Source organism: Mastigoproctus giganteus, chromosome 5 (genome assembly GCF_048544385.1).
Source record: "Mastigoproctus giganteus isolate SK-2022 chromosome 5, ASM4854438v1, whole genome shotgun sequence".
Taxonomy (NCBI): Eukaryota; Metazoa; Arthropoda; class Arachnida; order Uropygi; family Thelyphonidae; genus Mastigoproctus; species Mastigoproctus giganteus.
The window spans coordinates 86440443-86553722 of NC_143579.1; the positions used below are offsets into that span (position 1 = coordinate 86440443).

The 113280-nt window shown below is 36.6% G+C and overlaps 1 protein-coding gene across 2 annotated transcripts; it reads right to left on the bottom strand.

Annotated features, from left to right (window-relative positions):
* Positions 1-5254: 5254 nt before the first annotated feature.
* Positions 5255-105715, bottom strand: LOC150085541 (protein FAM8A1). Of its 2 annotated transcripts, XR_016546929.1 has the most exons (6): positions 105218-105715; positions 61457-61577; positions 31866-31992; positions 20508-20659; positions 9115-9197; positions 5420-5510 (listed from the first exon to the last, which is right to left on the bottom strand). XR_016546929.1 is itself a non-coding variant. In XM_090373331.1 (5 exons), exons 1-5 carry the CDS (start codon positions 105639-105641, stop codon positions 5357-5359), a joined length of 978 nt encoding a protein of 325 aa, XP_090229457.1. In that variant the 5' UTR covers positions 105642-105715; the 3' UTR covers positions 5255-5356. The 2 variants fall into 2 exon arrangements, 1 of the variants encoding a protein (XP_090229457.1); XM_090373331.1 differs by lacking the exon at positions 9115-9197 and having other exon boundaries at positions 5255-5510.
* Positions 105716-113280: the final 7565 nt, after the last annotated feature.

A 113280-nucleotide genomic window follows, 5' to 3' on the forward strand; every position in this document is an offset into this window, starting at 1 on the left:
TTACATTATGTCGCTAACAAGAAACTGACTTCAAAGACAGTTTTTATTAATACTGATCAAAACAACCCTTTAAAGATGGGGGTTGATCAGTTTTATTTTTCTGGAATTGTTTCAAAAAGTGATCTGGTGCTATCAAATGGTTTTGCTAACTATGTAAAAGAAATTTTATGCTAAACACATGTAATAAAAAAAAATATTTAAAAAGCTTTATGTTCATAAAATAAATTTAACATAGGTTAACAAATGAATGTAATGAGATGCTCACTAACCTCCTTCTTCCCGACTTACCTGATAAATAAACACTAAAAGGCAGTAAATACGAACTATAGTTCCTATGTTGAAATGACATAACCTCTTACAATTAAAGCAGAATTTAAACTGTATGTATTTAGCTTCATCCTAATTTCTCAAACAGATGAAAAATTATTTTTATTTTATTTATTTATTTATTATTTTTTTAAATATCAGGAGATATTCCACAGGTTGGCCATCAAAGTTGTGGATGCAGAATATATATGTACTAGAGCCATTGAGTTAATGGATAAACTTAAGTTTATCCATTAACTCTATAGAAGTTTTTTTTTTTTTTTAAATGAGTGGAGGCTTAACTATTTGGCAAAGACTTGCCTCATATTAACAATGGAAAGAAATTTGTATGCCTTGATAATCAAGAGTATATATAGCACCTCTGAATCATTGGGATTTAAATTTATCATACACTAGAGCGTCGATAATCTGAACTAATTGGGACCGGGGTAGGTTGGACTTCAATTTGTTCGGATTTTCAAACTCATCAAAAATATTGTTCTGGAGACTAAGAAAAAGGTTTAGTAGGTTTAGAAATAAAAACACTAAGTTGTACTGACTTATTTTTATTCATAGGTAACAAAACAAATGGAACTTTCAGCCACAATAACACATATTTATAGGCCTTTAACGAAAATAATTACTTATTTTTTGCTGAACCATTTTCGAACTTCGCTTCTTTGCTGCCAGATGTCTCACTCTTTTCAGCAAGAGTAGTTGAGTTAAACAGCATTCAGTTTGTTGCTCGTACCAAACCATTGCAGTCTCTAGAGTGGCGAATGCCTTAGCATGCATAGGCCCAGTGTTGATGTCATTTTCTTTGTTGTCTTCGTCCATATCATTTTCAGGAGCTCCAGTTTCTTTTACATTCACAATTTTGTTTTCATTTAAAACAGGAAGCCCTATAGCATCAATATCATTTTCCAGCCATGCCCTTGCATCATTACAATCTTCAAACCCAGGAATCGACTGAAGCAAGTTGATCATCATATTTGTCCCTCATCTCCTTCAGTTCAATTCTGCTCATCTCCTATGGTTTCTTCTGCAATAGGTCACATTTTTTTCCAAGCAGTGAGTGATTCCCATGTGTCAGCTAACGTGTAGCAGCTGTCCTTGAGACTGAGCTTTTTTGAAAGAGCTACAATGCTGTCTTTGTTGCTTTCTGCTAAAAGTAAGCAATGCAAGACTTGTTTTTTGTATATTCTCTTCAACTTTTCAATGACTCCCTGGTCCATCGGTTGAAGGAGTGAAATAACATTTGGTGAAAGAAACATGAATGTTTCTTCCATTTTTTGTCTATTGTTTAATGTTTCCACTGAAGGATGTGATGGCATGTTGTCTAGGATAAGCAAGACGTTGCCAATTTTGCCTACTCGTTCACGATGCTTTTTGATATTCGGAATAAAATCATTGGTAAACCAATCAGTAAACACTTCCAAGTTCATCCATGCATTTCTTTGAGCTTTATAACTCAAAGACGACACTGTGTAGGATAAGCAAGACCTTGCTCATTTTGCCTTCTTGATACTTGAAATAAAATCGTTTCAATATATAACTCAGAGGGAGGCAGGAAACATTTTTAAAACAATGGGGTTCCTTTGATTTTCCCATCAATATCAAAGCATGAATCACATTGGCATTAGCGCAAACCATAGCTGTGACTTGCTCTTTACTCACTTTAAACCTGGGGGCATCTGTTTCACACAGTGATGCAAGAGATTTTCGAATCAGTGACTTCTAGTTTCGTCAGCGTTGTATACGTCATCTTTGGAATATCCTTCACTTTCCATAAGATTGATAAACTTTTTTTAAATGATTCCACTGCAACAAAATCACAAGATAAAATTTCCCCTTCAATATGAACTTCTCTAATGCTATGCTGTGATTTAAAGTTCTTTAGCTAACCTATACTGGCTTTGAAATCAGAGGGATCGCCTAATTTTTTGTTAAAATCCAGTGCCTCTTCACACAACAAAGATCCAAATATGGATTCTCCTAAACTTCGCCCCTGTTTGCGAACCACAAATAAATGGTATCTTCGAGGGATGGATCATTAGCTGCTCTCAGTTTTTTCTTTCTTTTTTCTTTGTCTTTTTTTTTTTTTTGCACCATTCTCTGAATCATGTTTCGATGAAAACTTTAATTTTTTCCTTGTTGTTTTTAACGCCTGTTATGGTTGACTTTCCAACCTCGTAAAATTTTGCCAACAAAGACCCAGTTTCTCCCTTTGAAAGTCTGTTTTAAATCTCAATCTTCAATTCAATTGTTAAAAATTTCTACTTTCTTTTAAAAGACGAGGAAGAAGACGCAATAACTATGGTGCAGTAAAATAAAACTCTGTAAATAAACGTTCAGGATCTTCTCTTCATTCTTATATCTAAACTCAGTAAACTTTTTACTCCGTATCTCACTCACATATTGTGTTAGTTGCAATTTCTGCAAGCCGTGTTTCTTTGTTACTGATTGATGCTCGTCATTTTTTTTACTATTTTAGATTTTGCAATAGAAAAAAATGTCAGTGAACAGAAATATCAATTACAAAGTGTGTTAAATAACAGATTACAAAGTGTTATATTTAGTTAGTAATGGATGTATATTAATTAAGCTATGTACGCAAGCATAAATTTATTTTTATTTTGCTAACCTGTGGATAATATTCTTACAATTTTCATGTATCATTTAATTTTGTTAATTGGCAAGGTATTAAAAGTGTAAATTTGTGCTTTATATCTTCATTTTTATTGCCTGTGGATAATATTCCTCCGATTTTTTCTTATTAGAATTGCTATTTAATAAAATAAAAATTCAGTTCTCAAACGTGATCACAATAACGGGCACTTACTGTAATTTTATAGCAACGGCATAAAAAAAATAAATGCTGGCTTGTTTGGATTATTCACGTTTGGATTTTCGACGCTCTACTGTATAATATATTCTCTTCTCTTAAGTGTCATTTTAGAATTTTTTTTAAGTTGGGCATATTTCTCATCATTTATTAAGAATATAGCTATTTTCCTGTTGCAGATATCTTTACCGAGAACAAGTTTAATGTGGTTAACAGTATCCAACTGCTATTCTAATTTTAATATTGAAAAATTAAAAGGCAGAAATTCTTAATGATAAGCATACATATATTCAAAACGAGGAGACACTATAGCTCTATCATAATTCCCTCTGCACCCAAGTTATTATGAGATATGAAAGTGTGCATTAACATAGACAACAATTAGAAGCCAAAGCATATATTACAACTCACAATTCCCACCCCACTCCCTCTTTTTACACTACAGATGCAGTCTACAAACTCAAAGGCAACCATGAGAAAGATGTCTGACAAATTTTCATAGCCATGCTAACTGCTCAACATTCTTGGCATACTTGCCCTAGCCTCTGCCAACAGAGTGAAGTAATCTATCTCACAATCAAGCTAAATCCTCAATGTAGAACACCATCATACAAGAAGAGACTTTGTCAAGGCCTTTTGAATAGAGAAAGATCCATCCAAGGCAGTTAACAGGAACAGGGGTAGGATGCTCATCCATATGTCTGGCTGATTCTATTCTGCAGAATAAGAAATCAGAGGCATCGCATTACAGCCACCAATACTAGCTAACTATACACAATACACCAACTCTGAGAATTTGAATCCAATGGTAGTTACCACTTTATCATACACCAGCCAATTTTATCTATTTACATGTAGGGGGTTTCAAATAAACCAGCAAGACAGAACCTATCACCATTTCAGAATCACTAATTCCTGATTTTGTTGAATTTATGATTATTGGAAGGGGGGGGGGGGTGCAGCAAAAGCAATCCAAAGTTTTTCACATAAAATGCATATTTTAGATTATTTTATAATTAAAAAATTTATTTGTTATAAATAACTTTTGTGAAATCTATTTACTTGCAAAAATTACCAATTCACAGTCCACATAAATGAAAACAATTTTCTGGAGAATACCAATCACAGAAATCTCATTAATTAGCTTTCTCATTTAGCTTTTAAGTATAGCCGAAATTTAATATTGAAACTTTAAAACGCATTAGGTGAATAGATACATTAAAATTTTAAATTTTAATCATAAAAATGTACCTATTAAAATTTATACATGATGCAAGTATTAAATAGTGAGTTGTACACATTCTAAAAAAGCATATAATAAGATACAATAATATCACATTCACTTCAAAATGAATGGAAATTGTTATTTTTTTCTCTATCATAGAGAAATATAACAAAACCCAGACCCCCCCCCCCCTCCCCAACACAGTATGCTTAAATCTTGAGAGGTGGAAAGGAAACACCTGGAATGTGTAGGAAACACCTGCACCACACACAACCAATCAGAAGTAATACCAGGATTTCACTCTTTTTCAAGTAAAATTTAAGGATTTCCCAAGTAATTTTTTATTTATTTGTTTCTGTGCCTATGCAGGCCCAACATAAGTTGTTAGTTTTAAATTCTTGTATCTACACAACCACAGAGCTCTGAAATATTCAGTGATATAATCTGTAAGCATCAGTTATTAAACATTCTAAATTAATATGAAATCATACAGTGCAGTATCAATTTCTGATATCCTTCAGAAATTTCATTAATAGTATTTTGAAATCTAAATGGAAATACTGATGTTCATTATTTCTGTGGGCAATCAAAACTTATTAATGCAGGAAGTATTAACAAGATTTTTTTTAAAGAATGTCATCTCTCCCTTATCTAATCATAAATCAACACATTAAATACACTGTTAATCTGACAGCATTCATTTACATAATTTTCCCGTTTTTTTCGTTACAGTTAAAAATTGTAAATTTTTAATTGTGATGATACCACTGAAAGTATGCAAAAATATGGCATATAATAATTGTAAAATAATGCTCTCTTGATATAAATAATTTACAATATGCATATATTTATTCTCTACAAAATGGTGAAAGGGTCACTGTATTGTTCATGAGTTCTTTCAATTTTGAGATGTTCTTAAAGTTGCAAGAAAATGAATATTGGAAAAATATATTACACAGAAGAAGCAAAACATAAAGTCTTCAATGTCGCCTTGCTGGTGGAAGATCTTCTACAACAATACTGCTACAAATTATGTCATAAGCTGTGCGATTATGTTGGAAAAAAAACATAGTGAAAAACATTGGAAAAATAAAAGCAAGAGAAAAATTCTTGATAAAGGCACGAAGCAAGGCCCTGAAATAAAAAAATATATATATATTACATCACACTGTAAAGCATATGTAATTTGCAGTTACATATCTTAATAAAGGGTGGGAAAAAAAAGTCAACTACTAACAAATTATAAAATACAGTGAGATTCAATAGACATGATAACTCAAAGTTGGAGACAAAAAACAACCTGAGTTATTGAAAAGTTTTCTTATCAAATTTTACTGCTTTTAATTTAAGTTACCTGTATAAACTAAACTTCAAAAATGAGTAGGCCTTATTGATGCATTGTTTTACCACTGAAATTTTAACTAAATTTAAGGAAATAAGGTAGGAAAAGCCAACACAAGAATCATGGCAAACTGTGGTGAATTTACCAGACAAACTAGTTTGCTGCTACTGCAGTTTCTCCTCATATTCTCAGAAACAGACAGTGCATGTTATCAGTAGCTGCAGTAGAAGTCGAGAACAATATACTGATCAATATGTTGGCGAGACAGGCAAGGTACTGATTGGTGACTGGTGTGTGAACACAACAGAAGATAACACCATAGCGTTAAGTGATTCATTGACATTATGACACACACACACACACACACACACACACACACACACACACACACACACACACACACACACACACACACACACATTGAACTTTATATATAAAGACTTTATATATATATATAAAGAACCTTTCTTTCTTTTCCTATTATTTCCTAACCTAGCATTTAAGGCCAGGTTAGGAAATAGAACAAAAAATAAAGAAAAACAAGGTCTGCACTCTAGCATAACTGGCTTGTTTCTAATTCTTCAGTTTCATTTTCTGCCCACACCAAAGCTCACAACAATTGTAAAGCAGTTATTAATCAGTCCAAACTAGATTTTGAACAGGCTAAGAGTAGAAAACTTGCTTCTTGCCCTAATGGTAGGAAAGCATTATGGTCTCTTGCCAAAGCTATTGGCCGCAACTTTTGCCCATCTCTGCTCCCACCTCTGTCCAAACCAGATTGTTCTGTTGTCACTTCGGCCAAGGATAAAGCTGACCTACCAGCATCCCATTTTTCTTTCAATTCATGTATTAATGATCTTGGTAAAACACCTCCCACCATTGCCAACACGCTCCATTCAATGCCTCCTGTGGTCTTCTGTCAAAAGGATGTCAGAAGGATTTTGACGAATCTTGATGCTAGGAAAGCTCCAGGTCCTGATGATATTTCTCCAATTATTCTGTTTTCTTCTGTTTTCGGGCTTCTAGATTCCATTCAGAAGAGGGTAGTTAGGTTAATTAGTGACTCATCCCTAACAGAGTCTATCCATTCTCTGTCATATAGACTTACTGTTTCTGCTGCATGCCTTTTCTACCGATACTTCCATGAGCGCTGCTCTTCCGAATTTGCTTCTATAATTCCCGCTCTCTCTCTTTCAAAACAGTCCGAACATGTGCTGCCACCAGCCAACATCCATTTACTGTCCATCTTCAAACTCACAGAACCAACTTTTCATCTTCCTCGTTTGTTCACTCAACTGCCGTTTTCTGGAATAACCTTCCTTCGTGCGTATTTCCTGAAAATTATAGTCTACAGAAGTTCAAGTCTAGTGTCAACAAATATCTTCTTTCATCTTTTTAACCTCCAATCCAAGCATGGTACTAAGTACTATAGGTTCCAATACCTCTTGTGTTCGGGGTTTACATAAAAAAAAAAAAAAAAAAACTAACCTTTTTTCACTAGCCAAAATGAAAGTTTATTAAAAAAAAACCCACACTTCTTTTGCCGTTTTAAGATTTCATCAATTACGTACATCATTAATTGCTCGAATCTGCCCTGAATTAGTGGTGTAACTAACCTAACCTTTTTTTTGCTAGCTATAAATGAAAGTCTATTTAAAAAAAATCCCACACTAAAAACAACCTACACAATTAAAAAACGTCGATAGTCTGGAGTGAGCACCCTGGTCTGAATTTAGTCAAAACTGATAAACCTTTTTTCCTAAACTAACCATAAAAACATACAAAGAAATCGATAATATGGTTGTTTTAATAGCAAAAACACTCAAACTCAAATAATCTGCTTTTACTAATGAGAAAAACCAATCATTACATCGTGTGTCAGGCCTATGTTTCAATCACTGTATGTTTCTCGACTTCTACTGCCTCTACCGATAACATTCGGTCTGTTTACTGAGAATGCAGGGAGAAACTGCATTAGCGGCAAACCAGTTTGTCCAGTAAGTATCCCAGAGTTTGCCTTGGTTCTTGTGTTGGCTTTCTTTATCTTAGCCAATTAAAAATGTTTTATAACTAAAGGAATTATTAAAATTAATAATTAAATTTTATTTCTTAAAATTAAAAAATATATATATGTCAATAAGGTATCAATAATGCTACACTATAAAAATAAGTGTCCCTGTATTTTTTAAATATTCAGTAAAAACAATTTTATGTTGATGAATTGATAGACACTACACTATTATATCATGTGATAAATTATGTAATTTATTATTGAAATGATGCAATTTTGAAGGAATTGAACCACCATTCAATGCCGAACACCTAACCAATGCATGGCTGTGTTTTACCAAATCAAGAGAGTCAACTTCTGGATCACAACAGGACTGAAGATGGGAAACAGCGAGTTGCCAAAACATAGCTATACATTGTTTAAGTGTTTGGCATTGAGGTGGCTCAATTCCTTTAAAAATCATTTTGATGATAAATTACTCAACCTACCACATGATATAATGAAGTAGTGTCTATCAATTCATTAAATAATATGAACAGTCACGTAGCCCCCCCCCCCCACTTCCATGTAAGGATTTTCTTCAGTGACTCCTATTCCATGATGTCCTCAATATGATTCAGTGCAGACAGATTATTTTCTATTGTAGCTAGGAAATCTATGCAGTTTGTCTACTGCTCAGCAAATGTCTTGGCTGGTACAATCATTAATTCCTTCTAATTCATCATAATTCTCTACTTCACCCTCTTGTTGTGTCTGTTTTACAAGAAACAATCTCTGCACCAGCTAAACACAATTCATAAATTTCAATATCCCTCAACATTAACAAATTTTTCAAATGAAACTGCTTTAGTTAGGCCCAAAAAGCTAAAAACAATATAACCTTTCTGGAAATTTCCTAGCCATCTACTACTTAAAATCGTTGAGATTAAGATCTTTAGCAAACTTTCAGTCATTTCAAAAATAAGTGTTTCATTTAAAGAAATGCTCTTTTCTTGGTACTGAACAAAACACTTTAATATACTGATCTAGATATGGATAACCTGCATTTCTTGTTTATTTCTTACTGCTAAGGGATTGAGTATGTTCTACCTGCTTAAAAATTGCATCCTTATTTGCTTAAGGTTGAGAGCATTACTATTACGAGGAATCCCAAATTCAGCAGAGGTACTATTTTCTTCTTGCCACCCTTTTCTATGGCTTGAATGAGTTCAACTGTATCTCCAAGTAACAGTCTTTAGCTTTCTCTCTGGTACTATCCTGCACAATGCTAAATCTACCACTGAAGCATACATACATCTATCCCCAAAATGGAATGAAAACACACTAAACAGAAAACATGCCAACAGCACTCATTTCAGAAATTTACATAATCAAAAATCACATACATATTTTTTCCTGGTAACTATGCACAGTACTGTTCTTGTAACTTGGATCTTTACATAACACTTCACTCTAAACAGAATTCATTCTAAATAAACAGAATTAATACAGCTATAAGTATACATTTTGTCACACTTATTCACAAAAGATCATATAACTTTGTCAAAGTGATTCAGTTAGAGAATGCGTACGTATTTCTCAAGATTGATATAACGAACCAATGACATGCTTCCTGCTAAGCCCACACAGAAAATTTTGGGTTAACCTAGGGTTACAAGACTGAATCACAAAAATTTTGAATTACTAAGAATGGCATCAAATGCAAAACTTTTAAAGTGTTTAAAATTGTTAAAACCTTTAACAATTTTTAAAGTGTTTAAGTGTTAAAACTTAAAATTTTGACAGGAAATTGTTGGAGTTCCAGATATCAAAGAATTTGACAGTGAATATACATTATCCTTCAAAGAATAACACAAACCATCAGAGTGTTGGTTTTACACCGATGTCAATGCCATTTGAACATTCAAATGAAATGGTTATTTCAACATTCACATCTACAAATCATTCTCGAAGAGCACTAGTGGTATGGCATGGGGCATTATCCTATTGAAATAAACATGGGTCCATACTAATGAAATGTCATATTATAGGGAGCATGGAATTGTCCAAAATATTAAGTTAGGTATCAGTGTTTATGGTTCCCCACCATAACTCAGCCAAACTTCACTGTTCACACAATGCACTCCAGCAGCAAGAGTTCTCCAGGCATTCCCAAACTCACCAATCTGACTGGAATAGGTGCAACAAGATTTCTCACTCCACATACCCAATCCACTTCTCTATGGAACAATTTCATTTGTTTCGCCATGCAATGTGAGCTGATTGTTGTTGTTGGTGAGGTTTGGCTTATGTGGTGCTTTCCCATGAAAACTGAGGCTGTGGAGCTCTGTACGTAGTGTTTGTTGACATCTCCTGGTTGGTGTTCCGAAAGGATGTCTGAGAAGCTTGTCATAATACCCTTCTGAGTACCCTCTAGCTGTGTGGAGTGAGCTTCCAGTCTTCCAATGTGTTGATGAACAGCAGCAGCAGTACCATCTCCCATTTCATGATAACATCACCAAAGATCTACTCTGGATGGTGTAGGCTGTCAGCAATTGCATGAGTCAACAAATCAGCAATGTGACATCCAAGAATAACACTCCCTCACCCTCAAAATCAGGCAACTTGGCTCTATATGCCTTGACAAAAATGACAAACTTGTGTGGCTCATGCATTTCTCTTATATACCAATCTGAGTCACTTATTTATCCAAGAAGGTCCAATGAAATCTCGTAGAGTGCAATAAATATAAAGTTAAATATAAAAAGGCATTCATGGGCTTCATGAGAGTGCAAAACAACTGTGTTTTTTTTTTTTTTATGAAAAACCCCAAACACAAAAGGTATCAAAACCTATTGTACTTAGTGCAATGCATGGATTGAAGGAGAAGTATTGGCAGGTGGGGGGGGGGGTGCAAACTTTGCTCTAGAGACTAAACATGGGTTTCACCACTTCAAGCCTCCAATAAGCAAAGTGGTGGTACTGCACCGATTGATGAGAGTCATCTATCACCCAGTGTACATATTAATATTATATTATAGTATTATTAGTGCTATTCCACATGTAGCAAGCAGAAAAAAGAAAAGAAAACAAAACAAATTGCCAGATGATTTAATGTTAGAATGCTTATTTAATACATGATTGTATATAAGATATGGGCCATGTTCATTTAAAATGACTGTAAAAATGGGCTTGAGTCAATAAAATACTAAAAAAGTCATTAATATTACTGGGTCTTATGTCTTCTTATTAGAAATTAAAGAAAGAATGTAAATTAATTTTATAAATAAAACTTTTATACAATATATAAAAATTGTTTCTTTTTAAATTGTGTAAACATTTGGAACACAGGTTGGCTGTAATAAACAGACAAAAATCTATAAGTTTAAGCTCAAATTCAGTGAAAATAAGATTTTTCCAATGATGGAACTTTAAATTAATAATAAAATAAGACCGGATAAAATTTATTTAAAAATAAAATACACTGACTGCAAAGTTAAAAGCAATAAAATAATAAAATGATAGATAAAATTAAGGTATATGAGAATAATATATGTGCAATTAAAAAGCAATAAAAATGATAAAATAAACAATAATGGCAGAAAGTCAATGCTGTTCATGATAATATTACCATTCATGATTCAATGCTTATTGGAGAAAATTTTTCCAATAAACAATTGAGACAATCAATTTTCTAAAAGCTTCATATCTATTACAGAAACTTACATGCCATACATATTTATCAGCCCTCAAAACTAGGTTTCAGTCAACATAACCAAAAATAAATCAACAATAAAGGTACCGACATACAGAATTCAATGAGGGAAGTAAGAACATGCTATTAACAAGCATTTTTAAGTTGTAAATGACAAGAAGGGAGAGAAGAATTGTCAGACTATAATAAATATGGCTGCTAAGTTCATAGTAACCAATACCACCTGGCTGGTGGTTTAATTGGCTTATGCTAGCCTGATTGCTTAAAGGTTTACTTACAAATTTTTCTATTCCTCTTGCCAGAAATTCCATTTAATAATAGTGGCATACAAAAAAAAAAAAAAAAAAAAAAAAACTCCTATTTATTGAAAATCAATTAACTTGGACAATTTGGCGATACTGATTCCAAAAGTATTGGCTGTGCTTCATCACATTGCTTTTTTTCATACATTTAATAGCAAGTAAAGAATCCTCATGAGAAGGATGGTTCACACAAAGGAATTAGACAATATTCCACATAGCTATCAGCATGTGACAGTGCAGACATACAGTAAGTCAGAGCACATAATAATATACTTCAAGCATTTATTTAGTGGCCTGACACATTAACTTCACTTCTTTAATACTTTTCTGCTAGGAGCAGATAAATCCTTCTAAATAGTAACTGTAGTCAGCGACCATTATCTCATTCCATCTACCATGGTAGCATCCTTCTATGTTCTTGATGTTTTACTGAAATCTTTTACACAGCTATTCACTAAACATGTCAAGATTCTCCAAAAGGCAGTCATGTAGCAAATGAAGCTTCAAACTCATATTGTAAAAGGTTGTATCCATATTTAGCATGTTGTCGACAACCTACCTGTGTTCCTCTACCTTAGATTGCTGGAAACTAAGATTCTGCCTGAAAAACAATAGGTGAAGTGTGTAAGGTGCCTAGCCTACAGACACTGCAATTTGCAGAACCTATGCCTTTCTTGGTAAGAGGACCCCTTCGTCCTCTCACCAATCTTGTAGCCCTTCTCTGTACTTGTTCAAGCAACTCTACATCCTTCCTAAAATGATGCCTCCAGACCAGTACATAGTACTCAAGGCATGGCCTGACCACTGCTTTATAGAAAGGGATAATACAGTATCTCCTTTTCCCTACTAGCAAAATTCCTGTATATCACTGACAAAACCCCATGATCAGTAGTGCTCAGAAAACTTCATATCCAACTGCACTATTACTACCAGGTATTTTTCATTTTCTACCACCCTAAGGGTAGTACCACACAATCCATAAGTTTCTCTGGGGTTACTGCTACCCATATGCAGTATTTTGCATTTGTCAATGTTAAACTTCAGTTGTACTTCTCAGCCCATCTGTCCAACTTTTCTAGATCCTGTTCCAGTAGCACACTGTCATTTACAGCCCTGCCAACCTTAGTATCATCTGCAAACTTGGATATTAAGCCTGGTATTTCTCCATCAATATCATTGATAAATATACAAAACAACAGTAGGCCCAACACCGAACCCTGGGGGACTCCACTAATAACATTAGTCCACGAAGAGCAGAATCCACTGATTACCACTATCTGTCTTCTCCCACTGAACCAAACCTTTTATCCATTGTAGCAACTTGCCCTTAATACCATACTGCTCCAATTTTTACAGTAGTCTTCCATGTGCAACAGTATCAAAAGCTTTCCTGAAATCCAAGTATATGATATCAAAATTATTTTTTGAATCCAGTTCCTTTGAAATCACATCGTAGTAGCCAATCAAATTTGTCAGACAAGACTTCCCCTTAACAAACCCATGCTGTGTCTGAATTATTACTGCAATCTTGTTTGTTGTTTGTTATTAGCAACTAAGGCCATATTGCTCAGGGGATATGCGGTGGTCATTCCCTGACCTTTCCGCATCTTCCGTATTTGGTGGTGATGGGCTCGAGCCCCGGTCTAATCAAGAAGCGTGTGCTACGCACTACTGCTCCTTCCCACCTGGCTAGGGAGACGCCTTCTGCAGTCTTGTCTAGATCAGCAGTTTCCAACCGGTGGATTGCACTAAAAATTCTGTAATAGCACCTACTTAGATTTACATAGGTATATTATTGTAAACTACAAAATATAACTAATAATAAACAATAAAGTAAAATAAAATTAAATAAAAAGTAAAGAATTGCCAAAGAAAGATACCACCACCGTCTGGGTGGTGGTATCTGCCGGTTTTGAAGCTTGTTGGCTTTCTCATCGGTGGGTGAACAGGTACCCTGTTTTTGTTGCAATAGTGACAACCCCGTTATGAAGTATAACTCCACAACATGAGAGATGCTTGATGGTATGCATGGTTTAATTTAAAACTATTTCTTGACTAAATGTCTAAGAGTATGAAAAAGGTTGTTTATGCATGGGTAATGCGAGATAAAATCACACGATGCATGCATAAACAACCTTTTTTAAATAAATGTTTTCCATACTAATTTTTTTTTCATTCTCAAGGATCATTATTATGTATAGGTACTTTTTTTTAGAACCTATAGTACTTAGTATGTTGCATATTCTGAAAAGAAGAAAGAAGATACTTGTTGACATTACACTTGAACCTCTGTAGATTGTAATTTTCAGGAAATACGTATGAAGGAAGGTTGTTCCAGAAAACAGAAGTTGAATGAATAAATGAGAAAGAAGAAAAGTTGGTTCTGTGGGTTTGAACTTGTACAGTAAAAGGACGTTGACTGGTTGCAGCACGTGGTTGGACTGTGAGAGAGGGGGGGGGGGGGGGAGAGAGAGAGAGAGAGAGAGAGAGAGAGAGAGAGAGAGAGAGAGAGAGAGAGAGAGAGAGAGAGAGAAGCCAATTCAGAAGAACAGTGTCCCCTCAAGTATCTATAGAAAAGGCATGCAACAGAATGTCTATGAGACAGAGAGTGAAGAGACTCTGTTAGAGACATTAATTAATCTAACAGCCCTCATTTGAATGGAATCTAGAAGCCTGAGAGAAGTTTTGGGGGCACTGTCCCAGATGTGTGAACAATGTTCCATGGTAGGCCGGATTTGAGATTTCTAGAGTCAACAACTGTTTGGAAGAAAAGTAACGCCAAGAGTGAAAGTGAAAACACAGTTGTTAAGATGCAGAGGAAGCTGTATTTGAAATGTTCTTTATGCCGAGAGAGATTAGAAGTCAGGGTAATCCCCAAGATCTTGCGACGAAATCGGAGCATCATTGGAGATAAGCATAGGAACAGAAGAATCCTTTTTGCGAGATATAAGACAGGACTCAGTTTTGGAAGGACTGAAATTAAGTTTTCATTGCCCCACTGGAGATCAGCATTTAAGGATTTGACAGTGGATACTTGAGAAGTTGAAGCTGTTTGAGCTGGGCAAGGTTTCTCACACTGGAGAAACCTTGCTATCATCAGCAAAACTACGGATAGGATTTCTGGTCAATGGAAAAAGGTCATTAATATACTAGAGGAAAATACTGGGAGAAAGAACTGAACCTTGAGGAACACCTGCATTAGTGGAGAAGTTAGAAGGCAGAGCGCCATCTACCATCACCCACAGTGAGCAGTCAGAGAGAAAACTGGATACCCAATTACAAAGAACAGCTGGCAAACCACTGGACGGAAGCTTATTTAGAAGACCTTTATACCAAACACAACTGAAAGTCTTTGAAATTTCAAGAGCAATGGCTTCAGTTTCATCAAACTTTTCCATTGAATTTGTCCATAGATGGGTAAAATAAGCCAGAATATCACCAGTGGATCGACGCTGATGGAATCCATACTGGCGACTGTTGATCAGACGGAAGGTTTCTAGGTAGTTTAAGAGTTGGCGGTTAATTGATTTCTCCATCACTTTAGAAAGAGTAGAAGTAATTGCAATGGACAATAATTGGATGGGAGGGATTTGTCATCCTTTTTAGGAACTAGCTGGATTTCAGCAAATTTCCAAGCAGAAGGAAAAACACCTTTGGAATAAGAAAGTGAAAAAAAGGTGGCAAAAAACAGGAGTAAGTTCAGGAGAGCAGATTTGGAGAACAAGTGTAGAAATACCATCAGGCCCTGGAGCTTTTTTAGAATCGAGATTCGTCAAAATTCTTCTGACATCCTTTTTACAGAAGACCACAGGAGGCATTGAATGGAGCGTGTTGGGAATGGTGGGAGGTGTTTTACCAAGATCATTAATACATGAGTTGGAAGAAAATTAGGATGCTAGCAGGTCAACTTTATCTTTGGCTGATGTGGCAACAGAACCATCTGTTTTTGACAAAGGTGGGAACAGAGATGGGCAAAAATTGCAGCCAATAGTTTTGGCAAGAGACCAGAATGCTTGGCTGCCACTGGACAAGAAGCAAGATTTCTACTCTTAGCCCATTTGAAATCTAGTTTGGGTAGATTAATAACTGCTTTACAAAGTATAAGACTTAATAATAATTTTTATCATTATGCAATGTCACTTATAAAACGTAGACATTACACTTGAATATTTTATTAAAAAAATTCAGTAAAAAAAACAAAAAAACCATACAATTTCAAAGAATATAGGCTTAGTTACTTGCATTAAAAATATTGTGTTGAAAGGGGTGTTCACAAGTCAAAAAATGTTGGGAACTGCTGGTCTAGATGATCCTGCAATACTTCTTTAACCAGTGACTCCATTATTTTACCCAGAACAGAAGCTAAACTAACAGATTTGTAATTACTCGTGTCACCCTTTGATCCCCTTTGTGAATGGGGGATATATAATTGCACATCTCTAGTCAATGGGGACTTCCCCTGAGTCCAAGGATGCTCTCATGATTATGGCCAAGGGTTTGCTTACTTTCTTTTCTGTCTCCTTTAATATAACTGGAGAGATCCCATCCACTCCAGTTCCCTGTCTTATGTTTAACTTCAACAATTTCTCCTCCACTCTGCTCTCAGTTATTACAAAATCATTAACTCCCTGTTAGAGTTTAATATGCTTCTATCCTCCACTTCCCTACAGAATTCCTCATGTGTGAATGTAGATGCAAAATACTCATTCAGTTTGTCAACTATATGAGTAAGGTCATCAACAGTCGAACCATTGATATCAAATGGACCAATCTGATTCATCCCCCATCCTTCTAGAAGGAGATGAATCACAGTATCCCCAGGTAACACTTACCTGGGTATACTGTGTCTAAGTATGGAGACCTTCCCTAAAATGGACAATGAGCAACTTGAAAGGATGCAAAGGCAGGTAAACTGCATGATGAGATCTGCAAACAGGCAATCATATGAGGAAAGACTTCAATTATGTGGGCTACAGAACTTGGCAACTAGGCACCTTAGAAGCACCTGGATGAGGTCTATAAGCTCCGAGAGGGGATAGTAAAATGAATGCAAAATTTTCACCATTATGAAGGATTCCAGAACAAGGGACCATAAATTCAAATTATGGGGGAAGAGATTTAGACTGATATGAAATGAGTTTAATTTTAGCCAGTGAGCAGCAAGCTGATAATCACTAGAACAAGTTTCCTCCACAAGCAGCTGAAGCTGGTAGTTTGAAGAAATTCAAAAGTTAACTGAATAGTTATCTATATAAGGAGGGAGGCATGTATTTAGTCTATTTTCTTTTCTACTTTTTATACATCATCTTTTATTTTATTTTACACCTTCCTTTATATTATTGTTGATTTTTATTTTATGTATATTTCTTTTTTTTTCTCTTTTTTTTTTTTTTTTGCCGGTGCAGTCTGTAACATCTTTGCATTATATGGCTAATACTAATGATATAACCCTTATGTCTTTCTCATCCTGAACACATCTCCTAAGACAAGTTTATAAAACACCAGATTTCATTCTTAAAAATGTTTTATATTCTGAGAGTGTGTGCATTCTATAAACTGTCATTTCTTTTCTAAGTTTATCATCTTCCATAGTCTCTAATAATTGTAATACATACACATGACAATGTTGCCTTACATTTCTCAGCAGTTAATGAAATTAACTACAATATTTTGTTTTAATTCAATTCTATAATTCAAATAACACAATGCAGTTCTTGATGCTCTTTAAAATGATTTATATAAATGAACTATTATTAAAAGTTTGGCTCTGAATATGATTTGTAATATTTCAGTTGAACTCAAAACTTTATGGTATGATATTGATGAAGAAGTTGTGATGAACTCATAATGAATGCAAAAAGATATTTGCTTGATATTTGGATGGATTAAAATGTATACATAAAAATAATTTGCAGGATGACATCAAAAGGCTTGAGCTTATGTTCCAGTAAGGAACTACTTCATTATGCATGAGCTGATACAAAATTATAATAAATCAAACTGAAAAGCATTGCTATGACAGCTCTTTGAGAGCCAACTGCCTCCTCATTATGTCTGTCACCATCACTAGTGGGAACACAACAATACAAGAGAGCACGGCAAAATTATAAAAGAGAGAAGCATTTAATACCTAATTAATAATTTACTGGATGTTTATCCAAATGTGTCTGTCACTTCAAGAACTGTCTGAAATGTGTCTGTTACAATAGCTTAAAGAATAAAAGTCAGGCATGAGTTAAGAATAACTAACAGGCCAGGCTTGTTGCTAATCTCTAAAGATTATTAATAATTTTGTTATAATAAAGTAATATTTCACATTGACAAAATGTAGGAAGTTAATTTTAATGTTGTTTATTTTTGAGTAAAAACAATTAAGGCTATGAACCATCGATGTACTGTGTCTGTAAAATTTGTTATTCTCTGGTCTGTCTGCCTATATTACTGGATGAAAAAGCTAAGTTTTTTTGGGAGGAATGTAAAAAGCACAAAAATTCCTTCCATCTTGATGCCATTCAAACCAAAAAATTTTTTGCAGTGTGGAAGGACAGCAATAATAACCACTGTGATACCCACGAGTGCAATTTCAATGTAAAGTAAGTGTCGTTCCTATGCAGGTTTAACATATATACACTGAGTTGTAAGTTTATTATGTACATTGATCTTTCTAACCTCAATAAGGTGCTGAAAAATTCCAAACTTGTTCACATCCTGCAATTAACTCACACTGGATGCCATCTGATCCCTACCACCAATAGCTTGTTCCACATCATCCTGCATATACTCTGTCAAATGTTCTCTAAGTCTGCTCTGAATGTTCACAGATTAAAAGGACCAGGTCATCTAAGTAGGCAGTGGCCTCTATGTCCTGGAAGGATCTATTTGGTTACTCATTAAAGGATGACAATCCACACAGTGGAGCCTAGCATTGAACCCTGCAGGCAGCCTTTTGTGAATTGGCAAGATACTTGCTGGAATCTACTACAAATGTAAACATTCCTCTAAGAAAGTGATTTGGAAGACACTATAAAGATTTTGGGAGCAGTCTGCCACTCTAGTGTTTAATAACACTCTACCACCACAGTACATCAAAGGTGCCTTTGAAGTTGACAGAGATGGCTAGTATGCAACTGTGGTCTGATGTACAAAAGTTAAGTTTAAAGAGAAATTTTTCTCTACCTGAGCTGGGTTTAAAGTCATATTGTTCAGAGGAATTGAGATCACAGTTGTTGATAAATCTTCCTTGGAGCCAGCATTCAAATATCTTTCCTAAAATATGCACAGTAAAAGGAGCCTGGGACATTAGTCAGTTTCTATGAACTTTTTACGAAGTGAGAATAATCCAATCTTCCATACAGTTGGAGTAGGGCTTCCCACCTGCAAGCCTAAAATTTGTGCAACCTGTTTCAAGGAGGTCAATACCTAAGCTCTTCCCATTTTCAGGCTTTTTTTAAAGCAAGATCAAGCTTTTCTAAAGTTAATGGTGGTTCTGTGCTGTCGCTACAGCATGTAGATATGTAGCATGCTCTTCTTGCAGAATTTGTATTCACTGCACCAGGTGACCTTTCCTACTCCTGAAATATCCTGTATTGGTACTATATTCCCACTGTATCCACAACTGCTAGTTTTCAGTTAAGTGGAACTAGATGAAGTCATCTGCTACTATATCCCATCCATGACAGGATACAGCAGTATGACCCACAAGAGGGCATTCACATTTTTAACCTTTTACATATAGTACTTAGAACTCTTAAGTGCTGTCAGAAAATAATTAATGTGTTTTACTTAATTTTTGTTTCTTAATTTCTTTCTCAGGTTCTGTGTTAAGTTTTATTTTAACAGATTTGAATCACTGGCTATGAAGGATACAGTGAAGCATGCCATGTTTGAGGATAAAGACGGCCCAATGGCTGGTAAGGTTCAAGTGGAGGCCATTTGTCAATCTGACAGAGGGGAAACAGAACTTGCAGTTCTATTTTCTATTACTGGCTAAAAGAAAAAAAAGTTTTGTGCTTCTAGATAATGGAGCAGTGTTTATAAAGATATAGAAGGCTAATGACTGGTAAAATTTATGCACCATTTGTTGCTGGCTCAAAGAAAAAGAAGTTTTGCGTTTCCAGATATTGAACTATTTACCAGCTGATTGAAAAAATGATCTTTCAAATGAAGATAAAATTGACCACATCTTATCATAACATTTCAAGTGTATAGGGGTTACTTGATGTCAGTTTCCCTGTAGTCATCCTTCAAACTACCAGATTTTGAGCCTTCAGTTTTATCTTTAAAACTTTCTAAATCTTTTTTTTTTTTTTTGTGTAAGTTTGATTTTTAGAGGTTGTGAATGATATGAATTTCATATTATGTGTAGGGTGTGGAAAAAAAATTTAAAAAGTTGGGAAGACTTGCACTATAATCTCCATCTGAGACAAACTCACTCAGCAAAGCAAAACATTAAAAACCTTGGAAAGAATCCTCCCATCACTAAATTTATACATGGACCTTTCCACTCCTCAGTAATAACTACACACAAGACTGTGTGTGTGTGTGTGTGTGTGTGTGTGTGTGTGTGTGTGTGTGTGTGTGTGTGTGTGTGTGTGTGTGTGTGTGTGTGTGTGTGTGTGTGTGTGTGTGTGTGTTTTGGGGGGGGGGTTTATACATAACCCGGTATTTGTGCTGAGAAAATACTTGTCCAACTTAAGCTTTCTGTTCATTAAAAGCTAAACATTTCCAAGGTCTTTAGATCCCACTGTAAAATTGATGTCTTAATAAAATTTAATCAACATACCACCCAATTCCTATATCGCCTGCTGGATATACTCTTACTCGAGTTGCATCTAATGGTACCACAGTGTGACATGAAACCACCCTAAGCTTCAGAATACTTTTTCCTGGAGTAGAACCTCCTGGTCCCTGTGTCCCTCGATGGATACACAATGCCTGTAGAATATTTAGCACTGTATATAACAAACAAAGCCTGAAACTAATAGTAAATAACATGCACCAAAATAAATTAAAAGTTACAAAAAAAAAAAAAAAAAAAAATTTGTTTACATTTCCTTTATAGTTTATTATCAAATGCATTACTTAATAAAGATAATAATGGAAAATTTTCTGCATCTATATACAAGTTTACCTATATATGACTGTTGATTAGTTCAGTGCAGGAGTTCTTAACCTAGGACATAAGCCAAAAATGGGGTCCCATGCCATTTAGGGTGGGCTGCCATGATCTTCAGTAAATTGAAATTTCTCCCAAAATAAGGGAGAAGTGTACTAATTTCACAGTACCAATTTAAATTACTTTCTCAGTTGAATGAATAACAGGCTACAAGTTTCACTTTGGGAGAATATCCAAGTTTTCTATTACCAACTAATAAACTAATTATTAATCATAGTTTAAAATTATCACATAGCTGCCAACTTGTAATTTTCAAAAAGCCAGAGACCAGGCATTTATAAGAAAGAGAGGAAAACAGCAGGCAGGGCAAAAACAGGTGAAAAACAAGGTTTTTTTTTAAAGTCCACACAGCATTATAAATTACATTTCACTGGCAAAATATACACACTTTATATTAAAATACAGCCATGGGATTGTTTAACAGTATAGCACACTTTTAAGCATTCACTTACCTAAGATTTTTCAGTCTGTGTATTTATTTGAATATTCTACTAGACATCAAGTGACTTTGATTGCAAAAAAGATATTATTGCAGACCATACCCTCATCAGAAATGCTGAATCAAAATCTGTATAGACTTTGGCTGTTAGCAGCATTTCTAAAGCTTTGCCAGAAAGAGAACGTCTGATCTCAGTTTTTGTTTTTCTAATTTGGCTGAATATTTTCTTACCCTTAGCACTGCCATGAGGAACTGTTAAAATGTCAAGCATAACTTGCAATTCGTTATATTTCAAAATTCCATGCACACTTGTCAGTTCCCCAACCAAGGATCACTGTACATCAATTATTTCTTCTTTCATAATAGTGTCTGGTAAGTTCTCACACTGAAACTTACAACTGATACTGCAAAACATGTATTGCTGCATCTTTTTCTTTTATCTTTAATGACACCAAGAGTAGTAGAAACTTGTGAACCATGTAGTTGCAAAACTGCAAATTACTTCCTCACTGAGCAAAAGAACAGAATCTTCTCCTCTTGTTTTAGACTCCACAATTTGAAGTAGAAATGCATATGACTAAGTCAGGCTCATTTTTCTAGTTTAGTTTGCTATGGCAATCAATTTCTAAAATGGAAGTGGTAGATTTGAAAACTGTTAATAGAACAAATTTTCACATAATATTCCTCAACATAACTAGGAGTAATAACCTCAGCACACAGATGTGAGGTAAAATGCATGGAAGAGCTATGTTCAGATTTTCCAAAGCCTTGACATAACATTTAAAAGAAACAAAGCAAACTGTTTTATCAAGGCCAGAAGAGAGAGAAACATGAACAGTCTTTCTGCACGAAGGTTGGCAGGATTGTTAATGACACTAATGACAGTACACTGCTGCAACAGGATCTAGAAAAGTTGAGCAGATGGGCTGAGAGGTGGCAAATGAAGTTGACAAATGTAAAGTGCTGCATATGGGAAGCAGTAATCCCAGAGTAACATATCAACTCTGTGGTACCACAATGACAGTGGTAGAGAATGAAAAGGACCTGAGGGTAATTGTGCAGGCAAATATGAAGTTTTCTGAGCAGTGCAGACAGTCTGCAAGAGTAGCTCATGGTGTCTTGTCAATGATATACAGGAATTTTTCTAGAGGGATAAGGAGGTGATTATCCCCTTGTATAAGGCAATGGTCAGGCCACACCTTGAGTACTGTACACAGGTCTGGGGCCTCATTTTAAGAAGGATGTAGAGCTGTTGGAATGAGTACAGAGAAGGGCAACAAGATCAGTGAATGGAACAAAGGGTTGCTCTTACGAAGAAAGGCTTAAGTTTTGCAAATCACAGTGTCTGGAGACTAGGCACCTGCGAGGTGATCTGGATTGAGGTGTATAAAGCCATGAATGGTTTGAGCATGCTCAATGCTGATGGGATTCTTCCTCTTGCTCAGAATAATCACCTGAGAGGGCATAAATTCAAATTGAGGAAAGATGGTTGTAGGATAGATGTGCAGAAGTTTGCCTTTAGCCAGCAGGTGGTTGATTGCTGGAACAAACTTCCATCTGTCATAAAAGTTGATAGCTTAAACAGATTCAAGGCAGAACTTGACAAACATTTGGAGCGAGGGGATGGGTGAAATAAGGGTGTTTTTTTTTTTTTTTTTTTTGGCTGATGCTATATAAGCTTGCTTTCTTGCATCAAGTGCCCATGCTAATACTAATCAATATCAGGATTTCACTGGGAAAGAATCCCAATGATGTTAGAATTACACTCTAACATTATTCTTTTCGACTGTATCAGGGTAGCCACCCTTTGCAACAGTAACAGTTTGATAATTCATAATATCACGAACCTCTACAATAAGCTTCTGGAAAACAAAAGTCCTCCAGCCTACCTTTATTACCATTTCAATAAAGCACTTCATATCATCAAACATAAAAAGATGTTTAACCACCTAACTGATATACATAATATTATAGCTAGCTGATATCCTACTGCTTACAGGCTTTTACATATTATACAGATAGTACCTACAGCCATGGGCGTCCGCAGAGTGGGGACAAACAGGGCACTTGCCCCTTCCTGGAATCGAGTAAAAAATTCCACAAATTATAATCGTAAAAGTGATTGAGATATGTAACCTTACACTCTCGACCACGGAACGCTTTGTCTGCCTTAAAATTTTATTCCGGTTTGGCCGGTTTCGGCCCTCAGCGGGGTAACCATAGAACACATGTTTCATCTATTGCAGCAATAAAACACGTGTTCCTGTTTTTGGTTCATCGACTGATATTCCCCAAACTTTACCAGAAGTTTTGGAATATTGCGAATATTTCCCTTCTATTAATTTGGCAATAACTATTGGTATGACATTAACTGTCATAGCGACCTGTACCATTGAAAGAAGTTTCAGCACCTTGGGCAGTGTTAAAACATGGTTAAGGTGTCCACTGTCTCAGAAACTCGCTCATCAGGTTTATGTATGATTAGTGTGCACAGGAAGAAACTAGAAGAGGAAGCGGTAAAGAAGAAATTTATTGAAAATGTCATCAATAGGTTTGCAAGCGATAGACTGAGAATTCAATTCTTATACGATACGTGATTGTTGAAATTATTATTATTATCTATCTAACTATCTATATTAATCCTTGTTTCCTTTATATTTTAAATTTATATACATTATTTATTTGTTTTTGTATTGATGCAATCTGTATTCTATAATCTAATTGTATAATTAAGTAATTAAATAAAAATTTATTAATGTAATTATTTGTCTCCAAGATTTGCCCCTGGAAAATTTTCTGTGGACGCCCATGCCTACAGCCTCTTTGGCATCTTTCAGTCTAGAAAACATGTACCCACCAATTGGATAACAAAGAAGTATTGGATTTATATTTACTTTTTATTTTTATTTAATTTTATTCTTTATTTTTTTAAAACATAACTGACTTAAACAAATGAAGTATACTCCGAGAACTATGTTCAGGATCCTACTACAGGAATGGCAAATTCAATCCTGCACTGCCCGAGCCCACCTAATTTTCCATCTTCCGATCTCTTTTCACTGTCCTACTACCCTACATTTTTATTTCTTGTGAGCTTCTTTTACCGAATGGAATATCCAGATGCTATTTTTCTACTATACATATTTTTCTCGCCTTACACAAAGTTTAGCGACTATTTACTTGCTACTTTATAAGCTTTTCATTTTCTCTTCTATCCTGGGATGTACCACTTCATTTGTTTAATGCCAATCACCCACTATACTCTCTTAATTTAAATTTTGTCCAACTTACGGGCTCCTTTTTCCAACACTTGGGGTCGCTGCAACATACCATAAATACATTAAACAGACTAGCAGTAATTCTTTTGGCCTCTTACTGCCGGAGTGCATAGTGTCTCTCCCCACAGTCAGTATACTGACATGACTCCTGTTTTGGTATTCCAGTAAGTTATTTTATTTTCTTTTTTTATCTTTTCTCCTTTTATGTCTCAGTTCTCCACCTCTGTTGGGTCAGCTATTATACATTAGCATTACCACAACTTTTTGATCTTACATTTGTCCGTGATTAATTCAAAATTCAAGATGCTTCACCGCTTCAACCACATGCTACGTATGTTTCATGTCGGAAACAGAGGTCTTATTTCTTGCTGTCTTTCCTGTGGTATTGGCAGCTGATTCTTGAAGAAGACATTGAAATCATGGGATCTACAGCATCAAGTACTCCAGCATCAAATAAAATAAAAATAAAATTTTTATTTTATTATTTTTTACTTTTCAGGTACCTTCTAGTTTTACCATAGTTTCAATTTCCGGTTTTGTTGGCCTGTTCCCTTCCTCTCCATCACTATTCATTAGTGTCATTGGGTTCTTCTTGCAATATCCCTGGTCCATAAACCTTATGACTTATTTCTACTGGGCTTATTGTAAATTTCTTATAACGTACGTATATATAAGGATCGTGATAACATTCAGGCCACAGAAGAAATCACAAAGGTCCACAAGTTGCCTTTGTCCACTCTATAGGGTGTAACATCGGACATCTTCTGAATAACCTGAAAATATTTGAGATTCCCTTAATGGTACTGCTATGGTGGTCTAAAAAGTGTATTGGCAAGGGTATTAAATGAGAATATTGAGTACCTGGTTTTTATAAACTGTTTTTGCCATTTGATTAATTTGTGTGCTGAAAAGGGGGACTACATGCCTTCCTGTGAAAAGTGGATGAATATTTAAAGGTCATTTAAATTTTAAATGCTCAGGGTCATATTTAAATAAAATTTGAATTTATAAATACAAAATTCATAAATAAAACTTTGACTCAACATTTATAAAGAGAGCGAAATATTAGCATCTGCTGTGAAGCAATTATAATTAATTTATAGTGTCTAACAGATAATCCAAATAAATTCACAGACAGAAAAATCCAAGGTGCACTAATGGTTAAAAGCAGACTGTAATGATAAACAATCCTCTGGCTGTATCTTAATGTGAAATGCATATTACTTAAATTTAATTTCAGTCCAAAAGTTAGCATTTAAAAGAATCGTCTACATTTTTTTCTGATAATGGCTCTCCTGTTTTTTCTTATAAAAATTATGAAAATTGCTGATTCACAAAAGTTAAAGATTGATAGCAATGAATCCCAAGGCTATGCTGAAGGATTACAAAAATTAGCACTAATGCATTAACATCACTTTCAAACAAGGCTTAATTTTTAAAGCATTTGTGACATCAGAAATTTATAAAATATTTCTAAGAACAAACAGTGTGTTGCAAATAGCTTACATGTTCATGAGTGGTGACTTACAAACACATACACATACAGGAAGCAAGTTTTCTACTCTTAGGCTGTTCAAAATCCAGTTTGAATTGATTAATAATTGTTTTCCAACTGTTCTGTTTAGCAAGGTGTTTAGCATAGACAGAAAAAGAAGCTGACGGTTGGGATCTTAGCCAGTGTTTACACTGTCTTAACCTTAGCATATTTATTGGAAAAACCAAGATTTAGATAAAGGACGAAAATTTTAGTGTAAAATAAGGAATTTCATCTTACACTGACACAATTTGAGCAAACAATGATTAGAATATTTAAAAGAGTTACCCAACAGAATTCACACAGGTGATACATTTTGCATTCCTGTATTGGCAAATGACTTGAGGCTGAGAGAGAGAGAGAGAGAGAGAGAGAGAGAGAGAGATCAAGTGATGATGTGAGACATTTAGAAGATAACTAATAATGTTAACTGTACTTTGAAAGGTGAAGAAAAGATCAAGAGTTTTGGGTGTGTGGGTAGGATTATCTGATATTCTGGAGATTGGTGAACAAATTGTGTAAGTAATTAGTAATTACAAAAGCCTCGACAACCTGACAGCTAGCTAAAAAAATCAAAGCCAGTTGGAGCTTTGCTCATTAAAGTCGCAATTTGCAATTTAGGTTTGGGGTAACTATTGAAACAAACTTATGTGCAAAATGAACTAATCTTTCCTAAGAAAACTTCCCAACTCATTTCATGAATACATGCTGTTTTGTTTCAAATCTCAATATCCATTTTAACATACAATGGTGAAAGAATTGGTTGTCTCACCTCATTTTTTCCATTATTCCTCCAATTTTCGTAATGCTTTATCTTTTAAAATATTTTATAGTATGTATTTTCTAATTGATTACTAAGATATTTATAAAACATTTGAACATATTCTAGATTTAATGTTTATTTCTATTTTACTTGAAAAATAAGCAATGGAGTGAAAAACTGTTTTCCATAGCTCTATAAAAGTGATTTGTAGGCTACAAAAATAAATTGTTCAACCAAAAAGTCATGGCCCCCTCCCTCCAGTTGCAGGAAACTGTGTGGTTACAAAATGTTCAATTGGCAGCTCCACTGGAAAAGACAATTTCCAGTTTGTGTTCTGAGGTACATAGAGAACCACTAATATTAATTGTGTATTTTAAAGGGTTTTTGGTGAAGAGAAGATCATTAGTGTTGAGTATGTTGTTAGGGTTATCTGTATTCTTGTAGATAAATGTACAAGTACTGTAAGGTGTTTAATAATCACAAGTACCTTAGCATCTCTACCAGCTGTGTTCATCCAACTAGAAATCTGAAATCAACTGGGTTGTAATCATTAAAATCACCAAGGGAAATTATATAATTTTTAAGAAAGTCAAGTTTCAAAGAAAGGAATTCAAAAAAATCTCAGAGTGATTTGTTAAGATTGCAGATTAGGAAGTTTCTAACAAGGAATATCAGAATGGGCATAGGTCCAAAGTATACCACCTTTAAAGGGAAAGGAATCATACAGTTAATAATGAGGGAAACTGAGTTGAGTGGTGGTGGTGGTGGTTGAGGCAACTGATAATTGAGATTCTGTTCAGAGAAAGTAAGTTGGGCTTCATCCATGTCATTGATATTGGTACTGGGTACTGTACAAGGGGTTATCAAAAAAAGTTCTGAGAACAGGATATATAAAATTTATTTATAAATTATAGAATAGGTTATTTTGATAGCTTAACGTCTTAAAAAATTAAATTAAAAAATAGTATGTCAGTGTCTTAAGCATTTCTAAAATTTTATTTTTTCTGTTGATAAGCAGAAGAAGAATGAATATCCAGCAAGTCAAGCATAATTCAGTAATAAAATTTTTGACCCAAGAGAACAGAAATATTAAAGAAATCTGTGAAAGAATGACTTGAGTGTTTGGGGAAGTGTTACCCTGTTATGGTACTATTGCAAGATAGCTGACAGAGTTCAAAAGAGGACAGAAGTCAGTTGAGGATTTTTGGTCAGTCATCTGAAAAATTTATTAATATAAATTATATAAATTATTTTAATAACAATACATGGGCATTTGAGAATGTCCATAAGGGAAAGAGTCCCTATGTAGGTGTGCCTGCAGTGGTGCTCTATCCCACACTAGCCAGGGCTGCAAAGCCATGGTGGCCAGTGTCAGCATCCCACACCACACTGGCTAAATAGCCATAAATAGTCTTAATTAGCTATTTTATCTTTAAAATGAACTGCATTTTTTTTATTCAAACTGGTCAATAGGTCTACAAATGTTGGTGAAAAAGCTGCTAGTTAGGACTAAATTTGCAAGTGCCCTCAATTTCGCTCAGGTACAATAGGAGAAAGTACATGTTGAGAGCCTTGTCAATCAATTTAAACCAGGAGAGAATGTGCAAGGCTCATGGGGTAGAATTTTTCTGTGTGGTCTGTGCTTGTTAATAGGAGAGTGTTTTTACAGGGATGAGGTACATTTAAATAGAAGGGGTGCAAGAATGCAGCTGATGCTACTGAGGCAGTGATAGATGGGTCGGAAAGATGCTAGCACGAGGGGGGGATACACAGACTAATAGAGATTAACTAGAGCCACCAGCAGAGGTGAAAGCGATTCTTGCACCGCCTCTCCTGGAATATGCAGTAGCCTGGACTGGGTTGTCACAGAACAAGTAAATACATTAATTGCATTAGGGTAACTAAGACTAAGAACAGGTGCATATGTACTTGCATGTACACTAATCCTAGGAGCAGTGAAAATAAATTTGATGAATCTGAAGTACAGATTAAGTAAGCAAAGGCAGACACTGAAGGGATACCGGACATGGTATCACTCATACATAAGTGATGCTGTATTTGAATACAGGAAGTACAATGTATACAGGAAGGGCAGACACGACAGGAGGGGGGGGGGAGTGACAGAAGTTATGCTCTTAGTTCAGAAGTATAAAATCTAACACAGTGCATTAGGTCAACGTGGGTGGTCAGTGCAATGTTGAGTCAGTTTGGTGTGACATAAGCACAGATAAAAAGGAAAAATGAGAATAGGAGTGTGCCACAGGAGTGTTAAATTGACTGTGATGAGTATACCTTAAAACTATGCAAAGAAATTAGAGAGTGGGACAGTAAATAACAACGTCCTATAATGTGGGATTATAACTTTCCAGATGTTGACTGGAATTTGTGGATTGGTCAAACACACACACACACTAGCAAGACTTTTGTGGATTTACTGGATCCATTAAGAATCTGCAGGTAAAGACCCACAGGGTGACAGTGACCACAGTGTACTGATGCAGAATTTACTTAAAGACAACTACTGTCAAGGGTAAAGGGAAATGTTTTTGCTTTCGTAAGGGTGACTACAGTGGTCTCAGACTGTCTTTAAATTCTATGAAATGGAACTGACTGATGATGTTACCAACAGTAAATTCTAAATGGGAAGCATTCAGGGAAATAATCATTGAAGCTACTAACTTTTCATACCAACTAAGAAATACTGTTCAGGCTTAGACCTAAATTGATGTCAGATGAACTGATAAGATTAGTGGCAGATTAGAAAAATGCGTAGGATGCATATAAATTATTAGGTGGTACAGAGGCCTATAATAAACATTAACTAGTCTGTAATCAAGTCACAAAAAGAGGCTAGGCTAGACTATCTAAGACAGATTACAAGGTCACTAGTAAAGAATGTGAAAACAGCAGCAAAGACTTCAATGCTTCAATTAATAGGAGAAGGAAGGGATTAAATAACATTGGTTAAATAAGAGGGGTCAATAACATTGATGACCCTGCTCAAGTTGCTGACAAACTGAACAGGTATTTCATATCTACATTCACAGATGAGGAATTCTTTGGGGGGGGGGGAGAAATACCAGTTTATCAAACGCTAGCAGGGAACTAAGTGATTTTGTGATAATTGAAATGAAAGTGGAAGAGAAATTGCTGAAATTAAACATACAAAAGGGTACCGCAGTCATGGCATGGATTTGTTAAGGGAACAGCCTTGTCTGACCAATTTGATTTGATATTATGATGCAGTAACAAAGGAACTGGATGTGAAAAATAGATTTGATATCATATACTTGAATTTCAGGAAGGCTACTTACATACAAGACTGCTGTAAAAACTGGTGCAATGTGGCATTAAGGACAATTTACTTCTGTGGATAAAGGAATGGCTGAGTGGGAGAAGAAAGAGTGGTATCAATGAGCACTGCTCTTTGTGCACTAATGTTATAATGGAGTTATCCAGGGTTCAGTTCTGGGTCCATTATTGTTTTAAATATATATTAATAGTTTTAATTATAACTCATTCACAATATGATATAGATTAAAACAATGTCAATTTAACTACTTTGGTAGATGGCTACAAATAAAACTGATGCATTTGCACTAACCTATATGTTAGCATATTTATTAATAATGATGAAGGCATATCAGGCTAAATGTCTAAGTTTGCAGATGATACAAAGGTATAAGGTATGATGAGACATCCAGACCTGTACTGCATACAAGTCTGGATACGTCATTTTAGGAAGGATTTAGGGCTGCTGGAATGGGTACAGAGAAGGGCAATGAGACTGGTGAGGGGAACAAAGGTGTACTCTTTCCAAGAAAAATTAAGTTCTGGAAATTGCAGCATCTGGAGATTGGCATCTATAGGGTGATCTGATTGAAGTGTTGAAGGGCTTGCATAGCTTCAGAAAACTCACTGCTGACGGGTTTCTTCCTCTTGCTAAGACTATGCACACGAGAGAATATAAATTCAAATTGAGGCAGGATGGTTGATTGTTGGAACAAACTTCCATCTGCAGTTGTGTAAGTGGTTAGTTTGAATTTACTCAAGTAAGAACTACACAAATTCTTGGAGAGAATAAACAGGTGAGGGTTTGTTTTTTTTACGATGCTCTATAAGCTTGCTTTCTTGCATCATTTGCAACTACTAATGCTAACACTAAAATATATATATTTAAATTGTACATAATTACTCAGAATTTTACATAATTCTGAGCCACTCCATATAAAAATTATTAAAAAAACTGGCCACTTTTCAGGTTTTATATAATGATCACTGAATGACAGTAACTGTAACTTCATTTTGAGTAAACAATGAGGGATATTGTAGAGTGTGACTTTAACTAGACCATACAATTATATCTTAGCATGAATTTGACTGGGTTCTCCTAGGAAGCAAGAAATGTATACAGTGGTCTCTCTCTCTCTCTCATGACTGTGATTTAATTTCATATTAATATTTATGTTCAGCAGATAACACCTAGACTGGAAGAAAGTTTTTGACCTCTGCTTTAAGCTAAATAAAAACAAAATAATTTGCTGTTTTAAAGCAGCCAATATATTACTGTCCTATAGGACAATGAACCAGCCCTTCTAACAGGATAGGTGTCACACAAGTGTCTTAACCATTATGCCCATCTGCATGATAGTTAAGGCACTAAGACTAAAAAAAAAAAAACTAGCAGCTGTTTTAAAGCCACCAACTGTAAATAAATATCTTTTACTAAGTAGAATGGGGAATGAAACAGTGACAAATTAGAGAAATGATAAATTTATTATCCCAGTGTCGTTTTGATGTACACAATTTTGCTGAAAGTATTTGTTATAAAGTATTAAATAAAGCTTATCACAGAGCTAATAAGCAAAACAATTTATATTTTATATTTTCATTGTATGCATTCTTTTCAATGGCATTATGATGTAATAGAATAAATTAAAATCATACTTGCCTCAAAAATACAGACGACAAAGCGATGAATTATTTCCAATGTTACAATCTCTGAAGTCACTTCCATAGCCATCCTATAGTCCATCTTATCATCTCTCAGAAGGTCAAGATCATATTTATCTAAATTACTAATGCCAAGGAAAACAAAGGGAGAGAAAAATTATATAAAACATATAAATGATATTAAATAATTGGTATGTGTTATATATAGATGTAATATTATTACAGTAATATAAGTACTGTTTATGAATTTTTATAAACATTGCATCAACTTTTCCCTTCTTATCTCATGACAATCCACTTTAATGTATTAGAAAGTACAAAAAATAAAACTACAAATTAAGTAATTGCACATGGCTATGATACAGTTCCAAGCATTTAAGCAAAGTCAATACTGAATATTTCTGGCAATTTGTTTTCAGTAGTCAAAACAGCACTTGCAAGCAGCCCACAAAATCTGCAGTTTCTCTACAGGAAGAATTTTGAGTTCCTGGGAACAATATGTTTTTTGGAAAATTTTTCTGTCTTTTTGACTTAATTAACATATTAAATTTGTCTTCAATAAATAGTTCAAATAGTCTTAGTCACATTCGTTAGCTTATTTTTAAATTTACCTAGAGATTTTGTAAGTTAAATCTTAATACACGTAGAACCTCTGTATCAGTGATTTTCTGTGAATATAACTTGTAACTTGTATTGTAGCATGTCATAGTGGAATTCTAGTGTTTAATTGTAGTAAACAGGTATCTCGATAGTTTGAATCACGTAAGTTGACATTAGTTAGATAATTTTGTTATCTCTTACAAACGAAATAGATAATATAATTATCTATTTCTATTATACAACTATGCTATACCATTATGTTTACTAAGTAACGGTACAGCATAACACAAATAACACAAACCTGATATGCTAGTACAGTATGTGATATTGCTGCATAACTGGTGAATTAGAGTAATACTTTGCATTTAAATATATTAGTTAAGTGTAGTAATCTCAGTTTTAAAGAATTTAAATGGAAATCATGTCCCAGAATAGAGCAGCAAATACAGGCTCAAAGCAGCAGGCGTGTTGTAGCTCAGGGTAAAACTGAAGGGGACAATTTTCCTACAAATAGAAATGTACTGTTTGTGCAATTTTTCCAGACTATTGTGAAAGCGAACGTGATATAGCCAGGTTGTGTGTTTGTGCGTGTGCTGCAGAGAGTGTGAAGAAATGGTATCAACTCAGAATTGTGATGGGCCTTTATGAGAACTTGATGGACCCCCTATTTTTGAGGGCATCCACCCTACTCTTCAAGCTCTCATCTACTTATATCTCACCTACTGTTCGAGCTTGAAGAGTAGGGTGGATGCCCTCAAAGGTATTAAATAGGGGGCCCATCAAGCTCTCAGTTGCTTGACTCAAGGCCAGAGCTCACACTTGAGCATCAGGCGTTATTGTGTTATTTGGTTTTTAGGAGCATTAGCAACTAAGGCCATATTGCTCCGGGATATGCGGTGGTCATTCCCTGACCTTTCCGCAAACTCCGTATTTGATGGTGACGGGCTCGAACCCCGGTCTAATCAAGAAACGGGTGCTACGCACTGCTGCTTCTTCCCACCTGGCTACGGAGGCGCAAGCATCAGGCAACACAACTGCAATCCCCAGGGCAGAATGCTCTGAACCCACAGGAACTAGCTATCATTGATGACTATTATCAGGGAAACAGAAAATATATTGTGCAAAAAAAAAATAATAAGTGGAATAGAATTAGGGTATGCCTGCAAGGGGGCAAAAGTTGAAGCCACTGTAGAGCAGATATCATCTTTTAAATTCATGAAAGGTGATATTGTTGTACATATTGGTGGTATTATTTAACAACTGACTTATTTAACAAGTAAAATGTTGAGGAAAAGTCACAAGTTAGGGATGAATTTGAAAGTATATGCAATTCTACTCAGGTACAATAGGAGGTGGTATATGATGAGAGCCTTTTTGATCAATTGGGCTCCGGAGAGAGATTGTGCAAGGCTCGTGGCAGTAAAATTTTTCTCAACATGGGCAGTGCTTATTATCAGAAGAAACTACTTCTAGAGGGTATGGGATACAATTAAATAGAATGTAGTAGTAGTAGTAATGCAGGCATGTGATGCAAGAAAGCAAGCACTTACGACCTTATGTAGCATCAGACTGAAAAAAAAAACAGAAAAAAAAAACACAATTTCACACATCCATTCCCTCTAAAAGTTTGTCCAGTTTCTTCTTGAATTTATTTAAGCTTTCAATGTCTGAAACAGATGGAAGTTTGTTCCAGCAATTAACCACCCACTGGTTAAAGGCAAATTTCCACACATCTAGTCTACAACTGCCTTTCTCAATTTATTCCCCTCCCCCTCAGGTTCATAAATTGAGCAAGTGAAAGAATCCCATCAGAATTGAGCATGCTCAACCCATTCAAGGCCTTATACATCTTAATCAGATCACCTCGCAGGTGCCTAGTCTCCGGGCGCTGCAATTTACAGAACTTAAGCCTTTCTTGGTAAGAGGACTCCTTCATTCCCCTGACCAGTCTTGTTGCCCTTCTCTGTAGATGCTCAAAAAAATCTACATCTTTCCTAAAATGAGGCCTCCAGACCTGTATACAGTACTCAAGGCATGGCCTGACCATTGCCTTAATAAAGGGATAATCAACTCCTTTTCCCTACTAGCAAAATTCCTGTATATCACAGACATTATCCCATGACCTGCTCTGGCAGCTCATCTGCACTGCTCAGAAAACTTCATATCAGGCTGCATAATTACTCCCAGATCTTTTTCATTTTCTACCACCCTAAGTGTACTACCACACAGTTGGTACGTTTCTCTGAGGTTACTTCTACCCATATGGTATTTGCATTTGTCAATGTTAAATTTCAGTTGCCACTTTTCATCCCATCTGCCCAAATTTTCTAGATCCTGTTGCAGTAGCACATTGCCATTACTGTCATTAATAACCTTGCCAACCTTTGTATCATCTGAAAACTTCGACATTAAGTCTGACATACCTTCATCAATATCATTGATAAACATACAAAGCAACAGTGGGCCCAACACCGAACCCTGGGGGGACTCCACTAATAACATTAGTTCAAGAAGAGCAGCTTCCATGATTACCACTCTCTGTCTTCTCTCACTCAACCACCTTTTTATCCGTTGTAGAAACTTACCCTTAATACCATAATGCTCCAATTTGTACAGTAGTCTTCCATGCGCAACAGTGTCAAAAGCTTTCCTGAAATTCATGTATATGATATCAAAATTATTTCTTGCATCCAGTTCCTTTGTAACCACATCATAGTATCCAATCAAATTTGTCACACAAGACTTTCCTTAATAAACCCATGCTGTGTCTGAATTATTACTGCAGTCTTGTCTACATGATCCTGCAATGCTTCTTTAACCAGTGACTCCATTATTTTCCCCGGAATAGATGTTAAACTAACTAGTCTGTAATTACTCATGTCACTCTAAGACCCCCCTTTGTCAACTGGGGATACATTTGTACATCTTCAGTCTGTGAGGGCTTTCCCTGAGTCCAAGGATGGGCTCAGGGAAAGTTTTTCAGACTCTTATAATTATGGTTAAGTGTTTGTTTACTTCCTCTGCCACCTCTTTTAATATAACTGGATAGATCCCATCTGCCCCAGGTGTCTTTCTTATGTTTAACTCCAAAAATTACTCCTCCATTTTGCTCTCAGTTATTACAAAATCATTAAGCACCTTGTTATAGTCTGAAAAACTTCTAGCAATTTCCTCCCTTAATAACTCCTCATGTTTGAATGTAGATGCAAAATAGTCATTCAGATTATCAGCTATCTGAGCAGGATCATCAACAGTCGAACCATCGATAAAGTGGACCAATCTGATTCATCCCATTCCTTCTAGAGTTTATATAAATAAAGAAGTCCTTGTGTTTTTCTTATCATCCTTTGCCAAAGATTTCTTGTAATCTGCCTTTGCTTGCTAACCTCCTTTGTGACGTGGTTACAGACTAGCTTATATCTGCCATAGGCTTCTGTATCACCTGATAATTTATATACATCCCATGCATTTTTCTTCTCTGACACGAGTCTCATTAGTTCATCTGACATTCATTTAGGCCTAAACCTTGAAAAATATTTCCTTAATCGGTATGAAAAGCCTAGTAGCTTCAGGATTAGTTCTGTGAAACCTTCCCATTTAGAATCTGCTGTTGGTGACATCAGTTGGTCCCACTGTACAGAATTAATAACTGTCTGAGACCACTGTAGTCACCTTTATGGAAACAAAAACCCTTCCCTTTACTCCTAATGGTAATTATATCTTTAAGTAAATCCCACATCAGTACACTGTGATCACTGCCACCTTGTGGTTCCTTAATCTGCAAATTCTTTATACACGGTTAATCACTGCTGATAACCAGATCAAGAGTATTACCCTCTCTGGTTGCCTCTCGAACATGCTGCTACAGGCCGGCCGGGCTAGCCAGGTGGGTAAAGTGCCTGCCTAGCAACCCAAAGGTCGCAGGTTTGAATTCCGCCTCGGGTTTGGATCAAAGTACTGCAAAAACCTTGGGAGGTGCATTATGGCCACAGAAGCCGATGCACCAACAACTACCAAAAAAAATAAATAAATACTGCTACAGAAAACAATCATCCAATAAAACCACAAAAGTCTTGTCAACGTGCAAGTGACCAACCCACAAGTTCCAGTCAATATCTGGGAAGTTAAAATCCCCCATTATAACACAATCTGATTTACTGGCCCATTCTATTTCTCTGTACAACTGTTCATTGTAGTCATTAGACCTATACCGCACTCCTACTCTCATTTTTGCTTACCCAGTGCTTATGTCACACCAAACAAACTCAAACTTGCACTGTCCATCTATGTAACTGGATGCTCTTCCTTAGATTTTATGTTTTTCTTAATTTACAGCATAACCACTCCTCCCTTCATACATCGTCTATCCTTTCTGTTTCACATTGTACTTCCCAAATTCCAATTCTGCACTGCTTATATCTGTGTTACACCATGTCTCAGATATCCCAACAATATCTGCCTTTGATGTCTTGACCAGCACTTCAAATTCATCAAATTTATATACTATACTTCTAGCATTGGTGTATATGCAAGTAAACATGCACCTATTGTTATTTTAGTTACCTTAACACAGTCCATGTATTTATTTGTTTCATAATGACTCCCACTAGTCCCTAAAACCCCAGCACCCCGCACTCCAGGCCAGTGCTTATTCTAATAGAAGCAGTGCAAGAATCACTTTCACCTTTGCCTGCGGCTACCATTAACCTTTTAATCTGTGAATATTTTCCGACCCACCTAACGCTGCCTCTATAGCACATGCAACACTCTTGCACCCCTTCTATTTAAGTGTATCCCATCCCTGTAGAAGCAGTCTCTCCTGTTAACAAACAGGAATGGGTGCAAGAATATTTCTTATGCCATCAAGTCAGCGTAAGGTGGGTCAGAAAACTGGTAGCTTGGGACAATATCTGCAGGCAAAGGTGAAAGTGATTCTTGCACTGTTTCAATTGGGAAGTGCAGCAGCAGCGTGAAAGCAAGGTGGGGTGGGATTTCAAAGCCTGCTGTGAGTCATCGTGGAACAGGTAAATACACGGGCTGTGTTGGAGTAACTAATAGTAAGAACAGCCGCATGTGTACTGCATGTAAACCAATGCTGGGAGCATAGTAAATAAATTTGATGAATTTGAAGTGCTGATCAAGTCGTTGAATGAAGACATTGTGGGGATATCAGAGATGTGGTGTCACTCACATAGAAAGGATGCAAAATTTTAATATGGGGATTACAGGATATACATAAAGGTCACAGTGTATAGTGTATCATCAGGGGTGGCGGATTAAGGATGAAAGAGTCCCCCTCGCCATATTTAAATTTCAGGCCCCATAATATCTATTACATGCTCCATATCTCCTATATTTTGCAACCTTTAATAAATAGTACAGGGATTACCTTGGTCTCTTTATATGACAGCTTCTTTTCCAACTCTCCTAGTCCATCATGGAAAATAATTAAAATACAAAGATGAAATTGATAAAATTCATCTTAATGTGTTCCATACCAACAGTATGACAGCGATTTAATAACCTGGAATCATTGTTGAGACCCCAACACGACTCCAAAAATATCAACTGCAACACAACTATCAGCATAGGAAAACATTATGTTAAAATTACAAACAGACTAAAAAAGTAATATAAAATACGTGAAGATGGATTTATTCCTCAAGTTAGACAAATACTTATCAATGTCTCATGTTCACCGGATGGAATGAAACTAAAAAATGTGCCAATGCAAATGTATTTAAAAGGAAATTTAGTTTTCATCACGCATGCATTTATAGGACCAATCATCTGATATCAAAATGTTAATTGAGTTTCTACAGAGTTTCATTTCACGAGTTTTGGCAATAAGCAACTTACTATAATTATGCTGGATATTAATTATTTTAGCTTCATTAAAGAGGAAAGAATGTTCCTCATTCACAGCATGAAATGCCAACTCTGAAGCGCTCGCCGCGCATATATATATATTTATATAATATAACATAAAAAAAAATATATATATATATATATATTTATATATATACATACAGGTAGTTCTCGACTTTACAAGTTTATTCGTTCCTATGCGCTCATAAAGTGAAAACTCGTAAAGTGGGAATTTATTTCCCATAGACATAATGTTAAAAATAGGGGTTTCATTATCAACAATGAAATTAGTTAACTAATTAGTTTATGTTTACACAATGAGTGATTTATCCAAAGAAATGAAAACGTCACCTGTAAAATCAAGCAAATTATAATAAAAGAGAAATTATTTATGACTTACAAATGTTAAAGAATGTTTATTCTTCTTCATCATCATCATCAACTAAATGCACACTCGTTGATCACTCATTATTGACACAGCACTCGTTGGTTTGTTGCACAAGGAGTCGTCTTCTTCAGAAATGCTCCAAGAGGCATTTATTTCCAAGATAATCTTCTCTTTTCTTTATAAATTTCAATGGCATGCATAAGCATTTTTTAACGGAACGCACAAATTGCAACTAACATGATTTGCGCAGAGTAACAAGTTTATGAAGCTTAAAAAAAAAAAAAAAAAAAAGGAATGAAGAGAAGATTCTGAAAATTTATATTTTTTATACGATTGAAGATTTCAGTAAAGGGCAAACACCATAATATTCACCATAATAACATAAAAACCCACACAATTCCAGCTATCGGTATTTTCACAAATGCAATAACATAAGAGTTTACTACCCGTTTATAATTGCTTGCAGTAACAGAAAAGCCCATAAACCGGAAAGTGCAAATTGTTTTTATTGTTTTATGGTCGTGACTTCCAGAAATGTGCTTTAGAAAAATATCACAAAGCTGTTCAAAATTGGTTCAATTGGTTCTTATAACATATGATAACGATGAAAGTATAGTGCGCTTAATGATTTGAATTGGTAATTAATAAAATTTACATATAAAAACGACCTTTTAGAGAGTTATATAGCGAAAATTTGAACTTCCACGGTCATGGAATGAATTACCAAAAAACAAATGTGTTATCGGGTTCACATTACAATATTTTCGCGATACGACAGTAACGTACGGTTACCGTTGTATCGTATAGCTACGCGCGTGGTTTGAAATGCGATATTTATGAATGTTTAACATTCATTTTTTGCAATTAATGTTCATATTTTCGATTTTGTTGATACTTAAAAAAAAGAAAAAGAAAGAAAAAAAAAAAACTCGTAAAGCAAGAACTGCCTGTGTGTGTGTGTGTGTGTATATATATATATATATATATATATGTATGGAGATACTAGAATGCCAATGCGTAAAATTAAAGATGTTGAAGGCTTCCTGTTTATTGTATATGTTGACTGTGGTCTGAGGGTTATTAGGATCTATATCTAAATCAAGATAGTTGGCTGCAAGGTTGTTATTATTATTGATTGGTGAGTTTTTCAGGATATATATCGGCATGATCTTGTAGGAAGTTGTGGCAATTTGCTACAAACAAATTGTCTGTGTACCTAAACAAAATTAAAAAACTAAATGAATAATAAAAAATATATATACATATATACGTACATACATTATATATATATATATACATATATACGTACATACATCACACACACACACACACACACACACACACACACACACACACACACACACACACACACACACACACACACACACACACACACACACACACACACACACAAGTGGAGAGCATAAAGATAGGTAGATAGTACCAAAGTGCTAATGTAACTGAAATTATAACTACAGAAAACAAATAATAGAAAGATGATAATAATAGGTAATTAGAAGTACTTAATGCTGTGTGTGTCCTATGATTTCAGCACCTTCTTCTGGGATCAGCCGCCGAAATCAAAGGAAAGAACAGCAAGAAGTACGGCCTCTGTTTCTGACATGAAATATACGCAGTACATGGTACACATGGAAATTCAGTATTGAAGCTAAGGGTTAAAATTTAAATTTAAGTCATGGTTTACGTATATTTCATGGCTGACCCGACAGAGGCAGAATGCAAAGATTAAGAAGTAGGATAACTTACTGAGGCCAAGTAGGTATATGATCGTAGAGAAGGGTCTGTAATGCAGAGGATGGTAATAAAAGTATAACATAAATCCGTTCTGAAATATTTATGGTATAAGATAGCAACCCCGTGTGTAAGAAATTAGAAATTTAAGGAAAAAATCAAAATTAAAATAAAGTAAAGTAAAATTAAATTACGCTGGCTACCCCATGTGTCAGTTAGAAACTAAGTAAGATTAAATTAAATTACGAATATATATAATAGGGGTGGGTATTAAACACGTGAAGTAATGCATCCCAGGATTGAAAGGAGTAAAAAGCTTGCAAAGTAGCATTAAATAGTCGCTAAACTTTGTTTAGGTGAGAAGTGTTTACAGCAGAAAAGGAGCATCTCGAATATTGCGTTCGATAAACTAATGGCTCACAAGAAATAAAAATATACAGAAAGGTAGGAAAGCATAAAGAATACGGAAGAAGACACAAATAGATCTTGCTCGGGCAGTTCAGGGTTGCTATTGATATTCCTATAGTAGGAGCCTAAACATAGTTCTGTGAGCATACTTCAATATTTAAGCCAGTTGTGCAATATATAAAGTAATAAAAAGATAAAAAATTTTTTAAAAAAAATGAATAATAAATATGAAATAAAAATATACTCCATGGTTAGCCAATTGGTGAGTACAAGTTTTCTACGTTTGTAAGGCACCAAAGAGACTAGGAGTATAGACTATACATTATATACAAGCCTAGCAGTTATAGAATATCAATTGGCCATGATATTATTGATATATCAATGGTGTCGTTAATCAACTTTTTATATTCAATAATAAGGAATGCTTTTTTGATATGGTAATACAGGTAAGCTGTAGGAAACTGGTTGTACTGAAGCTTACTGTAGAGGTTTCTGATATTGTGATTTTTTTCTATTGCATATAGTGGCTAATCTGATACACTGAGGCAGAATGATATTAGCACGTATGTTTTTGGAGATATTAGAATGCCAATGTGTGAAATTAAAGACATTGAAGTTGAAAGCTTCCTGTTTATTGTATATGTTGACTGTGGTCTGAGGGTTATTAAGATCTATATCTAAATCAAGGTAGTTGGCTGCAAGGTTATTATTATTAGATTTTTCTAAAGTGAGTTCTTCAGGATATATAGTGGCATGATCTTGTAGGAAGTTGGGGCAATTTGCTACAAATAAATCATCTATGTACCTAAACAAGCAGATTTCCGGAGACAATGAGGTTCATACCAGTACAGGTATAGATTTGTAATGATGCAACTACCCATAGGGGTACTATGGTTTGTTGGTAAACTGTTTTACCATTAAAAATGTAATTATTAGCAATGCACAAATTCATTAAGTTGTTCCAAAACGTTGGTTTACAGTCTATTATATGCTTGTATTTATTACACAGATTATTTAGGACAAGCTTCAGATTAGCTTGATTAATGCTGGTGAATAGGCTACGCAAATCAAAGGTTTGTATATGGAATGTATTGCTATTATGCAAGGCTTTTAAAATGTTGTCACCAACAATTTTAAAATAAATTTTAAAACTGTTGGTGACAATTTTTCAAAGCTTTTAAAATCAACAATTTTAAAATAAATTGTTGGTGATAATCCTGACAGCAGGATTATCATCAACAATATCCCCATTCAGTAACTGTTCCAAAGTCTTGCCAGGTTTGTATGCATAGCTGCACTTTCATGAAGTAATAAATCTGAAGCCTATTGGGTTCTTATGGAACTTAGGTATGAAACATATGTATGGAAAATTGTAATTATTAATGTTGAATTTTAATTTTTTGTTGATAGCTATTAACTTTTTCTTATGATAGTGTCATTATTGGTCACAGGCTTGTATGTTTCATGAAAATTGAGTTCAGCATTTAGTCTTTGAAAGCAAAAAGCTTTACATATGAAAGCATAGTTGCAGGCAGCTTTGTCTACAGGGGTGATGATAAACTGGTCATGTAAATTGTTTTTTTAAGTATGGAGATATTGCAGTTGATAGTGGCAGGTGGAGATCCGTGTGATTTTAAGGCTCTTTAATTATTTATCAGTTCTGATGACACAGTATTTACCCACATGCAGAAATATTCGATAGGTGTGTTGTATTTATAAGCTAGCATGAAGCAGAGTTGAGGAGGTCATGATACAACTGCTTTTTGAATGTGGTTAGGCTGGATTTTGTATACAACCTGAATTTCTAACCATATAAAAGAATCTTTCTCAGATCCTGGTAAGGTATTATCTCCAGGTTACCAGTTATTATATGCCCATGGTGGGGATTAACACAAGGCTGTAATTCAGCCTTGTGGCAAATGCATGTGTTGGTGTCTGGTTCTTCTATATCCATATTGGTAGCAAGGGATTTGTAATTACAGGCCAGAAGGCCAAAGAGTTTAGTATATCTGTATCTGGCTTTGATTTTTATATTTTGGCAGTTGGCTGGATTTCAGTTACATTAGCACTTTGACACAATCTACCTATCTTTATACTCTCCACTTATGTATCCATTATGGTCGTTAGGTTCTTTCTGCTTAAATTTAGCAGGCAGTTTCCCTGGTCGATAAACCATCAATTAATTAATTAATAATATTTTATACTTATAAAAAATTATATACATACATATACAGGAAACCCTTGATTAATGCGGTTTTGAACAATGCGGTTTTAATTAGTGCGAAAAATTTTTTTGATACTATCCCCTTAATATATATGCATTATCAAATTTGATTAGTGCGCTGTTTTTTTCTTGCAGTGCTTGGCAATTCACAACGGCGCCTGAAGCGGGAAATATGTGACACGCATTCACCAGGGTCTTCCAACTTAAATGCATGGGAATCGACTCCGAAACGCTCGACAGCAGCACCCCATACCACTCTGAAATTGAAATTTGCTCCAGTAACTCATATTCTTGTATAATTTTAACACCAACGCAGATATTACATCATCATGCTAAATGTACAATTAATGTAGTTTAAGTAGTACATGATGTATGTTTGATTCTGTATTATTTTCGCTCTGATTTTTCACAATTTGTTCAATTTTAATGATTCCTGTATATAGCGTTTAACAAGGATCTGGCACTAATTTCATCTTGTATGAAAGCTGTGTGAAAGTGCTCTGTAAAGTTCTGACTAGTCGCTGGGCAGTTCCTCAGCAATCCTCGACGAGTGTAGAAGTGCGGCAGGCTTATCGCTCATGCTACCAAAACAAATTTTTTTTTTAATTACCTTTCATAGCTATGGACAGGAAAAAGGGTAATAAACGAAAATTCATCACTTTGGATACTAAACTTGACAGCATTAAGAGATTTGATAATGGCGAAAGCAAAGCAAACATAGGTAGGGCACTAGGCTTTGGTGAGTCAACCATACGTGCCGTTTTGAACAAAGCAGGTGAGTATGGGGGAAAAGGCAAAATGGCATCTGCATCTTTAAGTATGCAATGCACTAGGAATAGAAGTCCATTAATGATTGAAATGAAAGATTTGTTTTTTATTTGGTTAGAAGATTGTAATCAGAAACCCATTCCTATTGATGGAAATAACATCAAGATTAAAGCTTTGAGCCTTTTTTCTTCATTAAAAGTAAACAAATATCAAGGGGATACTTCAACATTCTCAGTTAGTAAAGGCTGGCTAGAAAATTTCAAAGCTCGATCTGGCATAAAAAACATTAAATTAACAGGTGAAGCAGCCAGTGCCAATAAAGATGCAGCAGCCAAATATCCCATTGAACTGAAGAAAATAATTGAAGAAAATGGGTATGATTATCGTCAGATTTTCAATGTCGATGAAACTGGCCTTTTATGGAAAAAAATGCCAAAGAGAACATTTTTGGCAAGCAAAGAAGCAACCGCACCAGGTCATAAAGCATCCAAAGATAGATTAACACTTCTACTTGGAGGTAACGCTGAAGGAGATTGCAAATTGAAATCGATGCTAATTTATCGTAGAATGAACCCAACAGCGTTAAAAGGCTGTAACAAGCAATCCCTTCCAGTAATTTGGAAATCAAATAAAAGGGCTTGGGTGACAAAGCAGTTGTTTGAAGAATGGTTCACTATGCATTTTTGTCCTGCGGTCGAAAAATAGTGCAAGGCAAATAATTTAGATTTCAAAGTTCTTTTAATTTTAGATAATGCCCTTGGGCATCCTACCTCACTCACTGATTTAAATAACAATGTGAAGGTTATATTTCTACCACCAAACATGACTTCTTTACTCCAGCCAATGGACCAAGGAGTTATTTCTACATTCAAAGCATATTATTTGAGACGAACCTTTGCTCAGGCAATTCAAGCTACAACTGGAGAAATGACGAACAGCTGCATGAGAACAGTCTGGCAGAATCTTTTGCCTGAATGCGCAAATGATTTTTGCAGTTTCATTAATCCTGTCAACAAAGTTATTGATGAAATTACTACAACTGGAAAAGACCTCGGCTTTGAGGAACTAGATTCAGAAAACGTTAGAGAATTATTGGAATCGCATTCAAAAGACTTAAGTAACGACGATCTTCTTGAAATTGAGCATCAACATGCATACAAGGAAGAAGACGAAAACGAAGCAGAAGAAAAGCAATTTGCTCCCAAAGAAATTTCATTCAAAAAACTTGAATTATTTAATACACTTGAAAAAGCAAAAGAACTCATACTAGAGATTGATCCAGATGCAGAGAGAAGCATGAACGTTCGTCGAGGGCTAGATAAGCAAATTGATTGTTATTGCAAAATCATGGAGGAAAGGAAGAAAGCTACCACTGTTCAATCGAAGTTCGATAAGTTTTTTTTGCAAAAAATTAAATTTAAATCATACTATCTTTTTTTAAATTTATTGCTTAATAATTTAAGAACTATGCAGTGCATTATAGGTACGTATTGAGTAAGAAAAAATATGTTTTTACAATTTTATAATTTTCAAGGATTCATTATAATGATTCCCATTGTTTCTTAAGTTTGATTAGTGCGGTTTTAATATGTGCAGTATATTTCAAGGATTTATTACCGCACTAATCAAGGGTTTCCTGTATATAAATACAGGAAACCCTTGATTAGTGCGATGAGGGCATAGTGACCAGGCTTTGAGGTTTTTTTTTTTTAGAATGCCTCCTCCATTTTTTTTCTTTAATTTCAAATTTTTGGTTTGGGGGGGGGATATGCCCCGTCTGCCCACCCCTGAATAGGCCTCTGTATATATATTTACCCACACACACACACACACATAACACACAAATATAAATACTACAAGGTTTTTATATTTATATTGTAAATAATAATTCCTTGATAAAAATGTAGACTAAGAGGTCAAAAATGCTTTATGTTCTTGACTTGAAAAATAAAGTAATAATAAAAATAATTTTAATAAAAACTTTTAATTTATTTAATGTACAATAAAAAAGGTATAAATTTAGGCACAGTAGGTATGAAAAAAAAGGCAGAATGAAAAGGTATAAAAAGGAATAACATTTAAACACTTAACAAGTTAAGTAAAGCTCTTACATTACATGTTTTCTTGGTTTACTAGCAAATTCTTCAATTAATTCATGGAAATCTAAAGAATTCAAAAATTCATTTTCTATACTTAATTACTGAGTCACGTTTCTGTCATAACACTTCTCAAAGTATTTTTAATCAATTTTAATTTGGAAAAAGGTCTTTCTCCACTGGCATTTGAAATCATTAAGCAAAGGTATATGCAAAATGTAATTTCAATATTTGGAAAAACTTGAACTAAGTTGTTTTCTCTTTTATATAATAATAAAGTTAACATAAATTACATAACATTTGAAATGTGCTCTTTTTGTAACTCTATTTCTAAATTGTTTTATTTAAATGGTAGTCTTTGCTTTCAAACAATTTTTTTCCCCTCTTTTTAATTCTTCTTTATAAAATGAAGTCAAATATTTGGAATATTTAATAATATCATGTTCATCTAAGTTCCTTAGATTTTCAAAAAATCCAAATCATTGATAGATGTTGTCATATGCATTTGAACAATAATTTAAATTTGTAATTAAAGAATCAATAATAGGAAGAAAAGTTTCTATTTTAAACTTTTCGCTTCCTTGCAGTATTATGCCTGGTGTTTTACTTTTTTCATAGGAGTACAGAAGATCATTACGTTTTTTAACATGTAGTAGTGGCATGTGATGCAAGAAAGCAAGTGTATGAGCTTATGCATCATCAGCCAAAAAAAAAAAAAAAAAAAAATCACACCATTCCCTCCAAATGCCTGTCCAGTTCCTCCTTAAATTTATTCAACCTATCAACTTCCACGACAGATGGAAGTTTGTTTCAGCAATTAACCACCCGCTGGCTAAAGGCAAATTTTCACGCATCTATTCTACATCTGTCCTTTCTTAATTTGAATTTATGCCCCCTTAGGTTCGTAATCTGAACAAGTGGAAGGATCCCATCAGAATTCAGGGTGCTCAACCCATTCAAGGCCTTATATACCTCAATCAGATCACCGCGCAGGTGCCTAGTCCCCAGCCACTGGAGTTTCTTAAGTTTGATTTGCAGAACTTAGAACTCTTTTCGTAAGAGGATCCCTTCATTCCCCTCACCAATCTTGTTGCCCTTCTCTGTACACGCTCAAGTAAATCTACATCCTTCCTAAAATGAGGCCTCTAGATCTGTACGCAGTACTCAAGGCGTGGCCTGACCATTGCCTTATACAGAGGGACAATCACCTCCTTTTCCCTGCTTATCAGAATGTTTATCAGAATCATTATAATTGCTATTTGAAGAAAGTAATTTGGCTTGTTCATAGTATTCAAATTTCTCTTTTTTCTTCTATAAATGACACTAAAGATCTTAATAGTTTAAAGGCCAATGGTAAATTTGTTTTTTTCTGCAAAATTTTATTTGTTTTATTCACCACAAGTAAAGTATCATTCCAAAATACATCTAGAAATGATGTTTCAAGCTTTTCGATGCTTTTAATCAATGAAATAGCTTGCATTTTTGTGTCTGTCGATTCATCATCTTTAGAAATAAATGTTTCAAGTGCTTCTTTTATAAATGAATACCCTTCAGTTAATGCAACAACAGGATCAGTTCAAGCTGACCAGCATGTATCAGATAATTTTTTTTTCAACCTTTCATTTAACATTTGAATTGAACAATGAAATTAAAATATTCCATCTATGGGTTGATGAGGTAAAATTAAATAAACAAATTTTGTACAAAACTGAAAAAAATGCTTCACTTCCATAGCACATTCTGCTGCATTAACTCCAATTAAATTTAACGAATGTGATATAAAAGCAATAAAAACTACTAGAGGATTTATGTCTCGAATTCTAGCTCGAAGTCTATTATATTTTCCAGCCATATTAGCTACATTATCATAAGATTGACCCTGGCAGTTTGATGATAGGATATCATGCTGATTTAAAAATTTTGTTACTTCATCATATAAAGCTTCAGCACCATGACAATAAATGGGAATAAATTTTAGAAATCATTCAACAGATGAGCCATTTTTGACATGGCTAATTATAAATGCAAGTTGATCTAAGTAACTTATATCTGGTGTTGAATCAACCAAAATGGAATAATATCTAGCTTGTTTAATTTCTTTTGCAATTTGTGAGAAAACCTTTTTCCCCATCATTTCTACAATTTCTTCACAAATTATTGATGATAAGTAGGATACATTTCCTCTACCTTTATTTCCAAATGAAACCAAATGTTCTTTTATGAATGGATCGAATTCACTTAACTTCTAAAATTCCTAGTCAAACGAGCATAACACGTGTTTACACCACACGAATTTGATCATGCTTTTAGTTTGTTTGTTTGGATTTTTTTGGCGCATTAGCAGCTAAGGCTATAATGCGCCAAGACTATTTGATCATGCACGATCTATAAATAGGGAAATGATGTCGTATATAACATGACCGAATTTGCTTATGCACGATTCACCTTTGTGTTTACAAGAAATTGCAGTCTAACTCAAGAATCACCCCAAACGTACGCAACACAACAGCAATGAAGAGAAGATTCCAAAAATTTCTGTTTTCATGAGTGAAAATTTCAGTGAAGGGGAAACACATTTCATCACAATAAAGCAAAAACTCACAGAAATCCAGCTATCAGTAATATCACAAATGCAATTAGATCGAGTTTACTACCTGTTGATAACAGATTCCATTAGCAGGAATGTCCAATAAACTGGAGAGTGCAAATTATTTTTATTGTTTTATAGTAGGGACCTCCAGAAATGTGCTTTAGTAATATGTAAGCTAGTGTGAATAGATAAATGTGTTTCTGCCTTTACAGCATTGTATATTCTTTGTTAGATGATGGAAAAAACTTGTTTTTAGAGTGTTTTATTCATCCATACATTGATATATATTTCTCTGTCATTGTCAATAATACTAAAAACTATTATTATTATTATTATAAATTTTTATCACTACTTTAGAAAATATTTACACTGAAAATGAGGTCCCCAGCCACAGCCAGTATGACCGTAGCATTAATGCAGTCCTGTGCATCATGTCAAGTGCACTGTGGGTTCCCACCAACTGCCCCCTTAGGTTTGTAGGCAGCTAGGGACAGCTCGTGGGGGTTTTGTCATTGATATACAGGAATTTTTCCATTAGTGACAAGGAGGTGATTATTCTATTTTATGAGGTAATGGTTAGGGGGAATCTTGAGTAGTGCACACAGGTCTAAAAGCATCATTTTAAGAAAAATCTCTTGGAAAGAGTGCAGAGAAGAATTGAGTAAACTAAATCCCAATGGCATCCTTACTGCTTGTAAGAAGTAGTAAGGATGCCATCTGTTCCGGAGAAAATAATAGAGTCATTGGTTAAAGATGCATTGCAGGATCATCTAGACAAGACTGCAGTAAAAATTCAGACACAGCATTGGTTTGTTAAGGGAAAGTCTTGTCTGACAAATTTGACTGGATAGTAGCACATGCTCTTTGAGTAGACCGAGGTTCAAACCCCTGACGTCTGAATATGGTCGATCTGCCAACCCACACTGGACCAGCGTGGCAGATTATGGTCCATTTCCCTCAGCATGAATTGTTGAGGAGGCTTCCATCCTGCAGTGGGTTGATAATGGCTGCACTTTACTTTTTTTACTATGATGTGGTAACAAAGCAACTGGATGCAAAAAATAATTTTGATATCATATTCAGTCAGTCCTCGTATAACACGTGTTTACACTACACAAATTCGATCATACATGATTTATAAATAGGGGAACGATATCATATATAACACAAACTGATTTCGCTTATGCACGATTTGCCTTTGCCTTTACAAGAAATGGCAGTCGAACGTGGAATCGCCCCAACTGAACGCAACACAATAGGAATGAAGAGAAGATTCTGAAAATGTATTTTATGTTTTTTATATCAGTAAAGGGGACACATATTTCACCATAATAACGTAAAAACCCACACAATTCAGCTATTGGTATTATTGCAAATGCAATTAGATAGAGTTTACTACCAGATTCCACTAGCAGAAACGAACTGGAAATTGTTTTTGTTGTTTTATGGTAGTAACATAACCCAGAAATGTGCTTTAGTAAAATGTGAGCTAGTGAGGTGTTAACAGTGTGTCTCTGCCTTTACGGTGTTTTTAATCAGTTGCTACATGCGTGCAGCTTTGTTTATGTGTATCAAGTATCAAGCGTGCCTCCTCATTTTGTAATTGTGCTTTATTCCCTAAAAATGAGTAAAATACTTAAAAGGTGTGAAAAGGAAGCGTTGTGGTGAAGACACCACAGATTCAGAGAGAAAAATAAAAGCAATATCGATAAACAGAGGCGGACTGGGTCAAAAATTCTTACCCAGGAAAATTTGTAGTGGCCTCACACTAGCGTTTATAGCCAAAATCACACCGGCCTCAGGCCCACTGGGGTTTCCTCGGTAAAGCTTATGGCCAGTCCACCTCTGTCGATAGAGAAAAAATATGAAATTGTGAAAAAACTTTGAGCGAAATGAAAGACCATGTGATATTGCATGTGCTACAGGCCTAAATGGAGGCAATGCCAAGAATTACAAAGAATGCAGAGAAAATAAAAACAACTTTCATTGCAGAAACAACTCAAAGTGTAATTAATTAAAATCCATTAGATCAAGACAAAAAAAAATTGGAAAAGATAGAACGACTGTCATCTGTTTGGATAGAAAATCAAACAAAAAACAAGTTTGCTTACGATAGAAGCAAAAGCATTATTTTATTACGTAGTAGTCATAATTAAATATGTAAGTATTTTATTACGATTATAATGTTTTGGTTACAAATGTGTGTTTAAATCTTGGGTAGTCAGCACCTAACCCTATTTTTCCCATAGAGCCTGTTGTTTAAATCGCACGAAGGTTTTTAGGAACACAACTATCGTGCTATACGAGGACTGACTGTACTTGGATTTCAGGAAAGCTTTTCACACTGTTGGGCATGGGAGACTACTCTACAAATTGGAGCATGTTTATAAGTAGCTTTATAGTTCTAGTTATGCTCGTTACTTTTATTTTTAATTTAGGTAGAGTTTTTGTAGGTTACTACTTAATATACGTAAAACCGTTTCGTTCGAATCTTGCAGCCATTGTTTTCGTATAGAGTGAGTGGTAGAGAATTCAAATTTTTAATTGTGATAAATAGGTAGCTCTAACGTAAAACTAGATAGCATATGTATCACTGAATTTAGGAATCTATTAGATAGTGCAATATTGATAATTAATTAATTAAATTTATTAATCTTATTAATTTTCATTGTAAATTTCGATATCATGCCCCACACTAGAGCAGCAAGGCAACAGTCACAAAGTAGCAGGAGTGCTGTGACTTGGGGGAGAACTGAGGGGGCGATTCTCCAATGCATCACAGTCTAAAAAAATGTGCAACTTGTGAAATGTTTGCAGCACTCTGAAACAGGACATGATCTAGCCAAGGAGGATGGCTTGTGTGTGTGTGCTAGGTGCAAAGAGTGTCAAGAAATTAGGTGCCAAATCAATGTTCTGATGGGTGCTTACGAGAGTTTGAGGAATCAGGTAGATGCCCTTGAAGGTATTAAAATGGGAGACACATCAAGCTCTCAGCTGCCCATTGCCCATCTCAACACCAGATCTACTCTTGTGCATCAGGAAACATAGCGGTAATCTCCAGGGCAAAATGCACTGGTCCCACAGGAGTTAGTTATTGTTGGTGATGCTATTGTCAGGGAGATGGGTAATATATTGTGTAAAAAGGGTAGGTGGAACAGGACCAGGGGTATGCCTGCCAGAGACAAAAGTTGATGATGTTGTAGAGCAGATGCCTCCTGTGGTCTTCCGTCAAAAGGATATCAAAAGGATTTTGATGAATCTTGATGCTAAGAAAGCTCCAGGTCCTGATGGTATTTCTCCACTTGTTCTCAAAACCTGTGCTCCTGAACTTTCTCCTATTCTTTGCTGCCTTTTTTCACTTTCTTATTCCAAAGGTACTTTTCCTTCTGCTTGGAAATTTGCTCATATCCAGCCAGTTCCTAAAAAGGGTGACAAATCCCTCCCATACAATTATCGTCCCGTTGCAATTACTTCTACTCTTTCTAAAGTAATGGAGAAATCAATTAACTGCCAACTCTTAAACTACCTAGAAAACTTCCGTCTGATCAACGATCGCCAGTATGGATTCCGTTAGTGTCAATCCACTGGTGATATTCTGGCATACGCTACCCATTTAATGGACTAATTCGATTGAAAGGTTCGATGAAACACAAGTAGTTGCTCTTGACATCTCAAAGGCTTTTGATCGTGTTTGGCATAAAGGTCTTCTAAACAAGCTTCCATCTTATGGTTTGCCAACTGTTTTTAGTAATTGGTTATCCAGTTTTCTCTCTGAGCCTCACTGAGGGTGATGGTACATGGCTCTCTGTCTTCTAACTTCTCCACTAATGCCGGTGTCCCCCAAGGCTCAGTTCTTTTCCCCACTCTTTTCCCTCTTGTATATTAATGACCTTCTTCCATTGACTGGAAATCCTATCCATAGTTTTGCCAATGATAGCACATTGCACTGCACTTTCCATTTTGAGAAACATTGTCCTTCTCAATCAGTTTCAACTTTTGGAAAATCTGCTACCAATTCCTTAAATGACGATCTTCAGGTAATTCTCCAGTGGGGCAAAAACAACTTAGTTGATTTCAACCCTTCTAAAACTCAGTCTTGTCTTATATCTTGCAAAAAGGATTCTTCTGCTCCTATGCTTATCTTTAGTGACACTCCGATTTCTAAGCAAAATGATATATCTCTTTTGGGGATTACCCTGACTTGTAATCTCTCTTGGCCCAAGCACATTACAAATATTGCTTCCTCTGCATCTAAAAAACTTCGTTTTCTCTTTCGCTCTCAGCGTTACTTTTCTTCCAAACAGCGGCTCACTCTGTATAAATCGCAAATCTGCCCTACCATGGAATATTGTTCCCACATCTGGGGTGGTGCCCCCAAAACCTCTCTCAGGCTTCTTGATTCCATTCAGAAGAGGACAGTTAGGTTAATTAATGATTTATCTGTAACAAAGTCTCTCCACTAGCTTTCTCATAGACGTACTGTTTCTGCTGCATGCCTCTTCTACAGATAGTTCCATGGGCACTGTTCTTCTGAATTGGCTTCTATAATTCCCGCTCTCTCTTTCAAAATAGTCCGAACACGTGCCGCCACCAGCCAACATCCATTCACTGACCAACTTCAAACTCATAGAACCAACTTTTCATCTTCCTCATTTATTCATTCAAATGCCGTTTTCTGGAACAACCTTCCTTCATACGTATTTCCTGAAAATTACAATCTGCAGAAGTTCAAGTCCAATGTCAACAAATATCTTCTTTCGTCTTCTCAACCTCCAACCCAAGCACAGTACTAAGTATTATAGGTTCTAATACCTCTCGTGTTTGGGGTTCACATAAAAAAAAAAAAAAAAAAGATGTCATCTTTTAAGGGCACAAAGGGTGATATTGTTGTTCACGTTGGCACTAAGGACATTAAGAGAAGGAGATCTCAGATTTATTTAAGAAATACAGGTCAGTGCTGAAAAAGTCGTGAGTTACGGTTAAATTTGAAAGTGTCTGCAATTCTGCCAAGACAGAATAGGAGGGAGTATATAATGAGAGCCTTGTTAATCAATTCAGCCCTGAAGGGATTTGGCAAGGGGTCTCAAGGGGTAGAATTTTTCTCAGCATGGTCTGTGCTTGTTAACAGGAGGAACTGCTTCTACAGGGATGGGATACACTTAAATAGGGGTGCAAGAGTGTTTACTGATGCTATCGAGGTAGCATTAGGTTCGTCAGAAAACTGCTAACTTGGGGGGGGGGCTTAAAATTAGCCGCAGGCAGGGGCAAAAGTGATTCTTGCACTGCTTCTATTAGAATGAGCACGACTTGGATATTTATCAATGATATTAATGAAGGTATATCAGGCTTAATGTCGAAGTTTGCAGCTGATACAAAGGTTGGCAGGGTTGTTAATGACAGTAATGGCAGTGTACTACTGCAACAGGATCTAGAAAACTTGGGCAGATGAGATGAGAAGTGGCAACTGAAGTTTTAACATTGACAAATGCAAAGTACTGCATATGGATAGAAGTAACCTCAGAGAAATGTACCAACTGTGTAATACTACACTTAGGGTAGTGGAAAATGAAAAACACCTGGGAGTAATTGTGCAGTCAGATATGAACTTTTCTGAGCAATGCAGACAGGCTGCCAGTGCAGGTCATGGGGTTTTATCAATGATATACAGGAATTTTGCTAGTAAGGAAAAGGGGGTATTATCCCTTTGTATAAGGCAGTGTTCAAGCCATGCCTTGAGTACTATGTACAGGTCTGGAAGCCTCATTTTTTAAAAGGATGTAGAGTTGCTTGAACGAGTACAGAGAAGGGCAACAAGACTGGTGAGGGGCCAAAGGGGGTCCTCTTACCAAGAAGGGCATAAGTTCTGCAAATTGCAGAATTGCAGGCTCAATCTGATGGGATTCTTTCTCTTGCTCAGATTATGAACCTGAGGGGACATAAATTCAAATTGAGGAAAGACAGTTGTAGAATAGATGTGCGGAAAATTGCCTTTAGCCAGTGGGTAGTTGATTGCTGGAACAAACTTCCGTCTGTCATTGTGAAAGTTGATAGCTGAAATAAATTCAAGGAGGAACTGGACAAACTTTTAGACGGAAAGGATGTGTGAATTTTTTTTTTTTTTGGCTGATGCTACATAAGCTCATATGCTTGCTTTCTTGCATCATATGCCTCCATTATTATAATTACTACTACTATATATATATATATGGGGCATGAACTTAAACTGAAAAAGAATGACTGCAGGATAGATATGCAAAAATTTGCTTTAACCAGAGAGTAACTGATACCACCTGCAGCTGCAGAAGTAGGTAGTTGGAATACATTTAAGGAAATATTAGCCAAATTATTAAAAGGGCGGGATACGTGAGTTGGTGTGTGTGCATGTTTTTTTTTTTTTTTTATATGGGTCTGTATAAGCTTGCTTCTTTGAATAATTTCCTATTCCTAACACTAAATTCTTAAAAGCTGGACTATATGTACTGAGAATGCAAGTTATAAACTGGGCAGCCACACCAAAAATTTTAAACATTTGGCAAGACTAAAATTACCACACTTGAAAATTACTCTAATTCTTTGATTTGTAAAGATTCAAATGATACAAATATAATAGTATGAAAGGGATAATGAAAAAAGTAAGATTCCATGTAAATTAACTTACAGACACAGATATACGTCAATACATACAGAACATCAGCATCATAGTGTTTTCCAACATAATTCATTACCACAGTTTGGTTACCTACTCATGTGTGAACACATGCCTATTGCAAATTTTCTCAGACAGAGATGCATCAAAACCATACCACTAGAACACTGATCCATTCCTAAAACTGTAATCCTACATTGTGTAATCTTGCTCCATTATTATAAAGAAAGATCACACACTAACGCAGGCTAGTTTCTTTCAACAAACAGAATACTTCAATGTAATACAGCATGAAAAAGGTAGAGCAGTCTTTGGAAAGCAAAAATTGGATGACACTGCAGAATTTGTTCACATTTTCATCATTGCTACTACACTGAGTGGACAGAAATCATGGGATACCTAGTAACTGGTAGGCCCATCTTTCGCCTGGATAAGGGCAGTCATACGTCAAGGCATTGAGTCCAATAGTTCACAAAAACATTCCACAGGTATTTCCATCCGTGCTTGCTGCAACGCTGTCCATAATTCCATCGCATTCCTGGGTGGAGGATCCAAAGATCGAAAGGACCTTTCCACGGCATCCCAAAGATGCTCCACAGGGTTCGTGTCCAGCAAATTGGAAGGCCATTCACCATGGAACAAGTAAATACCTGGGCTGCGTAACAGTAAGAATAAGTGCATGTATACTTGCATGTACACTAATGCTAAGAGTATAATAAGTAAATTTGATGAATTTGAAGTGCTGATCAAGACATCAAAGGCAGATATTGTTGGAATATCAGAGACATGGTGTCACACAGATATAAGCAGTGCAGAATAGAATTTGGGGAGTACAATGTGTACAGAAAGGACAGACAGGGTAGGTAGGAAGGGAGGAGGAGTTATAACATATAACATCTAAGGAAGTGCAACTAGTTGACACGGGTGGACGGTGCAATGTTGAGTCTGTTTGTTATGATATAAACATTGACAAAGGGAAAATGGGAGTAGGAGTATGTTATAGGCCTAATGACTCTGATGAGTATAATGAGCAATTGTGCAGAGAAATAGAATGGGTTAGTAAATCAGAATGTGTTGTAATGGGGGGTTTTAATTTTACAGATATTGACTAGAACTTGTGGATTGGTCACTCGCACGCTAGCAAGACTTTTGTGGATTAATAGGAAGATTGTTTTCTACATCAACATGTTCGAGGGACAACCAGAGGGGGGTAAATACCCTTGATCTGATTATCAGCAGTGATTATTCATGCATTAAGAATATGCAGATAAAGGAACCATTAGATAACAGTGATCAGAGTGTACTGATGTGGGATTTACTGAAAGATGTAACTACCATCAAGGGTAAAGGGAAGGGTTTCAGTTTTCGTAAAGGTGACTACAGTGGTTTTAGACAGTTCTTAAATTCTATACAGTGGAATCAACGGATGATATTACCAACTGTGAATACTGAAGCATTCAGGGACTTAATCTTGGAGGTTATTAGGCTTTTCATACCAACTAAGGAATACTGTTCAAGGTTCAGGCCTAAATGGATGTCAGATGAATTAATGAGGCTCATGGCAGAGAAAAAAAATGCAGGATGCCTATAAATTATCAGGTGACATAGAAGCCTATGACAGATATAAGCTAGTCTGTAACCAAGTCACAAAGGAGGTCAGGCAGGCAAAGACAGATTACGAGAAATCTTTGGCAAAGGACACAAAGAAAAACAGCAAAAAGTTCTTTACTTATGTAAACTCTAGAAGGAAGGGGATGAATCAGATTGGTCCACAACATAGATGGTTCGACTATTGATGATCCTGCTCAAGTAGCTGATAAACTGAATGAGTATTTTGCATTGATATTCACACATGAGGAGTTATTCAAAGAGGGGAAAGCAAGAAGTTTATCAAACTACCTAGGAGCTAAGTGATTTTGTAATAACTGAGAAAAAAATGGAGGAGAAATTGTTGAAGTTAAACATAAAAAAGACACCTGGGGCAGATGGAATTTATCCAGTTATAATGAAAGCGGCAGCAAGGGAAGTAAGAAAACCCTTAGCCAAATATTATGAGAGCATTCTTAGAGTTAGGGAAGGTCCCTACGGACTGAAGATGTGCAAATGTATCCCCAATTCCAAAGAGGGTTCAAAGGGTGACATAAATAATTCTAGACCTTTTAGTTTAACTTCTGTTCCGGGAAAAATAACTGAGTCACTGGTTAAAGAAGTGATGTAGGATCACCTAGACAGACACAGTAATAGCTCAGACACAGCATGGGTTTGTTAAGGGGAAGTCTTGTCTGACCAATTTGATTGGATACTACGATGTGGTCACAAAGGAACTGGATGACAAAAATAATTTGGATTTCAGGAAAGCTTTTGATACCGTTGCACATGGAAGACTGCTGTACAAATTGGAGAGGTAGGGCATTAGGGGCAAGTAAATGCAATGGATAAAGGGATAGTTGAATGGCAGAAGGCAGAGAGTGGTAATAAATGGACACTGCTCTACATGGACTAATGTTATTAGCGGAGTCCCTCAGGGTTCAGTGCTTGGCCCATTGTTGTTTTGTGTATTTATCAATGATATTGATGATGGTATATCAGGCTTAATGTCCAAGTTTGCAGATGATACAAAGGTTGGCAGAGTTGTTAATCACAGTAAAGACAGTATACTAGAAATCTTGCCTATAAATCAGTGTCACCAAAGATAAACATAGGAGCTGAAGAATCCTTTTTGAGAGATATAAGGCAGGACTGAGTTTTAGAAGGATTGAAATCGACTAAGTTGTTTTTGCCCCACTGGAGCATTACCTGGAGATTGGCATTTAAGCAATTGGCAGCAGATATTCGAGAAGTTGATTGAGCAGGGAAAGGTTCCTCAAACTGGAAAGTGGACTGCAATGTGCAATCATGGGCAAAACTATGGATAGGATTTCCGGTCAATGGAAGGTCATTAATATACAAGAGGAAAAGAGTGGGGAAAAGAACTGAACCTTGGGGAACAGCCGCATTAGTAGAGAGGTTAGATGACAGAAAGCCATCTACCATCACTCTCAGTGAGCAGTCAGAGAGAAAACTGGATAACAAATTACAAAAAACAGTTGGCAAACCATAATATGGAAGCTTGTTTAGAAGACTTTTATGCCAAAGGCGATCGAAAGCCTTTGAGATGTCAACCGCAACTGCTTATGTTTCACCGAACTTTTCCATTGAGTTTGTCCATAAATGGGTAACATAAGCCAGAATATCACCAGTGAATTGACACTGACAGAACCCATACTGGTGATCGTTGATCAGATGGAAAGTTTCTAGGTAGTTTAAGCATTGGTGGTTAACTAATTTCGGCATTACTTTAGAGAGAGTAGAATTAATTGCAATGGGATGATAATTGGATGGGAGGGCTTTGTCACCCTTTTTAGGAACTGGCTGGATATGAGAAAATTTCCAAGTAGAAGGAAAAACACCTTTGAAATAAGAAAATAAAAAACAACAGGCAGCAAAGAACAGGAGTAAGTTCAGAAGCACAGGTTTTAAGAAGAAGTAGAGAAATGCCGTCAGGACCTGGAGCTTTGTGAGCATCAAGATTTGTCAAACTCCTTCTAAGGTCCTTTTGACAGAACACCACACGAGACATTGAATGGAGCATGTTAGGAATGTTGGAAGATGTTTTACCAAGATCATTAATACAGGAGTTGGAAGAAAAATGGGATGCTAGCAGGTCAACTTTATCCTTAGTTGAAGTGACAATAAAACCATCTGGTTTTGACAGAGGTGGGAGCAGAGATGGGCAAAAGTTGCAGCCAATAGCTTTGGAAAGAGAACAGAATGCTCAGCTACCATTAGGGCAAGAAGCAAGTTTTCTACTCTTAACCTGTTCAAAATCTAGTTTGGACTGATTAATAACTGTTTTACAATTGTTTTCAGCCTTGGTGTAGGCAGAAAATGACACTGAAGAATTGGAAACAATTCAATTACGATATGCAACTTTCTTCTCTTGAACAGGCCTAGCACTTTTATTGGAAAACCAAGGTTTAGGTAAAGGACAAGGTTTTAATGTGGGGTGTGGAATAAAGGATTCCATTCCTACAAGAATAATTTCACTAACATGATCTGAGCAAAAGTAATCCGACCAAGAAAAAGAAGTAAAGAAATCTTGCAGGTCATCCCATTTTGCATTCTTGTAATGCTAAACACGAGGTTAGGAATAGCCATGAGATAAAGGCTCCATTGGAGAAGAGACAATCACCAGGTTGTGATCTGAGGTGCCTAAAGGACCACTCACTTCGACCATGTACTTAGAAGGGTTGTTTGGGAAAAAAAGATCAAACGTGTTGGCTGTATAGCGAGGATTGTCCAGTATTCTGGTAGGTAAATGAACAATCTGTTCAATGTCATTAGTAATTGCAAAAGCCTCAGCATCTCGACCAGCTGGGTCGGTGTGACTATAAAATGGAAGCCAGCTGGAGTTGTGAACATTAAAATCACCAAGGAAAATTACTTTACCATTAGGAAAGTTGGACTGGAAAAAGTCAAGTTGCAAAGAGAGGAAGTCAAAGAGCTCCAAGTGATTAATGGAATTGGGAGAACAGTAGAGACAACAGTAAAAAGATTTTAAGCCAGAGAAGGTCGAAAAGAGGAGATTAAAAATTACCAAGTCTCTGACAGGGAATATTGGAACAGACCTATGCACAAGTAGAGACGAAAGGAATCATACACCGAATAATTTGGGCAATTGAGATGAGCAATGTGTGAATCAACTGATAACTGAGATTCTGTCAGAAAAAGTACATGGGGTTTGGCAGAATTCAAGTGGAAATGGACATTTTTTAGATTAGAACTGAGACGATGTATATTTGTGAAATGGACTAGGAAGTGTTTGGGAGGTTTAGATTTTTTTTGCAGATAAGCTAACTCTATTAGTTTGACAATTCATGGTGTAAGACATCAGTCATACTGCATGATGAAAGAGATGGGGAAGGGCTGACCGGAACTTAATAAGAAAAGTCGAGAGACATGCTGTATGAAGTAATGAAATTTTGGATATGTCGTACACATGGTAAGAACATACTCAGATCCTTGACATAACGTGGCCTCGACAATGCCCCCCGCATACATACTACTTGGACTCCCTCCAGTCTTTATCTGGCAGAATAGAGGTAGCAAGATTATACACTAGCTGATCCAGAAGCCTCCTAGAGAGTTACCAATAGGTGTACTAACTAGCAGCCGGCCTGTGAACACCATTTTAGAGCTGTACCCTCAAAATGTAAGGAAGGTTGGATCTTGCCATGATGTTCATCATGACTTCAAGAGACATCAGTCACACTGCATGATGGGAAAGGGTTGACCGGAACTTAGCTCTGGAGACTAAACATGGGTTCCACCACTTCAAGCCTCCAATAAGCAAAGTGGTGGTACTGCACCAGTTGATGAGAGTCAACTACCACCTAGTATTGCCTAGTAACACAGAGGGGCAGCATTCCTCCATGTGCTGTGGGCGCCACACCTCAACCCCTGCTTATGTTGGTTCACACCTGGGTGGTCACCCACAGTGTGCTTGCACATGGGTGTTATACGCAGAATTACGAGTTGCACCAGTCGCCCTTCTGTTGCCACATGCCATCAGGGAAAGCCTCTGCTCACCTCAAGCATCGATGAGCCATGGTCATCTAACACCTCGCCAGCAGTTCGTGGGTTCCTCCTCCTCAGACCACTTTCCCACCAGCAGTGCCATTTCGTATATGCTCTGACCCAGTTGTCTGGCCATTACAATATGGCCTTTGTCAAACTTGCTTAAGTCTGCTGCCTTTCCCATCTGAAGAACAAGAGTAACACTGATTAACGGAGCTCACTATCAGGTGTTTTTTATACCATGATCTGACCTGTGCCGTAGTTCACTTGCAGTTGCTTCGATTTGCATAACAACTCGCTTGTCATAATGTTTTGACTCATCGGTGTATATCGTAAAAATAAAGTATCAGAGATTCCTATATTCAGAATTATATTATATACAGAACACTGGAGACAATGCCCAAACATTATGTATCCCCTTGAATAATTTAAAAAGTTAAAAATAACAGTTTCCTGTTGAAATTTCAATGTAGATATATCAGCCTTTATATAATTCAGTAATATCTTGCAGTCAAGACAATTCCACTTCTCTTGGTCCATATTGTATTAAAATGTTTATGCCAAAATTATATAATTAAAAGAAAATTTTTTTTGGAAATACTGATATTTCAACATAAGAAGAAAATAACTTACATTAATTCAAAAAAGTCAACTGCAATGTAGGTAACTATTAATTTAAGTATCAACAAAATGAAGAAGTCTATTGTTTCAGCAGCAAATCTTTTCCATAAAGGAGGTATTAAAAACTCTTTACCTAAAATAAAAAGAAAAAGAATGAGATAAGAATTTTCATATACATTACACATTGACACACAATATGGATATAATAAGACCAGATTTACTAGAGCCTCTATAAGTTTCTTCAGGTATTAATGGGCCCTTGATTCACAATAATTTGATTTAAAAATACAAACTTATTTCAAAACCAAACTGCCGCCTATATTATTACTTACACATGATGTTGGTACAGTTCTGCATGTTATAATTATGAGAGAATCCTTGGATTGAGGGGAGGTCACTGTGGACTGGAGAAGTGCAAATATATCCCCAATTCATAAAGAGAGATCAAAAGGTGATATGAGTAATTACAGAATTGTTAGCTTAACGTCTGTTCCAGGGAAAATAATGGACTCACTGGTTAAACAAGTAATACAGGACTATGTGGACAGGCATGCAATTATACTGCAATCACAGCAAGGATTTTTCGAGGAGAAGATTTGTCTAACCAATCTGTACTGGATGCAAAAAATAAATCTAACATATACTTGGATTTCAGGAAGGCATTTGATACTGTTGAATGTGTGAAATAATCACACATTCTCTGCCAGATCATTTCCCAATCAATCAGATGAAAGTGATGATAAACATTCTTCTGTCTACGAATATATACTGTTCAAGAATATAATAAGAACCCCTTACTCTGCTGCCCATTCTCACAATAAACAACAAAATTTTGTGAAATCAGCTGCAGAGGTGCAAATACTTTCAGAAAACAATAAATTTTCCAGCTGTATCTCGTGTAATTAATTTTTTTGAGGAGAAATTTCATATTTTCATAAGGTACCTTCAAAAGAACAGCATGTCCATTGGTTATAGAGGGATAGGTATTTCTATCCCTCTATAACCAATTTTTTTCTATTATACAGCAGCACGGCCTTTAAACTATGTTTTGACGAGTACGTGACCAAGAGCATACATTAAGCCTTCAGTATCATTGCATAAAGTGGGAGCTCCTGTCATAAAACCATATTAAATGTCAAAAACCATGTTAAATCCTTTGGCAGATATGATATCCATATGTGGTTATATGTTACGCAAGAAAGTTACATCTGTCATCTGGAACCCAGGAGTTTAGCTCGACTAATAGAAAGATTTATCTCATATCAGATCATTAAGTTCACACTTGAGTAATAAAATGAGGATGACTTACTAGGGTTGGTATATATTCTTTGTTTTTGTCAGACACTTCCATTTTTTCTTCTACACAGATGACACATCTAAAGTCCAGGTTTGTGGAGGCTTAAGGAATTGTCATGTAATCAGAATGAGTTCTGGCTGCACTGTAGAAGGTACATTGGAGTACTGAATCTTTTATACTTTTAGATGAAAAGCCAACGGGCTTGGTAAAACCATATCACTAGCACTGCAAATGGCATATATTTAATATTTTGCATTCAGCCATCCTTAAAGTATCACTGCACAATGTGCACAATAGATGTGGGCCCTGAAGTTTATCTTGATCTATTTTTGCATCCAAAATACGAATCATAAGCATTTTCTTATCATAGAAAGAATTGTTCTTTTGTGCTGTTCAATTACATATACACCACAAATATGACAGAAACTGCTGGATTTGTTAACATAATTAAAATGGCACTTCTGTTTTCACACAAATATTTCATTTACACATGATGAATTATAGTAATCCACCCCATACACACACAACTGCAGGTTACAAATAACCAGTTTTATATCTGAAGACCAAAATTTTACAATATTTGCAATTTTTTTTTTTTTCATCCACATAAGTTCTGAGAATTAAGTAAAAAAAAAAAAAAAAAAGTTCTGTTTATACCCTAGCACAGCCACTTGGTCAGAGGAGTTTGTGTACAGTGACATGAATATTATTGTATTCATGTCGTTGTACTTAAGAGCCACACAAGCTTGACCACATAATAATTAGTGTGTTCATTTCCATATTAAGAAATTAATCTTATGATCATTTTTAAGTTGTGATGAAAAATTAAGTATAATGTGTTTTTTTTTTTTCATACATTTTATTCACATATTTATTGCTCTTCATGGGACCTGAGTCTTACCAACCACAGTTTGCCAAATCATACTTTTCAGAAACACATCTGTCATGATTGCCAAGAGATTAATGTATAAAGACACACAAAAAACTGACTTCAAGTTGTATATTAAATACAAATCATTAATTTTATAAGTATAATTTAATGTAGTATTGTGCCACTTCACAGCTTAATGCTATTTATATTTTAATGTAATTCAACTGATCAGAATTACTTGTGGTGGTGTTGTGACATCTTAATAAACACACAATAATGATTTAAAGCCAACAAGTGCTGCCACCTTCAGGAAAATGAAATTTTTAATACAATTATAATTTACTTCCTACTACTAACTACTACAAGTACAAACTACTACAAGTACAGCTTTTAATAAAAAATAATGAAATACTTTGCATGCCACTTATTGTGATTATGGGTAATGTTATCATTCACACAATGCTATCACTTTTACAAAGCCCCGACCAGACATATATGAATACATAGAAAAAATGAAGTTTATTGTAATCAGCACTTCATTTTTATGTTATCACTTTTTTGCCTATTATGGTTTAGGCCAGTGGTTTTCAACCATTTTTTAATAACGGCACCCCTACTCAATGTACAGTATATAATTTTATTCTTTATATAGAAGTACTAAGTAAACGTCAATTATAGATCACCACAAAATTAAAAAGATACTGTACACCATTTTATAATGAAATAAACATATAAATTAAAAAATAATAAGCTTAAGTAACTTAAACCCAAATTAGGTGGCACCCCAGTTGAAAACCACTGGTTTAGGCAGATGCAGTGGAAGTAACACCCAAATTTTTCTTGATCTCCAACATGTTGTGTGTCCAGTTAGTGATGCTGCTATCTTACACTTCATACAGTTGACAGTGTCATTAATCTGTGAAAGAAAGTACTGCATCTTTACTCCTACCAATCTGGTTGTTTTATAGTAATGCATTAACTCTTTTCTAATTCTTGATTTTAATAACTTCATTTGTTTTTAATGGTTTATATGATTTCCAGAAATACTGAATTTCATTTTTTACTGATGGCATTCTCAAAAAGACAGTGGAGAGTGAAATTAGAGTTTTCATATTGCGCAATTTTAATGTTTTCTTTCTGTTCTCTCCACATTCTTTTAAAAAAAAAAAAAAAAAAAATTGTGATGTCATCCATGCTTCAGCTGGTAGGTTTTTTTGCCTCTCAGAAGATGTGTGAATGCTTATTCACAATTATGAAAAGCACTTTTTTTTTTTGTGCCTGTCAAATTATAAAATAAGAAGTACAGTCACTCTGGATTTTTTTTTTTTTTTTTTTTTTTAGCTGGCTAATGTTCATTTTTGAATAATATATGCTCAGGCATTTGTTCTAAAATAAACACTTGCATCTGAATGGAAGATACAGTCAGGGCTTCTTCCAATATTTTTCCACCCATTTTTCTGCTGAACCTGTGTCAGAGTCTGAGTTTTCTCTGTGAATTTTTTTGTACACAGTGTTGTCTCTCCTTCCACCTGCATAACCAGCCATCTGTATGCTTAAATTCCCTCTCATTCAGTCTTTCTCATAAGTTAATTTGAAAATTCCTTCATCTTTTCACATAGGATATTTCTAATGATAGAAATATCCTATTAACCTTGCATTTAGGAGCTATCTCAAAAGCACATCTTCCATAAGTTCACTCTTTCCACATCTTTTTTTTCCAGTCCAGATTTTTGTTTTTCATGCAATTCATGCAATTTTCTGTTCTCTAAAAGTTTATAAAAAACATGCCACAAAACACTGAGTTTTAATGCAGCTGCTTTCTGACTACAATTAAGGCATCAAAAGCATTCAGAATTGCCTTCTTTTCACTCAAACTTAAATCTTTGCATTTCTATTTAAAAATAAAATACGGCAATACCTTGCTTAGCAGCAAAAAACAGCATGGGTTTCATTAAACACGGTTTTCAATTAAGTTTAAGTCAAAAATTTACTGTACATTAAAACTCATTCAATAGCCTAGGTATGCATACACATATGCTGCGTTTTCATAGACTAGGTACATGTACATACAGGGTGTCTCAAAAATATTGGTACAAACGTTTAGGAGAGGTAGGTAACATCTCAAGGAATGTGAATCGCATAGGAACCCATAACCGGAAACGTCACCGTAAGTCGGTACATGGTGCTATTCATCAGTTCCCGAGAGGGAAAATTTCTAGTTTTCTCATTCAAGCAGTAGCCACCGCACAAAGAGCATGCATCGATATACGAACTATGAGCTGGAAGACATGCACCTAGTGTATGGATTAGCAGAGGGCCCACACGGTGTGCGCCCCCATGCAGCACAACATCGCTTCGCAATAAATGTGTGGGCAGGTATGGTCGGTGACTGCTTAGTTGGCCCATACCTGTTACCATCCCACATGAACTAAGCTAAATATCGGATCTTTCTTGAACAAGTTCTACCAGGGTTACTTGACGATGTTCCAGCAAATGTGAGACGCAACATTTGGTTTCAACATTACAGGGCGCCTGCCCATTATGGAAGGTGTGTTCGTGACCATTTGAACAGGCGTTTTGGGTGTCAATGGATTGGCTGTGGTGGATGCATTTCCTGGCCCCCACGCTCACCTGATTTATCTTGATTTCTTTCTGTGGGGGGCCCTCAAATCTATCGTGTATGAATCGCCTGTGGAGACGGAAATGGATCTCGTGGTGAGACTTGTCTGTGCTGCTGCTACTGTCAAAGGAACTCCAGGTGTGTTTGACCGTGTCCGCCAATCCATGCGTCTCATGGTGGAACCTTCGGGCATCTCTTGTAACATCATGAAATGCATCCATCTCATACTCCATTGTTAATATTATGTCAAATAAATGTTTGCCACTAATTACTGTCTTGTGTCATTTCTGCTTCTTGTGCCTCTGCTACTACTTTCCCATGACATTTCCGGTTATGGGTTACTATGCAATTCACATTCCTTTAGATGTTACCTATCTCCCCTAAACGTTTGTACCAATATTTTTGAGACACCCTGTATATGCTGCTTTGTCGTAGCCTAGTTATGCATACATATATGCTGCGGTGCCAACTCTATTGTCTCACATACACATGTGCCAATAGTAACGTGCAACAGGGTTCAGTATTCTTAATTCCATCCTGGTGAGTTAACGTGATAGCTTTTCAAACTTTTCATTTCACAATTTATTTTTTTACTCCTTTAAATATGATTTCAAATATATTTGCATCTTGGCTAGAAATCGGTGCCAACAACATGTGTTCTGTTTGGCAACATGTTTTGTCCCATTTGGCAAATGATTTCACTGGTTCTGAATCCCAAATTCAGACAATTACCGAAGACATTGTGAAGATTGGAAAAGACTTGGAATTCAAAACTTTGGACACTGCCAATGTATGTGACTGCACTGACTCACATGCAAATGACTTAGATGATGCAAACCGCATATGATGAAAAGGAAAACAATTCTGAAGTGGATAACACTGACGTGGCACCAAAAAATTTAACAGAAGAATTGGATAAATTTTTTTGGGGGGTTGACATGGCCTGCGAGGCGATTATGAATGGAGATCTGGATGTTGAACACAGCATTAGGAAATGGCAATTTTACAAGATGGGATTCAATGCTACAAAGAATTGTACTCCAAGAAAATGAAGAGACGACTTCATGAAATACCAATAAATAAACAATAAAACTGTTTTCTCATCTCTCATGATGTTACCTTTTCATTAATAAAATTTTCGCAATATTTTTTATTTCAAATCCTTTTAATTGGGTATAAAGCGCACATTGTTTATAGATTTATTATGATTTGTTTATAGACTGTTTCCCTGGTATGCATTCAGTTAAAACCCATTATAATCATACCTCAATCAGCACAGTTTCATATAACACGGAAGAGTTTCGGTACCAATTATCAGTACTATGAGGCTATTGCCATACTGTAAATCATCACATAATAACAGGTTCAATTCTCAATGGACATTAATTGCACACTAAATGCTAATCTATTCACAGAAAACAGACAATGGACAGATAAACAATGCACAAGGCATATCACATAATCACTTGCAGGAGAATATTAGGTGTTTGGAGAGCATAATTTAACACCAATAAGCATGTAACTTGTTAGGGAGTAAAGCTTTACAACAGCAGAGGAAAAAATTACAATTATGATGTACTGAATAGATTGCTTCTCCCTTCCAACCACACAGCCCAACAGCAAAAGTGATATCAGAAAAGAAAGATGTCTTTTCTTTGCTGACTATGATATAATGCAATATGATATGACTATGATATATGATGCAAGAAAGCAGGCTTATACAGCTCCAGCCAAAAAAAAAAAAAAAACCTTTCCCGTTTCACCCATCCATTCACTCCAAAAGTTTATCTAGTTCAGCCTTGAATTTACTTAAGCTGTCAACTCAACAGATGGAAGTTTGTTCCAGCAATCAACCACCGGCTGGCTAAAGGTAAATTTCCGCACATCTATTCTACAACTGTCATTCCTCAATTTGAATTTATGCCCCTCAGGCATGGAATCTGAGCAAGAGGAAGAATCCCATCAAAACTGACCTTGCTCAACCATTCAATGCTTAATACACCTCAGTCAGATAACACAGTAGGTGCCTAGTCTCCAGATGCTGCAATTTGCAGAACTTAAGCCTTTCTTAGTAACAGTAGCCCTTTATTCCACTCACTAATCTCGTTGCCCTTCATTGTACTAGCAGCTCTACATCTTTCCTAAAATGAGGCCTCCAGACCTGTATGCAGTACTTTTTTTTTTTTTTTTTTTTTTTGTTAGTTGTTGGCACATTGGTTTCTGTGGCCATAATGCACCTCCCAAAGTTTTTGCATTTTCTACTCTGATCCAAGCGCAAGACAAGATTCGAAACACGACCTTTGGGTTGCCAGGCAGGCACTTTACCCACCTGGCTAGCCTTGTCGGCATGCAATACTCAATGTGTGGCCTGATCATTGCCTTATACAAGGCGATAAGCAATTCCTTATTCCTACTAGCAAAATTCCTATATATCATTAACAAAACACCATGAGCTACTTTGCAGCCTGTCTGCACTGCACAGAAAACTTCATATCTGACTGCACAATTACCCCAGGTCTTTCTCTTTCTCCACTACCCTGAATGTAGTACCACACAGTTGGCATGTTACTCTGGAATTACTGCTACCCATATGCAGCACTTTGCATTTTTCAATGTTAAACTTCAGTTGACACCTTTCAGCTCACCTGCTCAACTTTTCCAGATCCTATTGCAGTATTGTACCATTCTTATTTTCATTAACAACCCTACCAACCTTCGTATCATCTGCAAACTTGAACATTAAGCCTGATATACCTTCATCAATATCACTGATAAATATACAAAACAGTGGGCCCAATACTTCCTGGGTGGGACTTCACTAATAACATTAGTTCAAGAAGAGCAGCATCCATTGATTACCATTGTCTGTCTTCTCCCACTCAACCATACCTTTATCCATAGCAGCAACTTACCCTTAATACCATACCATACTGCTCCAATTTGTACAGTAGCCTTCCGTGTGGAACAGTATCAAAAGCCTTCCTAAAATCCAAGTATATGATATCCAAATTATTTTTTGCATCCAGTTCCTTTGCAACCACATCATAGTATCCAATCATTGTCAGAGAAGACGTCCCATCCTCTCAACAAACCCCATGGTGTGTATGAATTATTACTGCAGTCTTGTCTAGATGATCCTTCTTTAACCAGCAACTCCATTATTTTTCCTGGAATAGAAGTTAAACTAACTGGTCTGTAATTACTCATGTCACCCTTAGCTCCCCCTTTGTGAATTGGGGATACATCTGCACATCTCCAGTCTGTGGGGGCTTCCCCTCAGCCCAAGGATGCTCTCATAATTATGGATAAGAGTTTGTTTACTTCTTGTGTTGCATCCTTTAAACTAACTGCATAGATCCCACCACCCCAGGTACCTTTCTTATGTTTAACTTCAACAATTTCTCCTTCACTTTGCTTACAACTTGTAAGAATGAAGTTTGTTGAATGTTATAACTTAAATGAACAAACTTTTAACTAAAAAGAAGGGTGATTCCATTCTAGGAAAACCCTGATCCTTTAAATACCTCCTATAGAACTTAAGAAAAATGTTTTGCACCTCCTCTGTTCAAATAAATACCATATTTATTCAGTATATTCTTTTTACCAATTAGGGCAGGCAAAGCTTATAGAATTTTCGCTAAAAACTGAAATGTACTGTTGTGGCTCGTTTCAGAGCGATTTGGCTTATCATCAGAAAAAAAATTTTTCCAACTGAAAATATGTGCAAATATACCTCCTACTACTATGATGCATTGATCTCCCATGCAGCAATTAGTAAAGATGTAGGATATTATATCATCACAGTTTGAGAAGAATTATGCTACGTTACTCAGTTAAAAATAAGCTTTAGGTCAACTCATGGACAGCATAGTACTTTGTAAAGTTAGCATTAGCATTAGTAGAGGCATATGATGCAAGAAAGCAAGCTTATGCAGCATTAGACAAAAAAAAAAAAAAAAAAAAAAAACACTTTCTTTTCACCCCTCCATTCAACTGAGCCTTAAATTTATTTAGGCTATCAACTTCCACAACAAGGGATGGAAGTCTGTTCTACCAATCAAGTACCCACTGGCTAAAGGCAAATTTCCGCACATTTATCCTACATCTGTGTTTCCTCAATCTGAATTTATGCCCCTCTCAGGTGATTATTCTGAGCAAGAGGAAGAATCCCATCAGCATTCAGCATGCTTAAACCATTCAAGACTTTATACACCTCTATCAGATCACCATGCCGGTGCCTAGTCTCCAGACACTGTAATTTGCAAAACTTAAGCCTTTCTTCGTAAGAGCAACTCTTTGTTCCATTCACTAATCTTGTTGCCCTTCTCTGTACTCGTTCCAGCAGCTCTAAATCCTTCTTGAAATGAGGCCTCCAGACCCATATACAGTACTTAAGGTGTGGCCTGACCATCCCGCTATTCGCGGTATCTGTATTCGCGATCGCCGATTTAATATAAAATGAAACCTGAAAAAATGTGAATTTTAAAGCGCATTTTATGTGAATGTAAAGTGAATTTTATGGCGGAAAATATTCGTGAATATTTTCCGCCATAAAAAACATGGGCGTGGCTAAAATTATCTTTCCCGGTCAAAACAGCGCTCGGTGGGGGGGGGGGAGAGGGGGGTGAAAAAAATCGCGAGTGTTGATGTTTCTTGCTAATCCTTGTTCAGTATGTGTTATGCGTTTGTCATGGAAGGTTTCGTCGTTTGCTTTTAATTTATATGCTTATAAATTGAATAAATTTATATGCTTACAAAAATGATAAATCTACCGTTTTGCAGTGTAAAACAGACTTTTTCGAGTGTGTTAACGAAAGAAAGTGACTTTATTGTGGACAAGTTCTTTCTAACCCCTACAAAAATATGGCTACGAATAAAAAGAGAAATGTGAAAATATCAAAGAAGGTGATGACATTAGCGAATAAAATTGAGTTATTAGACAAAATTTCTAATGGTGAAAGTGTCTCCTCAGTGGCAAAACGTTATAAAATCAATGAGTCAACGGTAGGATCAATCAAGAAATCGGAAGAAAAAATTCGCCGTAGTGTCCGTGAAAACGCGCTAATTGCTTCGAAATGCTCTGTAACTTGTGATGTTAATTAGAAAAAATGGAAAAAGCTTTAAATCTGTGGATAGAAGACCGAACTCAAAATAAAATTTCGTTAAGTTCACTCATCATTCGCGAAAAGGCAAAACTTCTTTATCAACTCTTTAGCGAAACTGATGATAGCACAGGCGGGATGTTTTTTTTGCTAGCAAGCAAAGGCGCTGGTTTGAAAGATTTGTTTGAAATTTCTAATAAATATTACATTTAATATTAAATTGTTTCTTATTTTCATTTCGATGCCATATGCTTGCATTTCACTATGTACTGTCTATGTACATAGTCATATTATGAAGGTACATATAATACATACATAGACAAAATTTTAGACTAGTTTTTCTTATATATTTCATACTTTGGAACGGAACCTCTTTATTACTATGGGAGCCATAACTCAGTATTCGCGTTTTCGGTATTCGCGACATTTCTCAGGAACGTAACCCCCGCGAATAGCGGGGGTTTACTGTACAAGGGAATAATCATCTCCTTATCCCTGCTAGAAAAATTTCTGTATATATCATTGACAAGACACCATGAGCTACTCTAGCAGCCCATCTGCACTGCTCAGAGAACTTCATATCTGCCTGCTCCCAGGTCCTTTTCATTCTCCACCATTGTCAGTGTAGTACCACAGCGTTGATACGTTGCTCTGGGATTGCTGTTTCCCATATGTAGTATTTTACATTTGTCAATGTTAAACTTCATTTGCCACCACTCAGCCCATCTGCTCAACCTTTCCAGATCCTGTTGAAGCAACATAGCGTCAGTAGTGTCCTTAACAACCCTGCCAAACTTTGTATCATCTGCAAACTTGGACATTAAGCTTGATATACCATCATCAATATCATTTATAAATACTGAAAACATTAATGGACCCCAACACTGAACCCTGAGGAACTCCACTAATAACATTAGTCCATGATGACCAGTGTACATTGATTACCACTCTCTGTCTTCTCCCCCTCAACCATTCCTTTATCCATAGCAGCAATTTGCCTCCAATGCCACACTGCTCCAATTTGTGCAGTAGTCTTCCATGTGCAACAGTATCAAAAGCCTTTCTAAGATCCAAATATATAATATCAAAGTTATTCCCTGCATCCAGTTCTTTTGTGACTGCATCATAGTATCCAATCAAATTGGTCAGGCAAGACTTCTCCTTAACAAAACCATGCTGTGTCTGAGCTATAACTGAAGTCTTGTCTAGATGATCCTGCAGTGCTTCTTTAACCAGTGCCTCCATTAATTTTCCTGGAACAGAAGTTAAACTCACAAGTCTATAATTACTTGTATCAGCCTTTGATCCTCCTCCTTTGTGAATTGGGGTCACATTTGCACATCTGCAGTCTATGGGTACCTCACCTGAGTCCAAAGAAGCTCTCATAATTATGGCTAAGGGTTTGCTTACTTCCTTTAATATAACTGGATAGATCCCATCCACCTCAGGTGCCTTTCTTGTGTTTATCTTCAACAATTTCCTCCTCCACTTTATTCTCAGTTATTACAAGATTATCTAGCTTACTGCCATAGTTGAATACACCTCTGGCATTCCCCTCGCTGAAAAACACCTCATGTGTGAATGTCAATGCAAAATATTCATTTAGTTTGTTAGCTACCTGAGCAGCATCATCAACAGTTGAACCATCGATATCAAGTGGACTAATCCGATTCATCCCCTTCCTTCTAGAGCTTACATAAGTAAAGAACTCTTTGCTGTTTTTCTTTGCATGCTTTGCCAAAGATTTCTCGTAATCTGCCTTCGTCTGCCTAACCTCCTTTGTAACGTGGTTATAAGCTTATATCTATCATAGGCTTTTGTGTCACATGTTAATTTATATGTATCCCATGCATTTTTCTTCTCTGCCATATGTCATAAATATGACATATGGCAGACATAAATATATAAATCCATGTGAACCCCTTACCCCAGCAAATACTCAAGATGTGGCTAACCACTGACATATACAATGGGTGATCACCTGTGCGATCTTTGTTATCAAAATTCCTGTACATCACTGGCAAAATCCCATAAGCTGTTCTATCAGCTTATGGGATTGTCTGAGAAATAAGCAAGAAAAACATTCAATAAATTATCTACCTACCTATGAAAGAAGTGAGATAGAAGCAAAAATCTGTTTTTGCCTCTATCACACAATTACCGCAAAATTACGGCACATCTCTTTCATAACCTACACTTTGAACGTAGTACCACCTAATTGGTATGTTAATCTGGGATTAATTGTTGTTATTTGGTTTTTAGGAGCATTAGCAACTAAGGCTATATTGTTCCGGGGATATGCAGTGGTCATTCCCTGACCTTTCCACACCCTCCATATTTGGTGGTTATGGGCTCGAACCCCAGTCTAATCAAGAAGTGTGTGCTACACACTGCTGCTCCTGCCCACCTGGCTATGGAGGTGCCTGGGATTACTTCTACCCATGTGCAGCACCTTGCATTTGTCAACTTACAGATGGGTTGTGAAACTGTCATTTCTCATCCCATCTTCATAATTCTTCTACGTTTTGTTACAGTGGGGGCCCCAACATCCAATGGTAATTTGTTCAATAAAACCCATTGTATGTTGAAAATATTGTAAATTGAAACCAATAATACATTGATTTCCTGTAATTCGTTCCCCCCAACAACACATAAAATACGTATTTCTTACCTATTTTATGTTATATTTCATTTTTACATTAAAAATTAGTGTTTTATAAAGATTATTTAATAAATAGTCATAAAACATCTTAAAATAAAAATCAAACAATAAATTAGCATTTATCTTAGGCTTGAAGTGCAGAGCTGATGAAATCACAGGTGGTGTAGTGGTGGTGGGACTATATCATGCATAGGTGTCTTTTCAGTTTTTTGTTGCTACTAGCAAAGAAACTGTCCAAAGTGGACTGTAAACACCTGATGGAAACATCATTCCAAGAACTTATAATCAGCCTCACCACAATTCAGCATATTGGAACTTCAACCTCCAAAAATCTTTGAGGGTAACAGCATTTTCACCAGAGATCACTGCAAAGCAACTTGCGAACATTTTTGTGGTGTAGATTTTCTTGAAGTTTGCAATCACTTGCTGGTCCATTGGTTGAAGAAGAGTTGTGGTGTTGGGTGGGAAAATTTTGACTTGAACAAAGTCAAATTGTGCCTCAAGAGAGTGAAGAAGGCTTGGATCACGGCCTGGTGCATTATCCAGCAGTAGCTGGTGCCTTCACAGGAAGCTTATTTTTTTCAAGATAAGCTTCCTGTGAAGGAACTGCTCCTGCTGGATAATGTGCCAGGCCATGATCCCAACCTTGTTAACTCTCTTGAGGCACAATTTGACTTTGTTCAAGTCAAATTTTTGTCACCCACACCACAACTCTGAAGGATAGAAGATTCAAGAAAACTTGAAGTTCCCATTCGTTGAAGACATATCCTGTAACCCAGGCCTTCTTGTTACTGTGCCAAAACACTCCCAGCATGCCTTTGTCAACCTTTAACACCTCCAGAGTATTCTGTTTAAATACTCTGGAGGTGTTAGAATGATACACAAGCAAAGGCTTCAGCTTAAAATCCCAAGAGGCATTGGCACCCAACAGGAGAGTGAGCCTATCTTTCATAGGCTTATGCCCAGGTAAACTAGTCTCATCCTTAGTGATGTATGTTCTCCTAGACATTCGCTTCCAGAAGAGGTCAGTTTCGTCAGTGTTAAAAACCTGCTGGAGAAAATAACCCTCCTGATCAACAAACTCTTGGAATTCAATTTTAAAAGTCTCAGCTGCTTTTTTATCAGCACTGGATGCCTCCCCATGCCTTTCAACACTGATATGCACCCTTTTTTTTGAAGCGCTCAAACCAGCCTCTGCTGGCTTTAGATTTCAAAGGCACACAGCACTGCCACTGGTTGATGGAGCTTTAAGTTTCATATCGTCATAGATCTGAAACAATCATACGAGTGATGTTCCGCATGCCACATGTTGAACAATAACAAAGACGCTAATTGGTTGAGAACAATCTTACGAGATGTTCCGTGCGGCCAAATGTCTGAAAATTTTCATCCATGTATCATTCCAGCTATATCAGAAAGCCATTGGTACCTGCAAATATCATCGGTCTTTAAAATAAATGATCTTATAGAAGGTATATCGGTTCCTGAGAATATCGGATGTCGATGTCATCATAAGCCGAGGCCCCACTGTATGTTGATTACTATAAATCAACTACAATTTGGATCTTTGTAAAATTTACAAACTTCGATTTGGTTTTAAGATATTTGATCTTTAGATATTAAGCCTAATATACCTTAATCAATATCATTAATAAATATGGAAAACAACAAAAAGCCCAGCACTGAACTCTGAGGACTTCATTAATAACATTAATACAAGAAGAGCAGTGTCCATTGATACCTACTGTCTTCTCCCATAAACCATCCCTTTATCCATACCAGTAACTTGTCCCACACTAGTTCAATTAGTACAGCAGTTATTCATGTTGCACATGAATAACTGCTGTACTAACTATTTTTGCAGCCAGTTCCCTTTATTACTGCTGCACAGTATTGAATCAGATTGATCATTTAATTTTTTTTTTCATTTATTTATACACACAATTTTATATACATTCATTTATATACAAAATTTCTGGAGAAGATTTATATACTTTATATCCCATACAATTTTATATACATTACAATCTCATTACACATATATTATACAAAGGGGGCTTAGAAGGGAACAGGCATTCTGTGTGTGTAATCTGACACTGTCTAAAACACTGATGGATCCAATATCTTTCTATTTCAGAAAATTTGGTAGAAGTCCAGTTGACCTGCCTCCCTAAAATCCACTCATGCACACCTTGATGGTAAGCCCTGTTACGTCACTTAGGTGGCAACGAACATGTAGAGTGGTTCTCTTCAAGATGCCTGGTCAGCGTGAAGAGGAAAAGACCAAAACCTCCAGCACATGACAGTAAGACGAAACAAATGGCCCTCACTCCCCAGCGGCTTTCACTCCCCCCCCCCTTACAGCAGCGAGAGGACCAGAGTGGAAGCAGAGGGTGCCAAGAATCTCTGGGTATGACCAGGCTGCCATGCAAAGAAACTGAAATCTTACATTATAACAGAAACTGCCTGTTACAATGTAAGATCACTCATCGGTGAAGACAGGATATTAGAGCTGGAAAAGGAATTAGAAAATGTGAATTGGAATATCATCGGTTTGGCCGAAACAAGAAGAAATTAATCACTTATAAGTTTATCAAGTGGAAATCTGCTGTACACCAATGGAAACAGTGAAAGGAGTAAAGGTGGAGTAGGCTTTCTGGTATAAAGATATAAAAAAACAACATTTTGGAATTAAAAAGTACATCACCAAGAGTGTCAAGACTACTACTCAGGATTTCTAAGAGGTATAAGCTAAAGGTTATAATGATTTATGCACCAACATCAAGCCATGATGATGAAGAGGTTGAAGAAATATACACTGAAATTAAGAGTCTTCTAGATGAACAGAAAAATCACTATACTATCATTATGGGGAACTTCAATGCTAAGGTTGGAAAGAGACAAAACAGCACAGAAAGGGGAACTATAAGAAATTTCGGAAATGGTGAAAGAAATGAAAGAGGTGAAAGACTTGTGGAATTTGCAGAATCTCAAGGAATGTCAGTAATGAACACTTTTTCCAAGAAAAGGGTGAACAGAAAGTGGACATGGAAGAGCTCAAATGGATTAACATCTAATGAAATAGACTTCATCCTCACTAAAAGAAGATATATTGTAAACGATGTTGCTGTCCCGAACAAGGTAAATGTTGGAAGTGATCACAGAATGGTAAGATGCACACTTGATATAGATGTAAGAAAAGAAAGGAAAAAAAACTGACTCGAATAAATAATACGAAGGTCTTTGAGATAACAGAAGAGGAGAAAAAGCAGTATATACTGGAACTTAAGAACAAGTTTGAGCTTCTGCAGACTGCTCAGGACCAAGATATCGATGAGAAATATTACAACTTTCTGAAAGTGATAAAGCCCAAGAAACCTATAGGTAAAAAGAAATCCAAAGAAGAAAAAATTAGTCAAGAAACACTTGTTATGATGAAACGAAAATGACAAATGAAGAGCAAGAAAAAAATTGAGTATACTGAGTCATGCAAAGCCATTAGAAAGAGACTCAGAGAGGACATAAGAAAATTTAACACAAGAAAAGTAGAACAAGCATTAAGGGAAAACAAAGGATTTAAATCAGCAGCCATGAGCAGTAATACAGAAAGACAAATGATACTGAAACTGAAGAACAGCGATGGTGTACTTATAAATAGCAGAGAAGGCATAATTCAAATAGCAGAAGACTACTATAAAGAGTTATAGAAGGAGCGAGGGAATGATGCCAGCAGTGGGAAAGACGGATCACAAATTAGTAACATGTACAACATACCTGATGAGGTAGAACATGCGTTAAAGAAAATGAAGAATCAGAAAGCCCTGGGGGGAAGATGAAGTTACTGTAGAGTTGTTAAAATTGGGAGGAAGAGACATGACAAAAAAACTGGCAAGACTCTTCACAAAATGCATTAGAAAAGGTGTGACACCTAAGGAGTGGAATAATACAATCATAGTTTTGCTGCATAAGAAAAGAGATAAATCAGAAATTGGAAATTACAGTCTAATTAGCTTGTTATCCCACATATATAAGTTGTTCACAAGAGTCATTACTAACAGATTAGAAAGAATACTTGATGAGAATCAACCGAAACAGCAAACTGGCTTTAGGACAGGATTCTCAACTATGGATCACCTTCACGTAACATCACAGCTATTGGAGAAAGCAAATGAATATAAAACACCATTATGCCTGGCATTTGTGGAGTATGAAAAGGCATTTGACTCCATACGGCATAAGGCAATGTTTCGGGCACTGGAAGGACAAGGCATAGATACCCCATATATTATGATTTTGAAGAAAATATATGAGAACCCTACCTCCTTTATTAGACTAGACAAAGACAGTAGTAAATTTAAAACTGAGAAAGGAGTTCGACAAGGAAACACAATATCTCTGAAGTTGTTTACTGCTGCCCTTGAAGAAGCTTTCAGAAGATTAGACTGGTTGCAGAAATAAGTCAATGTGAATGGTACTCTCCATTCACATTGACTCCATTCACACTGCAGAAAGGAGTCAATGTGAATGGAGAGTACTTATACCATTTATGATTTTCAGATGACATTGTGGTCACAAGCCACGATCTCAAAGAATTAGAGGAAAATCTTAATCAGTTATGCAGAGTTAGTAAGGATTTTGGACTAAAGATGAATATGGCTAAAACAAAAGTACAAAAGTAATGATGAACAAGTGTGCCACAGAAAGGGATATAATGATTGAAAGAGCAGTAATTGAAAAGGTGGAGTCATATACTTATCTAGTACAGGTCATCAGCTGTAATAATTATAAATGGCTGGAAGTCAAGAGAAGAATAAATTTTGGATGGTAGCATTCAGGAAATATAGTCACATACTGAGGCGCAATATCGCAATTTGTCTGAAATGTAAAATAATGAACCAATGTATAATACCCAACATGACTTATGGAAGTAAAACTTGGGCACTCACCAAAAGAATGGAAGAGAAGCTGAGAACTACACAGCGAAGAACAGAACAAATTATATTGGGAATCAGACTGTTAGATAAGAAGAGAAACATTATGGATTAGGCAACAAACTCAAGTAAAGGACATTCTTATCAAAACTAAAGAACTAAAATGGTCTTGGACAGGACACACAGCTCAAAGACATGATGACAGATGGACTAAGAAAATAACGGAATGGTACCAAAGAGGAGCTAGAAGAAAACCTGGAAGACAACAACACAGATGGACAGATGAAATTCATGAGTTTGTGGGTAGTATAAATGGATGGCCAATGCACAAAACAGAAGGAACTGGAAAGTTTCTGGAGAGGCCTTCACATCCTGCAGTGTATTGAAAATGGCTGATGATGATGATATACATACATATGATGCCATGTTACATGTGACTTCCTGATGCACTGAGTACGTGTGTCCTAGTATCAACGGTGACTCCTCGGCAAAAGCCTATCTCCACTTAGTTCATTTGTGATGGCATAGAACCTCTATGAAACTGGTCTGAAAAAGTGTTATTGTGTGTGTGTGGCATTAGTGTCAGGCCACTTCGCCACCAGGGAGCAGCAAATACAAGGACAGCTGCTGCCTGGTGCCCATTCCAAGACACGAGGAGCCAGGCCCGAGTCTACTATCTCTGTTTGTACCAAAATGCACAAGTCCCGCACCCACCAGAGGTAGTGCAATACCGGTGGGTGCCACCAGATTGGTCAGACCAGATAGCCCCTTAACAAAATGTTAAGTGAAAATTTATTCGACTGGTGTTATTTCATCTTCTGGGAAATTTGCTCATATCCAGCCAGTTCCTAAAAACGGCGACAAATCCCTCCCATGCAATTATCCTATTGCACTTCAACTCTTTCTGAAGTAATGGAGAAATCCATTAACAGCCAACAGTTAAACTATTTAGACACCTTCCATCTGTTCAATGATTGTCAATATGGTTTATGTCAGCATCGATCAATTGTGATGTACTGGCTTAAGTTACCCATCTATGGGCAAATTCAATAAAAAAGTTCAGTGAAACTCAAGAGGTTGCTCTTGACATTTCAAAGGTTTCTGATTGTGTTTTGCATAAGGTATTCTAAATAAGCTTTGATTTTATGGTTTGCCAACTGTTTTTTGTAATTGGGCATCCAGTTTTCTCTCTGACTGCTTACTGGGTATAATGGTAGATGGCTCTCTGCCTTCTAACTTCTCCCATAATCCTGGTGCTCCCCAAGTTCAATTCTTTCTCCCACTCTTTTCGTCTTGTATATTAATTACCTTCTTTCATTGACTGGAAATCCTATCCATAGTTTTGCTAATGGCAGCACACTGCATTCCTTTCTCCAGTTTGAGAAATCTTGCCCAGAACACCTTCAACTTCTCAGATATCCACTACCAATTCCTTAAATAATCTCCAGGTAATTCTCCAAATTGGACAAACATAACTTAGTTAATTTCAATCCTTCTAAAACTGAGTTTTAGTAGGAATAAAAATTGAAACGGATTATTCTGAACAATTGGAAAAGATTGAAATGGATTCTTCTACTCCTATGCTTATCTTCAACGACAAGAATTCTAGACTATATCACATATCTTATCTCTATTAGGGATTACCCTCACTTATAATCTCTCTTGACATACGCACATTACAAATAGTGCTTTTTTTCCAACTAAAAAACTGGGTTTTTGTCTTTCACCCTTCAAATCATGCACAGTGCTAAGTACTATAGGTTGTAATACCTTTCACGTTTGGCATTTTCATTAAAAAAAAAAAATCCATGCTGTGCCTGCAATATAACTGCATTCCTGTCTAAATGGTTCTGCATTACTGTTTTAACCAGTGACACCTGATTTTCCAAAAAAAATTCAAGCTAACAGGTCTGTAATTGCTAACTTTACTCTTTAAATCCCAAATGTGAACTGGGAATATATTAGCAGATCTTCAGTCCATATGAACCTCCTCTCAATCCAAGGATGCTCTCACAATTATGGCTAAAAGTTTGCAGACCGTTTTGCTGCTTCACTTGCAAACCTGGCAACAAGTGTGCAAAGGACTGTTCTTTCTCACACGTTCTAAATGTAAAGGACTGTTCTAAGCTCACACATTCTAAATGATCCTTTCTATATTCATTCATTTGAAAAATCAGCAAGAAAGACGAGGGGCATTCAATAAATTATCTACCTACCTATGAAGGAAGTGAGATGGAGGCAAAAATCTGTTTTTTATTTTTCAGTGTAACTCCCCTGAACTTCAAATACACTTGTTCCATTTTTGTTGGTAATGAGGAAATACCAGACAAATTAAATTCTTTGTCCTGTCCATCAAAGAATGCACAAACAGCAGACTTCAGTTCATTATCATTAGCAAAGCGACGTCCGTCAATGTAAATTTTTCTTGAGATGTCAAAACAGGAAACAGTCACTGGGGGCCAGATCTGAACTGTAAGGTGGAGGGACAAGTTTTGTAAAGTCAGTCTCCCAAAGCAACAGCAGCAGCAACACCATGGGCGCCTCCGTAGCCGGGTGGGCAGGAGCAGCAGTGCCTAGCACACGCTTCTTGATTAGACCGGGGTTCGAGCCCGTGATCACCAAATACGGAGGATGCGGAAAGGTCAGGGAATGACCACTGCATATCCCGGAGCAATATGGCCTTAGTTGCTAATGCTCCTAAAAACCAAATAACAAACAAAACAAGCAACACCATGTGACCTGTGCATTGCCCTGAAACAGCAGCACACTTCTGGAAAGTTTTCCATGGTGCTTTTCCTTTATGACATACCTTAGATTGTACAGCAGGGATGCATATGATTCCCCAGTGACCCTGCTTGTATTCAAATTAGTGAATGTACAAAACTGCCTCAGTATCACAAAAAATGGGAGCTTGTGCTTCCATTGCATTGATTCTTACTTGGTCTCAAGATCCCAGTGATGAATCCATGTTTCATCACCCGTAACAATTCTGGAGATGAAAGTTTCAGGAGCCCTTCCATAAAACTAAATTCTCTTCACAACACTGTACTCTGAATTTCTTCTGCACAGCGGTCAGAAATCTGGGGACCCACCTTGCACTGACCTTAGTCATCCACAAATGTTCATGGAGGATGGTTATAACTGTTCTTTCAGATATGTCACATTCCCTACAGATTTGGGACACCGTTAAATATCTGTCACTCAGCAAAAGGGTTTCCACAGCTTAGCACACTTCTGGCATGTTCGCTGTCACAGGCCTTCCTGGATGTCTTCGATGGATTGAATTCAATTCCACTTGATTTGTTTCGATCAGAATTTCACTTGGTACTCTGAAGGTGCACTGTAGCCATAAACATCCAACATCCTTCCATGAATGGCCTTTGGCTAATTTCCTTCTTTGGTGAGAAACTTTATGACTGAACAATGCTCCAATTTCAGCAAATCCATAATTTGATACAGGTGTCTTCTTTCTTTCTGTTACAGCAGCACAACCTAAAGACATAATGGGATCAAAAATCACTGAAATATAACTATGTGAAGTACCTTTCAGGTATATAACTTATTGAATGCCCCTTCACGCTTCATTCTATTCCTTGCAGGATAGAATGAAGCAAAATGGACATTTCAAAAGAAATACAGCATCCCTTTACCAACTTTGCCTGTGATGCCAAAAAATCAAAGAAAAAGTGCATGATGCTGGAGCAGAGATGAAAAAAAAACCAGAAAACAAATTGTGGTGCAAAACAAGAGGAGCTTGAAACAAAACTTTGATTTGTACCAACAAATGCTTGCATCTGATTTCCTAGTATCAGGTCATCTTGCAAGAAAAGGCTAATTATCTAGCTGAAAAAATATGGAATTAGCAGCCGGCTCCAAGATTTAAGGACAGGAATAACTCAGTTTTGCAAAATGTTTGCAGCGAGTCTGGATCAGCTTACAAAGAAAAGGTTGCAGACTGGCAATGCTTGAGCAATAAATAATAAGTATGATTCAAATTGAGATATGTAGGAACATGACAAATCATGAATCATTGAAATATAACTATGTGAAGCACCTTAAGTAGATAATTTATTGAACAGCCATTGTAATTCAAATTTGTTCACTTTTTTGATGCCACCTTGTTTTTAAATCTTTTCTAAACACAACTGTGAAAAGTGAATTTTTTATATTAAAAACATATATTTCTATTATTTTTTTAAATTAAAACTCCCTTTAGACCTGATGCAATTCAATAAACATGTGCAATTAAACACCAGCCTACCAATAATAGAAGCACCCACTGCATGAAACTCTTACATCAACAGCTTGATTCTAGATGACTCTTCAGTGCTGAGAAACCAGAGAGCAATACTGACTGGAGGAAAGTGACTTCAATAAAGCCAGCTTGCTATCAATAACTGTATGTGACAGATACCACTCAATGCATGCATGTAATTAGCTTAAACTGAATTCCTGCATTTTTTTCTAATATCAGTTAATTGTGCTATAATTAACAGAGAATTAAGGAATTTTCAGTGGAGAAATAAAAGCATATATTTTCAAAATTCTGATGCCGGGAACTTCAGCTGTGTGGATGAGTATATGAAGAGCACAAATTTCTGAAATATTTTCTAGGATCTCATCTACCCAATGTGGCATGCTTGGGATTAAAATAATCAGAGAGATCCCATCCACCATAAGTGCCTTATTTATATTTGGATTAAACAATTTATCTTCCATTTTGACGTAAAAATATCTTTGGCAGCACCTACTAAATTTCAGACTGAAGTAAAACCAATTTGTCACAAAAATGCAATGCAGAAACGACACAAATTGTGTCACTTCCTACATTTCCACTATTCACTCTACTGAATCAACGCTAGTTGAATCAGAGTAAGTAGCGGACTGAACTAACGTAATGAAAATGAGAGATAGAAATACGCAAATGACGTGATTTTTTGTAAATATTTCTAATCTTCACATTTCTTTTAGGTATTTTGATTTGTATATATTGATTACGAAATAGGAGCTTTTGTATTGTAATTATTTTATTGATCCTTCACAAATTTCCATAATTTCAGCGCTAAGACAAGATACAATGGATTTATGCCTAAAAGCCTAATTTTCATGTGACTGTCATGAAAGAATGACTGATATATCCTGATTTGATATAATTGATAGAGAGGTGTGTCAGCCAAATATTGAATCTATGCTTTAACCACTCGCTTTGTTACTAACCTGATCAAATAGCCTGGACTTGTGTATTTTCTTGCGTTTTATATGCACGTTTATACAATGATCGTCAATCTCCCTTGGCAATTGATGGACCACTGTGTTGACTGAAACAGGCACGCTGATCACTCAGCCTAGAATGCTGTATTGTCCGTATGCTTGTGTCTGATGTCTTATCTGCATGAACAGTAAACATGGAGAAATAAGCTTCTGTGTCGCTAATTGTTTTTGTATAGAGTGGTAGGGAATTCAAAATTTTAATTGTGGTAACTAGGTAGCTCTACCATATAATTATATAGCGTAATACGCATCACTGCATTTAGGATTCTATTACATAGCATAGTATTGACAATTGATTAATTAAATTTATTGATCTTACTAATTTAAAATATCATGCCCCAGACTAGAGCAGCAAAGCAACGGGCACAAAATGGCAGGTTTGCTGTGACTCGGGGAAGAACTGAGGGGGCAATTCTCCAATGCATCCCAGCCTAAAACAATGTGCAACTTGTGAAATGTTTGCCAAACTCTCTGGAACAGAACATGATCTAGTCAAGGAGGATGTCTTTGTGAGTGTCAGGTGCAGAGAGTGTCTAGAAATTAGGCATCAACTCAGTGTTCTACTGGGCATCTATGAGAGCTTGAGTTGTAGGGTACATGCCTTCGAAGAAATTAATATGAGGGGCCTGTCAAGCTCTCAGCTGCCCAACTCAATGCCAGAGCTCACTCCTGGGCATCAGGCAATACAGCAGCAATCTCCAAGACAGAATGCGCTGGTCACAAAGGAACTAGTTATTGTTGGTCACTCTATTGTCAAGGAGACAGAGAATATATTGTGTAAAAAGGATAGATAGAACAGGACCAGGGTATGTCTGCCAGGGGCAAAAGTTGATGACGTAAAGCATATATCATCTTTTAAGGGCACAAAAAGTGATAGTGTTGTACACGTTGGCACCAATGACATTAAGAGTAGGAGATCTGCAGATTTACTTAACAAGTACAGGTCAATGTTGCAAAAAAGTCATGAGTTAGGATTAAATTTGAAAGTGTCTGCAATTCTGCCCAGACACGATAGGAGGGAGTACATGATGAGAGCCTTGTCAATCAATTCGGCCCTGGAGGGAATGTGCAAGGCTCAAGGGGTAGAATTTTTTTCGGCATGGTCTGCTTCTACAGGGATGGGATACACTTAAATAGAAAGGGTGCCAGAATATTTGCTGATGCTATCGAGGCAGTGTTAGGTGGGTTGGAAAACTGCTAGCTTGGGGGGTATTCACAGACTAAAAGGTTAAAAGTAGCCGCAGGCAGAGGTGAAGGTGATTCTTGCACAACTTCTATTAGAATAAGTAGCAACCTAGAGCGAGGGGTGCTGGGGGTTTCAGGGACTGATGGCAGTCATCATGAAACAGGTGGGTATATGGGATGTGTTAGGGGGAATAGGAATAGGTGCATGTATACCAATACTAGAAGTATAGTAAATTAAATTGATGAATTTCAAGTGTTGGTCAAGACATCAAAGGCGGATATTGTTGGGATATCAGACACATGGTGTCACACTGATATTAGGAATGCAGAATTGAGATTTGGGGAGTACAATATATACAGAAAGGATAGACAGGATAGGAAGGGAGGAGGTGTCATGCTGTTAATTAAGAAAAACATAAAATCAAAAGAAGTGCATCCAGTTGATATAGAGGAACAGTGCACTGTTGAGTCAGTTTGGTGTGACATAAGCACTGTGAAGCAAAAATAAGAGTAGGAGTGTGTTATAGGCCTAATGACTTGAATGAGTATAATGAACAATTGTACAGAGAAATACAGTGGGCTAGTAAATCAGAATGTCTTATAATGGGGGATTTAACTTCCCAGATATTGAATGGAACTTGTGGGTTGGTCACTCACACACTAGTAAGACTTTTGTGGATTTATTGGATGATTGTTTTCTGCAGCAGCATGTTCAAGAGGCAACCAGAGAAGGTTGATCTTGATCTGGTTATCAGCAGTGATCATTCTTGTATTAAGAATTTTCAGATAAAGGAACCACTAGGTGGCAGTGATCACAGTGTACTGATGTGGGATTTACTTAAACATATATTTACCATCGGGGGTAAAGGAAAGGGTTTTTGCTTTTGTAAAGGTGAGTACGGTGGTCTCAGACAGTTTATAAATTCTGTACAGTGGGATCAACAGTAAATTCTAAGTGGGAAGCATTCAAGGAATTAATCGTGGAAGCTACTAAAAGTTTCATACCTATTAAGAAATACTGTTTAAGGTTTAGGCCTAAATGGTTATCAAATGAACCAATGAGACTCGTGACAGAGAAGAAAAATGAATGGAATGCATATAATCAGTGTTGGCATTCGAGGTGAGCGGACGCGCTTAGTCAGGGCTCCTCAGTTAAGTGGTTTACTTTTGGATAGCGCTTTTAAATATTTGATTTATTTAGATATTGTTGGATTATTTTGTTATAGGTTTTCCTGTAATACTTTGATTTTAATAATATTATAGATATAATTTTGTAAAGTTAACTTTCATTGATATTTATTTAATTTTATAATGGTAGTTACGAGATCTGCCTTAAACACGTCACAGGGTATCATGACTCACAAGGAAATAGCCAATGGCAATTTACGGGTGAAATGATTTAATCCGTTGTGGAACCTGTGGAATGTTTTCCAAGGTCGACCCGGTGACTAATCCTACCTCACCTGGGGATTCTTTTCTTTGTGATCGATGTAAGGAGTGCACCGATCTTAAATTACAATTTGGTGCACTAATGGAACAATTTGAGTCCCTGAAAAAACGGGTGCTTGCCCTCAAGAATAATGCATCTGGGATCTCGTCAGGGACTCAAGACTCCAGCAATCTACCAAGTGATGCACACCCGATTCGAGCCTCAAAACAGAAAAACCAAGTGCAAACTACTCTGGTTAAAAAAGACATTGTTTTATTAGGAGACTCCATTGTCAGGGAAACGGGGAATATTTTTTGTAATAAGGATAGGTTGAGTAGAACCAGGGTAAGTCTGCCGGGAGCAACTATTGATGATATCACCAACAGATTGTCAGATTTTAAAGGGGGTAAAGAGAATATTATTATTCATGTGGGGACTAATGATATTAAACGTACACGATCTGAAAATTTGTTGGAAAAATACAGGACCATGCTGAGGAAATGTCGCAAGCTAGGCCATAATGTCTATGTGTCTGCAATTCTGCCCAGACACGATAGGAGGGATTATATGTTAAGAGCCTTGTGGATTAACTCAAGACTTGAAGGAATCTGCAAGGCTTTAGGGGGGAAATTTCTATCAGCATGGCCCACACTTGTAGGTAGAAGGAATTTGGATACACTTAACGGGATACACTTAAACAAAGGTTGTGAAAAAGTTTTTGCCAGTATTATTGAGGATACCTTAAAGGTTCAGGGAAACTGCTAGTTAGGGAGGATGTGGTTAATACTGACACGCGTTTATCTGATAATATTGGTCAAAGTAACTCTTGCACATACCTCAAGAGTTCTTATCTGTTACCCCAACTGGACGTATTATCTAGATGTTCTGGGGGCAGAAACGTTTCACGTGAGCGGGTAGCTAACATCAGGGTAGAGAGCCTAAAAAACTTCAAGGGTTGTGTTCGGGTTGTAAAATATACAAGAACAGTAATTCTTAATTGTTTATACAGTAACGTTAGAAGTGTCGTCAATAAAATGAGCGAATTCGAACTGCTGGTTAAAACAAGTAACGCGGACATAATAGGGCTTACGGAGACGTGGTGCCACCCGGAAATTGGGGATGATGAGTTTAAGTACGGCTTGTATAATGTATTTAGGAAGGATATGTAGATAGAAGGGGTGATGGGGCAATGCTTCTTATCAGAAGCAGCCTGAGTGCGATGATAGCGTTCCCGGATTCAGGCATTTCACATGCTAGTATAGAGTCTGTATGGTGTGAGATAGCTGGAAACAAAGGTATAATGTGAGTAGCAGTAATCTACAGACCAGGTGATTGTGAAGATTATGACAAAAGCCAGAAGACAGAAAGTGGTAATCAATGGACACTGCTCATCGTGGACTGATGTTATTAGTGGAGTCCCTCAGGGCTCAGTGTTGGGTCCATTATTGTTTTCTGTATTTATAAATGATATTGATGATGGTATATCGGGCTTAATGTCCAAGTTTGAAGACGATACAAAGGTTGGCAGGGTTGTCAAGGACACTACTGACACTATGCTGCTGCAACAGGATCTGTAAAGGCTGAGCAGATGGGCTGAGAGGTGGCAAATGAAGTTTAACATTGATAAATGTAAAGTACTACACATGGGAAACAGCAACCCCAGAACAACGTATCAACTCTGTGGTACTACACTGACAGTGGTAGAGAATGAAAGGGACTTGGGGGTGGTTGTGCAGGCAGATATGAAGTTCTCTGAGCAGTGCAGACGGGCTGCAAGAGTAGCTCATGGAGTATTGTCAATGATATACAGGAATTTTTCCAGCAGGGATAAGGAGGTGATTATTCCATTGTATAAGGCGATGGTCAGGCCACACCTAGAGTACTGTAGGTCTGGAGACCTCATTTCAAGAAGGATGTAGAGCTGCTGGAACGAGTACAGAGAAGGGCAACAAGATTAGTGAATGGAACAAAGGGGTGCTCTTACGAAGAAAGGCTTAAGTTTTGCAAATTACAGTGTCTGGAGACTAGGCACCAGCGAGGTGATCTGATAGAGGTGTACAAAGCCTTGAATGGTTTAAGCATGCTCAATGCTGATGGGATTCTTCCTCTAGCTCAGAAAAATCACCTGAGAGGGCATAAATTCAAATTGAGGAAAGACAGATGTAGGATAGACGTGCGGAAATTTGCCTTTAGCCAGCGGGTGGTTGGTTGGTGGAACAGACTTCCATCCCTTGTGGTGGAGGTTGATAGCCTAAATAAGTTTAAGGCTCAGCTGGATAGGTATTTTGAACGAACAGAGGGGTGAAGTGGAAGTGGGTTTTTTTTTTTTTTTTTTGGCTGATGCTGCATAAGCTTGCTTTCTTGCATCAAATGCCTCTACTAATGCTAATGCTAAATGCTAATGCCTCTACATGCAAATGGAATGGGCAAGTAGGCATCAATGCCTTATTATGGGTGATTTCAATTTGCCTCTAATTGATTGGAGTAAATGGGAAGGAAACTCGACGTGGAGAACAAAATTTTTAAATCAACTAGATGACTGTGATTTGTATCAACATGTCAGGGAAAGTACTAGAGAAAAGAATATCCTAGACCTCATCATCACACATGAATCAGATGACATAACAGGGCTGACAGTAGAGGAACCAGTAGCAGGAAGTGATCACGGATTTCTACGGTGGATGATGATGAGAGAAGTAGCAGCAGTAAAAGGCAAAGGAATGGATTTTAATTTCAGAAAAGGAAATTACGATGCCTTAAGGTACTACCTGGCTTCTATTAACTGGGTAGATATCATGCAGAAAATGAATACATTTGAACTGTGGTACGCTTTTAAAACATTAATCACAAATGCCTTGAATGCGTATATACCATTAAAAAATACACCACAAGGATGGTTCCAAGTTGGATGAATAGTGAAGTTGCCACATTACTTGAGCAGAAAAAGGTGGCATGGAAAGGTTACAGAGCAATAAAAAGCACTGAAGACTATAACAGCTACAAGGTAATGTGTAATAGAGCCACAGAAAAGGTTCGACAGGCAAAGGCAGTTTATGAGAAATCACTAGCAAACAGAGCAAAGAGGGGGGATAAAGAATTCTTCACATACATAAATGCCAAGAAGAGCAGGACAAACCAGATCGGACCTTTACGTACGGGAAAGGTGATAGTATCAAATGAAGTCAAGAGTTATTTTGCATCGATATTTACAAATGAAAAACCTTTTGTGGCAATGAGAAATTGTGGGAGCGAACTTAAAAAATATGTAATTAATGATATTGAAATTTCGCAAGATTATTTAATGAAAAAACTTTCGAGCCTACAGGCCAGTAGGGCTCCTGGAGTTGATGGAATATACCCTATAATCTTAAGGGAGGCGGCAAGTGAGTGCATTGAACCATTGAGACTAATTATGCGAGCATCACTAGACTCTGGGGAGATTCCCTTGGATTGGAAAAGTGCAAATGTACCTCCCATACATAAGGGTGGCTCTAAAAGTGAAGTTGGAAATTATCAACCTGTCAGTCTGACTCCAGTAGTAGGGAAAATCATGGAGGCAATGATCAAGGGTGGAATTCAGGATCATTTGGATCGAATTGAAATTCTCAAGGATACTCAGCATGGTTTTGTAAAGGGAAAATCATGTTTAACAAATCTGGTTCGCTATTTCGAAAGGGTCACTCACGAGCTGGATTTAGGGAATAATTTCAACATTGTTTATTTAGATTTCAGCAAAGCTTTTGACTCAGTCCCACATGAGCGGTTGCCTTATAAGCTGGAACAGGTTGGAATCACTGGGAAAATCCTTAGATGGATAGAAGGATGGCTTGAGGGCAGAAGGCAGAGGGTTGTGATAAATGGCTATTCCTCAGATTGGGTTGATGTAAGAAGTGGGGGTTCCCCAAGGATCAGTATTAGGACCACTGTTGTTTTTAATTTTCATAAACGACATTGATGAAAGGATAGAGGGCGTGATGTCTAAATTTGCAGATGATGTTAAAATTGGTAGAGTAGTTAATGATCCCTGTCAAGCTGAGCTTCTTCAGAGAGACCTAGACAGACTTCGGGAATGGTCAGAAAAATGGCAGCTATGCTTTAATCCAACAAAGTGTAAGGTATTACACCTGGGAAACATTAATCCCAAAATAACTTATTCACTTGGTGGAGTTCAACTAATCCTAGTACTGGAGGAAAGGGACTTGGATGTTACGATACAGTCAGACAAGAAATTCTCTGAGCATTGTAAACAGGTTGCAAGGAAGGCCCATGGTGTCCTATCAATGATCTATCGAACTTTTGCAAGTAGAGATAGGGACGTGATAATCCCATTATATAAGGCTTATGTTAGACCAGACTTTGGAATACTGCGTTCAAGTATGGAGACCGCACCTAAAGAAAGACATCGAGCTTCTTGAAAGGGTGCAAAGATGGGTAACTTGCTTAGTGAGATCGGCAAAAGGGCATCCTTATGAAGAAAGACTTCGAATATCTGGGTTGCAGAGTTTGGAAACTAGACACCTTAGAGGAGATTTAATTGAGGTGTTTAAGGCTCTGAGAGGCATCAGTAAAATGAATGAGGACGAAATTTTCAAGATTATAAATGATGCTAGAACTAGGGGACATAAATTCAAGTTACGGGGGGAAATGTTTAGATTGTACTGCAGGAAGTTTTATTTTAGCCAGCGAGTTATAAATTACTCGAATAAGTTGCCTTCATGGGTGGTAGAGGCCGACAGTTTGGAGAAATTCAAAGGTCATCTGGATAGTATTTTCGGGTAAGGGAAGTGCACAGGATGATAGGTTCAATTTCCTTTTTTTTTTTTATTAATTATTATTATTTTTTATTTATTTTTTTTTTTATCATTGTTTTGTTCGGATTTTTTTTTTTTTTTTTGGCTGGTTCAGCATAAGCCATAGGCTTTCTTGCACCATGCGGCCATTACTAATACTAATACTAATAAATATTATCAAGCAACTCAGAAGCCTATGGCAGATATAAGCTAGCCTGTAATCAGGTCACAAAGGAAGTTAGGCAGGCGATGGCAGATTACGAGAAATCTTTGGCAAAGGATGCTAAGAAAAACAGCAAGGATTTCTTTACTTATATAAACTCTAAAAGGAAGGGGATGAATCTGATTGGTCAACTTGATATTGATGGTTCAACTGCTGATGATCCTGATCAGATAGCAAACAAACTACATGAGTATTTTGCATCTACATTCACACATGACGAGTTATTAAGGTTATCAAATGCCAGAAGGTTATCAAACGCCTGAAGGTTATCAAATTGTAATAACTGTGATAACTGAGAGCAAAGTGGAGGAGAAATTGTTGAAGTTAAACATAAGAAAGGCACCTGGGGTGGATGGGATCTATCCAGTTATATTAAAGGAGGCAGCAAGGCAACTAAGCAAACCCTTAGCCATAATTATGAGAGCATCCCTGGACTCAGGGTAAGTCCCCATGGACTGTAGATGTGCAAATGTATCCCCAATTCACAAAGGGGGGATTGAAGGGTGACACGAGTAATTACAGACCAGTTAGTTTAACTTCTGTTCCGGGTAAAATAATGGAGTCACTGGTTAAAGATGCATTGCAGGATCATCTAGACAAGACTGCAGCAATAATTCAGACACAGCATGGGTTAGTTAACGGAAAGTCTAGTCTGACAAATTTGAGAGGATATTATGATATGGTTACAAAGGAACTGGATGCAAAAAATAATTTTAATATCATATATTTGGATTTCAGGAAAGCTTTTGACACTGTTGCGCATGGAAGACTACTGTACAAATTGGAGCAGAATCATATTAAGGGTAAGTTGCTACAATGGATAAAAGGATGGTTGAATGGGAGAAGACAGAGGGTGGTAATCAATGGGTGCTGCTCTTCGTGAACTAACGTTATTAGTGGAATCCCACAAGGTTCGGTGTTAGGTCCACTGTTGTTTTGTATATTTATCAATGATATTGTCGAAGTTTGCAGATGATACAAAGGTTGGCAGGGTTGTTAATGACAGTAATGGCAGTGTGCTACTGTAGCAGGATCTAGAAAATTTGGGCAGATGGGCTAAGAAGTGGCAACTGAAGTTTAACCTTGACAAATGCAAAGTACTGCATATGGGTAGAAATAACCCCAGAGAAATGTGCCAACTGTGTGGTACTACACTTAAGGTGGTAGAAAATGAAAAAGATCTGGGAGTAATTTTATAAATATATTACTGGGAGTAATTTTATAAATATATTACTGGGAGTAATTTTATAAATATATTACTGGGAGTAATATATTTATAAAAATATGCAATTGTGCAGTCGGATATGAAGTTTTCTGAGCTATGCAGACAGGCTGCCAGGGCAGGTCATGGGGTTTTATCAATGATATATAGGAATTTTGCTAGCAGGGAAAAGGAGGTGATTGTCCCTCTGTATAAGGCAATGGTCAGACCATGCCTTAAGTACTGCGTACACGTGTGGAGGCTTCATTTTAGGAAGGATGTCGATTTGCTTGAGCATGTACAGAGAAAGGCAACATGATTGGTGAGGGGAATTAACTGATCCTCTTACCAAGAGAAGCTTAAGTTCGATTAAGTTCTGCAAATTGCAGTAGCTGGAGACTAGGCACCTGCGCGGTGATCTGATTGGGGGTGTATAAGGATTTGAATGGGTTGAGCATGCTGAATTCTGATGGGATCCTTCCACTTGTTCAGATTACGAACCTAAGGACATAAATTCAAATTAAGAAAAGACAGATGTAGAATAGATGTGCGGAAATTTGCCTTTAGCCAGCGGGTGGTTAATTACTGGAACAAACTTCCATGTGTCGTTGTGGAAATTGATAGGTTAAATATATTTAAGGTGGAACTGGACAGGCATTTGGAGGGTATGGTGTGATTTTTTTTTTTTGGCTGATGCTGCATAAGCTCATACATTTGCTTTCTTGCATCACATGCCACTACTACTATGAGCACCAGCCACATTGCAGATCCACTGTAAGCACGGAATAGACAAATACTTAAAACAACTGAAATTATACTTTATTTTTAAAAATATGCAATTGCTATTATCAATTAATTCGAAGTCGCTTTTTTGTTATAAAATTACTATCTTACAAATAACCAATAATAATTTAATAATTATTAGTTTTCATAATTTACTTAATAATATAATTCATTTAAAAATATTAATTAATTAATATCATACAATAATTATATTTATAAAAAAGCAACATTTCTGAAATTGGGCCGTAGGTATCAAAATACTTAATTATCTTTCTGCTGGTTAAAAAAGTAATGCAGGACCATTTAGGCAGGACTGCAGTTATATTCCAGGCACAGCATGGGTTTGTTAAGAGGAAATCTTGTCTAACCAATTTGATTGGATACTACGATATAGTCACAAAGGAACTGGATGCGAAAAATAATTTTAAATCATATACTTGGATTTCAGGAAAGCTTTAGATATTATTGTACATAAAGGACTGCTATACAAATTGGAGCAGTGTGGCACTAAGGGCAAGTATGAATAAAAGGATGGTTGAGTGAGAGAAGACAGAGTCGTTATCAATGGATACTGCACTTTGTGAACTAATATTATTAGTGGAGTCCCAAAGAGTTCAGTGCTGAGCCCAATGTTGTTTTCTATATATATTAATGATATTGGTGAAGGCATACCACCTTACTGTCCAAGTTTACAGATGATACAAAGGTTGAAAAAATGGTAAATGATAGTAATAGAGGTATAACACAGCAACAGTATCTAGAAAAATTAGGCAGATGAGCTCAGAAATGGCAATCTAAGTTTAACCTTGACAAATGCAAAGTATTGCATACAGGTAGCAGTAACCCCCTAGAGCAGTGGTTTAACTTTTTTTAATAACGGCACCCCTAAGTAATTTATTTGGTTTTGCAGCACCCCTACTCAGTTTTCTGCCTGTTTTAGGTCCGATTCTCTCTCTCTGCATGCATATATATATATAATATTAAAAATATATGTTATATGATAGTTATTACAATAATATAAATATAAAAATTACATTCCATAATACAAATTTTATATAAATACACTATATAATTTTATTCTTTATATAGAGATACTAAGTAAACATCAATTACAGATCACCACAAAATTAAAAAGATACTATACACCTTTTTATAATGAAATAAATATAAATTAAAAAAAAAAAAAAAAAAAGGTTTAAGTAACCCAAACCCAAATTGCATGGCACCCCTGGAATGCTGTTGCAGCACCCCGGTTGAAAACCACTGCCCTAGAGTAACGTATCAACTGAGTGATAGTACACTCACAATAGTGGAAAATGAAAAGACCTGGAGTTAACTGCACAGTCAGATATGAAGTTTTCTGCATTGTGCAGAGAACTTCTGCACAATGCAGGCTGCCAGAATGGCTCAGTTTTGTCAATGATATACTACAGGAATTTTGCTAGCAGGAATAAGGAGGTGATCATTCCATTGAATAAGGTAATGGTCAGGCCACATCTTGAGTACTGCAGAGAGGTCTGGAGGCCTTATTTTAGGAAGGATGTAGAGCTAATGGGCTCAGGGAAGTGCAATGAGATTGGCGTGGGGAACAAAGGGGTGCTCTTACCGCAAAAGGTTTCAGTTCTGCAAATTGCAGCATCTAGAGACTAGGCACCTGCAAGACGATTGCATTGAGATGTTTATGGCTTTGAATGGACTGAGCAAACTCAATACTGATGGCATTCTTCCTCTTGCCCAGACCATGCACATGAAGGGTTATAAATTCAAACTGAGGAATGGTGGTTGCAGAATAGACATGTGAAAGTTTGCTTTTAGCCAGCGGGTGGTTCACTACTGGAACAAACTTCCATCTGATGTTGTGAAAGTAGACAGTTTAAATAAATTCAAGGAAGAACTAGATAAACTATTAGAGAGAATGGAAAGGTGAAATGGGAAGTATTTTTTTTTCTTTGGCTGATGCTGTATAAGCTTGCATTCTTACATCATTTGCCACTACTAAAAATATATATATATTAAGAGAAAGAGAGGGAGAAAAGAAAGGAAGACACTCTAACAACTGCAAGAAATGACAGGGGTTTGTTAACAGAGAGGATTCTAAATCAGATTAGAGAAAAAATTAAACTAATGAAAGAGCAAGTCCAATCATTAATTTAATTCGGTATTCTGTCGGTAACCCTTAGTAAAAGATACCTTTTTTTCCTTTTTAATTGTGACATGCAGATTCATAGCATGTGCACTGGCAACCAGTTGTGTTACTATGAGTGGTCACTAAAGAATCTTCAGCATCACCCTACTCAAGAACAGCAAAAGTTTAGAAGAAAATATGTATTTCGTAATAAAATTAATTTTAATTCTTTTTGCTTCAGGATTTGTAGCACTTTATAGGATGGTTGATGAAAATTTAAGATGTTTATTTGTAGCTATGTATACAATGCATAAGCTAGCAACCCTAGAGAGGACCACAGATGCTCACATGTAGCAGCTAGCCATAGGCACTTTTGTTCAAGATTTTGTGGCATAAGTTAATATCAGGCAGGGCAGAAGCCAAAGGATTTGGCTACAATGGCCAAAAAAAGGAGCAGATAAGAATAAATTATTTGCTTCCCTCTTCACATAGATAACTAACTAGTTGACTGTGGAAATTGTTCAAACTGCCAGGCTCAACTACCTGCAAACCTGTTCCAGCAATCAATGACTCGTTGGCTAAAATTTCCTACAATCTAAACCTCTTCCCTGTAATTTGAATTTATGCTCCACGTTCTGGAATTCTTTATAACAGTGAACATTCCACCTTCATTCATTTTACTAACCCCTCTAAGAAACTTATAAACCTCAACCAGGTCACGTCTGAGATGGCTGGTTGCCAAGCTCTATAGCCCACATAATCTGAGTCTTTTCTCGTATGGTTGTCCTTTTGCCAATCTCACCATTCGAGCTGCCTGTTTAAAAAAGCTCAATGTCTTTTTACAGATGAAGACTCCATACCTGAACACAGTATTCCAGATGAGGGCTTAAAACTACCTTATACAGTAATACTATGACCTCCATATCTCTACAGGGTAATGTTCATTAAATCACAGATTGGACACCATGGGCCTTCCTCTCTGCCTGTTTACACTGCTCAGAAAACTTCATATCTGCCCATATTATAACTCCCAAATCCCTTTCTTCCTCTACTCTTTTTAATTCAACCCACCAAGTGTATAATTAATTTTTGGGTTGCTATACCCCAAGTGTTAAGACCTTGCATTTTGCTGTATTAAAACATACGTCTTCCTGACCATTCTCGTAGCCTGCTCAAGTCATCCTGAAGGAGCACTGTTTAGTGCTGATCATTAACTAATCTACCAATGTTTATGTTGTCTGCAAACTTTGACATCATGCCTTCTATCCCTTTGTCAATGTCGTTTACGAAAATCAGAAGCAACAGTGGTCCAAGAACCAATTATACCAATCCAAAAAATATCCATTAATCATAACCCTCTGTCTACTGCCCTGCAGCGACCCAGCAATCTATCTTAGAATTTTTTCAGTAATCCCAGCATGTTCCAGCTTATACAGCAACCTCTCATGAGGAACTGAATCAAATGCCTGGCTAAAATCTAAATAAACTATGCAGAAATTGTTCCCTATATCCAGCTCATGAGTAACTGTCAAAATAGCCTACTAAGCTAGTTGAGTATGATTTTCTGTCAACGAAACCATGTGCATTAATCAGAATGCTATATTTATCTAAATGTCCCTGGACTGCACTCTCTACCACTGCCTCTAAGATTTTCCCTAACACCAAAGTCAGACTAGTTGGTCTGTAGTTACTGACTTCACTCTTATAACTGCCATTATGTATTGATGATACACTGGCAGTTCTCCAAACCAGAGGAATCACTTCTGAGTCCAAAGATTCCCTCAAAATTAACTTTATAATGGTTCAATACACTCCCTGGAGGCTTCACTCAAAATTAATGGGTATATGCCATCAACTCCAGGAGCTTTACTTACCTTTATGCTTGAAAGTTTTTCTAATAATCAGTCATCTGTAATTTTGAAATTGCTAATTTCATATGAATCAGCCCCAATTGCACAGCCTCTTCTCAGCATAAAGGCTTTACCTTCAGTAAAGACAAATGCAAAGTAACTCTTCTGTTCATCCACATTATCAGCTGGCTTTTCTAAGACTTTAACACACCCAGTGCAAAAGGGTTCAATCTGATTCACTCTTTTCTTTCTTGTATCTGTATACATGAAAAATTCCTTGTCCCCATTCTTTGCTCTCTTAGCCAATTCTTTCTGATACGCAGCCTTGGCCTCCCTGACTTTATTGTGGTACAAATCAGCTTGTAACTGGTATACGTTTCAGTACATTTTATCGCTCTGTAACTGTTCCATGCTAACTTTTTCTGCTCTATTTGACTGGCCAGCTCCGCATTCATTAATTTTGGAGTCCTCCTCCAATATTTTCTTAATGGTATGTATGTGTTCATGGCTTCTGTGATTTTTGCTCTAAAGGTATTCCATTATGCAAGTGTATTTGGCCTCCCACTGCAATCCACCCAATCAATAGATGCCATATATTACTTAAACTATCAAAATCCCCTCTTCTGAAATTAAAACCGTGCATTTACCTTTAACTACTGTAATATCTTTCTTCATCTTCCAACTGACGACTGCACGATCACTACCTGATAATGGCTTGTGTATTTCAAGCCCTGCAATGTCATCTAGTCTGCATATAACAAGTAATAAAACATGAAGGAAAATGTGGCCAGAGGTATTTCTCCAACCCTGATAATCACTTTCACAGCGCACATATCCTCGGGGGGGGGGGGGGTGGCTTGATCCTGCCATGCTGAAGAAGAAGCAAACTGTTACTGAATTCTACAATGGTTGGAAAGTAGAGAAAAAAAATTGAAGCAAATGTTGAACTGACAGTTCAAGAAACAGAGCAAAGTCGTATAAATGAAGAGTGATGATATGTAAAGTAAATTTAAACTAAATAGAACTGATTAATGTCATCAAATAAATGATTAAACAGTACATCAAACTGTGATATTAGAGAATACAGAATATAGAAAATTATAGATATACAATAAAAAAAAAAAAATTTTAATTGGAAAACAGACTAGTTAATAATAAAAGTAAAAGTGTGCATCCTAATCTATAAACCAAAGGGAAGCCTCAAAAAAAAAAAAACTACAATAATAAAATATAAATTATTTCTAAAATTATTATAGCTAATTATAAGGATATATTGAGTGGTACATTATGAAACAGCTGGCACCATTTGCTGATTATTATTTAGATGTAATGAATGGTGATAGGGTAGTAAACTATAGAAGATTATGTAATCACAACTGTGTCTACTGTAATTCCAGGAGTTTTGTCAATAAACTGGCTAAATTTGAAATCCTGGTTAGGATAACTAATGCTGTAACAGGGGTAACAGAAATGTGGTGTCACCTGGAAATTGGTGATGACAAGTTCCACTACAGCATGTATAGCGTATTTAGGAAAGATAGAAGGGGTGGAGGGGTTATGCTTCTTATCATGAGCAGCCTGAGTGTGAAAAGAGCTTTTGCGGAGTCTGAAGTTATGTCTGCCAGCACAGGAAATGAGTGGTGTGATTTAGCATTAATAGAGGCATATGATGCAATAAAGCAAGCATATACATCATCATCCAAAATAAAAAAAAAAAAAAAAAAAAAAAAATGAAATGTCTACTAGTGAAATTAATAGACATTTCATTTTAAGATGTTTTAAAATGCTAGTGCAGCATAAGCCTTATGCTTCCTTGCACCATATGGCCATTACTAATACTAATGTTAAATTTCTGTTGCGTAAACAGGCCCATAGTGTCCTATCGATGATTTATCAAACATTATCCTGAAGAGATAGGGGAGGTCGTAATTCCACTTTATAAGGAAAGTATAAGACCACATTTGGAATATTATCTTCAAGTATATTTGGAATGTTATCTTCAAGTATAAAGACCTCATCTGAAAAAAGACAGTTTCTTGAAAGGGACCTAAGGGAATCTCAAATGGTGGCAGAAGGACGACCTTTTGAGGAAAGATTGATTATGTGGACTAAAAAAGCTTGGCACCCAGGCACCTCAGAGATGACCTGATTGAGCGTTTATAAGGCTCTGAGAGGGATTGGTAAAATGAATGAAGGTGGAATTCTCAGAATTATAGAGAATTCTAGAACTAGGGGTCATAAATTCAGATTACAGGGGATGAGGTTTATATTAGATTGTAGGAAATTTTCTTTTAGCCAGCATATCACTGATTGTTGGAACAAGTTGCCCTTGCAGGTAGTTGAGGCTGAGAGTTTGAATAAATTCAAAGGTCAATTGGATAGTCGCATATAATTTGTATTTTTTTTATCTATTTACTTACATTTTTTTTTGCCATTGCAGCAAAAGCCTGTGGCTTCCTTTCACTATATGGTGAATACTATTACTGACGTAGTGGTTAGGAGCGAGAGTGCATAGTACGCGTTCCTTGAGTGGACCGGGGTTCAAGCCCGTGACTACTAAATACGATAAATATTTGTATTGATGATTTATTGTAAACTCTACTGACTTGGTTGTCGTGCCGGAGTATAAACAGAAAAATTTATTTATATCAATGCATCCTTATATGAAAATTAGCTATAATAATCTTAACAATTTGATATATTTTTTTATTTTTTCAGGTTTTTCTTTTGTTTATAGCTTAGGGCACGCATACCTTTTCTTTCAATATTAACTAGCCTGTTTCCATTTTTTTTTTTTTTTTTTTTTTTTTTTTTTAAATTGTATGTCAGTAATCCTCCATATTCCATTATTTCTCTCTCTCTCTCTCTCTCTCTCTCTCTCTCTCTCTCTCTCTCTCTCTCTCTCTCTCTCTCTATATATATATATATATATATATATATATATAGAAAATAAAAGAATAATAGTATTAAGAAGCTAATTAATCACAGAGGGTGGAGGGTAAGAGTATGAAAATGCTAAACGCGGGGTTAGGAATATGTATGATATCAAGGCTCCATTGGAGAAGATACAATCATCAAGTTGTGATCTGAGGTGCCTAAAGGACCATAAACTTTGACGGTGTATTTACAAGGGTTATATGTGAGAAAAGATCTAGCATGTTGGCTGTATGGTTAGGACTGTCCGGTATTCATGTAGGTAAATGAACAATCTTATGTGAGGTCATTAGTAATTGCAAAACCCTCAGCATCCATCTCGACCAGCTGGGTCTGCGTGACTAGACAACGGAAGCCAGCTCGAGTTGTGAACATTAAAATCACCAAGGAAAATTACCTCACTGTTAGGAAAGTTGGACTGGAGAAAGTCAAAGAGCTTCCAGTGATTAGTGGAGTTGGGAGAATGGTAGAGACAACAGATGAATTTGACAGAATGAGGTGGAGAAATTTTAAGCCAGAGAAGACTGAAAAGAGGAGATTCAAAATTATGAAGTCTCTGACAGGCAATATCAGAACAGACATATGCACAAGTACCACTTTGGAGGCGAAAGGAATCATACAGCGAATAATTTGGGCATCTGAGATGAGCAGTGGTTGAATCAACCAATAACTGAGATTCAGTCAGAAAGAGTACATGGGATTAGGCAGACTGTAAGTGGAAATGGATATCTTTGAGATTAGAACTGAGACCAAGTATATTTCTGAAATGAACTAGGAAATGTTCAGGAGGTTTAGATCTTTTCGCAGATAAGCTTGCTCTATTAGTTTGACAATTCGTGCTGTATTCAAAAGTAAGAAAAAGTGGGGGGGGGGATGCTTTATGAAGTAACGAAATTTTTGGATGTGGCGTACACATGGTAAGAATATACCCAGATCCTTGACATAACGTGGCCTTGACAATGCCACCCTGCATACACACTACTCTGACTCCCTCCAGTCACTATCTGGCAGAGTAAACGTAGCAAGATTATACACCAGCTGATCCAGAAGCCTCCTAGATTATTCGGTCCAGTGTACCAACTAGTGGCCAACCTGTGAACACCGTTTTAGAGCTCTACCCTTGAAATGTAAGGAATTTTGGATCGCGACATGGTGTTCATCATATCCTCAAAAGACATCAGTCATACTGCATGATGGAAGAGATGGGGACAGGCTGAGCGGTACTTAGCTCTGGAGACTAAACATGGGTTCCACCACTTCAAGACCCCAATAAGAAAAGTGGTGGTACTGCGCCGGTTGATGAGAGTCATCTACCAAGTAACACAGAGGGATGGCATTCCTCCATGTGGTGTGAGTGCTACATGGAGGAATGCCACCATGTGGCACTCATCCTTATGTTGGTTCACACCTGGCTAGCCACCTACAGTGTGCTTCTGCATGGGTTATACCCAGGATTACTAACAGTCCCACCATCGTGAAGGTGCAAGCAGAGGATTTGGCTGGCAAGCCTGTCCAGACTTTGCCGAAATTGGATCCACTTGACTTGTGTGTAACCTGAATATCAGTTCCATCAGTGTTTTAGACTCCCAGGTAGGAAGCACAACTTGTCTGGCATATCTGAGAGAATGTCTGTGAGAACCTGAAGGTTCAATTCCTTTTTGAATTGCAATTTTATAATCTCTTTTTTCAAATTGTTCTTTTATATTTATTTTATTTATTGTTTTCCGACTTGGTTCTTTACACACGCTCGAAAAAAAAAAAAAAAAAAAAATCAGGAAAACCGGCTGTTACTAGCACACCAAATTGCTAACACCATTAGGCCTTAATGCCTGAAATGCCTTCCAAGATGTTGTTGTTATTTGGTTTTTAGGAACATTAGCAACTAAGGCCATATTGCTCCGGGGATATGCGGGGTGGTCATTTCCTGACCTTTACGCATCCTCCGTATTTGGTGGTCATGGGCTCGAACCCCGTTCTGATCAAGAAGCATATGCTACGCATGGCTGCTCCTGCCCACCTGGCTAGGGAGGCGCCCCCTCCAAGAAATAAATACACAGCAAACACAAAGCCAAAAATAAATTAGGATCATGCCTGTAAATCAGTGCATATAATGTTTAACAGATAACAATTATAATAGCATTAATGCCACATATCTACAACACCAATCTAAAAATTCACAGTTTATTCCTTTGTAGTGTAGTGCATAAAATAAATAAGTATATACAGATCTATAAATATATTATACAGTCACGAATATGCATTGAGGTGCAATGGGGAATGGAGGTGTCCTTTGACATTTCCAAGTTTTCTTGACCAACCAATAAGGTTACTTAACTGTTTCAGCATATGTACATCCTAACTGGCATAAAGGTGTTAATTGCAATCTTGACTGTTGGAGAGTGTGCGTGTGTGTGTGGTGGGCCTAACAACATAAAATCATCCAGCAGATCTGGAATGAGTAATGCAGCCAACAGAATTTCTCAGGTCTAGGGTGTGCCTCCTCTTTAATGACTCAATGTTCTCTGCATCCCCCACAGAATATCTCTCTTTCTCTCTTTCTTTCTTTCTCTCTCTCTCTCTCTCTCTCTCTCTCTCTCAGTTTTATTTTCAAAATGGCTAAACTGCAAACATAAAAGTTTGTTTCATTTACTGTAGCACTCCAGTGTTATGGACGGGTTAAAAAGAATGAACTTTTAACTTTAAATGTGAAACAATTTTCTCTGAACATTCAATTTTCGTGAATGTGATGTGTTGGATAGTTGTTTTAAAAAACAGAAATAAAAAGGATGAATAAAGAGACAAAAATTTGTTTCATATACCTGAAGTTTAATATCCATTTGTATAGCTAGCAGCCACCACATAACAAATTTGAAAGAAGCAAAAACAATTAAAATTGCCAATTAAAACGAAGGATACCCACTGCAATATCAATGGTAAAAGTATGTATCAGGAAATAAAATGTCTAGGTGAACAATATCACCAACAAGTCACAGGTAAGGATCACGCCATCTGAACGTTAACATAATTATGCATCAATGAGGGATAAAGCATTGTATAAATGTACTGAAACATGAATTAAAAACAAGATATTCAGTGATTTTTTTCTTCTAGAAAAAAAAAAGTGTTAATGTTACTAAAAGTATTGGTATACAAAAACAAACAAGCACATTATAGGTACTCAGTTAGTTATGAAAAGTCCCTAGTTGGGTGGTAGAATACATATAAATGACACTACTAATGGTGGTGTCAATTAACAGAACAGCATATGATGGATTTTGGAACATCTCAACATTCCAAAGATTTTTGCATGGTATTTCATATACAAATGAAAAGTCTATGCCACAAATAGGCAAGCAGACTACTTTTTTTTTTCAAAATAAAATTACAAACAGTTATGTTATCCATAAACATTTTGCACAAAAGCTGATAAAAAATCAGAATCCATACACAAACAGCTGTCACTGTGCACTTATTGACATTGAATTTGTACAGATGCAGCTCACAAACATTTGCCCAAGAAAGCTGTGACCAAAACAATATCATTTTCTGATATTGGCCTTTGACAGAATGCAAATAAATTCTCTGTGATAACAAATTTGAGATATATTTATATTAGTTACCAGACAAAATAACTTTGGCGGCGTGCCAGTTATTTCGTCTACGCACAAAAAATTTCATAGTTGAAATTGTGCATTTCTCTTCAAAAAGTTTACCAGAAGAAATAACTTTGGCATGCAGCCAAAGTTATTTTGTCTGGTAAACTTTTTGAAGAGACATGCACAATTTCAACTATGAAACATAGTAGTCTGGTGATCTGATCCTGCTTTTCATGGTATGGTGTTAAACTGGTAGTTTTGTTGATATCATCATGGTTAAAAATATGTGGTGACAACCTCAATAAAAACATTCCTAAACCAGTGGTATTACTTTAGAGTGCAAGACTGTATTTTTCAACAGGTTAATGCTCCATGTCATAAAGCTTGATATATGACAGTTTGGACAGAATGACATGAAATGATGGGCTGGCCTCCTCAAAGCCATGATCTGAGCTCAAGAGAACTGCAAAGGAGCAAAGTGAAAAGTGAGGTTGAGAGGAGAACATCACTCACCCAATAAACTGTTCTGCTTGAACAATGAAAAAAAAGTGTCAATGGGTCACAAATGTAATTTAAAAGAAAAATGATGAAAAACGGTGTATTACAAGTCAAAGGCTACTGCACATCATATTAAAATCCAAGATATAAATAATTTTCTTTTTTCTTCGTGTCCATACAATCCTGATAACACAGTTCTGATATAATAAACATACGATATGTATTTATATATATATATATATTAATCTCACAATATTTCTATTGCTCTATGGTGTAGTGGTCATACAACTTACTTGAGAAACATGCTACAATTCACTATGTAACAGGCCTTCACACAATTCACTCCAGATATGACAATAACAAAATTAATAAAACAAATTTATTGGAATCTTACAGGCGGCATACCGTGTTGTTGGGAGGTGGAAACCGTTCCATTTTGTCCTTGATTTTGACGAGGTAACACTCCAGGAAATTGAGAAAACAAATTCTGATTTGGAAAATAAGTATTGGGAAAATTTCGGTTTAAATCAGTTGTTCCGATGGTAGCCGCCTGATTTTGGCACCATGTCTGCATCATCACGTAAGGCAGAGACGTTGAAAAGCATTGCCAGTAATAACATTGCCATAGCCACTGATTGACAGCTGCTGCATATTCAGAAGACGTTCTGTAACGAGTTGAGGTAGCAGCAGGAAATGGTTCACTACTTGTTTCTTTACGATTATTTACAAAAACATTTGATCCACAAAAATCTGTCGAAGAAGAAATATCCGCGTTTAGTTTATTGCTACTTTGAACATCTTTGTCTTCAGCATTTCCACCTTCCGCCATTTTAGCAATTTTAATATAAGATGCACACGACACAGAATTCTCTTCTCTATATCTAACAGAACTAAAGTTATTAATCTCTTTATGAAATGAAGCGAAACAATTAATTCAAATATACGTTGAACACGACTATTAATACATTGTCTTAAAATTTATAACATATAATAAATACGGACAAGTGGTTTGAAAAGGAAAACAATATAAATAAAAAAACAGCTATGTACTTATAACATGCTCATGATGCTAGACAGCAAAAAAAAAAAAAATAAATAAATAAAATAAAATAATAACAATAATAATTTATATATAAATAAAAAAATAATATATATATACATATATATATACAAAAATAATATATAATATATATTAACAGTAGTTAAATTATAAGTTCCATAAGTAAACTAAGCAGATGAGAAAAATAGAGAAATTTTTAAAACGTATCATATATCAAATGCTACAAAACGCGCAGGGCAGCAAAAGAATTTATAAATGTGTAGTAAGACACATTAATACAGGGACTGCAAAGATGGATATGAGCAGCATACAGTGCCTAAACTAAAAGGGTATAAAGGATAAAATTCAAATTATTATATTAGGGCCACACGTAATCTCTTACATCTACAAACTGAATGAGTACTTTGAATCTACATTCACACATGAGGAGTTATTAAGGTTTGAAAATGCCAGAAAGTAATCAGATTGCAGCAGGGTGTTTAATGATTTTGTAATAACTGAGAGCAAAGTGGAAGAGAAATTGTTGAAGTTAAACATAAGAAAGGCACCTGGATTGGATGGGATCTATCCAGTTAGCATTAGCATTAGCATTAGCAGAGGCATATGATGCAAGAAAGCAAGCTTATTCAGCATCAGCCAAAAAAAAAAAAAAAAAAAAAACCCACTCCCATTTCACCCCTCCGTTCGTTCGAAATACCTGTCCAGTTGAGCTTTAAATTTGTTTAGGCTATCAACTTCAACAACAAGTGATGGAAGTCGGTTCCACCAACCAACCACCCTCTGGCCAAAGGCAAATTTCCGCACATCTATCCGACATCCGTCCTTCCTCAATTTGAATTTATGCCCTCTGAGGTGATTATTCTGAGAAAGATGAAGAATCCCATTGGCATTGAGCATGCTCAAACCATTCAAAGCCTTATACACCTCTATCAGATCACCTCGCCGGTGCCTAGTCTCCAAACTCTGTAATTTGCAAAACTTAAGCCTTTCTTCGTAAGAGCAACCCGAACAACTTCGCAAGAGTTATATTAAAGGAGGCGGCAAAGCAACTAAGCAAACCCTTATCCATAATTATGACAACATCCTTGAACTCAGGGGAGGCCCCCCACGGACTGGAGAGGTGCAAATGTATCCCCAATTCAAAAAGGGGGATTGAAGGGTGACACGAGTAATTACAGACCAGTTAGTTTAACTTCTGTTCCGAGTAAAATAATGGAGTCATTGGTTAAAGATGCATTGCAGGATCATCTAGACAAGACTGCAGCAATAATTCAGACACAGCATGGGTTTGTTAATGGAAAGCCGTGTCTGACAAATTTGAGAGGATATTATGATGTGGTTACAAAGGCACTAGATGCAAAAAATAATTTTGATATCATATATTTGGATTTAAGAAAAGCTTTTGACACTGTTGCGCATGGAAGACTACTGTACAAATTGGAGCAGAATGTTAATAAGGGTAAGCTGCTACAATGGATAAAAGGATGGTTGAGTGGGAGAAGACAGAGGGTGGTAATCAATGGGTGCTGCTCTTCGTGGACTAATGTTATTAGTGGAGTCCCACAGGGTTCGGTTTTGGGTCCACTGTTGTTTTGTATATTTATCAATGATATTGATGAAGATATATTAGGCTTGGTGTCGAAGTTTGCAGATGATACAAAGGTTGGCAGTATTGTTAATGACAGTAATGGCAGTGTGCTACTGCAACAGGATCTAGAAATTTTGGGTAGATGGGCTAAGAAGTCGCAACTGAAGTTTAACCTTGACAAATGCAAAGTACTGCATTTGGGTAGAAGTAACCCCAGAGAAACGTAGGAACTGTGTGGTACTACACTTAAGGTGGTAGAAAATGAAAAAGACCTAGGAGTAATTGTGCGATCACATATGAAGTTGTCTGAGTAATGCAAACAGACTGCCAGGGCAGGTCATGGGGTTTTGTCAATGATACATACTAATTTTGCGAGTAGGAAAAGGGAGGTGATTGTCTTTCTGTATAATTTGATTGAGCGTGTACAGAGAAGGGCAACATGATTGGTGAGGGGAACGAAGGGATCCTCTTAACAAGAGAAGCTTAAGTTCTGCAAATTGCACGGTGATCTTATTGAGGTGTATAAGGCCTTGAATGCATTGAGCACGCTGATTTCTGATGGACTCCTTCCACTTGTTCAGATTACGAACCTAAGGTGGCATAAATTCAAATTAAGAAAAGACAGATGTGGAACAGATGTGCAGAAATTTGCCTTTAGCCAGCGGGTGGTTAATTGCTGGAACAAACTCCCATCTGTCGTTGTGGAAGTTGATAGGTTAAATAAATTAAGGAGGGAACTGGACAAACATTTGGAGGGAATCGTGTGATTTTTATTACTATTTTTTTTTCACTGATGCTGCATAAGCTCATACACTTGCTTTCTTGCATCACATGCCACTACTACTACTACTACTACTACCCATATATTTATTTGTCTGTAAATTGCGTGTGTTAACTGGTAGATTTGCCTGTTTGCTGGACTGAAAAACCCCAATTTCTGGGGGGGAAAAACATTGCTATCTACGCCTGAGACCGAATAATTCAGTCAGGAGTGAAAAAAGCCCATTTTCCTCGCGTCATCGACGGGATTCGAACCCGGGCCTTTTTCACCCGGTGGGGAGGACGGTGACGATAACACTGTTCTGCGCGCGCAACCTGCTCTAAAGGATAGCAGGGAAAAAAATGAAGTAGTAATGAAATAGGTGAAAGAATTTTAAAATCCTAGTACGATTATAATTATTATTATTATCCATATGGTGCAAAAAAGCCTGGGGCTTATGCTGCACCAGCCAAAAAAAAAAAAAAAAAAAATTTACGAGTTACCCTGAGAGAGAGAGTGATAGAGAGAGAGAGAGAGAGAGATTCAAAAATAGAAGGGAATCACCAAAAAGAGAAGAATGGTGATTTCTAGCTCAGGACCCTGGCTCTGCCAAGCCTATATTCACCAAATATGAGCCTCTGGCCTCATGCCCTTGTTGCTTTTGATGTTTTTATATTTAAGTAGTGGAAAAATTTTGTAGTGAGCCCATTTTGAGGGGAAAAAAGTTTTTATACATGGCCTTATTGAAAAAGAAGACAAGGAGATCTAAAATGTGGACACTAGCGATTTTGATCGTGAAGATCGGTACGTTGTCGTGTCCTGCGGTAAATAAAAATTCCCTTTAAAAGGGAATTTTTATTTCCGTTTTTCTTTAGAGACAGAAATACTGCTTAATTTCTTGATGGATGGCATACATTCTTTAAATTCTGGACAGGGATATGTTTTGCTGTTGTAGCATTAGCATTAGCATTAGCATTAGTAGAGGCATTTGATGCAAGAAAGCAAGCTTATGCAGCACCAGCAAAAAAAAAAAAAAAAAAAAAAAAAAACCACTTCCACTTCACCGCTCTGTTGGAATAAAATACCTGTCCAGCTGAGCCTTAAACTTATTTAGGCTATGAACTTCCACGACAAGGGATGGAAGTCTGTTCCACCAACCAACCACTCGCTGGGTAAAGGCAAATTTCCGCACGTCTATCCTACATCTGTCTTTCTACAATTTGAGTTTATACTCTCTCAGGTGATTATTCTGAGCTAGAGGAAGAATCCCATCAGCATTGAGCATGCTCAAACCATTCAATGCTTTATACACCTCTATCAGATCACCTCGCTGGTGCCTAGTCTCCAGACACTGTAATTTGCATAACTTAAGCCTTTCTTCGTAAGAGCACCCCTTTGTGCCATTCACTAATCTTGTTGCCCTTCTCTGTACTCGTTCCAGCAGCTCTACATCCTTCTTGAAATGAGGCCTCCAGACCTGTATACAGTACTCTAGGTGTGGCCTGACCATTGCCTCCTTATCCCTGGTAGAAAAATTCCTATATAACATTGACAATACACCCTGAGCTACTCTTGCCGCCCGTCTGCACTGCTCAGAGAACTTCATATCTGCCTGCACAACCACCCCCAGGTCCCTTTCATTCCTACCACTGTCAGTGTAGTACCACAGAGTTGATACGTTGCTCTGGGGTGCTGTTTCCCATGTGTAGTACTTTACATTTGTCAATGTTAAACTTCATTTGCCACCTCTCAGCCCATCTGCTCAACCTTACCAGATCCTGTTGCAGCAGCATAGTGTCACTAGTGTCCTTGACATCCCTGCCTACCTTTGTATCGTCTGCAAACTTGGACATTAAGCTCGATATACCATCATCATTTATGAAAACAGAAAACAATAATGGACCCAACACTGAGCCCTGAGGGACTCCACTAATAACATTAGTCCACGACGAGCAGTGTCCATTGATTACCACACTCGGTCTTCCCCACCCCTCAGCCACTCCTTATCCACAGCAGCAATTTGCCTCCAATGTCACACTGCTCCAATTTGTGTAGCAGTCTTCCATGTGCAACAGTATCAAAAGCCTTTCTAAGATCCAAATATATAATATCAAAGTTATTCCCTGCAACCAGTTTCTTTGTGAGTGCATCATAGTATCCAATCAAATTAGTCGGGCAAGACTTTCCCTTAACAAAACCATGCTGTGTCCGAGCTATAACTGAAGTCTTATCTAAAGGATCCTGCAGTGCTTCTTTCACTAGTGCCTCCATGAATTTTCCTGGAGCAGAAGTTAAACTCACACATAAATGCTTGTGTCAACCTTTGATCCTCCTTTGTGAATTGGGATCACATTTGCACAACTCCAGTATGTGGGTACCTCCCCTGAGTCCAAAGAAGCTCTCAAAATTATGGCTATGGATTTGCTTACTTCCTCTTCTGCCTCCTTTAATATAACTGGATAGATGCCATCCACCCCGGGTGCCTTTCTTGGTTCATCTTGAACAATTTCTCCTCCATTTTACTTTCAGTTATTACAAGATTCTCTAGCTTACTGCTCGAGTTGAATACACCACTGGCATTCCCCTCGCTAAATAACTCCTCATGTGTGAATGTCGATGCAAAATATTCATTTAGTTTGTTAGCTACCTGAGCAGGATCATCAACAGTTGACCTATCGATATCAAGTGGACCAATCTGATTCATCCCCTTCCTTCTAGAGTTTACATAAGTAAAGAATTCTTTGTGTTTTTCTTTGCATCCCTTGCCAAAGATTTCTCGTAATCTGCCTAACCTCCTTTGTAACTTGGTTACAGATCAACTTGTATATATCATAGGCTTCTGTGTCATGTGTTAATTTGTATGTATCCCATGCATTTTTCTTCTCTGCCGTATGCCTCATCAGTTTATCTGACATCCATTTAGGCCTAAACCTTGAACAATATTTCTTAGTTGGTATGTAAAGCCTAGTAGCTTCCAAGATAAGTTCTTTGAATGGTTCCCATTTTGCATTTGCTGTTGGTAACATCATCATTTGGTCCCACTGTATAGAATTTAAATACTGTCTCAGTCCATCGTAGTCGCCTTTACGAAAGCAATAACCCTTCCCTTTACCCCTAATCGTAGTTACCTCTTTGAGTAAATCCCACTTCAGCACACTATGATCACTGCCACCTAGTGGTTCAGTTATCTGCAGATTCTTAATGCATGAAGAATCACTGCTGATAATCAAATCTAGAGTATTCCTCCCTCTAGTTGGCTCCCGAACATGCTGATGTAGAAAACAATCATCCAATAAATCCACAAAAGCCTTACTAGTGTGTGAGTGACCAGCCCCCAAATTCCAGTCAATATCTGGGAAATTAAAATCTCCCATTATAAGACTCTCTGATTTACTGGCCCATTCTATTTCCCTGTACAGTTTCTTATTATAATCATCAGAGTCATTAGGCCTATAGCACACTCCTACTCTCAATTTTGATCTCCCAATGCTTATGTCACACCAAACAGACTCGACACTGCACTGTCCGGCAATGTCCACTGGGTTCACTTCCTTGGATTTTGTGTTTTTTAACTAATAGCATAACCCCTCCTCCCTTCCTATCCTGTATATCCTTTCTGTAGACGTTGTACTCCCCAAATTCCAGTTCTGCATTCCTTATATCTGTGTGACACCATGTCTCTGATATCCCAACGATATCTGCCTTTGGTGTTTTGAGCAAAACCTCAAATTCATCAAATTTATTTACTAAACACCTAGCATTGGTGTACACGCAAGTATACATGCACTTGTTTCTATTCTTAGCTACCCTAACACAACCCATGTGTTTACTTGTCCTGCAATGACTTCCGGCAGTCTCTGAAATATCCTGTATATTGTTTTTCAGGCTTCTGCTCATTTCAATAGAAGCAGTGCAAGAATCTCTTTCACCTCTGCCAGTGGCTACTGTTAATCTATTTGTCTTTGTCTCCCCCCAAGCTAGCAGTTTTCCGACCCACCTAACACTGCCTCGATAGCATCAGCAAATATTCTTGCACCCTTTCTATTTAAGTGTATCCCATCCCTGTAGCTAGTTACATGTTCCAACCAGCAGTTGAAATTGAAATCTGGCGGTAATGAACGGGATATTTTGGAGTGTATTGTTGAATTTTTCTTAATCCTAATAATTTTTAATTGTTGGATTGGTTTCCTCTTTAGTTTGTTAAACTTATTACATTATTAGGTATAAAGAAGCGAGTAGCTAATCGGTTATCCAGAACAGCCCCAAAATTATTGGTAATATCTTCTGCGCGGGTAGCACAGTGGTATCGTCACCGTCCTCTCCACACCGGGTGGAAAAGGCCCGGGTTCGAATCCCGCGATGACGCAAGGATTTTTAATGGGCTTTTTTCACTCTGTGGCAGAATTAGTCGGTTTCAGGCGTAGATAACAAGGTGTTTTCCCCCCAGAAAGTGGGGTTCTTCGTCCAGCAAACAGACCATAGAACATACGCAATTAACAGACATAAGACACAGCATGGCAGAAGAATTGAATTGTTCGGATGGCCTAAATATATAATATAATAATAATATATAATATTAATTAATATCATAAATGTTATACCCATAAATGTTAATTGTTGACCCTTCCTTAAAAAATAACAAAAAGCCCTTTAGGCATCATAGAAGTCCAGGAGCATGAAACCAGACAACACTTGGATAGCATTAGTAGAGACCGTTCTACATACCTTTAACAAAGACAGTATCATTTTCCTTTGCAGTGAAAGTAATTTTTGTCTAAATTTTATGAGAAGTACTTTAAGAAACCCAATGTTAAACCATATACCAAGATAGGGAGGAATACAGCCTTCTAGTAAATTATCATGGCCTTCTTCCTGAAATCCGACTCTGTTCTTGTTATACGAATAATGCATGATGATAATTTTTTAAATTTTTCAGTTAAGTATTCTACCAAAGGCAAAAATAACAACTTATTATGTATTGTAACACCTAAGTGTTTAGAAACACCAACCATAGGAATTTGTTTTACTTCAACTAAAAGATATTTGGAGGTCTTCCCACA

Excerpts from the sequence above, each read along its gene's own strand:
- LOC150085541 (XM_090373331.1), bottom strand. The coding sequence starts at position 105,641 with ATGGCGGAAGGTGGAAATGCTGAAGACAAAGATGTTCAAAGTAGCAAT. Across the intron at positions 20,660-31,865 it reads TTGTCGTCTGTATTTTTGAG|GCATTGTGTATCCATCGAGG; the intron begins GCAAGTATGATT and ends AATATTCTACAG. Across the intron at positions 5,511-20,507 it reads GGCGATATAGGAATTGGGTG|GGCCTTGCTTCGTGCCTTTA; the intron begins GTATGTTGATTA and ends TTTTTATTTCAG.